Raw genomic sequence first — 138364 nt, forward strand, 5'->3', positions numbered from 1 at the left:
GCTGACCCCAGCTCCCAGCAAAGCCCCGAGAGCAGAAGGAAGGTCAGCAGCTCCAGTGCAGCATCCCAGGAGCCTCAGCCAGCAGGGTTCAGTCTCTGGGATAAACTTGGGCACTAAAGCCCCCAAGATCTAGGTCTGGGGCTCTTCCCAGCCACTCAGCCTATCCTGGAGTAGGCTGAGCCTCTGGACAGCTCTTTCCCCTATGGGGCAGATGTTTAGAGTCCCAGGGGGTTCCCAGTACATCCCAACAACACCCTGCTGGGCCCATATCTATATTGAGCCCAATCTCCACAGCTCCTGGGGATGTCCACACAGGCCATGCTGCATGGGGATGCTGCCCAGCAGTTTAGGCTTTCCTAAACCACAACAAGGTCTGGCTGCTGTCTACATCTTCTTGGTTTCAGATAAAGCAAAGTGCAAATTTCCCACAAGCCAGGAACCTCGTGTTTCAGGCTGATCCAGCACCCATCCTGCAGGGCTATGGGATCTTTATCCAGGGCAGAACCAGGAAGGGAGGGCAGAGGATGGAGGAGGAAGGGGGCAGGAGCAGATGGGGAGCACAGCACCTGTGTAAGCACCAGCCACCCATGATGCTGTCACAGGTTTGTGGCTGTTCTCCTCTACATTGGAACAAAACAAATCACACTTCTCTCTGGAGAGACACACATAGGACAAGGTTCCTTCACAAGGGGCTTGCTTTCCGCTGTGGTTTTGCTCTTCTACAAGCTGCAAAGCCCTGGTAGTATCATAGCTTGGGCCTTACGTGTTACACCAGGATCTCAGAAACACAAGACAGAAGGTTCCCCCAGCCCAAAGTGCTGCAAGGCAGCTGGTGTGGACCTTAGAAGTAGTGATCTCTCCTTCAAGCAGTCTGCAGCTAAAGGACACCTGCTCCATGGCCTCTCTTTGCTGAGTGGAGGTCTACAGACAGAGTGGGGAGCAGCTGCTGGGAAATCACCCATTGCTGCCCAGTGACAGCAGCAATGCTCTGACCAGAGCTGCTGGAGGGTCCCCAGAAGAAGGCACCAGGGCAGCACATCACCTCTACCCCACAGGACCAGACCCTGCTGCAGATGCATTCTGAGGCACAAAGCAAGCTGAAGCCTTGCCAGGGAAAAGAGCTGAGAGCATTTAAGGCCAAGGAGACCTCAGTTTGTACCCAGACAAAACAGGAATACACAAGGGCCCATGGCCACAGGGGACAACCTCTCCTCTGCAGGGCTGTTTGCAACAAGCCGAGAAGAGATCAACCCCTTTTGAAATCAAAGGAAACAAAACTGCATGTGGCAGCTTTGAATTGGCAGGAATCCCCTGGAAGAGAGCGTGCTGGCACGGGAAGAAAGTCCTAAGAATTAACACAAAAGGCCAGCCAGGCACACAGCAACCCCAGAAACCCCCCAGACAACCCCCTGCCTGAAGCCGAGGGCTGGAGCTCCTCACACATGCACAGCTTTAAAACTGCACCTTCCTCTCCTCTGGTTAACACAGCAGAGGGTGATCCTTCCCCGGGCCCTGGCAGGGATCCCCGGGTGGGACAGAGCACTCGGGAGCTCTCCCGCTCCGATCCGTCCCCTGCGCACACGGAGCCGCCGGGGCTGCCCCGAGCATCCCGGGACAAACAAACAAACACGGGGCTCGTCCCGGGGCTGGTGTGGGAAGAGGCAGCGTACCCAGCACAGGAGAACCCCTCGGTGTGTGTGACACCCGCTGGAGAGCTGGGTCACCCCCTGTCTGCTCCTGAGCCCGGGCGCAGGGGCTGAGCATCCCTCCTGCTGCGCCGTGCTGGAGGTTCCTGCCCCTTCCTTGCTCGGGCTGCCTTATGGGGAGGAGAAGAGGCAGCTCCAGACTGCTCATCCTGCATGGAGAGATGAGCAGGATCTCATGGAGAACATTCTGGGGGGCAGCTCCTTGCTGCCTGCCAGGGAGTACCCAGCCCCCAAAGCACAGCTCTGAGGGTCTGTCCCTATCCCAGCCTCAGGAACCAAGAGTGGCAGGAGGAAGCTGTAGGTAGAGCCAAGGATGGCTCCAAGGTGAGAGGCTCTTGCCAGCCCAGCGTCCCTGCCACCATCATGAGTTTCAGCTGCAGCCCCAGGCCTGCTGCCCGGGGAGGGATGCTCAGACTGCTGCCAGCACAGCCTGCATCTCACTGTCACGATCACTGTGACCTCTGCAGGTGAAAGGGATGCTGCTGCAGGGATCCTGGGGAAAACACTTGGGAAAAGCACTGCTTGCTTCAGCCCAAGTCGCTTCCAGATCCACAGCAGGTTGTGTTCAGCCCCAGCCATGCCAGGGCAGAGTACGATGGTTAAGCCAAAGCCCTGCAAGAAGCAACAGGCAAGGAGACCAGTTCAACCAGTTCTCCACCACAGCCACCCACACGGCTGTGCCTGGCACCTGGACCCAAGCCTATAACCTTGGGCAGGACAGTCCCACCACATCCCTGCTCCTCTGCAGCTGGAAGCCTAAGCACAAGTCTCCAAGAAGACCATGAAAACAGCATCACTAAGGACATCCCACCGCCTGGACATCCCACCTCCTCTCCCCCATCCCAGGCAGGCACCCCCCACCCCACCCAACTCTATTTCCAACAGCATTGCTCTGCCCTAAGAGAGCTGCCTTGCCCAGGTGAGATCATCCACAGGGAGCCACCTCAGGGGTGGGCAGCCTTGTTTTCATCCCAGGTGCACCAGCCTGAAGATGCTGCCACTCTCCTACAGACAAAGCTCATCCACAAGGAGGTTGTGTCTCACCCAGGCAGGTCCCCTGTGAGATTATGGCTCATTTGGAGGGCTGAGACAAATCTCCTGGGGGTACAGACCTGGGGCTGGCTGCTCTGTCAGAGCTGCAGGCACACCAGGAGATGGGATGGGAAATCACATCCTCATCACTTTATACGCTTTCCAAAACAGGATCAGGGCATTCCTGCCAATAGCCTCGAGCTGTGCCAGGGTGCAGATGCCTGGTTTTCCAGAGCACACACATAACCAGATGCTTCTTGCTGTTCACAGGTTTGAGTAGGTCGCCTGCAGGGACATCAAGGAGGCACAGCTGCCTAGAGGACCTTGGTGAGCAGGTAACATTTCAGTGAAGGTTTGAGGAGCAATCCTCGACTAATCTTTCACACACACCTTCCCAGGAATGGGCCAGAGGAGGAGCTTAGATGAGACAGGCCCCTCTCAAGTTTTTACAGAGAAGATAATGGCAGAATACAACCCATAAATTATTTACTATTACCTGCTAAGCCCATTTGCCCTTTGGATGACAACACCGTCTGGAGAAAGGTTCCCTACTCTCTCATCTCACCTCTCATTTCTCCCAGGAAAAAGCAGAGGTAAGGCACAACAAGTCCTGCCTGTCCTCAGCATCCAATTTTTATTTCTAATAGTTTTGGAGGGATGCAAGAGGCTGAAGAGAGGCAGGAGCCTGTCTAACAGAGATGCCTTTTGTGTGGTGATAGAACTGGCAGCTGCAGCCAGCCCTGACCAAGAGCTGCTGTAAAAGATTCGTGGTCTCTGCAGCTGGAGGCACTTTGTAAGACTTGGGCTGTCCTCAGCAAGAGGAGAGCCCTCCTAAGAGTCTCCAAAGCTACGGAGAACACTGAAGAGCAAAGCATGAAGAGCAGTCCCAGGAGTCAGGAGCCACAGGGCCCTGGATGCTCACCCCCTTGGGAAGTACAGGAGAAGGTTCCCACTGGGCACAAGTCACACAGGTCAGTGCCTTTTTTCCTCACAGACACGAGGGACTGCACCTTTCCATATTATTTTTTCCTCCTTGTGGAGCAGCTTTTATACTACCCAAAGTGAACCTCCAGAGCCTCAGAAGAGCCCACTTATTTTTTAAAAATCCACCTTCCCACCCTAGTGGGAAAATAGGACATTTCTTAAGTGTAAAATGACTTGGTAATCAAACCTCTTTTTGCTTTATCTTTACAAACTGGCAAGCAGAGAGGAAGAGCAGACATCCCCAGACTTCTCCCTGCAAAAAACTTCCTGGGACAGGGTGGGCTCAGCAGAGTCTCAGCCAGAGTCAGCAGGGCAAGGGGGTTTTGGCTTTGGAGCAGCTCAGCTCCAAGAACCTTTCCCCAGAAGATGCTAAAGCCAGCATGACTCCCCTGGCACAAACGGGAAGCCTGGTCCTGCTCCTTTGTACCTCTAAATACAGAGAATGTTTGCACCACACCATGGTGTTAGCAGCTCAGTCCCAAAGCTTTGAGGGACTACTCATCCCTAGACCCTTCAGACATCAAAAGGACCTGCCTGCTTCCCACCCCACAGCTTCTTCTGAGATTAAGCCCTAGAGCCAAAGCAGGACATCATGGCAATTGCCTACAGCAGTTAATGTTAGCCTAATTTTCCTCTCCCCAGAGGATTAGCAAGGCTGTAATAGCACTAAATAAATTCACTAATGGCAGATTCTCAAGACACTTTGTCTGGAAAACTTGTTTATAACTTACAGGGTGCAGCCTGCAAATTTGGCTTTATTATCCAGTGACACTGCTGAAGGGAGCTGTTCCCTAACAGGGATTGGGTCTCTACAAGATGTGTCCTAGATCATTAACAAGGCAATGAGAGGTAATTAAACACCTGCCTGGAAAGGCAATCTGCACATAGACAGCACAGCTGGAGAAGCACCCCTTGAAACCAAGGTGGGAGATGAGAGCTTTTGGGGCACATTTCTTCATTGTCTCCCCCAGAAGATGCTTTGCCCAAATGGCAGTGCCCTGAGAAGGCACCATCCCCCCCAAACTCTGGGATAAAGCACAAGGCCCTCACCCCATGCTGGGCTGATGGAAAGTTAAGTGTGAGGACAGGTTTGTCCCCTACTGCACCTCCACACTCAAGTGCAATGCAAAAGCCCCAGAATGTGCATGGAATACCTGCAGGGTGCTGCCTTGGTGGCCAGCTCAAACATGGAATCCAGGAACAGCTCCAAGGTGTCCCTGCTTGGGAGAGAAACTCCTGGCCCTGATACAAAGAGCTGAATGAGGGAAAAGGTGTTCAGAAGAGAGGGGTCCAGGCTGGAGCACCCCATTTGACAAGCCCTGAAGGAAGGCAATCCCACACCCTGGCACAGATCATGCTTTCAGACTCCCTCCAAACCAAACCAAGCCCCTCTGGGGCAAACAGCTGAGCTCGTGTTCAAGGCCAGGTTGGATGGGGCTTGGAGCAACCTGGTCTAGTGGGAGATGTCCCTGCCCATGCAGGGAGGTTGGAACAAGATGATTTTTCAGATTCTTTCCAACCCAAACCTGTCTGTGATTCTATGACCAAGGCAGGGAGAAGGAGGCAGAGAGCAGTGCCAGCTCAGACACCCCCCAGCTGCCAGCCCAGAAGCCCCCACTGCTTTTCAATCAGCTGTGAATCCCCTGCAAGGCTCCATTTTTGAGCTGCTGTTGCCTGATGCAGTGAGCAATGTCTCTGTGTCCCAGGCAGGGAGCAGAGAGGGGTGACCCTGTCTGCACGGCCAGACTTCACCATCCCCAACTTCATTTGGCCTTCTGAGAAAACGAGCTGTTCTCCTGCTTCTGTGAAAAAAAGGTGAACACTGAAGGTAATTCAGAGGCTTTGATGCTGCTGTTTAGTCATTCGGGCACCACAGCCGTGGCCTGGCTCCCCGGACTGACCACAGGCTGAGAGTCACTGCACGGCGTGTGAGCCTGGGGCAAAGCCCTGTGTCTGTGCATGGACACCACTGTCCCTCTGCTCAGCAGGGGAGGGGCAAGGAGACTATTTCCAGAGCCAGATTTTTAAACTTTAATAACCCTGACACGACCAGCAGTGGAGGAGTTTGCCAAAGATCATAACACGGCAGTGCCCTGAAATGCTAAATATGTGCTAGGACCTGGGTCTGGATTTGAATTTGATGGCACTGGGGAAAATGAAAGCTGTGCCCAAGGCCACGTGTGCACAACAGACATGCAAACTACACCCTTTCAAAGTGTAACTTTCCTTCTCTGAGACATCACTGCTTTTTAGGCCAGAGGTGGGAAGTTCTTCACACCCCAGGTTACTCGCAGCAGCCCAGAGCAGGTCTGGGGACACAGAGTGGGATGGACACGGCCACCTCCCTGCCACACCAACCCTTGCACCACGCTGCAATTTGCAATCGGGTTGAGCTCTAACCCAAATTCTGTAATCTGGTGCTCAGCACAGAGCAAGGTGTCGGTCAGTGCCTCCCCGGTGCCAAAAGTAAATCCCCAAATGCAAACAAAACCAGTGAGGACACTGCAGCCACTTGGGCTGGATGGTTCAGAGCAAGGAGCCCCGGGTGTCCCCACCCCAACCACCCCATGCCCCACTTCCACAAGAGGTGGGATTTTTGCAGCACCAGTGACCCCCCCCAGCAGTTCTGGTGAGTTTGCAGCAGGACAGGAAGGACGCAGCCTCTGTCTCTCTCTCTCCTCCTCAGACAGAAAGCAGCCAAGGAGACCTCACCCAAAGGAGAGGGTCAGGGAGCGGCTGCATTTCCCAAACCTGCTGAGCCCTTGGCACGAAGCTTTGCTGGAGCTGTGTCCCTCTCCCCCGCTGCCTGAGAGGCTCCTGGAGCATGAAATCTCTGCACAGAAACCTTCTGAGTGCCAGGGCAGGAGGGATGTCCTGGGCAGTCCTGAGGGAGCTGAGCAGAGCCCCGGTTTCTGGGCTGGGCAGGGAGGTGCTGCCCGCAGTGCCTGGAGCTTCCCCGGGTCAGAGCAGGGCAGGGAGGGAAGGAGAAGGCAAAGCAGGGGCTGAGAGCTGCTCCTACCTCTGTCCCTGGAAAACTCAGAGCACACAGCCTGCTGCTAGCCCAACCTCTGCCCAGAGCCTTCAGGATCATTGTCATCCTGTTCTATCCCACTCTTCCTCCGGGAACTTCCCAGGATAGACCAGGACACTCCACACATTCCTCCCACCCAGACCAGAAAGGTCAGGCAGACTGACCCCCAAAGCTGTTCTTACACTTGAAAACACCAATCCTGACCTGAAGCAGCCCTATCCAATCAAGATCCCATCAAATCACTCCTTTAAGTCAGCAAACTCCCCATTTCCATCCCCAGCTGAACCCTGTGGGGTGTTGGCAGCTCTCACAGGGCAGCTGACAGGAGCTGTGTGACAGGGGACAGGAGCACAGCCACCTCTCAGCAGATGCAGCTTCTCCCAGGAACCCCTTCTCCCTCCCACAGCAGTCAGACAAGGTCTTCCCAGACCTCAGTTCCAGGGACTGCAGCCCCTCTCTGCCCAGTGCAGACAATCCAGGCTGCAGCTGAACCTGCACCAGCTCAGCACAGCACCACAGCCACAAAGGCTCCCAAAAAACTCCCTGACAGCACTTCCCTGGGACACTGTCCAAAGCAGCTAGAGACATTATAGAGGACCTTGCATTAAAAAGACCCTCAATTCCTTGTTATAAAGGAGGCAGAGACTCATTTAGGAGCTCCCAGGCCACAGTTTTACCACCTCACATCACCATTTCTCTCCATGCACTGCCTGGGTTTCTTCCTGTTAATCATTTCTCATTTGTCAATAAATGATCAAAACTGAACATCCCCCAGCAGAAGTGGATTGTTGATGCTGGGGCTGAGGGCCATGATGAACAGCTCATTCCTATTTTAATTCATGAAATGGTACCAGGCACAGCTAGCTCAGCCTGTTATTAAAATTCCAGAGCTAAGCCCAAAGATACTCCATAGGAAAAGTTGATTGAAAGCAATAATCCTGACCCTTCTGCTGGAGCTTCCTGTTCGAGGGCAATCATGTGGCTGACTTCCCAATTAATTCATGGAAAGAGAGCAAACACTTTAAAGCAAACAGGGCAGCCTAATGAAAGAACAGAGCAGGTTTCCAAGCCCCATAAACCAGTGCTCTGCCTCTTGCTCCAGCTCTTTCACGTACAGCCAACGCTTGCCAGTTCTGGGAGAATTGGCCTTCCCAAGCTCCACTTCAGGGCTAAAAGCCCTAATAAACTTTGTGAGTCTGACTTTCATCATACAGGTGACTCGAAGACCAGTACTTTCTTTTTATTCCCCCCCAGTTTGTTTTTTTTTTTGAACATCTAACATTTTTTCCTAGTGCTTCACCAGTGCCTTCCATGCCATTTAAGTCACATCAGGACTTACAAACCCCACTCAACTCACTTGTCATTAACATTACATCAAAACAAATCAGCCAATTTACCTCTGCCAAGGGTGCATAATTTGTTATCTGAGCCTTCAGGCAGCAGATCCTCCTCTGAACTAAGTGGCCATTCTCCAGGGGTTAAGTAGCCCCAGGTGATGATGTGACCTTGATCCTCTGAGAGCTCTGGAGGCAAAGAGTGCTTGGTGTTCTCACTGCTCAGCATAAACTACACGCCTCACAGGTCAGGAATAAAACTTTATTCTTTTCAGATTTCTTATCTGCGTTCAACTAATCAGTTATCTTTCAAAAGATGTTTAACATAAAGAGGTCGATTGCTCTTAGCTGTTTGTAACAGTAACCCATTAGCCAGTGGCTGCAGTACAAGTTTCACTGGAATCAATCCAGGCACCAGGTAGATTTGTGGCAGGAAAGCAGAAAGGAGTTTGGCTTGCAAACCAAACACAACAGTTCTCAAAGGGATTTGATATAAAAGCTGAAAAGGAGAGAGAAGCTCAGGTGAATGTATGCAGAAAGAGGTACCAGGAAGCAGATCAACCAGCTGAGGCCTGCACTGGTTACTGATTACATGACTTCTCCTTGTCCAAAAGGAAACAGGCTTTATGGGGAAGGAAAATGCCATTCACATTTCCTAGAAAGTGTCATCTGATGAAGAGTTTTCCACATTTCTTTCAGCTGCACTTTCCCTTTCTCTTGTAAAATCCCCCTGGCATCCAGGGGCACACAGAACTAGCTAGAACACCAGGAACTCCCACTTGGTTTCCATGTTGCAAAAATGCAACACAAACAAGGAGGTCATCTCTCTCTTACCTCTTCCTGAGCACAGAGTCCTCTTGAAAGCTGCTTTGTACTCTGAGAACTCAGAAAGCAGATCAACTTGGAACAAAGAAGTAAACATTCACATAAAAATAATGGGAATTGTTAATTCCCACCCCCATTCATCTGACATGCACCTTGCATGGAAAATTCCCATGACAACAACAATCTGATCACTTAAAACAGTTCTTCTGTTTCCATCCCTCTTAACTCCAATGCCTAAAAAGAGAGAAACAAATTCAAGACAACCAGTGCAGAAGAGTTAAGGCAGCCAGAATCAGCTGCTCTTTCACCTTCCAGCTAGAGACCCAGGGAAAATCCAAACACTGCTGGTGGAAACTTCCAAATCTTTTATTTAGGAACAGTTCTGCCCATGTGCTGTGGGGTTTTTTTTTCCTGTTTCAGTGATTATGGTAATGAAATCACCCGCATTTTGAAGTGCCTGTCACCACAGCACCTGGGTGCTTTATAAAAAAGGAAGCTGTATGGCATGGCAGAGAAAATCTACTACTCAAGAACTTACTGTTCTCCTGTTGCTTGTTCCTCATTTCAGGCCTATCTACTGTCCAAGCATGAGGAAAAAAAGAAGCAACAGATGAACACCAGGAAAAGATGATCTTGTTTTCAGGCAAGTTTTAGATCAGAGACAAAACAAACACTGAGACACCCAACTTCCCATGAACAGCAAGTTGCTATTTCTAAAGCCACCCATGAAGCCAGTTTCCCAGGAAAAGCCTTGCAGGAATAGGTTCTATACTGTATTCAGGTACTTAACAAAATCTGTATCAATAAAGAAGGATCCTGTTGGCCCAGAGTACAAATTCAGGTCATACTCCACCACAACTGGGGTAACCATTAACATTTGGTATTTGCCATCCTCAATTGATAAGGAAAGAGGCTCCATTTTGTCATGTCTGAAGGTTACATTTTGTAAAAAAAGACAGAGACTTCTGGGAGCCAAAAGGGAAGGAGAAGTTAGCCCCCATGGCTACTGTTTCATAGCCTTTGTGTAGGCAGCTGGTTAAGTTCACCTTGCTGGTTTAGTTCTGCATCTACTTTGGCCTCTGTTTCCACATCACACCCAGGCTGCTAGACCAAAATACCAAAATGTCAATAATGGGGCAGGGGGAGGGATCAGATGATCAGATTATACCTATGCTCTGGTCCATGGTAAGTAGATGCATACCAACTCTGAACACTGGTCGCAAGCAAGTTCCAACTTCTCCAAGCAGAATGGAATTTTCTCTGTGCTCCAGATTATTTTCAGCTATTTATAGTGCATGTGTATTTCTGAATAGATTGTTTGTCTTCAATACACTGGGTGAGAATGTAAGTGCACAGACATATACACAGAACACAGAGAAGAAGATGGTAAAACTTCCCTCTGTAGGTTTCAGGTGCAGGTATTTGTGTCCTAAAACCTCTTGGAGCTTTTCCTTCAATACAGAATAAAACCTCTGTTCCTCAGGGGGTCCTGGTTAACTTTTGAATCCAAAGATGCCCTTGATATATCCTGTGAGGCCACTCTTGGCCTTCTGCTCCACCTTGTCCTCCAGAGGTGGGAAAGCAACATGATTAAGGGCCAGGTCAAAGAACAAGGGTTTGCATGGAATGGGCTGGAAGCCTGGAGGGAAGTGCACGAGGCTGACTTGTTTGCTGACAAGAGAAGGATCCAGACAGAACGTCTCAAACCGTTCGGAGAGTGGCTGAAAGAGAGCAGATCAAACACAGATCAAACACACATCAAACCCAGGCTGACAAGGGTCAAACAGAGGATTAAGCAACAACTGACACCAAAGCAGCTAAACCCTTACGTGACCTTTTTGGTCACTGAAAATGATTCAAATCCCTGTCAAAACATCACTGCTAGATCTCTGGAAAAACTTCCGATGTGCAGGGAGAAAGTTCAATTGAAAAAAAAAACCAAACTGGAAAGCAGCTACCTACTTCCTACTCAAAGAACCCCACCCTGCCAGCCACTCACTCTCAGGACTTGCAGAAGGAAAACAAGCCTAATAAAAACTCTTAAGTACACCAGTCCTGACCAAACTCCCATCAGCCAAACATTCCTGTAGTTGTAAGAGACACACAGCTAACAGACTGAAATTAACACTCATTAAGAACAGTACTGGAATTTGGCAGAGCATTCAGCTCTTACCTTGCCATCCTTGACCTGAGATGGAGACTCAGTCTCATGAGCATCATTTGCATCTGCAAAATTAAAGAAAAAGTGGTAAGAGTGATAGGACAGATCTTGATGTACAGTAAGACCATCTCAGGAGTCTGCTGTCCCCTAAGCTTAGCTATGAATCTTGCTTTCTGGGATATGAAAGACAATATTTTCAGTAGAATCAACTTGCTTCCTAGACTAAGAGGGGATCACACATACTCATCCACAGTTAACACCACTCTCCAGGGACAGAGAACTTTTCCTTAACAAAAAACAAGTTACCAAAACAAGTGCACATCCTCATGAAGCACTTTCTCACCTCTGGGCAGGGAACAAGATGCCCAATGTCTTGTCATTGGTTATTTAGCTGCACTACACACAGCTCAAGAAAGCTAGAACTGGGAGTAGTGAAACATTTTCCAAAGCCTACATAAATCAGAGTGAAGTGGAAAAATATTTGGGACTTCAGAAATTAGAGGAATGAAATAGCTGCAGGGATATTATTCCAGAGATGTTAGAACTCCAGTGTGATTGTGCAACTCACCTAATATAGCTGCTGCTTGCAAGGAATATTTCTCTGCATTGACTTGAGTGATCAGATCTTGTACATCTGGCAGCTCCTAGGTCATTAAAGAAAATTGAGAGTCTGAAATGTGTCACCTTAAGAGCTGGGGCAAAGGTAAAACCTGACAAAGTGAAAAACTAAGTCCTAGTGCTGACAGGGCTTCCCAGAAGAAAAACTACAGTCCAGTCCTTCAGGCACTACAGAAGTTGTGTAACAGAAAATGTCTAAGTGAGAAGAAGCTGTGAATTGTTACAGTGCCTGCCTCTCCTCCATAGCATGTGGTCAGCTGAAGCATTTCAGCTAGAAAATCTCTAATGCCACTAGAAAATCTCTAACATAATGTGTCAAGAAGTCACACTTGTATTACTCTTCTCCCTGCTTAAAGATCAGAGTTGAATTGTGATGGCCTAGCACAAGAAATACCAGGACACAGCTTTTTCATCAACTTCAGCTCCCTCCTATACACAGGACTGGGTTCCTACCTTCAAGCTGTTCCTATAAGCTCCAGCTCCTGACTGAACTTCCCGGGCATATTTCAGCACTCGTTCATATAAAACAAGAGCTTCACTCCATTTCTTTACCAGGACATAGGACTGTGCAATGAAGAAACACCTGCAACAACAAAGAGTGGAGCCTTCACACGTTGTTATCCATACTTTTTGCCAACTAAATGATTTGGCCCCTCAGTTCAGGAAGGATATCGTGGTCCTGGAGCAGGTCCAGAGGAGGGCAACCAGGCTGGTGAAGGGACTCGAGCACAGACCCTATGAGGAGAGGCTGAGGGAGCTGGGGGTGTTCAGCCTGGAGAAGAGGAGGCTCAGGGGAGACCTCATTGCTGTCTACAACTACCTGAAAGGAGGTTCTAACCGGGTGGACGTTGGGCTCTTTTGCCAGACGACTTTCAACAAGACAAGAGGGCAGGGTCTTAAGTTGTGCCAGGGGAAATTTAGGTTGGATATTAGAAAGAATTTCTTTCTGGAGAGGGTGATCAGGCATTGGAATGGGCTGCCCAGGGAAGTAGTGGATTCTCCATGTCTGGAGCTATTTAAAAAGAGCCTGGATGTGGCACTCAGTGCCATGGTCTAGCAACCGCAACGGTGGTTCAAGGGTTGGACTCGATGATCTCTGAGGTCCCTTCCAACCCAGCCAATTCTATGATTCTATGATAAAAGGTTTCACTAAGTAGCACTGACTAATTTCCCCTTAGCATCCAGTCCCTATTTCACAGAAGGGCAGAGAAAACTGCCAAGTCCTGTGCAGCACCAAGAGCTTTGCAGTAACAACCTTTGAAGATGCAATGCCTGCATCTGACTGTTTCTCAGTCACCTGTAAGCTTTGTACACAAGAGTCTTCAATCCAATCTCTTTTTGGAAGTTCTTGTCCTCTTCTAGGCCAGGAAGCTGCGTCAGCTCCACGAGGTTCTGTGCAAAAGAAAGTCAAGAGTAACAAATGCAGGCATTTTTTTCCTCTGAAATCTGCTGAAGTAAGAGAAAACTGCCCCTTTTTAAAAAGTCAACAATACACTCCCATGGAAAGAGCTTCCAGTTTTCTAATTATCAGCATGCTAACCTTGTGAAGGACACTCACTGAAACTTTGAGCAAATTTGCCCCCAGGGCAGATTTCCTGACACAAACAGGAATTAATGACAAAGACTCTTTAGATTTCACACGAAGTAATTATTCCATCAGGCATTTCCCATTCACAACTGCTTCAGCTGCAGGCTCTCACAGTTAATAGAAAAATTATGCAAGAAATTGAGAACCTGCTTATGAAGAACACATACATTAAGCATTTTTAGCTGCTAATTTCTCTGCAGCAGAAACTAAGGCAGCTAGCAGAGTGCTGCATATAACAACCAGAAAAACTACTTTAAAAGTGCATTAGGAGTGTGCAGCCAAGGACACCCATTCAAGCAGCACTTTCTGTTCACAACTAGAAAGGGGTTTTTGTTTCACGCAGCTGTTGAACACCTTCAGCAAGGCAGCTGTGGGCACTCAGCTGCTCCTCAGGCTCCACAGACAGTTCACTTGCACCGTTGTGTTTTCTACAATCCCTTTTTTGCACCCAAGCTCTCCAGTCTGTAGGAAGAACCAGGTTTCTTGCCCCAGCATTACCTGCAAAATGATATCATACAGACGGATCAGGTCCTGAGGCCGCGGCGTGCGCTTCCCGTCCTCCTCCGAGCGCTGCTGCTGCAGCAGAGCCTTCTGCAGAGACTTGGCCATGCTCTCGTTGCGTTTGATGGCTGTTGACAGCTTGATGTAAGTCAAATAACTGGAAAGATAAAAGATAAATGATAAAATTCCACTAGCAGGCTGTCAAAACTACTCAGACGTTACTCTCTGTTCTGAAAAAAAAAAAACCCGCCTCCCTCCTGTCTAAGCCGAGAGGAGAAAAAACATCTGAGAGGTCAGCAAAGAGTCTTAAGTGAAATGTTTTCAAAGCTGCCCTAAGATCCTTATCCACACAGCTGTCCTCTGAGATCTGAGAAGGCCAGAACAAAAACCCCGTGAAAGAAAATCAAGCTAAAATAAAACGTTGACTACTTCACACGAGTACAGGCAGCGATGTTTGCCCATTACCTGTGTAAGTACTGAATGTTGGACACCTTCCCAGAATCATTTTCCAGAGAGTGTTCCCGCTGCTTCTGCAGAAATTGGGGACAAAACACTGTATGATTTAGTTCAAACTGGAAGCCAAGGGAAGAAAACATCAGAAACAACTCCAAGTTTGGGTAAACTAGGGAAGCTGTAACAGACTTCCTCCAGGAAAAACAACGAAGGCTTCTACATTGCTATTTACCTTCTCCAGTTCTGAAGAGAACAAAACCAAGGGTGAGAGACTCTTACACAACTTTTTATTAAAGAATCCCAGCCCCTTTTACTATTAAGCAAGTTGAACAATGAAAAACCAGTCCCCAAAAAATGCTCCAGTGTTGAATGTAGAAGGCCTGATGTCTGCTGCTTACCTGGTCTGGTTTCAGATCTTCCCGAACAGCCTGAATGGCATCTCTACACTCACTGAGTAAAGATTCAAACAAACGTTCCTTTGTTTCCTCATTTTCTGCCTAAGAGCAAAGGAAAGGGAAGACAGACTTAGGAACTCCTGTATTTTGCTTCCCCTGATGCAAGAATTAACTCAGGAGGCTGTTTTAACTTTCTCCCAGGTTATGGCTTTAAGATCCATGGGTAGCTAGAGCTCCAGCAGTAGGTTCTGGGGCACAAACTGCCAGAGACTGCAGGGAACGTGGTCAGCACTGAGAATTCAGCAGCACTGAAGCACACCCAGCTCTGCTCCTCATCCCTGCAACAACTCCCTCCCCAGCAGCTCCCTTCCAGGATGGCACCAGCATTGCTCTGAGAAACAGGTGAGGTTGGACTGCACTGTGGGAAAGGCCCAGCAAAAGCAGGAGAGCTGAGCATTACTGAGCTGGCAAACTACCAATGCAGACTGCTCTTGTTATGCTGATTTAACTTTTCTGATGTGGTAAGAACATGTAGATGATTATCTTTTCTATCCTCCCACTCGAGTAATGCTCATAGAGGCAATAATTTGCTTGTTTGAAGCATTTTTTTCCAAGTAACCCTGTATTTTAGTAGAGGAGGGATGGATGCTTTCCTCCCGTCAGCAGAAAAAGGTTTTTTGTGCCAGAAAACAAAGCAGCTTTTGGCCTCCTGCCTCAAAACCAAAATTTGAAAGCAAATTCTAAAACACAAGTTGAAGAAGCCCCATCTCTGCTAAATGGGCTGGCATATCATGCACCCAAAGGAAACTGCACTCAAAGCCAGACTCAACTTCCACTCAGGTGACTGAGAAGATGACCCAGGTGGGGTCCACAGAACTCTGATTCATTAAGAGAAAACTGCCCAGAAACAAAACCCAACCTCAGGAACCAAAGGAGGGACTGAAGTGTAACAACACCATGTTATATCACTTCCATGTCATGTCAGAGCACAAGATGAACTTTGCTGCAACAAATTTGCAGCTGCCCAAATGAATAAACTGGCTAAAACCATGATCACTCCTTTATCTTCTGCAGAGTTTTACATTCTCTGCCTCTCCACTGCTTTGCAAGCCCATTAAGTAATGTTATTTTTACTCTCTCACAAAGCCTCAGGTATCTTGACCTGAGATTAAAGCAGTTTTTTGGGTTTGGTGGTTTGTTTGGTTTTGTTGGGTTTTTTTTTTTCCTTAAGATTTGCTGGAAGAATTTTTAAGGTGGGACTAAGTACTGAGAATAACAGGAGACAAGTCTGACAGCATTCTGAACCTCACCCAGAGAAGCAGAGCAATTTCACTGTATGCACAAAAATGAAAACAGACCCAGCTAGATCATCAGTCAAGCACAAACAGAGAAAGGGTTGGGCCATGTAATGAAACTCAAGCTTTCCTTTCTAAGCAAGAAGTCCTCAGGTGAAGCTGACTCTGTGCATAAATACACATGTTCTGATTTGGGAGGCATCAGATCATTTTAAAGATAACAGATCATAAAACCAAAATACAAGTGCTATGGTCTGGAGACCTGACAGAACAGCACAAGTTCATCTTAAAGGGATCAAGAGAACTGACCCCACCAAACCCACTTCTGAAACTCTACAAGGACTCACTTCTATTTTTTTTCCTTTTGTTTAAACACTGTGTACCACCTCTGGAAGTTACTACTCTGTATTTTTGCTACAGTTCTACTTATCAGAAAAGGCCACAGAATCCTTGAGGCAACACCAGATAGGAGCACATACTTTTACTACTCTGCCCTTCTCACTTCTGCCTGGTTAGTCCTTGAAGTCATGCATTAAAGTCTACAAAAGGGCTGCCATGAGGAATTCTAAATTTGGATTCATATCTCAGTTTGGCTTATTTGTTCTGTTTCTCCAGTTACCAAAAAGCCCCTGAATGCAATGGTACAATTGCTCTGAGAATCTTCATTTTTACACAAAACACACATTCCTGTTTGCTTCTAATCACTCCCTGAAGAACAATGATGCTGTGTTAGGGTTTCAACTTAGTGAAAACTCAGAGAGGTGCCAAGGGTCCCAGGAACCACAGTGCTGAAGCAGTATGTGAAGGGACTGCCCCTCACAGCTGACACAGCAACTGCAGAACTGCTTTCAAAAGGCCAAGTTTCAGACCTCTGGGAATATAAATTCTGCTGCTGCCCTCTCAACATTACTAGTTGTGATCTAGTTACCACAAAACTCCTCTGTTTAGTCAAGAGTTCCCAAGGAACACAAAGAAAAGAAACTCACTGTTCTGCCACAGGTTTTTAGCTCGAAGAGGACAACTGAAAAGGTGTTGGCCAATTAAATGAGGGAGTATTGAACCCTAAGCTGCACTTCCACCTGCTGGTCACACTCATGCACTGCCTACAGAAATAAACTCAGCATGACAACAAGACTGGTTAACACTGATGTTCCCTATCCAGCCATATCCTGTTGATCTTCCTCACTCTCTTCTTAACACCATTTCCTGCTCTTGCCTGCTTGCCTTGCACCTTTGTAGGGTTTTCATTTTATCATTTAAATTTCTACATATTGTGGTTATTCCCCTCAGCTGATAAATGGGTTTGGATTTTGGCTACAAAAAGCCCATCTTTTGTGGCAACAATCAGTACTAAACATCCTTTCACTGCCTTTTCAAACAGCAAAGGTGCACTGGGAAGCAGAACACACCACCTGGGCACCTTTTCCAAGCAAAGTGCCCCAGATGGAAAACCTGGCTGCAATCCTGAAGCCATGCACAGTCTGTGCCAGTGTGTTTGTGCCAAGTGTTTCAGAACTGATGGATCTGAAATGGATTTGCATCCTGACATTCAATAAACCTCTTCCTGCTTTTCAGGATTTTGCTGTAAATCTCACAGCACCTGCTTCACCTGGCAAATTGCTTTGTTACTGGAAAAGCACAATTGATAACCTAGGGTTTTCCTTCCAATTGCTCTGAAATTGGAGCTTTGGAGGATGACAAACAAATTAGGGCATTAAGTCAAAACAAGTTGCTCTTAAGATGGTAACCTTAATTTCCAAGTGACTTAAAAATAATGATTTGTATTCCCCTGCCACTGAAAAGAAGCATTTTGGGGCACCAAAGAGTACTAAAAAAAGCAATAATACTCAGAACATATACTCCCAGATCACCACTTGGTAGATTGTGTAAGCAATCTCCAACTGATACTTCAGCTTTGGGTTACAGTCAATATTCTCACTTTCAGTGTCCCAACCCCAAATTTGGGAAGAAGATTATTCAAAAGCTTTTCATCCAGGTACCACATCTTATCTTGCAGGCTGAAGGAAAGAGGAGAGTTAAAACATCAGCACCAGAGTTAAAACACCAGCACCAGGAATGGCTTCTGGTTACCTGAGCAATGGCTGCTTCGTTGTCAGCCAGCCCCAGCAGGAAGATCCTCACTTTGTCTATCTTCACTGGGACAGTTCTTCCTCTCCACTCCACCTCACTCATGGTGGCTGCCTGCTTTGCTCGGGTCTGGGTAATCAGTGCCTGGAGAGAACAGACTGAACTTAGGAGCTTCAACTTCTATAGCTCATGTATGATCCACAACTGACCCTTTCAAACTGACATTAAACTTGACTGCTTCAAAATCAAAGGGATTTTGGGGAAAGTGTGATTTCCCACAGAGCCCAGGCTTGCTTGCTCTCCTCGGATAGGTTTTGGGTCTTGAATGGTGTGCTGCAGCAATATTTGTGCTCAAAGGAGTGGTAACAAACGTTTCAACTTGAAGCACTAACAGGTTACCTCCAGTTTTTCTGCAAGAAGACCTTCAGTGCCACCAGACCTCAGTCTCATCTGCATCAACTCATTCATTGCAGACTGGTCACCTGAGGGAATTAACAAATCAAGATCACCTTTCCATCCGAGTTCACAAACTATCTGAATGCAGATAGACTAATCAACAGATTTTACACTAGCACTTCAGGGATAAATTTGCAATTTCATTCTGACTTCCTAAGCAAACTACTACAAACTGGTATTTTGCCTTGCTACACGAAACCACAGGCACTGTTGCAAAACGAGTAGATTTCCCCACCACTAAACCAACCCACAATGGGTGCAGAATTTGTCCAGACCAGTATTTAGCTGTTAAGCCAACATTCCTCTCCTCCAAACAAGCCTTGCTCTTTGTTGGCTGCTGGGCACCCCCCTTTCCTTACCAATATTGTAGGCACAGTAGCGAATGTTGGGTGAGATCTCTTCCACACGCTGGTTATACAACACAGCCTGCTCCTCTGTGAAGGCATTGGCCAGTTTCTCATAGATGGTCCTACAGCAAGGAATAAATATTAAGACTGCAGCATGTGTTCTTCTGTGAGATGTTATTTTAAGGAAAAAGTTTGTGTCTCTACTCTGGAAGATGCTGTTTCTTCTTGCTCCTACTAAAATACACAGTTAACAACCAGGGAGTTGCTGTACACCCAGGACATAAATTTACTAAACTGATCCACTGCTCTTTACTACATGAAGCTGGTGAAGTGGGGGGAACTCACTTGCATTTGTTGAAAGCTTCCATTGCTGCCTTCCACTCCTGGTGCTCAAAACGAAGCATTCCTGTGAGGTAAGCCATGTATGCCTGCAAACAGGGCAAGGGCACATTAATTCCCTGAGAGCAACAGCCTGGTCTGTACACCCTTGAGTACAAAATGCCTACAGCAGGTGATTAAGCCTTGCCCTTTTCCTTTGGTCTTCCCAGAAAAGACAGCTGATTGGGATGGCAGCTTGCCAGCCACCTACCTTTTTGCTTTTCACCCTCACTGCTACATTTTTATGGAGATAAAAGCAAAGATGTTTCTTGCTTATTATGCAATCAACATGGCCCACTGATGTCACAGAACGTTTTTTGGGTTTTTTTCCAGCAATAAGTTACAAAAAGGTGCCTTTAATAAACCAAGTACAAGTGCAGCCCCTTGTTCAAAGAGTCTGGTGTCACAACACAGTTGTTCTTTGTGTTCCAGAAAGCAAAGCCACAAGCCTTGTGCTCTAGATGGCTGCTTTGGGACATTTAAAAAATTGCTAACATCATTCCTTAAGCTGTCTTGCATCATCTTAGCCTCTCTCATTCTTTTTACTTTTATTAAATGTATTGCTCTTCAAAGGACAATCATTTGATACACTTGATCAACTTCTAATCAGCAGGTCTTCACCTTGGCAGCTCAACTAACAGTCCAAGCTACTCAGAGGGGGACATCAGCCAGTTTGAGACCCAGCCCATTTTGATTAACTACAGCTAGGAGAGGACAATCTCCCTCAAAACCTAAAGAGGTTTCTTGTTCAGCTTTTTGCTGCAAAGCAAGATGACAGCACTGGTGGTTACCTGAGCTTCCAGCTTGGTTTTAGCATCCACCCTGTTGCTCTCACACAGCCTCTCCAGCTCCTCAGCATGTTTCACAGCTTTGCGCAGCCGGGACAGGAGGTGAAATCGTTTGCGGGGCTCGGTGTTTGCTTCTTGTTTCAGCTGCATGGCATAGCTCCAGGCTCTCTCTGCATCCATCAGGATCAGCAGCAAATACCTACACAGAGCAGAGGGAAATTAATTAAGATTAATTAAAAAAATAACAACACATCTGTGGGTCTTCCCACATCAGCACTGCTGCTTTGCCACGCGAGCTGCGAAGTCGGGTGAGAAAAGTTCAGCCTGGTTGGTAAGAGGTGGATGCTTTTAACTTCTTAACATTCCAAGCACACAAAGTCATGTTATTCCTGTTTTCTAATGTATTTATCATTAAAAATACATTTATATTTATATTATTTATATTTATATACAAAGCACCTATCACCATACTGATAAACATTCTTTGGAAGCACTCTGACAAAGTGACCCAGCTGAGGAAGAGATCTGGTATCTTCCTTTAGCATCACAGACACTGGGAAGAGAAGGGATTTATGGTTTTAGGTGGTTTATGTTTTTATGTTTTAGGTGGCTCTTCAGTAGGGGTAACCATGGCTGGTTTCCCACCAGCTAATGCTATAATCCATCTGGCTTCTCCATGGCACAGCTGAGGACAGAACGTTTTCTTTTCCCCACAAGACCTGGCAGCAGACATTTCAAGTTCTTCTACAAGCTGGTAAATAAACCCAAGGCCTTGGTGTTTTCCACAGATTCTACCAGACAAGCATTCTGCCAAATTCTGACAAATATTGACTTGTAAGTTTTCCATAGATTATGTTCAAAGGGAAGGAGTTGTATCTTCAGTCACAACCTTGCTGACAACACCTTTCACATTATCAGCATTCACCTGGTTACCCTGCAACAGATTCCTCTTAAGCACCAAAGTAATTTACTGATTATGAATAAAAACATTTCAGCAACTATAAGGGAAGACAAAAAAGTGGCTGTTGCTGTTCTCTCTTCTCCTACTTGTTCACATGGTGGAAGCAGGACATGAGTAGCACCCATTCCCCCTGCACTGTAGCCTGAGCTTTCATCTTTTATTCTTAGCAACAACACCTCTGAAAAGAAGTATTTCAGAGTCTGCTGTACACAACAGGTTTCCATCACACCCACATGAAAAAAAAAGGACTGAAACGAATCCCTAATACACTGTGTGCTCAATTCCATCCAGCAGCTGTACCTGTTGTCTGAGAGAATCTCTTCTGTTACTTTCTTCCCAGTGAACTTGTGTCTGTTTCCCATCTTGAAGTTGAGAGTTTTTCGGAGCCGCCGCAGCCTCCGGGAGCAATAACCCCTGCAGAAACAACACCCAGCATCAGCCTGCCCACAACACAACCTGCTTTCTGCTTACTGCTCTCTACACCCAGAAAAGGACTGTGGCAGGCAACATTTCAACAGCTAAGAACTCTGTATGTGACACAGGGGAAGAAGCAGCTCAGAAACTTCCTGTAAACCATTGGTGACCAGAACACAGGCAAGGCCAGAAGACACAAAAGAATTCCTGAGCATGACAAATCAGAACGATTTCTTTAGAGGAAACAACCTGTGCTGGGGGGCTGGCTCAGCAGATCACTTTTGTTAGCTGCCACAGTGGGTTAACATTTAAATGCAGGAAGCCAAGTGCCAGCAGTAACCCCAGGACACCCCTTCCCTGCTCTTTACTCACCTGTACCTCTGGAAGTCCCCGTGCCTCAGCCCGTGCTGCTGCTGAGACTCCTTGACGATCTGAAGGACTGGGGTGTGTGTTAAGGCAGATGGAGGGAACAGTCTGGTACCAGCCTCCCAACATCCCACCCCAGCAGAAGGAACTCCACAGGTTCCACTGAGCAAGCACAGATGTCCTGCTTTGGGCCAGGATAAAGGGGATTTTCTGCCTTGTACTTTTGCTTTCAGCTCAGTCCCTTGTAAGCAGCTGCACTTGCTGAAATTCACAGCAGGTTTCTCAGTCAGTGTCTGCTGCTGGGACTGATAACTCCATGGTTATAGTTCCAGCCAGAGCCTGGTGTGCAGAGCCAAGGACACTGCTCAGCTCTGAGGAACATTTTACCCTCCAGAAGGAATAAAGAGGTCCCACCTGCAGCCTCCTTTGGGGAGGAAGGGACAAGAGAGATGCCAGAATTGACCAAACAGAGGATTCCATCCCATACACCTCATACTCAGGAGAAATTTGAGGCATCACGAGGGCCAAGCCATGCTTCCAGCTTCCAGCTGCCTGCCCTTCCTGCCTTTCCTGCTTCCCTTCCTTCACCCAGCATCCTGGGAGGATTCCATCCCCTCCTCTGCCTGTGCTCCTGATCCATCCCAGCCCATATCTGTGTGTTCCTGCCTCCAGCTCCCAACTGCTGCTGACCCCAGGATTCCAGCCTGGGCTTTCCCAGGGCTGCCCTGCAGCCTCGGGGGTGACCTGAGAGTTATTGGGGAAAAAGGGAGGAAGGAACATGGGATCCATTTTCCTGGATATTTGTATATATTTAGTAATTTGTCCTATTTATCATTCCTGTTTCATTAAAGCTGTGTAGTTTGGTTTCCAACCCATCAGTCTCTCTCCCTTATGGTGGCCCATGACAACAGAGCCCACAGTGAGGCACCCAGAAGCCCTGGAGAACAACCAAGTGAGAGAACTGATGGTCCTTAAAGCCCTCATGACTCCACCACTCACTTCAGAGCTTTACAGCTGGCACCCAGGTCAGGGTTAAGATGTCCCCAGAACACCTCTTCCAGACAAGCACAGGAGCTTTGCTGTTACCAGAGCTTGTTTCAGGACAAGAAGCTGCTCCCACAGGCACACTGAGGGTAACACAACTGTCTGTCCTACCTGTGCTCCTCCATCACACGTGGGACACAGTTTCCTTGGCACAACTGACATGGGAAGCAGCTTTCCTGCCCTCAACCATCCCATCCCTGAGGAACAGGACAGAAACACACTGAGCAGAATCACTGCTGCCTTCCTGACACAGCTTCCACAAACAAACTGGGTTTGGAATAGAGAACCTCACAACAAAGAGCTTTTGGGAAGTATTCTGGGGCTTATTTTCTGCTCAGTTTCCCAACACATTTCCAGCCTGACTGCAGACTGTTGGAACAAGCACCCCATGATTTCCATCCACCCCATTTACTGTGCACCCTGCACTCATTTTATTCACTTGGTGATGCTACCAAACCAAATCATGCCACATCCTAGGAAATCTGCTGATGCTATTAACCCAGTTTATAACTCAGATTTACTTTGTGAAAGAAAATCTCCATCAGAAATAAGAAATCTCAGTGCCACGTGTGTTTCTATCCCAAATTTGCCTTTCTAAGCTTTACCCAGATGCTTTAAAAAAAAAAAAACAAACAAAATCAGGTGTTACCCTGACTCCACCAAAAAGCCCACAACTACTGCAGCTAGGGAAAAATCAACTAGGCTTTGGAATTTAAAATGGCTTTTTCTTGGGATTACACCTCCAAGAAAGTCTCTTTAAGTATCAAAACCCTGCATCAACAGTTGTTTTACTGAACCTATTTGCATGTGTAGAACAAACAAGTCAAACCAACATCTCAACAGAGAACTCCTTCTCCCTTCTGTCTGCTTCAGACTTCTTTTCACACTGGCTCTGATCCTCTGCAGTTACTCACTGAACCCAGAGCTCAGTGTTCCTAACATTACATGGACAATTACTACGGCTCCATCTTACTCAACAGTTATTAACTTTACAGCACCTGCCACGAGCTAAATGGAAAACCACAACCTCAGCTCACTCTGGTTTCTCCCTTACTCAGATGACAAAGCCCAGCTCTCTCACAGCTGTGCAGCTGGGCTGGTTTCACATGGAAGTTTCACACACAAAACGTGAGGAGCTTTCAGGGCACCCTCAGATTTCAGAACTCCTAAATCTGGAGGACCCAATTTATCACCTTAAGGTATCTATTAGGATTTCTTTTATCCACTATTGCCCGCTTCAAGCCTTATTATTACCGCCATTAGGTGATGATTATTACCGCCAGCCTGCTCCTATCTCAAGTGCACAGCCCAGGGCAGAGTTCTGCTCTGAAGGCTGACGACATCTGTCAGGCTGCAAACAGAAGCTGCAAAGGATAAATCCCTAATTCCGAGACACCAACCTGACTGCCTCGCTCCATCTAACTCAAACCCTCCCCGCCAGGGACGGAGCGGGTTCTCCCGACAGGCTCAGGCACCGCCGAGGTCCCGTTTTCGGGGCTCACAGCACGAAGCAGGGGGCAGCGCGGCCCCGCCGCCTCTGCGCACAGGGGACGGGGGAGGCTCCACCGCTCGGCCCGACCCTTCCTCACCGAGAAGCGGAGCCGCCCGTGCCCGCCCGCGGCCTGCGAGCCCCCGAGCTCCGCTCCGCAGCCACCACCTCCCCCCCACACACACACACGGGGCCGGGCCTGCCACGTCCCCCCCCGCCCCCGCCGCGGCGCAGGATGCTCTCCAGGCCCAGGCTGTCTCCGAGGCTGCCGGCCTGCGGCACCGCCGGTCTCTCGTTCTCCTTGTTCTCCTCCGTGCCGCCTCCTCCGCCGCTTCCCGCCCCTCCGCGCCCGCCGCTGCCCTGCCGCTCCGCCGCCATCTTGTGACCGGCCCGACGCCGCCGCGCTGCATCATGGGCCGGGGGAGGAGCAGAGGCCATGGCCAGCGCGGCCGCCGCGGGGGCAGACGGGATAGGGGAGGACCCGGGGAGGGGCCCGCCGGGAGCGGGGATCGGGATGGGGCGGGGCCGGGTACCGGTTCGGGGTCTCGGTCCTGGTCCCGGTCTCGGTTCTTGTGTTGGGTCGGGACCTCCCGTCCTTGCACCCCACATCCTCCTGGCGACTGACCGCGTCCCCTCCTCCTGTCCTGTCCCCAAACCTCCATCCCTGACCCCCCATCCCCTCAGTCACCTCCCGGGGTCAGGGCGCTGGGGACACCTCCACCCCCTCTGCTCCCCTGGTGAGAAGTGGGACTTGCTCAAAGTCCTCGAACACACCAAACCCCAGGGCTCAGCTGTTGTTACCTCTGGTTTCAGAGCTCTCCTTCCCTCATCTGGACTCGGAAGCTCACAGGATAACAAAGCCAAGACCTGAAGCTGCAGATTTTTGTTGCTCCCCCTCTATCCCACTCGGGTGAGACCCCACCTGGAGTACTGAGCCCAGTTCTGGAGTACTGAGCCCAGTTCTGGAGCACTGAGCCCAGTTCTGGAGCACTGAGCCCAGTTCTGGAGCCCCTGTTAGGATGAAGACATGGATGTGCTGGAGTGTGTCCAGAGAAGGGCCATGGGGATGCTCAGAGCACCTCTCCTGTGAGGACAGACTGAGAGAGTTGGGGTTATTCAGTCTGGAGAGGAGAAGGATCCAAGGAGAACTTATTGTGGCCTTCCAGTGTCTGAAGGGGGCTACAAGAAAGCTGGGGAGGGAGTTTTTAGGGTGTTAGGTAGTGATAGGAATGGATTAATGGGGACTTGGGGGAATGGATTAAAACTAGAGGTGGGTAGATTCATATTAGACATTAGGAAAAAGTTCTTCACCATGAGGTCTTCTCACAGGTTATCAGCAACAGAAGAGGGAATGGCTTCAAGCTGCAACAGGGCAAGTTTACACTGGATTTAGGAAAAAAAATGTCAGAGTGGTCCTGGGTAGACCTGATGTCTCTGCCAGCTGCCTGCCCCCCCCCCAGTGTTACTAACCCCAAATCCCAGTGCTCTGCTGGGAGTGTTTGAGGGCACAGGGAGCTGGGGCAGCTTCTGAAGGGCTCTGTGTCCTGCGGGGGCAATGTCACAGGGCTGTGAATGTCCCCAGCCCTCCCAGACGGCTTAGATCTGAGCGTCCACGGAGAGAGGTGAGAGGCTGCGGAGTGGGTTTCATTACAGGAGAAATCGGTGCGTTCTCTCCACAGGAACATAAGAAGGGAACCTGAGGGCGGGATGAGGTGTCCTCGGAGACTGCACCGGCCAGTCCCGAGCCTTCCATCCGCAGAGGCTCTGGAGGACCGAACCAGACAGTTTTGCAGGCAGAAAAAGAAGACAGGTGTGAAAAAGACTGGTCCTCGCTGCAGCGAATTGCTCTGCTCCCCCCATCCCTGGGGAGAAACGGAGATTCTCCTGCAAACCCCAGCTCACCTTTAGGGCATTTTGATGCAAGGCTTTAGCTACGTGCTGGAAAATATGAACCCGTTCACAGTCCTAGAGGACCCCCACTCCGAAGAAACCAACCCCGCAGATCCTGCAGGGAGATGAGCCCTCCCCTGCTGCAGGGCTGAGCAATAAGGACAAGCACCCAGACACCCCTTTTGGGGTGCTCCGCCCGGCTCCCCCAACCCATTCCCAGGGGTTTTGTAGCAAAGACATTTTACCCCACCCAATTTGCCCCCTCCCCCCCCTCGGAGCCAACCAGCCTCAGCCCGAGCCCCCCTGCCCGCCCTCCCGGTGCTGCTGGGCTGTGTTTATCTCGGCGGGGGCCGGGGTCGCCGTCCCCTCCCCGGGGCCGCTCGGGGAGCGATACGCAGGGACGGGTGGGAGCCGCCCCCCCCGGCTCCTTCAGCGGGAGGGAAAGCGCTGAGCCGAGCCGAACCGAGCCAAACCGAGCCGAGCCGCCGGAGCCGAGCGGCCGCGGGCTCCCCACCGACCCGGAGGAGGTGAAGGACACCCGGCTCCCCTGCACCCCTCTCCCTCCGCACCCCTGGGGCTCACTTGCATCCTCCCGCGGACCCCCGGGGCTCCCCGTGCATCCTCCCTGCGCCCCCATTCGTCTCTCCCTGCACCCCTTCTGCACGCCCCGGTGCTCTCTCCCTGCACCCCTTTTCCCCTGCGTCCTCTTTGCTGCGCATCCCCGGGGGGCTCTCAGTGCACCCCTCGTCCTGGGCATCCCCACTGTGCTCCTCCGTGTGCTCTCAGTGTCCCCCCTTTTCCCCTGCACCCCCACACTGCTCTCTCCCTGCACCCCCAGTGCGTTCCCCCTGCTCACCCACCCCCGGCCATCCCCCCTCCCGGCCATGAACAGCTCGTTGGGGGGCTCTGAGGTGGGCTGGCAGCCCGAGGCAGTGATCATCCCACTGGTGTACCTCCTCATCTTCCTCGTGGGCACAGTGGGCAACTGCCTGGTCCTGGCTGTGCTGCTGCACAACGGGCAGGTGAAGAACACCACCAACCTCTTCATCCTCAACCTGGGGGTGGCTGATCTCTGCTTCATCCTCTTCTGCGTCCCCTTCCAAGCCACCATCTACACCCTGGAGGGCTGGGTGTTTGGGCCCTTCATGTGCAAGGCTGTCCACTTCTTCATCTACCTCACCATGTACGCCAGCAGCTTCACCCTGGCCACCGTCTCCCTGGACAGGTAGGAAAGGGGATGGGGATTGGGGGCTCCCTGCATCTGGAGGCTCCCCCTCTCTGGATCCTCTGCCAGGCAGGAGAGGGGACAGGGTCCCTTGGAGCCAAGCCCTGATTGCTGTGACCTCCCAGGGGAATCCAGGAGGATTTCTCTATTCTTGGGTGTCAAGAAATACCAACACCAAGGATGGGGTGCAGCAGGGGGATGGATCAGGACCATGTCCCTAGTTCCTACCTGCAAGAGGCTTTAGATCCCGAAGCTGTAGGGCTGGGATTTGTTTATCTGCAGACTCTAGCAGCTGAAGGAGGGGGGGGATAGAAAACCAGAGAGAAACAAAGTTCAGATCCTGTGCAGCCCTGTCTCTTCCCAGGATCCAGAGAGAGAGCCCCTGCCCTCCAACCTGCCTGTGGGAAAGCAGGTGAACCTCAAGGAGAAGACACTGGGATGTTTGAGCTGGGACACTGCTTTTCTCAGCCTCCCCTTTCATTAGCACAAAGTCCCTTTGTGTGCCAGCAGTGTACCCTGTCCCAGAGACCATCCCAGGCTGGGTTTTAGCCTGAAGTTCTGTAACAGCAGCCTGGGGCTGTCTGTCCTCCTGCACTCCCCAGAGCTGGGGAGAAGTGAGGTGGCCAGCAAGTGGGGGGCTTGTACAAGCCCCTAGATCAGAGTGTAATTAAGGAATCAGCTAATTGCAAAACTGGGAAGGGTGAGGTGTTATCTCATGTGCCAGCATGAGGAATGTGGAGGCTGGGGATCCTGGGGACTTGCTCCTCCTGCCTTCATGTCCCCACTGCCACCATTGTGGCAGACAGACTGATGGTTGAGTGAGAATCTGCTGGATTAGGAAGAGGGGCAGAAGGGGACTGTCCCCATCTTCCTCATCTGGGAGCCCAGCGGGTGATGGGACAGAGTTGGAGGAGAGGACCCTCCTTCCTCCACTGTGACCCTTGGAAGCACCAGGGATTCATCTGTGGGACAAATTGCCCTGAAAAGCTCAGATCCATCACTTTTGCCCTTTCTCCACTCTGCTCCTGGAACAGCTCTCCCTGCCCTCCCCAGGCCTGTAACAGTGTCCCTCTCCCTTTCCTGGGCAGGTATTTGGCCATACGATATCCCCTGCACTCCAGGGAGCTGAGGACACCCAGGAACGCCCTGGTGGCCATCTGTTTCATCTGGGGGCTGTCCTTCATCTTCTCAGGCCCTTACCTCAGCTACTACCAGCAGTTCCAGTTGGCCAACCTGACCGTCTGCCACCCCATCTGGGAGATCTCCCAGCGCAAGGTCATGGACATCTGCACCTTCATCTTCAGCTACCTCATCCCCGTGCTGATCCTCAGCCTCACTTACGTGCGGACCATTCGCTACCTGTGGAGATCCGTGGACCCTCTCCAAGACATCTCAGAGTCCAAGAAAGCCAAGAGGAAGGTCACCAGGATGATCATCATCGTGGCCGTGCTCTTCTGCCTCTCCTGGCTGCCCCATCACCTCCTCATCCTCTGCGTCTGGTTCGGGTACTTCCCCCTCAACCACGCTACCTACGTGCTCCGCATCCTCTCACACCTCATCTCCTACTCCAACTCCTGTGTCAACCCCATTGTCTACGCCCTGGTCTCCAAACATTTCCGCAAGGGCTTCAAGAAGATCTTCATCTGCCTCCTGAACAAGAAAGCAGCCAACAAAGTGCACGTGGCCCAAGTGATGAACACGGTCAGCCTGCTGGAGGCAGAGCTCAGCGAGGTGACCCAGCTCAGTGAGACCCTGGCCAGCCACTCACCCCTCAGCTGCAAGGTCCCAAACCAGCCCTGGGGGGAAGCAGAGCAGATGGGACATCAGCAGAAAGCCAATGGCTCCTTCATCACCTTCAACCTCACCTAGCAGAGCTTCTCCTTCCCCTACACCCAGGGCTTTGAAGTCTCCTGCAGTGTCAGAGTCCTGGGAATGGGCTACATTTTGCTTTGAAAATCAGCATCAAATCAGACCCTTTTTTCATTTAAATGTGTAACTGTTAAAGTGATGCTGATGGCTAGGGACTCGGGCCAACCAAGGATCCAAGGGCAGGATTTGCTTTCACCCAGCACTTGAGAGATCAGTCCCAGATCAGCTCTCATGTAATCACCTCTTCCTTCAGGTGGACTTACAACCTGTTGCATCTACACCTGGAGCTACTGAAAGCTCTGATCCCTCCAAACAACGCAGTGTCTGTCTGCAGTGAGTAGGGTGAACTTTTAGAGACATTTTGGAAGCCTTGTTTCTTTTGTGTCCCAGGGCAGCGCTGGCCACAGCCACACTGGCACATCCAGGAGAGGAGAAACCAGGAGACAAACCTTCCTGGTACAGATGGGGCCAGACGGGCTTTCTCATCTCCCTGGGGTTTGGGGAAGGTTTCTCCAAGATGGGACACAGCTGGAAGCAGCATCTGTAGCTGAGACAAGCACTGTAGCCCTCATATAGAAAGTTGTGGTTCCAGGGGAAGTGGAGGGGGAGGATTTTAATGCCTTCAGATAGCTTGGGCACAGCTCAGCATCTCAGCCCAGGGAAGGTCCTTGCAGTGACCAGCAAAGTGGAGCACCAGCACTGGTGCCCTGTGGCCATGGGGTGATGCCAGCCAGCCAGGGCTGTCCAAGTGCTGGGGGACTCCAGTGAGCTGGAGCAGCCACAATAAAACCCTTCATCCTGCATTCTGTGTCCCACTCCCTTGAGACACCCTGCAGCCCACAGTGGAAGAGAGGGGTGCTGGAGGGGTGCTGGGACCTGCTGGTATGAGGGAAGGTGCATACAGGGGTCTGGGGGTGGGGTGGAGGATGGGGGTTATGCCCAAGAAGGGCCATCAAATGGCACAGTGCTCCTCTTAATGGACTCACCCACAAGAGGCTGACTCACAGATGTCACCCGTGATGCCCAGAGCTGTGCCCTGACAGGACCAAGCACCCATGAAGATCAGGTCTCTATACACTACTGTTACAGAGGGGGTAAGCATTCCTGCACCCATTTCCCTCCTGCTGGATCCCCATGACAGAGCTCCCCATGACCAGGACACATTTCAGGAGGCTGTTTCTATCCAGGACCCATGGTAATCCCCCCCTCCACACCACACTGCCCTGCACCCTTCCCCGGGAAGCTTCTGGCTGTCAAACAGTTCTTTTCCCCTGCTGTGTTATTATAACCAGATCTTCCTGTCCCCACACAGAGGGTCATAAATCAGCCACTGCCTCCTATCAATAACTCTTGTATTTAGCCCAGGACTGCTCAGGGTGTAAGTCACAGAGAGTGCATGGATAAACAGCTGAGTTCTGTACATCTGCATTTCTCCCCTTGCTCAGCCCTCCCCAGCCAGGGAGAACATTCAATCATCCACACAAACATGATTAAAAACATTCTTTTCCTCCTGGCCTCATCCACTTCTGCTCTGAGAGCCACAGGATCTGGGTTCCCTCACACTGAAGTGTTAAAGCCCCTCTCCTGGACATGGTTACCACCTTCCCTTGGGGATGGAGACATTGTCCCACCTCCTCTGCTCTGCCCAAGGACAGGGGTCCCCTCATGGCATGACTGGGGATGCAACGTCCCCTGTCCCCTCATGGCTGAGGAGATGCTGACCCTGCTCCCCTCTATCTCACCCTATTTTTCTTTCACACCCAGCTGGACTCACAGACCTCAACCTGAGATGGTGCAGGACATCGTGGTGCCAGTCCCTGGGTCACACTGCAGGACACAGAGTCCAGCACTCACTTTCAAGCCCCTCCACACAGGGCTGAGCTCCCAGAAAGGACAAGAGTTGCTCTTGAGTTCATCTTTTTATAGCATTCCCAAGAAAATAAAAATAACTGGCTGACAGATGTACAAGCAAGCCAGCAAACCCCAAGCCTTGCATTGTGCCCCCATGGGGGGGCTCAAAATTCACCCAGAAAGAGCCCTGTGGGGGAAAGAAGGAGATGGGCTGGTGCCCAGGGTATCTTGTGTCCCTGTGGGGTGAGAGCTGGGGTACCAGGGGAAGGACCTGCAAGGAGGAGCAGCCCAACAGAGCTGTACTGGGGCTGCTGATACTCACCAAGTCCCAGCACGTAGCAGCCAGCCCCAGGGGACCCACGGGGAGCAGGGCCAGGCAGAAGGGGGGGCCCAACTGTGCCCCAAACTTCTTGCCCAGCCCCAGGGAAGCTCCTGGTGCCACCCCTGAGCTGGCCATGGGAAAACCTGGGGTCACAGCATGGCCACCGACCTCTCAAGCTGCCAGTGCCAAGCTGTCCCCAGGCTGGATTCACCAGGAGCCAGAACAGACTGGAGAGTGACAAACCCTGCAGGAGCCTTGGAGGAACAAAGTGGGAAGCAGAGGGGGCTCAGCTCCAGCCGTGGGGCAGTGCCAGCTGGGCTCCATGTCCCCTTCCCGTGCTCTGAGCATCTCTCATGACTCCATGCTGGGCTCTTAGGGGTGGGTGTGAAGTGCTCAACGAGGAGAGTGTCAGGAGGGTGCTTGGCTGCCATCATCACTCAGTTAACGTGTTGCAGAGACATTCCTTACCATAAAAAGCCAAGGAGCACACGGAGCCATTCCCCAGCATCCGACGTGACTTGGATGCTTGAGATCAACCCAGAGGGGCCGAGAGGCTCCCCCTGCTCCCACCCACAGAAGGGGGGGCTCTGGATGAAGTGTGCTGCTCCTGCTGCTGCTCCTGCTGCTGCTCCTGCTGCTGCTCCTGCTGCTGCTCCTGCTGCTGCTCCTGCTGCTGCTCCTGCTGCTGCTCCTGCTGCTCCCAAAGCAGGTCTGGCTGATGCAGCAGCTCCTCACCAGGGCAGGGAGCCCATTCACCTCCCCACATTCATTCCCGGTGCAAGGAAGGGGCAAGGGGTGTGGGAAAGGTTAGAATCAGGGTGAGTGGGAGGCTGGATTTAGGGACAGGGACCTGCTGTCTCAGTTTTCCTTTAGGTCAGGAAAAACAAGGGTCTTAGACTCCTATACAGAAGCCACACAGAGGGGAAGCCACCTCTTCCCCAGGTACTCACCAGCTCCTCCTTGCGGTGCAGCTGCCCCTGAGCCAGGTTCTCAGCCTCTCATCCCTCTTTGTTCCCCAAGATGTGGCCAGGAAAATCCTTCTGGCAGAAAACAACCCAACCAATTGCTGCTGCTGGTAACAGACCAAGAGGGAGTGGAACATTTTGCAACCCATTCTCTGAATTCATCTCCCCTCTGAGCTGGACCAGCTCCATCACCTTCAGACAGCTTTCCTGGGGGCACAGGATGACAACAAAGCCCAGAAATGCCTCCCTCAGTGTAGGCCATGCAGAGGCACTCCCAACATCTCCAGTGAACACGATGTGGTCCCATTCCACACCCTAAGGGACCTCACAGGTTTTCTCTGGGCTCTGTTTAGCACAAAAGCACCAGCACAGGGATGATACCACCTCCCCCAGCCAAGCTCAGTGGCTACAGAAAGGCTGTGGGCAAAGCTCTCCCCTTCCCTCCCCTGGCTTTGCCTGCAGCACTTCCAGGTCAAACTCCTCACCCTGGCATCAGCTGCATCAAAATCTGTTTTACAGCCTCAGCCTGAGCACGATGAATTCCACAGTCTCTTGGAGAAAGCAATCCAGATCAGCCTGCTGCTGTGGCAGAAACAGATCCAGAAAGACAGAATGCAGCTCCTTCTGGTGAGCATCAGTGTATCCAGCACCACACATAATTCAAGCCAGCAGCACTTTGCTGGAGTGGAGTGCCTGGCAGCCTTCAGAGGCTCTTGGAGCTGGCAGAGAAAAAACTGGTTAGCACTGAAGTGTCAGGACCTGATGGAGCTCCCTCTGTCAGGACTCCAGGCTGCCACCACCCTGTCTGCCATCACCTCATGCAGGACAGGAAACCACTGCTGGGACACTCTGGGACACTCTGGGGTAAAACATACCCTGTGTGTAACTGGACAGCACCACCATGGCCAGACACCATCATGCTGCAGAAATGGCATCTTGCCCCATCACTGAACTAAATAAATAGCAGTTAAGAGTAACATTGTGAAAACCCTTTGGGATCCTACAGAACTGAGATTCCCAAGTCCCATCAGGGAAGCAGGTAGCATCACTTGGAGTTTACACCCTCCTGCCCTTAACAGAACTGTACCCAGAAGGGTTTTGGGGTTCTTGTTGGTTCAACACACCCACCCAGTGAGATGCACAGAAAAGCATCCAGATGTATAGCCAGGCCTGAAGATGCACAAACAGAACCCTTTGCTCTGGATCCATGGAAGAAGGCAAAGGCAGCCAGGAGGTAGAGTTTCCACAGGTTTATAAATCTGATAAATACAAGTATAACACCCTGCCCACCACAATGGGGCAGAGGGGAAGGAAAGGGAGTCCCAAAGGTTGGGGAGAGAGTGCTGACTTGTACTTGGCAGCTGGAGAGTACATGACAGCTGGAGATTTATGCTGATGTGTCAAACAGCTTCTCAATCATCTCCCCCACCTGGTCAACCTGGTATTTGATGTATTTTTCAGGGTTCTTGGTGAAGGGCACATTGCCATATCTGCAAAAGAAGACAGCCCCCAGGTAATCAACGATTGGAACACAGCAAAGAGACCCACTGGCCCCTCCTCTTTCACAAACCAGCTCCACTCCAGCATGCCCCACTTGAATCTGATGAGACATTTTGTAGGGAGCAAGTGACCTGGTTACAACCAAGTTTGACACGAATAGCCCAGGGTGGCTCAGAGCTTTGTGCTACCTAGAACACCTGCACCCACCCCCACCAAGGAATCAGGGTGACAGCAGGTGCTTGCAGCGAGGGGATTTCAGCTTGAGGATGTTTTAGTGTGCAAGGTAGAGAAGCTAAGACAGGACAATAGAAAACTGCCTCAGCTCAGGCTACTCTGGACCTCAAAGACCTCAGTAAATCCAAAGAAGAAGGGGACAAGGTTGCAAGAGGTTGTCACCTGTTCAAGAAGGCACCATAGGTCTCTTTCACAATGGTTTTCTGCGCCCGGCGGATTTTGTCCCGCTGCTCCACGTCTGGGATTGCCCAGGCCTTCTGGATCTTACACAGCTCCTCCAGCCCATCATTGAAACCCTGTCCAAAGTAACACTCAGTGTCTGCAGTTGTGTCTCTAGACTGAGACTGACATTCTTCTCCCCTGCACTGTCTGTCCCAGTCAACCAGGGGATGTTCTTACCCCATCTAACACCTCCTCACCTTAAAGCGTTCCTTTATCATCTGCCTCTCCTTATCCTTGAGCTGCAATAAGGAGGGAAAGGATTTTATTTTATTGCTGGAAAGAAATTGACAACATCCGTGCTTGCCCACAACGCCCCATCCAACCTAAGTAATGTCCTCCCTACCTGGCCTGAATTCCCTCTCCTACAGCAGGGAGCAGAGAAAGCTGCAGTGAGCAGCACACACTACATGCAGCAGTTGGCTTTCATCTGAAGAAGGTTTAATGAGGGTAATTTTCAGCCAGAACAGACATAAAAATAGATTCCTTTTTGCTTCCAGCCTTTTAGAAAGTCTCATGGTTTTGCAAATCCAAAATAGAAGCATCTGCTCAGGTGAAAATATGAGAATGGAGGCAGAGATTAAAAGATTTGTATGAATCTGGGGCAGTGCTGCTCTCCATTGTGTCCCAGCCACAGTGTTGACTCTGCAGAGCAATACTAGCAAAAGATATAAAGAAGGTTTCTGGAGATTTTTTCTGTGACAAAGGAGAAGATATTGCTGGCAATTTCTATTCTCTCAGAACCATCCTTGCCCATCCTCTCACCTTCACTCCTGGTTGAAAGACAGGCAGGTTTCTCTCCAAGATGTAATCTGTCACCTTCAACCAGCTGCATGTGAAATGAGATTGAAAAGAGGCAAAGAGGAGTTATTTGTGCCTCTGTGTCTTCACCCATGACCCAAAGGCTGCCCCAGATAACACCCATCCCAAAGCTTCCCCCAGTGATCCCTCTCCTCATTAGATTAATTGCTTGGAAACCAAAAATATTTGGCTTTGGTTTTAACCAGTTTCTGTTTCAGGCTAATCTCTCCCAGTGACAAAAGGGAAGAGTGGAGGATGCCAGTGACCTGCGCTGGTAGGTCTGGATCTGCTGCTCAATGAGCTCCCGGTAAGATCTCTCAGCTGTCTTCTGGGTCACAGCCACCAACTGGATCAGCTCAGACCTGAAAGAACAGAAAACTCAGGGAAGCACATGAACCAACTGCTCTCGGGGCTGCTAGCAGGGTGGCAACATTTCACATCCCTATCAACAAGTTCTTTTCTACCCTTTACAATAAAAGGGACCTTGAAAAGCACCAACTAGGAGACAAAAGCTACTCCAAGTTACATGTGTTCAGTCCTCCCAAGATAAAAGGGCTCACTACAACCTAAGGCTTCTCTACTGCTTTGATCTTCCACTCTGGTGTAATGCAGTTTATAACAGCATAAATCTTTTAAAAGGGCAGTTTCAAGGATGGAAGAAAGACCAGAGATGAGACAGGCCAGCACGTAAATGCACTCAACGTACATCTCTGCTCCAAACCCATGTTTGGAATCAGCCTGAGCTTCAGGGAAACTTACCCAGGTCACACTTACTTTTCCAGAGATTTCAGAATGTAGTTGTAGTTGTTGTGCAGAAAAATGGCACTCAGAGCTGGGTCTTCATAAACTTTGGATTTGCTAAGAAGGTTAAGCTGCAAGTTGCCCAGCACTTTGCCTTAGAGAAGGAAAACCAGAATCACAAGTTTTGCCCTGAAACTTCTCACTACTGACAATCCAAACTGAGCTCTCTGCACTGTCACTGTGGGCCCACAGCAAAGTGAACAGCTCAGCCCCAGCTGCATGTGTAGGCCAGGGTACAACCCTCTGTATTTAACAGCACCCATGGTGCAGGGCAACTGATGACAAAAGCTCTGCAGCACAGCAAGCTGCTGCACTGTGCTTTGTCCTGTCTAACCCTGTCTGAAACTCCCAGTTTCACCCTTTTTTCCAACCCTCCCCATCAGACTCCAGCTCAAACGTGGAAAGATCAGATGGAGTAAGAGACACAGCCTGTGCTCTTCACCCAAGGATGAGCTGAGTGAAGGACAGCAAAGGGGGCAGGAATGGGGAGATGTGCAGAGTACTCACAGATGTAGGTGCTCAGCAGCCGCCTGCTGAACTCTGAGCTGTAACTACTGGCTGAGGAGCTGCTCTCTGAAAAGAAAAGAGTCTCAGGGCAGTTACCATGCCATGGAGAGGGGGTGTGTGTGTGTGTGTGTGTGGCCTGCCTCTATTCAAACAAACCTCCTCCCTGTTGCTATGAAGTCAGTGCAGTGCTCCTGTAGGCAGCTCCCTGCTTCTGTGCCAACTGCCAGTGGTTTATCCTGGGTGAGGGTGGAAGAGCTTTGCACCCCTCAGGCCCTGCGTCTGCACCAACTGCTGAGCACTCCAGCAGAACTCTCTCCTTCCTAGTGCTCAGAAAATACCCTCTTAATCAGAAACAGGTCATGAAACACATCCTCCCCATCCTTCCCCACCACCTGAAAAGGGTTTGCAAGTACTAAAAATTGGCAACCAGGGAACAAACGAGCTGGCACTGGAAACAGCAGGGACACAACAGTCATTGAAACAAGCAGAAGGGCTCTGGAAAGTTTCAGCCATCCCCATGGTTGCTAACAGGGCCTGCTTGGCTCTGTGTACCAGCACAGGAGCCTGCCCTTACAAGCAGTGACTCTGGGCTGGCACATGTTCCTCTGTGTATGCAAAGAAATGGTTTTCTGCCTTCAAGGGCTCGTGGGCACGGGGCCCACGGGACACGTGGGGTAGATATCTCCTCCTCCTCCCACCAGAGAGTTTGGCAGCTGGGCATAGCTCGGGTGGTCCAAGTTCAAAAGCACCCCATGGGAAAGGTCTCGAGGCTCCTGTTGCTGGGAGTTGGACAATGAGGAGCCAAGCACACACGGGATAAAGCATGATACCAGCTGGGCCAATTTGCTACCCATGCCAAAGAGATTCAGTGCCACAAAAACATCTTTTTGTCCCGCTGCTTCAGCTCATGTGCCATCCCCCATTGTCTGCTGGTGACAAACCCTCCCTATTCAGCAAGAGTTACTTACCCTCCCCTTCTCCCCTTTGTGTTATTTACCACTCCTGGAGGATAAAGAATTAACATACATCACCAGAGTCCAAGGCAACATGAACAGGTACGTGTGGGTAAGTCTGCTTACCTCTGGGATCTAAAGGAATATTGTATGTGTCCCCAAGAACTACAAGGATTAGGCAAAGCAGAGAGAACAGGGGAGAGAGAAAAAGAAATGCAAAGTGCAAAAAGACAGGTTAGAGACCACCATCCCTTTGAGAACAAAGCAGATATTAACACAGAGCAGCCACAGAGAGCTACACAGGAGAGCAGGCAGGAGTCCCTCCAAGGCCACAAATGGAATGGAGACCACAGTGGAAAGGCAGAGTCTCACCTTCCCCTGCTAGAGACACTGTCATTGTTTGCATCTAGCAAGACACCTTGTTCCAAACCTTTACACAGCAAGTTTCTCTACACCTGATGGGACAATGAGCCACAATTTAAAAGTTAAAAAAGCCTATGTTACCTTCTGAATCAGCTCCTGTGGCAGATCTCTACTGCGTGACCACGTCAGTGTTTGAAACAATGGTGCTGACAACACCATTCAGGGAAGGAAATGGGAAACAGTTGGTTTCTCCAAGAAAAAAAATCCAGACTAGCCCTTTGGCCAAAGAGAAAGAGTCAATGTCCAGGAGGCCCTGAGCTGACTGAGCTTGCAAGTGGAGAGGGAAAAAGGCAGTGGTTAGAGGAGGTGTGGCAAGAGTAGAGATATCCAAGACTGAGTTAATTTAGAATTGGAAGAATTTTCCACACAGGAACTGCATATAATGTAACAGCTTCCCTGTTCCCCTGGCTCCTAATGGGCTCCCTAACTCTCTCCAAACACCAGCCAGTGGCTTCTTCTCTCTTCCAGTCCCTGCACCCCCTGAATCTCCAGTTCTCCACCTCTCCAGCCTGCTCTGTTCATACTTGAAAGCATGAGCTCTGCCAAGGCCAGGAGCTTACTGGAGAGCTGGGAGCTGCTACTCTGCACAGAAGCAAGAATCCTGCTCTAGCTGACACACAGCAGCATCCTGTTACAGGAAGCAGCAGCTCTTGGCTTCTGATCCACATATTTCTTTCTGGAATTAGTCCCTAAATCTAACACTTCTCTCTGACCATGGCTAGATGCTGAGGTGAATATTCTTGCTGCTGCTGTTATACCCTGACCAGTGGCAGAGAAAGGCAGCAATTGATCAACACACAGCCTAACCAAAGCTAACTCAGCTGGCCCAACCACCCTCACTCCAGTACAGTCAGAGAGGACCACACAGCATCAGATTTGAAGCTAAATGACTAAGGCATCCTCTTGTGCCACCACAGGACACATCTGTAATAGACACCATCCCAAGAGTACCTGATAGGCACAAGTGTGGAGGGGCCAGCAGGGGAACTCTCTACATCTCTTGGAGTTCTCCAGACACCCAATTATGTGGTCATGGCAGATTGGAGGACAAGACAAACCACAGGGTGAAGGATAGGAAGAAAACAAGCTCACCATGCATGATGAGGTTTGATTGCTTTAGGGAAGATGTCCAGACAATTTGGGGAAGGAACTGCATGCCCAAAAAAAAAGCCCTATGCATGTATGTACCTTGTGATGCCAGCATGGCACCTGCTGTCTCCTGGAAATCCAGTAATTGCTGCAGGAAAAGGATGGCCTGGAAGCAAAGGAGGGAAGTTATGAGCAACCAAAATTGCATCTCCTGTGCTCTGCTATTAAGGATCATGAAGGACCACTTTTTTCCCCACACTTAAAACCCTCCAAGCAACACATCACTACACTCCTTTGAGGTGCTGGGCTTTACCCACACAGCCATATCCTGGCTTAACAAGAATAATTAGTTAATGATTTAATGGAAGCCAGTTAATTGCCCTTGCAATACCAAGATAGCTTAAGAAATTTCCCAACTGCTCTTTCTAAAACTTCTTCAGAAGCTGTTTTTCACAAAGGATGGTTCAAATCATCATCACATACATTGCTGGTGAGTTCATGAACTGTCCCATCTTTTGGCATGTTATATTCTTTGTCCGGATCATTCTAAGGGAAGAGAGAGATATCAGGTAAGCACCTAAAGAACTTGAAGGCACCTACAATACAACTGCTGCTGTAAGTGAGCTGTAGGCTGGTTTATCCAGCCTATCTCAACATCCTCTGATCTGGCTCTTGCAGTGCCATCTCCTGGTGCCCAGAAGCCACAGCTCCTACACACCAGCAGCTCAGAACCACAGGAGTTTGTTCAGCATGTGACCACCAAAGGTTCAGCTCACCTACCAGGCAGAGCATTCACCAAGCCCACCTTACACAGCCACAATTTAACACAAGTCTTCCAAATTTTTTTCAGTCAGTAATTTTCCTTTCTTTTTAACCAAGATTAAATTCCAAGTCTGACTTGGTATCTGCAGATTATTATTATTATTTGTAGTATGTCTGTCAGGGTCTTAGGCAGAGGCCTCTTCTATTTGAAATCAGTACCAAGCATTTGCTATTTGCAGCTGGCTGTCCAATGTGATCCAGCAAGCTCTTCCTTTAGAGTCAGAAACTCAGGGAAAAGCTGAACCAGGGATTCTGCTCAGAACACCTCTCTTCCAAGCCTGCTGCTCTAGCCAAAGGGAACACTGAGGGAGCATCCTACCTTAATGTTGTCTGCAAACTCTTCCAGTGCCTTTGCACCAGTGGTCTCCATGGAAGTGATCAACCCTGGCAGTTTGTTCTTGGTGCCTGCTGCAGTTCCCTGGAATAGTTCCATAACAGATCAGAGGAGGAAAACAAACAGGATCTGAACCTTCACCCAGCACCTCCCCACCCCATCACTTCGTTCTCAGTTCCTCATGTACCAGGAGAATATTTTCAGCACCACTGACCACATGTGAAAGCCTACATTCTTCTGCCAGCCAAAAAGGGAAGATGTAGTGACCTTAGTGGTGACCAGAACTTGCTACTTCTCATGTTTCCTCTTATGCAGCACCTGATACATGAGGTTGGTGCATCACAGTCACCAACTGGAAGCAGATGGTAGGGAGCCTTGTTAACCTGGATGCCAGATTTGAAAAGAATACCTTGAAAACCTTGTGGCATGGTCCAAGCAGGCTCTCCTCAGAGCAGCCCATCTTCCAGACATCAGCAAGTACAGCCTAAACTAAGTTCAACAGTATCAGAGATTAAACTCCTCAGAGGCTATGTATACAGCAGAATAATGTAGATGATCTATCACCAGGTCATGACTTGAACTGAAAAGATCTGCTGCTGAGTTCACCATCACAGAAAGGAGAAAGCTGCATTTATGTTACTTCCAGTCCATGCTGGAAGGCAAAAGCAGCATGACTTTGTTCAAAGCCATTGTGATCATCCCTTCCAAAAAGTTCTCCAGTCAGCCCAAGCCACAGGACTCTCTCCAGTCCCATCATGCTTACCTGCAGGACCTGATCAAATTCTGGCTTCATCTGCTTAAGATGCTTCAGGATGGGGAAGATTGTGAGCACAGCTGAATAGTCGTGTCGGATGATGGCTTTCCGGGCAGCTGAGACAATGTTATCCCCCTCCATGATCAAGTTATCCAGTGACTCCTGGAACAAAGCCAGAGAGTCAGGAAGAAGCAGAACTTCTGCCCAGGCAGCACAAGGGGCTCAATGCAGGATACTCATTAAGGATGCCAATTTAGCTGATGATTCATTTGTGGTGCATTCTCCAGGGTCTGTGTGGACCTCAGTTCCCTAAACAGGTCCTGAAGGACACCCCTAGCAGTGGTGGTGCTCATCAGCACCCAGAGCAGGTGGTGGAAACCACATCCTCCCAACAAAGGGGAAAGGAAAAAGACTTTGTGTGTAGCCTTTACAAGAGAAGCCATGCAGAGAGGCTGCTGACCTGGATGAGAGAATCAAAGGTCTTCTTCTGGTGGTGCTCTGGGACAATCTCTGTCAGGAGTTGGTATTCACTCTGGGCCAGTTTGACAAAGGCACTAACACAGTGGATGTAGGCATCAATCTCGATGTCGAAGACGTCGTCCCTCCCTGTAAGGACAAGAGAGCTTTGAGAGAGAAGAAAATTCACACTGACTCCAAGGCCTTGGGTTGCACAAGGTTCTTCTGGAAAAGGAGGTAGTGGCTTTGGACCCATCCTTTCTTGAGAACAAGAGTCATTTTCTCACCAAACCTGCCCCCCTTCCCTCCCCCAGCTGGGTTGTGCAGGAAGCTATGCACACCCTGCAGGAGGCATGAAAATCATCTGCAGTGCAGGAAACAGGAGCATCAGGACACCAGCTCCTCCTGGCCTCCTAACAGAAGGCAGGTTTGGAGGAGCACTTCTGAGATACAGACTAAATTTAATCAATTTGAACACAGAGTACTGAACTCAGGAAGGTCTGAGGTGAATTATTCAACATCCCTGCTGGTATTTTTAGAATTCCTTATCTCCATCCATCATGCAGATGAAAAACTGCCATTTTGCATCAACATTTCTGGGAAATCTCCCCACAGGCAGAAACAAAGATAAGAAACAGGCAGATAAACATTCAAACCCTATGAAGCAGAAATATCAGCACAGCTAGGTGAGCTATCTGCCACAAAATGCTGTATACAAATGCAAATATTTGAGGGATAGCATACAAATACCTCAAGGATCCATCAAAGAGCCTACGTGGTTGGCATGAGAAGTGCTGGTATGACACAAGGGCCCTCATCAACTCATGCCAACCACTACCTGGATGTGTCAGCAGGACAGACACAACCAGACTCACACCATCCTGCACGATTCAGACCCCTGTAGTAACCACCACAGGACAATAAGATCACACAGAGGTGCCTTCTCAAAGCTATGGGCTGCTGCTTCTCTCCTCCCAGCAACATCTGCAACTTTTGATGGAGAAAGAACCAATTCTTCCCTATACTGATGGGTCCCTCAGGTTGATCTTTTCCAAGTCAGCAGGGTACACACAAGGGTGATGTGGTTTTACACCTGCTTCTGGTGAAGAGTGATCCAGTGTATTGCATGCTGCACGTGATCCCTTTCCTGTTTGCTTCACTTCAGCACCACATAAGACAGCAGCTAAACATAGGAGAGTGCCCCTCAGCATGGTAGCCACCAGTCTTTGGTTGGACAAAGTCAGGGTTCCCTGTTTGAGGGGCTTTGGGGTGCGTGGGATTAGTAGGAGTGAATTCTACTGAGAAGAACCAGAGCTTCTTAGCCAGAGAAGGCCCATGCTCCAGGACTGCCCACGGAGATAACAGCCATGGCTACAAAACTACTGTGAAACATGCTGAAAAGAAGGGATGTTAGGCAGCTGGGAATGAAGTGACAACATGGTACTTACCAGCAGCAGGCCCATGCTTGTCGCTCAAGGTATCGGAAAGGTGTTTAACTCGTAAATCATGCTCATGACCTAGTGAGATGTCAGCCGGCACAAACAGAAGGCGCAATTTATCCAGGGTGGTTACAGCATGGATGCTCACACTGGCTGGAACCCACTTCAAGCTTGGCTTATTTGATACCTGCTGGATGGTTTTTTTCCCTACACGTTCCCAGGAATGCTACCTGACCAAATCCCTTGGTCTGAGCTATGTAGCGGTAGCGACCCTTTGAAACCTGATGAGAAGTGACAATGAAGTCATTTGTTGGGCCACAAGAGGTCCTTGAGCCTCCTGCTGGAAGTTCTGAATGCAACAGAAGGCACCAGAAGTCCAATTTGTACCCATAGGCATTAAAAATCCACACTCAAAGCCCACTTTTTTTCCCCCAGCATTGTTTTTCCAACAAATGAGTGATTTTAGTCACCACCTGGGGTTTAAAAGACTACAGAAGAGATCTGCTTTTGATACATATAGAGCAGGAGTCAGAAAGGTCTTAGAGATGCTTTGAAGCAAGTGACCTCTTCTCCCTTCTCTGGTACAACCTCAGTAAACCAGAGAATATCAGAATTTGGAAGACAACCATTTAGGGAGGTCTCCACAGAAAAGAGGTGCAGGCCCTGAGCTACTTGTGGTCCAACACCTTAACATCAGGTTTGAAAAGGTGACCAGGAAATGGAATGGCTCAAAGTCCAAGCAAAAAGAAAACAGAAACACCACAAGCAGATGGCATCAGAGCAGAGCACTTCCATTAGCCAGGTAGCTATGATGGGTTAATTGCTTTAAGGTAACATTCCTCTCCATGTGTACTCATGTTTACAGAGACTTTTAAATTCAGATACTAAATTTAGAAAAACATTTTGGCTCTCCAGCATGTCCTCAGTTCCTCAAGAATATCTGTACCTATCCAGTGCTGCCCATCAAGCACTAGGCTAATGGAAGTCCCACCTGGAAAAGCAAGGTTGATACACAGAGAAAGTCAAGGGTGAAGTAGCTGGAGCTTTGATTACCTTCCATAGGAATGAGGTTAGAGGCCCCCTTTTTCCCATCTAGACCATGCTGAGAGTACTGTTTCAGAAGGTTCTGAGCCTTACGGATCGTGCCTGTCACCAGAGCCAGAGAAAAGAGACAAGAAGACCTAGAAAATGTGTGAAAGAAAACAAACCCAGAACACCAGCCCTCCACCAGCAAGTCACCTGGGTCCAGCACGAGGATGCTGGGCACCCATGAGCATGCTCAGTATAAGAACGTGAACCCCAAACTCATCTCCAACTGTGCAGAAACAATGGCTTTTCCAGACTGCTTCCCTGATTTGAGGGTGGGGGGCATGAATTCCAGGGTTACATATCAGGGAGTGCTCAGATCAGCTTGGTGAGGTGGTATGGCAGGGTGAGAGAACACTGTCAGAGAAGGGAAGCAAGGAAGGACCCCTCCTTGCAGTGAGTTTATTTAAGCTGATACTCAGCATCCAAGCAGACAAGGTTTGTTGCTTTTCCTCAGCTGTGGAAGCAGGGCTTTGCAGTACAGACAATCCCTGTCCAGCAACACCTTGCCTGCTCCCCAGAGGCACAATTGCAGCCATCTGGTTAGAGCTGAAGACAGAGGTGTCTTTCTGAGGGGTATTTTCTGAGCATGCTCAACACAGATCCATCAGGAGCCCCACAGCCAAGACAAGGAACCTCTGGCATTATAGGAAGAGATAAAAGGGTGACAACCTCTGGGCTCCAGAGAGCAATTGCTGCAGCAATTCCCATCACAGGAATCACAGAATAATGGATGCTGCCCACCCATGTCTAACTTGTATTCAGTCACCCTAATCCCCAAGACACTTCTCTTCTAAGGAACTGCAAATCAATTAAAACCATGGAAAAAAAAAAAAAGACACTGGGTTAAAAGATTTATACTTAACACACACAAAAAACAGACAGAACTGAACAAAAGCCAATGCTGGATATACAGCTAGAAAACACAAAACAAAGCATTAATGTGACAACTGAAGACTAAGCACTGTTTCCACATTAAAGGTTAGGCATCATGCAACAAGCTGCAATTATCACCAGCACATGGACACCCTCTCACAGCAGAGCTTTGCTGTTGCCTGCACAACAAGGAACAGAAAGTTTTGGGAAGGTAGAAGGAGTTTCTATAGGAGACCCAGGGGCAACAGATCTGGGCTAAATAAATGAAGAAGGATTCAAGAAATAAAAATGCTGCTGCCAAAATTAAGAATTGCTCTTTGGCTTTAAAGTAATAAATACTTCAGACATGCAGAAAATCCCTCCTTCCAGCAGTAACTGAGCCAGAGTGCAGCCTGGAAATGAGTGTTGGCTGAGGACCACTATCCTGAGGGGTAGCCCAAGTACAGACTGCTGCAGAACAGCACCCTGGGGTGCAGGACAGCCTCCCATAAAGGGATGTATGGCAGGAAGAAGGAAACTTCAAGATTGTGTATCTCTAATGGGGGAGCAGAGGAGAGAGAAGTTTCCACTGAATTACCAAGCTGCCTTAACCTGGTGCACTTACTAAAAACCAGAAACATGGTTCCTGAAGTGCTCACTGGGGCCAGTGTTTCATTGGAAATATTTTTCTTCTACCTGTTCAGTGTTCTCAACCAGTCAATAAAGAAAAAAAAAAACCCAAAAACTACCTATAAAATAACTTTTTCCAGCAGGAAACTTCCTCCCTCTAGACCCACACCATGGAGGTGGGAAGATTTACACCCTCAGTGTGCTGATGCATCTGCTCCTAGCATCTGTCATATGATCAAAGCAGAAGCTTTCACCTCTTCTTCCAAGCTTCCCAATGCTCTTCACACTGAACACTTCCACTTTATTCTTAGCTGCCTTCAGAAACCCTAAGAGTTTGGGCACAACAGCAAATTCCTCTGAGCAAGCAGGGCTGTAGCAAGCTCTGAGGATATGCACTAAGCTCCCTCTTACTGCTGTTACGTGGCCCAGCTCTGTTGCAGAGCAGCTCAACCCAGGTACTGTTCATCTAGCAGTTCTTTCATCTTTCCTACTTTCAAGCATTCTGGAGGAGGGGAAAAAAACAGACAAAAAAACCCCAAAAACCCCAGATAAATTGGTATGAGAACCAAACAAACAGTAGAACTGCTGCTGCTGTCACTAGGATCTCACTTCACAGGTATGCAGTGCACATCTTCAGAGCTCAACCCTGAGAGTTCCCTCCCAGATGAGAGCTGAAACTCCTGTGCTGCATTTTATTTGCATAAGCACAATTCTCTGTGTTTACCCCGTTCAGGGGCATCACTTCAGTGCTGCCCAATCCCTCTCACTTAGCATTGTAATTAGGCTTTGATGGATTCTAGTGGAAGCCAAATGCTTTTGTTCCATGACTGTTTTGCCCAAGTAGGCAGCTGGAAAACCAACCAGGAATGTGTTGCAGCTGCTAATGAAAACATCAGAGTCAGGCTGAGGAGTGATGGATATGGGAAGAGGGAAGCAGGAACAGGTTCTTCATTCTGCCAGACAGCCTCCACAGCTTCCTCCTCACCACCAGGCAAACTGGAACACTAAATAAACTGGAAAAGGGCTCCCTATAGCTTGCAAAGAGCCCTCAAAAGCTAAAAAAAAAAAAGACAACAACAAAACAACCAGAAACTTTTGCTCCTGTGGCACATACATGAGGCACAGTTTTCCAACTGTTTCTCTCTTCCACCAGGCAGTTTTCTAACCAAGCAGAAGGGTAAAGTATCCTCTTTTCTTAAGCAGGAATCAGTGTAAAATTGACTAAAGCTCTCTGGCTTTTCCTTGGAGGCAGCCAGGCTGGGTGCTGCTACCAGCATCTTCATCCCTGCCCTTCCCTGGCAGTGCAGGGCATCTGAGTTCCATTCTGCTCTCAAAGCACTGGGTCTACAGCCACCACAAACAAGTGATATTTAATGTGTATGCAGCAGGAGCTTTGGGAATCTAAATATTCTTGCCTCCTGAGACAGACTGCTGACATCTTCAATCTGCAAACTAGTAAAAAAAAAAAAATAAAACCCAAAAAAACCTGACAGACTGCTTCATCAATTGAACTTGACTTGGGAAGTTTCATTTAAGAGAAGAAAACTCTCCAGCAGCCAGATTTTCAACTGCAATTTCAACAGCAGGAGACAGTACAGGGTACAAAACCAATAAAACAGTAACAGAGAGATGAAGACCCTCTGAAACAACATATGGATGTGGAACATGTTCTCCAGAACCCAACACAGCACCTGGAGGAGAAGAGAGGGTCTCTTCCTTGCTAATCTGTCCCTAGTATCTCACCTTCCCTTTAGCTGTGGCCTCTCCTGAGCTTTGCTTTGTGGATAAACAAGTTACAGATTTAGTTTGTTATTTATCTCTTGCAACAGGTTAAAGTGTGCATTGGGGTGTGCTCTGGGATATTCTTAAGGATTAAGGAAGTTAACTCACTTGATGGAACTGTGAGAAAACTCCCTTGTCTGAAACCCACATTGACAGAATTTGACTTAAGGAAGCAATGACACAGAACAAAAACAATTTTGCTGTAATTGAACAAAGGCTAAAACCAGGGGAATCAAACACCACCAGGTGAACATTGCTATGAAAAGGGACACTGTGCCAGTGCAGAGATGGTATAAGACCTCCACCTCAAGAGCAGTCCTTGAAAGCTGATGGAAATGCAGAAAAAATGGTGACTCTTGTCTCAAAGACTTTTTTCCTCCATTTTTAATTTAAGTACAATTTAGTAGCCATAAGAGATGCCTGGTGTCTGAGGTTTAACCACCTCTGTACTTCAAGAGCTACAGCCTGGTTCTCTGTCCTTGTTCATGGAAGGCTGGAGACAAATTAGCCACTGTTTTTTCTTGAGATTAACAATACCCCAGCAGATCATTCAAAATGCTCTTTCCTTCATACACCATCAGCTCTTTAAGTACATTCAGACTGAGCTCTGTACCTTCTACCTGGCCTGTCTCACAAGCTCCAATTAAACTAGGTAAAAAGATGTGAAATCCTGGCAAATCTAGAGCCAAGATATTCATCACCAGTAATTTTGGATGCCCAGATGCATCCATTTTGGAGAAGCCCTGTAAGTAGGGAGCAAATGTTTCTGCTCCTGTGGGCTCCTTTCTATACTGTGTGAGCACCCAAGATCTGAGACTCATTAAAATAATCCTAATTATTTTTTTTTTTAATCTGCACATGAAAAAAACATCTCCTCCATTTCTGACTGTTTACCCAGACCACAGAGGAGATACTACTCAGGCTGCTCAGCAATACCTGCTGATTTCACTGCAACCAAAACCCCAGGATCTTTCAGTAGCAGGTAAGAACTGTGGAGCAAATCTGCAGCATCCACAACCCCAGATGCCCCAGGGTTCAACTACTGATCCCCATCTGGCATCTTTTCAGCAAAGAGCTACTGAACCACACACACAAAAAAAAGCACTTTTACCCTATGATAATCATGCTGTTGGGTAGGAACCACTGTTCAGGAGCTGAACACAAAGGACTGTCATCATGCTCAGAACCCATTTTAAAAAGTGCCCATCTGCCACCTGCAGCATGGCTATTTCTCCTTAGCAGGAGGATATTATCCTCTACAGGTCTCCCAACACTGGGGGCAAATTCTTATGCAAGTAACTACCAGCCAAACTCCAGATGAAAGCCAAGTGTGGGGTAAGACATCCCCTTGTCTGGTGGTTTCTCTGCTGACAGGGAAAAATCCACTGAAATTCAGTCTGATTGCATCAATCAACTGCAACTGGCACATCAGCTTTCAGGAACAGCTCCAGGACACTGCAGCAATGGCACAAACTGATTTTAAAAAACCAGAGGGGTCATCTCTGGAGGTCACAGCCTTTTCCATGCAGCTCTCCCTCTCCAAATATCCCAGGCACACCCTCTGCTTTAGCAAGAAGAGGCCCAGCAAAGCCTCTCCTCACACAGAAGTGAAGAAAGAGAGCACCAGGGCCAGCACACGCACACGAAGAGACACGTTACCTGGGATGAGGACTGCATTCACATCAGGATTATAAAAATAAACACAACACAATTAAAATGGGTATTTCTTTTCCTCCCTTTCCCCATCCCATCCATTCCCAGTCCCTACCCACATTTCTTACCATTTTCCTGAACCCAGTATTTGGACAACACAGAAAAAATAATTAGGGTGCAAGAGTACTGGCCAGGGAAAACCCCAGAAATATGAACTTTCCTGACTCTCATCCCTGTTACAGAGGCAACAGCAGGGTGCTGTGACACTAAGAGGAACACTGCACTGATGTGGGAGGTCGGTAGCACCTTTTGCTGTCCCTCCTTCTGGCCCTGCTCCCACTAGATGGCACATTTCAGGGATGGGAACTCCAGCTCTGGGCTATGGTCCACTGGGGGAACCCACCTCATCAGCTGCAGAAAACACAGCAAAACTCCACTGTGAGGAGAGGTGGAGGAAACTCCTCCCCCACCCCCAGCAAAAGCTTTAAACAGCCCTTCTCAAATCCAGACAACTTTGGGTCTTGTTTCTGCAGCCACCTACCTAGACCCTATCTCAACTCCTGACAAGTTCTTGGTTTCCCAGCACAATGATAATTTATTCATAACTAATGATTAAAGTGCTGTGTTTGGTCAGATCTGAGTTTTCTCTTTTGCTGTGGCACAGGCTATTTTCTGTATTCCAAGGCTGAGGACAGGTGTTCTCAGATCATATCCTTTTATAGCCCTCTCGGGTCTCTTTTTACTCACTTCCTTTGTTAGGGAAGCAGCCTTTTCTCTCCCTGTATACAGGACCCCTCTTCTCCTTTTACATCGCCCAGAAAACAGACTGAATGGCTTGACAAACAGTCAGAAAACATCTGTCACCTCAATACTGAGCCCAGGGCAGAGAAACAGAGCTTATCTCCAAAATCCCAGCCCTGCTCCTACCCTAAAGCACAATTTCAGACACAGGGCTGACCTCAGCAGTGAGAAGATGTGCAGATATGTTTGATACCCAGACAAGAGGATACAGAGTGCAGTGACACTCCCCTTCCAGGCACTCACCTGGCCTCTTGATGGGTTTTTTGGTGGGGGTGTCCTTCCTTTTGTTCTGAATGGCAGGGGAATAGGGCACCCCTGAGGAGGAGCTGTTCTTACGGAAATGATCTTTCAGCCCCTTGATGGAGCGGTCGAGCTGCACGGAGCGGATCTGGAAGTAAACTGTCATGAAATCTGAGGAGAAAAGGCAGAAAAAAGGATGATAAGCACTCAGGAAATACTCTACGGTAAAACAAACCTTTCCTGTAACACCCTGTGTCCCAAGGGGACTGACTAGCATTGATGTGGGACCCCAAATAAGGGTTTTCTCTCTTATTTTTTTCAAAAACAATTTTTTTCCCCTGCAGCATTCATTCCAAACCTCCAACCATACACAACACGAAGCCTGTGCACCACTGCCAAGAGTGCATCACTTGTGGAACAGATGGGAGACATTTGAGCAAGACAAGGTCAACTCAAGTACTTAGCTTCTAGGAGAGACTGTACACATTTCTCAGGATTCAGGACACTCAGGAATTAAATGAGGCATTCGTCATTTGAAAGCAGAATACAAACTGACAAACCAAATATGCTCTATATGCTTGATTTGCCTTTGATCATGGAAAAAAATCTGAAAAAGATTTTAAAGCTATTTGTCACACTTGGTAAGCACAGTGATCCCCACTCAGAGGCAAATCACTGAGGTGAGGGGTGATTCCAGTGGCTGTATGTATGTGAGAGGAAAAGTTTCTTGTAACTCATCCTCAAAGTCATTCAAAGGAGAAGTTAATAAAGGGGTATAAAGCTGGAGGTAGATTCTGATGGTGCAGAATGAGAAAGAAGAGACATGTGCTGACTGAAGAAAGGCTTCTGTGCTGCTTTACCCCTGCCCCTGATAACATTTAATACAAAAGTTCTGTTCCTAAATAGTTCCCAAATGGCAATAAATGATCAGGCTCTTGAACATTTGTAATACCTGTGCAGTAGATAGCTGCAGCTCCATCAGGAGGCATTCCAGATGCAAGTTAAATGATGTTTAGCTGAAGGACAGACCATGCATGTAGAAAATTCATCCTTTATTTACACAGCTCCTTCTCTCCACACAGCTGTTCACTCCCACCACAAAGAGCAGGATCTTAAAGTGACTGACAGGAGACTGAACTACTCACCTAAGAAGTGCCACTAAAGCAGGCACTAGCCCTGCTAGCCACCAACCACAGCATGACTCAAGGTTTGCTGGCCACAGCACAGAATTCACAGCTGAACACCTCCAAGCCAAGCTGTGCAGTGCCACACACAACCCTCACCACCCTGCTTGGCTCTCAAACATTTTGTCAGTGGTGGGGGTGCACTCAGCAGGCAGCATCACCAACCTTGGTTCCTGCCATTTTCCACCAGCCAGCCAGAAATGCGGATGATGTCGTGCAGGACACTCTCTGGGAGGTGCTCCAGAGACATCTCCTCCTGAGTGTCCATTTCATCCTCCCCACTGATCAGGTCCAGGATGAGGATGGGTGGGACTGGTTTGGTGTGTCGTGTCATCAGGCTGCGGAACTCGGACTCCAGGGACTCCTTGCCCCTCTCAAAGAGGGATTTCTGGCACAAAAGAGGAGAGAAGCAGCACAGGGCTCCTGTTATCACTCACCCAGGAGTATTTCTGCATAAGAACATAGTTTCTGCAGCATTTCTAACCACTGTCAAAAACTGTGTCCTTCAAACTCCAACACCACCCGTAGCTAAGAGATTTTTAGAGCTAGTTAAATAAAAATAAAACGTTTGGAGTTGCTCAGTCTTCACGTGTGATTTCATTGGATTTCCCATTCTGCTCAAGCAACTGAAGGACTGACAAGAGCTACTCAGGAGGAGGTTCTACCAACTCCATCACATGTGCAACACAGGCTTTCAGAAGCCCTTTCAGAAGCCCTATGGTGCAAGGCATAAGGAGCAAAATGCCACAAGAAAAATTGCTGCTGAATGCAAACTTCAACAGAAGCCAAAACGATTGGTTTTCTCAGCTGTGCCCAAACATCTTTTTGGCCAGGCAGCAAACCTCTCACAGCACAGAGCAAGCAGCAGGGCTACATCAGCCCCTCTCACCCATGGTGGTTTCAGACCCATGACCTACCACACGGTTCAGCTCTGGGCTGTCTGGATTGTTGTCCTGGAAGTATTCCACTGCCTTCTGGATTTTGTCCATGCAAGCCAGGTATTCCTCCAGCCTCCCAGTGGGGCTGAAAATAAAACCAAAAATAAAAAGCAGTGTTCCAAGAAGCAAAGAAAGAAGGTAACGAGAAAGCACCAGACCAAACTCAGGTTGAAAATAATAAGGAAAATTTCAATTCCCTTTTCTTCAACTAAGAGGAGATCATGGGATTCCCTTTTGCCTCCACACAATGCCACAGCAGAACACCCAATTCACAAAGCAAGTGCAGAAGTACTGATGACTGAGCAGCAGAAAACTCTCATCCTTGCCTTCCTCTCTCAGTCAGGCCCTGCTGGGAAGGTAAAGGAAGCTGCACAACCCACCAGCCCAGGGAAGGGCAATCAAAGCTGCAAGCAGGCTCCAGCCCAGTTCTGATTACAACATCAACAGTGCAGGAAGAGCCTTTGGGAAAAGAGCAGAGGAAAGAAGAGAAGCCACCTATGCTGATGAGATTCATAAAGTGGCATGTCTGCAAAACCTGGAAGAGACTCCAGTGCAGAACCCAAGCAGACTCTGCCCTCTGGGGATTGCTGAAGATGAAGCCAGGCAGCTCTACTGTGCACTAATGTTGGGGAAAGAGTGTGGGAAGGGTACAAGGAACATTGTGTGTGTGGAGTCAGCCCCCCTACTTATATCCCAAAAGTTCAAACAGGGTGAAGCTCTCCAGCAAGATCTAACTGCTCAACTCACCCTTCCTTTATGATCTTCTCTGTGTCCTTAGCTACATGGTAGTAACTGATGACATGATCCAAGCAGGACAAGGTCTTCTCCACGTTCTCCTGCAAGCGCTGGAGGTTCTCTGTCTGTTTATGGACAGGGATGATGGAGTTTTCCAGCTTCATCAAACGGCTCTCAAAGGAGGAGAGGATGGAAACCTACATGCCAGGAGAGAAACAGAGAGCTGAGGACACCTTCCCACCTGGATCCATACAGCAGGGTAGCAGTCAGAGCAGGGCAACCAGGGATCTTTGGTCACAGCTTATCTTTAAGGGCTCTAATTTTCCCTGACTCCTTGGACAGGATGTTTAATCCCCTTGTGTCCTAATTTAAAGGAAGCAAAACTTGATTTGGCAGCAGGAAACAAATCCACAGGAACTGCCTGGAGGTGTTGTAGGTGAAAAGAGCAACAAAAGCATCAACTAGCAGCCACTTTGCTCCATACCAATAAGACCCAAACAGCAGATGCACAACGTGAAGGCACAGGATGTGTATAGCATGAACCTTCTCTTCCACCACAGACAGCTATTTTTAAAGGGGACTGTGATATTGCTTCTGAAAGGTGGAAAGACTGAGTAAGTACATAAAGCAGGCCTTAACATCATCTTTTCTAGGGCAGAATGTAATTCTTTCAAGATTTACTCCTCTGTTATGTTTTCCATACTTCTCTCGTGGTCCCTCTACGACTCTTAAAGCACTGAGCCCCAAACTGCACGCAGGACACTAGCTGTGGGCTTAGGAGCAATTAGAAGACAATAATTACTTTCTACTTCTTAACCAGAACACTCTGAAAATAAACTCTGAAAAAGACCTGACTTTATGAAGCAACAACATGATGCTGTTGGACAAACTAGTCTGGGGTCTATTAATACCTCTTCCTGAGAGAGAGGGAAGGCTGTAAAGAGAGAAGGCCAACAGCTCATGTCCCAACAGATCATTAAGATCTCATCTTCCCAGGAGAGAGGTTTAGGATTGAAACATTCATCAGTCTTCACTTTTGCCTAACCACAGAAGTGTAAAACACAGACACAGAGTGAGTGGTTTATTACCCTGCATTCCTCAGGTGAGAACAGTGACAGCCTTGAAAAAATCTCCTCAAAAAACTAAACCCAGGCTTAACATTAGAGGTGAACTTCAAGCATCTCCTTACCATGTTCTTTGTAAGCTGGTCACTCTTCTCAAGGCTGTCTTTGATAAAGGACAGAGTTTCTTCTTCCTGCAAGTAGGATGAAAAAATAGCCTTCAATTCTGAACACTAAGCATTTAAGTCACTAAATATTAGATACAGGTTTTTACAAGTCCTTCTAAACACTGAATCAAAGTGTTTGGTCTCATGCTAAGGTCGCATCTCAATATCCAACCTCTTAACAGAAACCAGGGAAACTGAGGTGCAACTGTGGCACAGTAAGACACATAAAACCCTCACTCATGACATTAGGAACTACTTATTTCCCTTCCATACCATAAAAGCCTTAGCACACTACAGCCACAGCACAATACAGAAGTGACACCTTTACCACAGAGGTCCTCTGGCTCAGGCCACGCACTTCCCTGCCCCAACCCCTTGCACAGCCATGAACCCAAGCAGCCAACACAAAACAACCCTCAAGGGCTGTTTTCAAGTCAACGAAGCCCAGAGATGGGGGGAAATCACAGCTGGCAAGGGCTGACCTCCCAGGCTACGCCTGAGACCTGAAGGCAGAGCCCCCAGCAGCAACCAGGCCCTAAGGGCAGAGCCCCAGGCCTGAAGTGGAGAGCAGAGAGAGAGTCTTGACCCTGAAAGCCACGGCCTGAAGGGCACCTGGGGATGCTGCCAGGTCCAGAGAGGGGTGATCAGGCCCTTAGGGGGTCCCGAGAAGCTTCCGGCTCCATCTCCCCGGCAAAGCGCCGGGGCTGAGTCCGCCGGCCTAGTCCTTCGCCCAGCCTCACCTGCTTGAGTTTATCCTCGATCTCCCTCCGGCGGGCCGACACCTCCTCGGTGGGAATCATCCTGCCGCCGGGCGCCGGGGCCGCGCTCGGCCCTTCAGCTCCCCCGCAGCCCTCCTCTTCCGCCCTCACCCGTCACGGCGCCGCCGCCATCTTGGGAGGGGCCTCAGCGCTGCCGCCATCTTGGGAGCGGCCACTGCGGGGGCGGGGCCCGGGGGAAGGGCGGGAAGGGCGGGAAGGACGGGCCCTGACGGCCAGGGCCGCGCCGCCATCTTGGGCGGGTGTGGAGGGTGGCAGCGCGGTTGTGTCAGGGTCAGACCCGCCATCCACACCACGGCCTGCCCGAGCGGAACCTCCCCAACCCAACCCAGCCCAACCCAATAGCAGTGATGTCCCCCTCAGGAAATGGCATCCTGAAGGGTGTCCAAAGCCACCCAGCTTACCCTTTCCCCTGCCCTGTTCCCTGCCAAGCTTCTTTGGTCAGGCCCGCTGTGCCACACAGCTGAAGGGAGAAATGAGGCATGGAGAAAGGTTACAGGGATTTGGGCACGGCAAAATGAAATTACAGACATTTAAATATGAATTATGGCAACATAGGCATTTGCAGGAGTGGGGGTCACTCTAGAAGAAGAGGAAATAGCCTTGAGTTGCATGAGGGAAGGTTTAGATTGGATATGAGGAAAAACTTAAGCAAAAGGCTTGTAAAGTCCTGGAGCAGGCTGCCCAGGGCAGTGGTTGGGCTCACTGGGCAGACCTGGTGCTTAAAGATACCGTTTACTGGTAGATAGGGCAGTGCTGGTTTAACCGTTGGACTTAGCAGTCTTAAAGGACTTTTCCAACCAAAACGATTCTATGATTCTACCCCTGCCCTCCATCTGTTTTTCCACTGGCTGGATTTATCACACACCAGAGACACTACAGGACTCTGCATCCTCATAAACCATGTCCAGCCTGGAGCAGGGAGGTGGTTTTATCAGTACAGACAGTCCCAGCCTCCCGCCATCTCCTGCTGCTCTGAGGCAAGGCTCCTGCTGTGCAAAGGGACTGGCACGTTCCCATCCATCTTCCCCTTGTCAAACCACCCCGGGCTCTGGAAACCAGCTGAAACAGCCCAATGGGTCTCTTTTGTTCAGCAACTTCACTGCATTTCATAACCCACCTTATCATGCTGCAAACAGCTGTGCCCGGGCTCTGCCTGCTCTGAGGGGCGATGCGTTTGCTGCCTCTGCCTGCCTGCCCGTGTTTTATGGGGACACCTGCTAGAGGGGATCTTATCCTGAGCCTTGCCTGAGGCCAGTACCCCTTGTGCTTTTCCCCTTTGGCCTGGTGTGATTGGGAAGTGTTCTGGGTTATTTTTTCCCTGTACATCTTTTTTTAATAGCAACCTATGCTCTTTGTGCCAACTCACCTCCTCGTTCAACGGGCAGCCAGAGCCAAAAGGAAATCTCCCCTCACTGAGCCTGGGGTTAACTGCGTGCTCTCCCCTGGACAGTGCTGTGTATGTCCTGTGAAAAGCCAGCAGAAAGACCCCTCACAGGGTGACTGAGACGTCAGAGCAAAAAGCTGGGGTAGAAGCACCCAGCCTACCTCCCAGCTGGAATGTAAAAACTGAATAAACATACAGAAAGTCAGGCTGCTGATAAATCACATAAAAACTGCCAGGGGCTGTGCAGACACGAGGTACAAAGCCACATCCAAGGAAAAAAAAAAAACCCAAACAAACCTGGCTTGCTGGTCAAGAATCAAAGCAGCGGGGGTTATTTCCGTTAAAAGGAACAAGAAAGGGTAGAAACGGTACAGCCCGAACGTGCGTTACAACACAGAGCGAGGAGGCCACAAAGCACACCTGGAATCCTCAGACTGTCGAGACACACACGCACCCCCCAGCCCATTGCTGGCTCTTTCTCCAGCGTTGGGTGCAGCTGTCTGAAGAGCAGCTCTGAGGCAATCCCCATCCCCTTCCCGCCGGAGTGCCGCGGTCACGCCGCTCTTCCCGCCCTGCGAACCGCCAGCGCGGGGCCCCCGCGGGGATCAGTCCCGCGCCAAAGCTGCCGCTGCGGATGAAAGACAAACGTGGTGACTCAGCAGTGGCTGCCAAGGAATGCTGAGTCGCCCTGTGCTTCCCCCTCCAGGAGACGGAACAGGGAAAGAAGTTCCCTTGGGAGGAACAGCTTTCATCCAGGTGTTGACTACCTGCATGGGCAGCTAAAAAGGCTGAGCAAGGATTGCATCCTCAGTGTAGTGTTCAGTTGTGGCCTTGGCACGATGATGAATCCCTTGTCCGTTTGCCAAGCAAAGCTGGATCCAGTGCCCTGAAACCCGTGACACGGGAGCAGAGCAGAGCCTCACACCTTTGGGGTGCTGGAGGCCACAGGGTTCAACTTGTGGCCCCATTGTTCAGCAACGGGACTTTCACCACCGCAGGCACGAGGAAGTGGCACCCACCCACAGGGACGTGACGGACACTTCTCTCCAAGGACAAGATGTTGAGGGCGTTGGCCACCCAGAACGCTGCAGAAAAGAGAATCAACCTGATTTACAGGTGGGGAAACTGAGGCAGAAAAGGGCTTTGCCTGCTTGGCACTTGTCTCCAAGTCACTGGAAAGAACCAGATGTTCCCCAAATCCGCATTCCTGTTAGCTGCCTTTATGGTGGCAAAGGTCATTGCACAAAAGGTGTAATCTTGACAAGATTGGGGTAAATTCAGTTAATTGTATCTCTTAAAGCAGGGACTTTCTGTCCTCTGCATTATGGCTCAGTACTGCTCACCCCACAAAGAGTCTCTGCTTAAAATAAGTAATTTTACTGCAAAAAAATGAGTGATGCTTGTCCTTACTTCCCACTGGTAGGGTTAGTCCTGCCAGTGATGGACAAGATGGGGCAGCAGTGCTCCCCAAACCATGGGAGCCACCTGCAAGGAACACTGCATGCAGCAGCGAGGCAAAACAAGATTAATACAACCAGGAACCTCTGAGAGGGCTTTGCACTTGAGCAAAGAGAGAGAAAGATGAGAGTACAAAGAAGCTGGGATTAACATAAAATTACTAAAGTTTCATTATGGGCTGAAGGGCTGTCCCAGGCTGTGTGCCCCCATGGTGTGACCTACCAGCTCCTGGTCTCCAAGAACACATGAGAACAGTCATTGGTGGCACTGCCCTCACCTCCTCTCCAGGTGCAGTTATTCTGTCTCCCCTTGGGTCAGTCAGAATGAAAAGGCGATTAATATTTAGCCAGATTAATCTTCAGACAGAAAAACCAGGAGCTCTGAGCTGTCTGAGAAGTTCCCAGCTTTCCCTTCCAGGTGAGCTTAAAATGGGAGAGTCCCAGAAAGAGGAAGTCTGCAGAGGATGCACCTGGGCTGCTGCTGTGCCCATGAATTTGAAGGGGTAAGGCAAGAACCAAGTTCACCAAAGGACTTTCCCCCCCTGGTAATGCCTCCAGGCCCTACTGGCTTTACTTTGATCCTGATCTAGTTCTAGGGAGACAGAGACCTACCAGAAAACCAGGTTCATACAGGACAAAAGTTGATGTTTGGATTCCTGAGCTTCCCAGTCCTTCCCCTGTGGCACAAACTGCCCTGCAGAAAGGAAGTGGCACAGCAGCAAATGCACTGAAACAGAACCCAAGCAGTCACCCAGTCAGGAATCCCTCAACCTGTCCCTCTGCTCCCTGTAGGAAGGGGGTTCATGGGGATCAGTCCCTCAAAGGCTGGCCTGATAGTCTCCCCCAAGCCCCCATCCACTGCTGACATCAGCTGTGCTCTCCCTCCCTTCAGCTTCATGTGCTGAGGGAATTAAGGTCCTGCTGGGAAAACCTCCCCTGTGCTCTGATAACTGCCTGTACAGCCAGCTTTAAATGGCTTTTTGTAAATGAATGACCAGGATTAACGAGGTTCCCCTCATCACTGTTTGCTTGGCACTCTGTCAGCATGAAGGAGGAACAGGGCAGAGAACCCCCCCCCTCCTCCAGCTAAGTTCCTTGAGCCACCGAGGAGCTGGCACGTACCAAGGACCAGCACAGTGCCACCCAGCCCATGGCTGAGCCCTTCCTCTCCTTCCTAGAGCAGAAACTGAGGTTCCCAGCTGGGTTTGGGGCAGGTGGGATGTGTGTGTGTGTATGCATCATCCCCAGGGACAGATGAAGGACAGGGTGCCATGTTGTGTGAGCTGGGAATCGAGCTGGGCTCAATGCTTATTTTCTCCCCATGCCACGCTGCAGGGGGGTGTTTGCCACACGGGGGGGTGTCAGGCATGCATCCCCCCAAGTGACAGGGAGGCCATGCAGGGCTGCAGCTTCCCCATCCCACCACAGGAATGTGTGTGCTCAGGGCTGGCAAGGAGCTGCCCAACAAGGCCAAGGGGTCTGGCAAGGGATTTGCCAAAGGGTCCAGGTCCTAAGAGCCTTGTGGGGGGGGGGGACCCTGTTCCACCATTGCTGTGCTCCCCAGGGCTGGAGCCACTGCAGCCACCTTGCCACTCTGCAGCTTCGACCTTTGTACGTTTGCACATTCCTGCCTGTTACTGTGTCTTGTAAGGAAAAGCCACTGGGATGGAGCTCTACTCCCCCCAGGACCTGCAGGTCTGCTCTCCCCATTCCCCAGCAGGAATCAGCACCCTCCCTGTGCTGGTTGGGAGCGCACACTCCCCGGGGGTGCAAAACCAAACCCCAGCTCATGCTCAGTCAGCAGTGCTGCTGCTAGGAGCAGTGTGCATCCCACCCCCTTGAGTCCAAAACACTCACTGAGCTCCCAGGGCAGACAGCAGTCACCTCCCCACCAGGCAAGGAGGGAAGGAGCCCTTTTCCAGAGCTGAGCAGTGCTTCCCTGGGCTGCCAGGCTGGCACTCTGCCCACCACTGCAACCCCAGGCCAAATTCTTTGTGATTTCTGGGTCAACACCCGCCGCTCGTAATGCCCCTGAGCCCTCTCACTGCTCATGCTGACTTCTAGCCCAGCAGCCCCTGTGCCTAGGATGGGAGCATCCCGGGGGATCTGCACCCAACATTCCCCAGCCTGGCCAGCCCCATCCATAACTCCCAGATATTCAGGGATCATGCCTGTGGTACCCCAGATTTGGCTGTTCCCCAAATGCACCTGCTTGCTCTTGTCATGCCTTGTCTGCCAGGCTCTGCCCAGAGCAGCACCCATGGGTGAGCTGGGTTACTGGGAGCAGAGCCCTCACCCTGCCCCTTCCTCCACAGCTTTTGGGGAGATTTAGGCCCATCCTCTGGGGTCAGACACCAAACAATGGTGTTTGCTATAGATTTCTAAAGCGAGTTTCTCGCATCCTGCTCGCAGTGGAAAAAAAAAAAACCCCAAACATATCTCAGGATGTGGGATGGCCCCAGTGCTCCAAACCTGGAAATAAATCACCTGAAAAGAAGAAAGAAAAAAACAGCCTTTGTAAAGAAATCCCCACGGCCCTGGCACTTGTTTGCAACCCAGCCAAGTTTCGGCCTGGCTGTGATGTGGTTTCCCAAAGCAGGAGGCGACTCCGGCACCGCTCGGGCAGCTCAGACCCTCGGCTGCAGGGCTGGATGTGTCCCCCCTCTCCATGGGCACCACTTCCTGAGGCACGGGCTGGGAGAGCAGGAGTCCCTCAGGGCTGTGGCCTCCAACCCGAGCAGGCGCTGGGGGGATGGTGGGGATGAGGAGGAGGAAGGGGCAGCGTGCCGAGCGTCTCCCCGTGACGGCGTTGACGCGGGCACTGCCGCATTGTGGCTTGGGCGAGCGGCCACCGGCGCTCCCCACGCAGCAGGGCAAGCCCTGGCCTGCCTGATCATTGTGTGGCCGTGCTGCTGGGAACAGCCACTGGCACCGGCCCACTGACCCGTCCCGGGCTGCCTGGGGGCACTGAGGGAGGCACAGAGCTTTGCCAAGCAGGGTTCCTGCTGCCAGAGGCTGCACCCCTCATGCACCGCCCAAAAACTCCTGCAGTGCTGCCCCAGCGTTGCTCTGGGATGGATGTGGTCTCAGGAGAGCCCTGATCTCTACAAAGGGACTTCAGCACCATGAGCTAGGGGAGCAGAACCTGGGGTCAGGGCATAGTGAGAAGGCCCAGTTGTGGCAGCTGCCCCCAGGGTGGTTCTGCTTTCCCCGCAATGCAGTTTTGGGCCAGATAATAGAGTTCTGGCCCATACCAGACCACTGCCTTTCCCTGCCTCAGTTTCTCTGTGAGGATGCTGTAAGCCATCCAAGCTGTGTGAATGCCACAGATCCCACAGGGCTCTGCAAAGAGTGGAAAAGCAGAAAAGGCTCTGCTCAAAGCCTCCTTCCCCAGAACCCCTGCCACCCCACAGAAAAAGGTGGTGGCATCCAAACTGGATCCCTCCAGACCAAGACATCAGGGTCCAGCCCCGGAGCCCATTGTAGCCTGGCTGAGCTTTGCTATAGCACCTCCATCCCCTTGGATATAAACCCCTCCAAACCTCAGTGTCACAGAACAGGGAGTGCCTGGGCTGTCCCCAAGCTCTGCCCCTCATCACAGGGCATGAGACCATGCTGCTGCAATCCCATCCCCATCCTTCCCAGGCACTTCTTGTACTTGGGATGAGAGCTCCCTGCCCAACCACAGTTCCCATGGGACTTCTTACCCATGTGAACTCCTGCATGCACATTTGGGAACCTGTTTTTTCCCAAACTTTGGAGGTTCCTTCATTGCTATGCAAGGCAAGTCCATTCCCTACCCACCTCCATCCCATCTCCCCCTACTTTCCCCCACTACTCAAGGCCATCCCAGCCTGGGATGTTAAAACACACTGAATTTTTCACGATGAGGGGAGAAAAAATAATTAAAAAAAAAAAATCTGAGGCTGGAGGGAAAACCCATGAGCTGTGACCTCCTCCAAACCACAGCACCAAATCCACACAAGGAAAACAAAAGGCTGCAAGATTAGCATTTCCAAACAGAGCAGAGATGGCCCCAATCTTTGAGCTGTTTATTCTAGGCGCTGATTTTCAATATTTAGGATGATTAGCAAGTGAAAGGTGGCTGTTGCCAGAATGGCTCCGTGCCAGCCCTGCACTCAATGGAGGGAAAGAAAGACAGGGCAAGAAAAGGAGAGAAAAAAAGGGCTTATGTGTATATTTTTTCCCCCCTCTGTGAACGGGAGATTGGTTTGAGGTGTCAATGTTTGCCCATCAGAGAGGGATGATGGATGAAGGGAGGCTGGGGGAACAGCAGAAATAAATAATAAAGGAATAACTGCCATGTGCTCAATAACTGGGAAGAACCTGGCTGGGCCTTTGAAGGCTGAGTTTGCAGGGAGTTTTGGGTGCTGGTGATGGGATGCCCCAAAATGCAGCTGGACTGCAGCAGTCTGGGTTTTCATCACCCGATGCTTTGCCCATGTGTGGAGCAGAGGGAACACTGCCAGCCTGGGGGTCCCACACCCATCACCACCCGTGGGGCTGGGACAGCCCGTGGGGATGGACCAGCCCCAGCCCCGGGCTGTAACCCCACTGCCACCAGCAAGCCTGGGCAGGCTGAGTGCTGCCAGGTCCTGACCTCCCTCCTGGCACCGTGCCCCGAGCACACCCAGGCTTTGTGTGGGCAGCAGCCTGGTGTCCCGTGGGCTTCTGCCACGTCCTGTACACCTGCAGCAAGCAGTGCTCCCACCCCACAACACCCCTACTTGTGCACCTCCTGGATGGGCTGCAGCTTCAAAAATATCCCCCCCACCCCTCACCCCCAAACCATCACTGAGGGGGAAAAGAAAAAAAATTCACATCCAAGTTGGTTTTGTTGCTTTCAGAAGCTGAACAAAACGAGGTTGTTCCAGGCCTCGCCTGGTGCCTCCTTTATATTCACCCTTTCTCATTTTAAAACCCTCAACTGGCTCTGGAGGGCTGGAATATTTTTTCCTGGCGAGGCTGGGGTTTTTTTTTTCAGTCCCCTGGCAGGGTGGAGGTGCTGGGGGCTCCTCTTTTTCCAAGGGGTTTAAAAACAGAAACTACATGTTTGTGCCTGGCAAAACAAAATAAGCAGACCAAGGGACAAGGGGGCTGCCAGCTTATTGCAGCTCTGCCACTGCAGGGAAGCATGAGGAAACCAGGACAGGGATTCCTGGTTGCCTTTTGGAATTCAGAGCCCCCAAGCTAAAAGGAGAGCACAGATTTGCCACTAAAAGACCCCCCCAAGACACATCAAAGCTGCCCCCCACATGGATAACCCTGTCTCACCCCGATGGCTTCATCCTGCCCTCGCAGCACAAGGCACACGTGAGCCAAAGGCAGCCCCTGCAGTGAGCCCAGCTTTAATTTTGGGTTGAGATGAGCCAGATTGGGAGCAGCTGTGACCACTGAAAAGCAAAAGGGCAGCTCTTGGGCTGAGTGCTGCAGTGCCTGGTGCTGATGAGATCCAGTAGATCACCAGAGAGGTGATAACGTGCTCCACAAGTGCTGGGGAGATGGGAAGTGTTGCATCCTGAGTGCAGAGCAACATCCCGGAGTGGGTCCACTCAGGGCACCAAGCTGGACAAACCCAGGCAGGGTCCAGATGGGGATCTCTCCCCCTGCAGGTGTTCAGACATGATGGGGGAGACTGGGCAGCCAGCAAACAGGGGCCTCACCACTCTTTTGAGGGGCCCTTTCCAGCCCCCTTCTCCCACCATCCCAAGCAGCAGCATTGCCCCACTGCAGTGGGCACAGAGAGGCACCCGGAGAGGCACTGGGTGTACCCAGCCCCACATCTCTGCCCCAACCTGCCCTCCCCATGGGGCTCCCTGAACCTCCTGCCCCTGGACCCTCCATCCCCCACCCTGCCTGCTCCAGCAGCCAAGCAGACACTCACTGCTTTTCTTCCCTGCCTTGGTGGAACCAAACTGCTCCTCAGCATAATTGGCCTCACGAGGGCTCTGGCACTGGTATCTCTGCTCTGCCATTGCTCTCACCTCCTCCTCTTCCCTGTAGGTCTTTTTGCAGTTTTGTTTTCCCCTTATTGAGAATGTCACTGGCAAAGGTGCATCCAGATTTCCTAATTGGTTTGGCCTTGGCCAGAGTAGATCCTCAGGAATTAGAGCCAGGGGAGCTTCCAACAGCTGCTCATGGGAGCCACCCCTGTGGTTCCCCTGTTACCAACACCATGCTGCACTAACCCAACCCAAAAACTTGGGGTACCAAAAAATACAAAAGCCAGTTCAGGGAGCACCCTGGTTCCCGCTGCTTTTCTCCTGCAAGGCCAGTTCCTGGGTGGTTAATAAAATGCCCTGCTGCTGCTGCAGTAATCCTCCCTCCCTCCCTCCCCTAGTCTTGGTTTACAGAACAGGACACGGTGAAAACAGTGTAAGTATAAAACATTTAAACAATTAAACAGTGAAACAGTGAAACAATTAAACAGTGTAAATATAAAACATTTAAACAATTAAACAGTGAAGCAGAGAAACAATTAAACAGTGTAAATATAAAATGTTTAAACAATTAAACAGTGAAATGGTGAAACAATTAAACAGTGAAAATATAAAACAATCCCAAAACTCTTTCCTCTATCCCCTCACTATTAAGAAATTCTAATGCTAAAAATATAGGTTTCTTTGAATATATAATATATAATAGATTATATAAAAACATCTAAAGACTCAGACTTTATAGACCTTTTCTTCTTCCCTAGGCAGAAGTCAGGAGGGAGGTTGAACTCAGAGAATCCAGAAGGGACTTATATTTACCTGTGAGCTAATTATCACACTATATCTACCAACTATCTTAGACAAAAATGGAAAGAGAGAGAAACAGAGAGACAAAGGGATGAGGAAATTGCACTTAGTCTATAGAGTCCTAAGTCACCAGGAATCTCATGTCTTGGATGGGGTTTAGCAGGTGCTGTCCTTTAGCCCTGAAGGCACATATGCCATGTCTATTTCCATGGGAGGGGGGGGAGGAGTGAAAGAAAAAAAGCTAATTCACATTTCTTCCTTTAAAAGTAAAAAAATAAGTAGTGTTATATTTCTTCTCTTGAGGAAACTCATGGACTAGAGACTCCTGATGTGTCCTTTTAAGATACATTAAGCAGTTCCTGTGGTAGTGTTGTTTTCTCCCCTTGGTGTTCCTGTGAATGACCTTATGATGAAGCTGGCAAGTGTCACTGTGGACGTCTCTGTCTCTAGAAAATGTTGTCCCTTGTAAGTCCCAGCAGCACAGGGGAGCACCTACCACAGTCTGGGTGGGCTTTGAATGGTGACTGGCCTCTTACAAGAGAGATGTCCAGTCGTGCCCACCCTCTGTCAAAGAGGTGTTACTGAATTCAAACACCTGCTCTATGTTGACAGCGTTGGCGAGGCAATCGTTTGTCCCTTCATCCCAGGGATCCTGCAGGAAAGCAGTGGCCATGAAGGTTTCATCAAAGTCCAGGTTGTTGTGGTTGGGCTCGGTGAGGACCTGCTCCTGCCCCTGGGGACAGTCAGCGTGCTGCTCGGATACAGCCAAGTCCAGGTCGTGTGTTATGGGGCTGATGGGGGGTGGAAGTTCCAGATCCCCAAAAGAGGAGAAGTCTCCGTTCAGATTGGTGTCAAAGATGGCTTCCCAGTCAAAGGCACCTTTCAAGGATCCCATCTCACTCTGCTCCTCCTGGGTCAGCAAGGCAGGGTTGGCAAGCCGAGCCACCTTGGCTGTTCTGTTGGGCGAGAGCTGCTTCCTCTTCTGCCCTGCTTTGCCATCTGCTGGATTCCAGTTCTTGTTGCTGATGATTTCTTCAAACTCTTTCAGCAGCTTCTGTGACTCCAGGTTGACGTTGAGGATGTTATTGGAGGTGCAAGCTGAAGCAGCCAGGGTGGCATCACACTGTGCTTCTTGCTGGGCTTTTTTTGTGAAGGCTGGGTGGATCTGCACTGGGGACATCCTCCTCTTTTTGAGGGCACTGTTCTTGAGCCGGTCAGCATACTGGGGGTCAAGCTTCCAAAACCCTCCTTTCCCAGGCTCACCCTTCTCCCGGGGCACCTTGATGAAGCACTTGTTTAAGGAGAGGTTATGCCGGATGGAGTTCTAGACACAAAGAGGGAAAACAAACAAAGAAACAAAATACAAGGTTCAACATTTGTCTGCTGCCACAGCACCAACCTGCGTGTGGAGAGCCTGGTGGAAAAGCACCTTTTCAGCAAGGACCTTTGGGAAAAAGGAAACAGAAACAGCGACTTCAAGACATCTCAGCCCACATGCCCTGTGGAAACTGCCTCGCCCCGAGTCACTAATGGAGTTTTCTTGCCTCCTGTCTAATCCAGCCAGAGGTGGCAGGAGCCAAGGGGTTCAAGCTAGGACTTGCCAACAAATGGGAAGCTTTGGGGCAAATCCCCTTGACTGCAAACTGGAGCCATGAGGCCTTGGATCGTGCAGAGCACAAGGAGAAACCAGACAGACATGCTCTAGGCATGGACCTAGGCTGGAGGAGGTTGGATCCCTCTTGGGGGCTAAGGAGGAAGAGGAGGGTCTTTACACCAATGTGGCTATGACCTCGTTACAAGTGGATGGCAGGACCATGGGAGGTGGCATCATCAGGGCCCTCTTTGCATCCCCTAATTCATCTGTGCCTCTTGCTAGTGTTGAGGGGGAAATACTTGGCAAAAAAATAGGCACCATCCCTCCCTCCCTGCATCCAGGGAGGGCAAAACACACAGGGGCTGTCCCACCACGGCCTCGTGTGACTCCAAAGGTGCCTCCTGGCCTTGGGGTGAAATCACTGCATCTTCATCAGCCACTGCTCAAATGAGCTGGGGGAAAAAAAAAACACCAACAAAACCAACCCGAAAAAAGAGGAGTTTCTGCTCATGTTGTGTTGTTCTGAATCCCTGAATGTGCCTGGAGTGATGTGAATAACCAGAAAGGAAACTCAGTTATTGGGTAAATAACCCAGCACTGGACTCCACAAAGCCAAGACTGTATTAAGAGATTGGATATGGTAAAGGGTTGGGTTTTGGTTTTTTTTTTTTTAATGTTGCCTGGATATCTTTATGCTTATTCATCCATAATCTGTAGTGCCAAATAGGAAAAAGAAGGCTTGAATGCCTAGAGCTGTTGAAAAACACACACACACACACCAAAACCCTCCTCTGGGCTGAAGCTCCTTGGGTGTGTTGGCTCCTCTCCAAAGCACTCAGCTCCCACAGGAATATATCCATCTCCCCCCGGAGTATGGGTGGCATGACCTTTCCAGGCTGTCTGCATGTACGGGAATTGGGATAGGGGATGAGAACACAGGCTCAAAAAGAAAGAAAGGAAGAGAGGGGGGGGAGAAGAGGGGAAAAAAAAGAAAGGAGGAAAAAAAAAGAAAGGAGGAAAAAAAAGAAAGGAGGAAAAAAAGAAAGGAGGAAAAAAAAGAAAGGAGGAAAAAAAAGAAAGGAGGAAAAAAAAAGAAAGGAGGAAAAAAAGAAGGAGGAAAAAAAAGAAGGAGGAAAAAAAAAGAAAGGAGGAAAAAAAAAGAAAGGAGGAAAAAAAAAGAAAGGAGGAAAAAAAAAGAAAGGAGGAAAAAAAAGAAAGGAGGAAAAAAAAAAGAAAGGAGGGAAAAAAAAGAAAGGAGGGAAAAAAAGAAAGGAGGAAAAAAGAAAGGAGGGAAAAAGAAAGGAGGAAAAAAAAGGAGGAAAAAAAAGGAGGAAAAAAAAGGAGGAAAAAAAAGGAGGAAAAAAAAGGAGAAAAAAAAGGAGAAAAAAAAGGAGGAAAAAAAAGGAGGAAAAAAAAAGGAGGAAAGGAAAAAAAAGGAGAAAAGAGGGAGAAGAGGGAGAAGAGGGAGAAGAGGGAGAAGAGGGAGAAGAGGGAGAAGAGGGAGAAGAGGGAGAAGAGGGAGAAGAGGGAGAAGAGGGAGAAGAGGGAGAAGAGGGAGAAGAGGGAGAAGAGGGAGAAGAGGGAGAAGAGGGAAACAAATGAGAAACAGAAAAGAAAAAAGAACAGAAAAGGAAAGATAAGAAAAAAGAAAAAGAAAATAAAAGGAAGAAAAAAGAAAAAAAAAAGAAAAAGAAGAGAAAAAAAGAAAATAAAGGAAAAGAAGAAAGCAGCAGCAGGCAGGCAGCTGTCCCTGATTCTGGGCTCTGGTAACTCCAACTCGACAGTCTAATGAAATTTCACAAGGGTCAGGGATCTGCAAGCTGAATTCTCTTCTTCCCATCCCAAACTTCATTCAGCCTGCCCTCCATTAGTACCCAGCTGGTTAACATATTTATCATTCCTGCCTGCAACAGCCTTGTGAACCCCCTGCCTTTCTGCAGAGAGAGATTGAAAACTTTCTCTCTCTCTTTTTTTTCCTTTTTTTTTTTTCTTTTTTAATAATCACATTTAATTAAAAATGTGGTGATTATCAAGCCATGAGTTTGCAAAAGAAAGTCACCAGCTTGGCACACACACACACACACACACACACACACACAGCTCCTCCTCCCAGATCGCTCCTGTAGGGCCCCCCCAGCACAGGGAGAGTTTGGGGATTCCAGTGGCACTGGGGAGGGACTGGGGAGGGACTGGTGAGTTCCCTTCCCCTTGATGGGCTTCAAGAGATTCTGGAGACCCAGGGAGAAGATGGGCAGGGACTTTGCAGTTGTTTTGCTCAGCTCTGGCACACTGTGGATTTGGACAGAGAATAAATAACCCGAGGAGAGGGATGAGCCACCCAGGTCCCTCCTGCCCTGCCACTTCCTAAAAAGCTTCACATGTTGGAGGTCCCCTTGTGTGATGGGGGAGGGCAGCAAGCCCAGGTGGCTGGGAAAAGCTCCTGTGCATCAGGCTGTCCCCAAAACTGGTGAGCCAACCCCCTGGGGACAGGCTTGTGTTAGCTGGAGACAGCAACCCTGTTTGACCTCTCTTGGCCTTCCCTCTGAGACCTCACCAGGGATGGAACCTCCTTTGCATGGCCAAGGGGATGGGAGACCTGCCCTCCACCCTGCTTGGAAAGCAGCAGCATTTCTGCTCTGAACCCCCCCAGTGAGGGATTTATCCAACAAGAAACTCCCCAGGGATCCACTCCATTCCTCTCCTACTCCTGGTCCTCAGAGATACTCAACCTGGCAATTTCAGGTGTGTTCAGCCCCAAGGGACTCAGGACCCCAATGAAATGGCCAACAGTTGGACTTAATGATTTTAAAGGTCTTTTCCAACCAAGATGAGTCTATGATTTTATGAAGAAGGAGCTGGGGACAAGAGACTCCTTGGAACCCAGAGGAGTTACAAGGACCAGCAACCCAACAGGCAGCTTCCTGCTCCCAAAATGGCCCCATAACTGAGATTTTGGACAAAGTCTCCAGATCCCCTACCTGCCAGGTGGGATCGGCGTGTCGGAAATAGCAGAAGTTGTCCGTAATCCACTTGTAGATGGCAGAGAGCGTGATTTTGGGCTTCTCACTGGCTTCCATTGCCATGCAGATGAGGGTGGCATAGGAGTAGGGTGGCTTGACGTGCGGGTTGGTCTTGTAGTCGATGTCCTCTGCCAGCTGAGGGTACATGGGCACGGTGTGATGCGCTGTCCTCGAGGTGGAAGAGGAGATGGGCTTGCAGGGAGTGTGGGGCATACCCATGCAGGCCGGGTCTGCAGCCAGGGGTGAGCAGGGGGCAGCAAAGCTGGGGATCATTTGACAGTCGAGGGGGTCTGGGCTGCCAGAGATCCAGGGGGGCTTGGCCATGTTGGTGTCCCTGACCGAGAAGTCCTTCAGCCACATGAGGCTGGTCAGGCTGTCATCCAGGTTGGTTGAGGGCTTTGTGCTGCCCTTCCCTTTGTCCTTCAGCACCCAATCAGCCATTCCTCGGCTCTTGCCTTCGAGTGGTGCACAGGAAGGTGATGGAGGGGACGGGGCAGATCCTGCAATGCCAACAGGGAGAGGGGGTTGAGGCTCCTCGAGGCACAGGCCCGAGGTGCTGCAGTTCCTGGGTGCTGCTGGGTGAGACCCATCCCCTGGGTGCTGCACACCATAGTGCTGCCCCCTCGAGCAGCCCTGAACCTGGGAGAAATTCCCTCAATTCCTGTGCCCGCTGTCTCCCAGCCCTCGGTGGCCAGCGCTGCCCAGCAAGCCTTGGGCTGGAGAAAGGAATTTAAAAAAAAAAAAAACCAAAAACAAAACCAACCCACAAAAAGGCCAACAAACAAAACCAAACAAAAGAAAAAAATGCGAAACAAAACAAAAAAAAAAAACCAAACAAACGAGGAAAAAACCCAAATAACAAGAAAAAATAAGAACAAAAATAAGAAACAAAACGCAACCCAACCAAGCAAACAAAAAAATCAAAAAAACTCCAAAAAAACACCCCTCAAACAACCAAAACCCAGCCCTGCCGGCCCACAAAGGGAGGTTGGTTCTCCAAACGGCCGCTAGCAGGACAAAATCTCAGGATCCAACATCTCAACAAAATCTCTCAAAGCCTTTTGCCCCCCCCACTGCCCGCTCCCCCTTCACCCTGAAACAACCAGAGTGTGTCTGTGTGTGTGTCTGTGTGTCTGTGTGTGCGTGTGTCTGTGTGCGTGTGTCTGTGTGTGTGTCTGTGTCCGCCGACCCACCCCGAGCCCACCCTCACTCAGAGCAGGCGGTGGGTGCAGTCCTCGGTTATCTCGGGCTTGGGTGATGCGGTTCTGGACTCTAAACCTCAAACCCGTTGGGTTTGGGGCGAGAAGAGAGCAACCCGCAGCTCTCCCGGGGTGCGGAGCTGCGGCAGCGGCTGCGCGGGGGCCGGTACTGGGGGGGGATTCGCCGCTCGAACGATGCGGGGCTCAACTGCCGCCGGTGAACGGGGCCGCGCGGGGCGGGCGGGAAGTGAGAGGCAGGACGGAACCACCTGCCCCGCACCTGCAAAAAAAGCTCCTTTTTCTCCCCCCAAAAGCAAGCTAAGGACAGCGACAGGTTGTCCAGACGCTTGATCCCCAGTGTGAGCGCTCAGCCCCTGCAAACTCCTGCGCTGGCAGTGAGGGAAATCCCGGAAACGTTCGTTACGGTGGGCGGAGAGTGGGGGGGCTGTCAGGGGGGCTAGAAATAAAACTAAAAATAAGAACAACCCCCCACCTGCGCAAACCTACCTCCCCTGGCTGCCAGCTTCGCCCGAGCTGCTCAGCTGAGCCCTCGGCAGAGCCGTCCCACCGCCCTCCCTTTCGAGCCCCCCGCTGCTGCCGCCCACCGCCGCCGCCGCCCCTTACCCCGTCCCGGCGACGTCCCCCAACTTTCACGAAGTCGCCCCCCACAAAGCTCACAAGAGGGCAAGAAGCTTCTGGAAAAACAGGAGGAGGGAGGGGGAAGGAAGCAAAAAAAAAAAAAAAACAATTGGGAAAAAAAAAAATAAAATTCAAAAGCCCCAAAACTCCGAGCCTGGGGAGGTCGGAGGGGGTCCGTGTGATCTCCCCGAAGGGTGAGTGCTACCCCCGCGCCGTGCCAGGGCCTGCTGGCCGAGCAGCCGTGATTTGCAGCCACCCAGGGGCTGCCGTTAAGTAGCTGCTCCGAAAGGCTTCGCGCGTTGCCCTGGCGACGCTCCGCCCTGTACACAGCTTCCAGCCCTCCCATTGGCCCGCGCGTCGCCATGGCGACCCGGCGCGTACCTGCCGGTTTAGCGGAGACGTGGCCATGCGGGGACAGCCCCGGGACGGGAGCCTGCGGAGGGGAAGGCGTTTGGTACCCAGGGGGGCCAAATCCAGCCCTGCCCAGCCCCAAACCCGGTGTCCCACCTCACCGCCGGCTTGGCACAGCGGCCACCCCAGCCCCTGTCCTCCTACCTCTGTCCCCTGTCCTGGGTCTGACGCCTGAGGAGTCCGCAGTGCTGAGGGCAAAGCTCAAGGAGAGGTGGCAGAAAACCCCCCCACCGATTAAAAAGCACTTCAGGCCTCTTCTCCCATCCCTATCCCCTTCCTTCGCAGCATCTGGCCATCCATGGGCCCTTCCTCTGCAGCAGCAAAGTGCTGCTCCCCACCGTGCAGCAGCCCCCTTCTTTAAAATCAAATTACAAGTCCCACCCACAACCCCCTCTCGCTTTCACCTGTCACTTAGGACCGACTGACCCATGTTCAACTGCTGTTCACATGGAACACTGCTCCACTTCAGCCTTCAAAGCTCTCGTTTGAATATTTTCTACTACCTCCAAGACCTGCAGCAGCTCTCAGCATGAGTTTTCTTCTCCAGCACTGGAAGGATTTTTCCTGCATGGGCAGCCAGCTCCTTAGCACTCTTCTTCTTGCCCTCCAGGAAACATCCTCATTCATCCCAGCAGCACCAGGGGCTACAGAACCTGTGCCATCTACTTGGTTGTGCTGGGGAGATGCCATTGATTCAGATCAGGCTCTTCCTGCAGAGGTTTTGTTTGCATTTGCACCTTCTCCTTCCTGGCAGGGCTTGGAGGAGGCAACGTTTGGGCTGGTAGGATAATGTGAGTTGGAAGGGAGTGTGCAAAGCGTTTTAAGAGATCTGTAGTAGCTGGGCTGGTTTGGGGTAGGTGTCTGGGTGATGGGTGGGTGCTCCCAGACAAAATGAGTTCCCACCCACCAAGCTCCCAAGACCCTGACTGCCCTCACCTTGTAACCACGCTGTGACTCTGGGTGCTTTGTTGACATAAGATACCCTTTATTAAACATACTTTTAAAATCCAAAACATGCTCAAAGCAAAGTCATAAGCAGCAATCTGGTTTCCTTCCTTAAATCCCTGACGGGTGGGTCACTGGAACAAAGGGCTGCCCCAGGAGACAAGAGGCCATTACCTTCCACCTCATGCTGCCAGCATCTGCCCACCCCTTGTCACTTCTGGGTGGCTGAGGATGGTGCTGGTGTCACCCATGCAAAACTCTGATCTCTCTCGTGCTATGGCAGAGGTTGCTCATTCCTTTTCTCACAGCATACTGCTCACCCACAGCCTCCTCCCAGCTCCTCTCCATCTCCATGCACTCGCTGGCAGCTGCAGCCCCTCTGAGTGAGCAGCCAGCATCTGGACACAGCCACCCCCTGAGTGCACCTTGGGGACACAGCTTAGGGCAGCTGGGACACCCTCCTGAGCCAGGATCTGCTTTTTCTGCCCTGATTTGCTGGCAGCACTGATGCAGCCCTATGCCCCGGTGCCTGGCCAGGCCTGCAGAGCTCTCATTGTCCCCTCTGAAACTACCTGGCAGGGTGGGCTGAGGCCACAGTGAACCCCCAAAGCTCTTCCTGTGCCCAGCATGGTGCTACTGGTTCCTCTGGGCCAGGACACCCAAACCTGTGGGTAGCCCCACCATGGCACCACATCCCTGGGCAGGGACCAAGGCTTGTCCCCTGCTGCCAATCCAGCCTTCTTTGCTGCTGGCAGTTCCCATCCTGTGGGATGGAGATGTCACCTCCTGTCAAATGCCCAGGCCCAGGATCCCAGGGAGAGACGTGGGAGCTGCTGGGCTGATGTGAGACACAGGGGGGTGGAGGGAGCCTGGAAGAGGGAGCAGTGAGGTGGCAAACACCAAGCCTGCCACTAGCAGGACCCACAGCAGGGCCACAGAATGAGCAACTACCACGGTCCTGACTGTCAACCAGGTGGAGAAAACAGCCCTAAGAGTCACAGCCACCAGCACAGCCTGTGCTCTGCTGCAGGGATTGGCAGTGGGGACCCCACAACCACCCCACAGCCACTCTGGGACGTTGCTTTCACTGCATGAACATGTCTACCCTATAATAGCTCTGAAATATGTTTTTCTCCTGCAAGGAGGTGTCTGTGTTGGGAGGGGGGGGTCTCCTCCAGCCCATGCTGCTGAGAAAACCAAGTGGGGAAAAAGTAGTGAATTCAGCCTCCCACCCCAGGCTGGCCCAAACAGCTCCAGAGCTTGCTAGACTGGGGTGCTGGGTCTGATGCTCCTCACAATGGCTTCTGACTGTCCCTGATGCTCTCTGGAGTGGCACCTGGCCTCTGCCAATGGCCCCACTGGGTCCTTGAGGCCCGTGGCTGTGTTCCTAGCCCATCTATGTCCCTGCATTCCTGTCCCCTGGAGTGAAACCCACTTGTGCTGCCAGCCCAGCACTGGCTCAGGGGCAGAGGACAGAGGGATGGGGATGAAGGAGTGGGGATGGAGGGGTGGGGGCAGCTCCCGCACCCTCATCCACCCCCTGCTACAAAGTGCAGGAGGGCAGGACTGGTGGGATTGGGGGGGGGTGACACTTTTGGCACTTGCTCCAGAGAGAGGGCACAGCCCCAAACCCCGAGCTTGCAGGAGGATGGAAGACAGTGAGGTTAGATCAGTGATGTCTCTGGGACTGGTGACTCAGGGGAGGACACAGCAGGTCCCCTGCCCACCCCTGCCCTCCTGCTCCATCCCATGGGGAAAAGCAACCTTGCAGGCCCTGCCCAAGATGCCACGTACTGCCCAGGAGAGCAGATGGAGGGGGGTCTGGGGGTGGGCACCATCACTGCCAGTGGGGGACCCCACTAATTGGGACATCCCACAGCACTGCAGGGACAGATTCCAGCAAACCTGGGGGGAACCAGCCCCCCACAAAGGTCACCAGCTCATGCACCAAGGATGCCAATGCCAACACTCATCCTTAACCTGCACCCCTGGGCACCCTCATCGCATTGCCCCCCTCTGGCCATGGCCCAGGACCCCCTTTGTGGGGTGACCCCATCCCATCCCACTGGGTGCTGCTCCACGTGCTGGAGAAGAGGAGTCCAGATGTGTGAGATAGGCAGGGGCATGAGGGGACCCCAGGCTGTCCCCATCGGGGCTGGGGGATAGGAAGTGACTGATGGGGAGCTCCAAAGTGATGTGGCTCTTCCCCCCTTCCCCCCCTCTGCAGAGGGGTGTTGGGGAGGAAAAGTCAAGTTTACCATCTTTTCTTTCCAAAATCAGTCCCGTGACAGCCAAGGGATGGAAGTGGCAATGTCTGTGGTGCTCAGACACCAGGGTTCCTCCGGGTGGGCAGGGAGTGTGTGTCCCCAGCCAGGCTGAGCCCTCACAGGGCAGGGTGGCCGCTGCCTGCTCCAGATCTTGGGTGCCAGGGGGACATCAGGGCCGGGGTGCCTGCCACAGGAGCTGCACGTTGTTGTTGGCTGCCTCCAGGTCTGGGGGAAGAAAAGAGGGGGTGAGGGGCTGTAGGGGTTTACTTAGGGTCAAGCACCCAAAGCTGCACCCCAATACCCCCAAGTGAGCCAAGTTCTCCATGCAAGGGGATGTGGTGCTTTTGCTTGGGACTTTTGGAAAGCCCAAATTCCTGCTCAGGTTTTGGCTCAGCCTCGACATGCAGCAACCCACTGCACTGCTCCAGCTGCCCCAGCCTGGGACAGGGGTACCCAGGGGCTTCAGCAGGGATAGGAAACAGGGACAACAGCGCCAGCACTCCCCTTGGCTGCCTGCATGCCACCTCTGTCCCCACCAGAGCCCTGCACTGCCATGCCATAGCACCCACCAGGGCTCATCCCTGCCTCCTGGACTCATCCAGGTGTAGGTGTAGGCAGCCCATGAAGCTCATGCTCCCAAAGCTCCCCGACCTGCTCCACAGAGCTGTGTGAGATTCAAGTCTCTCCATACAACATCCACCTCCCCACAGCCCCTCTGGGTTTTGGCTGCAGAGAGGTCTGGCACATGCCTGCACTTACCTCTCAGGTCCAGGGGAGCCCCTGACACCCCTGATTTCTTGGGAATGCCGAGGGGCAAACAGGAACCACTACAGCTGGGTTCAATAGCCCAAAGGGAAGGGGGCTGCCTCTGCTCCCCCCCCCCGTGCCTGTTCAGAGGGCAGATGTGGATGCCCTGCAGGGGCTGCAGATCATGCACTAAGGGATGTCACCCTGGCCAGGACAGCGAGAGGACCCCCAGCGATGCCAACCCCCACCCTGGGTGCCGGGGCGCGAGGTGGGTGCAGGCTCTGGGGGTCTCATACCTATTCCTCAATGTTAATGGGGCAGGAGTCCGGCACGGCGGCTGCGTGGCAGGAGAGACCAGAAGGCACATGGTGAAGGAGGGAGCAGAGGTGGCACAGGGGACATGCACACGAGAGAGATAACAGGGGGGCTCATCACCCGCCAATGGCTCCGGGGCCAGGCCAGGGAGCTGCCAACGACAGGCAGAGTGTGAAGGGGCTGCATGCATGGTGTCCCCCCAAGGTTTTGTGCTGTGGGGAACTAAGGGGTAGGCATGCTTGTGGTATGGGGGGGCTGGGTCTACACACACTTCCTCCCCAGCTGCGGGGTCCCGGCTCAGGCAGCACCCCCCAGCTGGGGCAGAGCAACAGGCAGAGCTTGGAACCTGCCTGCACTCCTCATGGGGTGCTGACCAGCACCCAAACGATCAGGCCCGTGCCCTCAGGAACAACCCTCAGGGTGTGCACCCCTAAAACAGTGTGACTGCACCCCTAAAACAGCGTGACTGCACCCCTAAAACAGGGTGGCTGCTCCCACCAGCAAGGTTAAGCCCCATGCTCATGAGTGGGAGCAGCTCCAAGCCAGGGGTGGGGGCCATGCAAGGGCACCCCAAGGTCAGGGGCAGGTGCTGAGGCCTCCTCAGAGAGGGAGCAACAAAACCCCACTGTCTGCTGATTTATGGGAGGTGAGAGCTGCCATTCCCACTGGCTTTTCATGGCGAGCTCAGGCTGGAGAGTGAGGCATGTTAGGTCTGCAGATCCCAGAGGGAATGGAGAATTAAACAGGACAGCACACACACACCCACTACACACACACACACACACACACACACACACACACACACACACTGAAATCCCATTCAGAGCTTGATATGGTGTCAGACACTGCAGGGCTCTGGGGCAGAGACCCAGCTCAGCTCAGTGCTCCTTTGCCAAGAAAGGGGACAGAGGCAGCAGGACATGGTCCATTCCCACAGCAAGGACCCAGCCCCATGCCCACCCAGCTCTTCTCCCCCTAGGCTGTAGGAGGGGGATCCCCCCATGTCCCATCAGACCTGCCCTGTGCAGAGCAGCTCCCAGGAAGCATCACAGTGAAACCCAAGCAGCGTTCCTGGCCTGCTGTGATATCACTTACACTCGGATCCTCTGAGGGTTTAAACCAGCAAAAACCCTCAAGGGATTTCAGGTCTTCTGCTGCCTCCAATGCACCGGTTCCTCCCCACCTTTCCAGCAAATCCCTTCCCCAGTTTCTATTTCCAACATCACCCTCTCCCTGGCAGAGGCTGTGGCTAAGCCCAGATGATGCTTCAGGCCCTGGGAACAGCCCTTGCAACCTGCACATCCCAGGGCTCTGTGGGATCCACTCAAAGACATGGGTTTGTGGGTTTTATTTGAGTCTTATGTCCTAAAATCCCCAGGATCTGGCCTTGCACCTCCTACCAAAGCCCTTTCCCACCAGACTGAAATCTGTACAACAGTGCTGGGGATGAGCAAACCTCTCCACTTTGAGGAGCCACATCCCATGTCTTCATCCATTACAAAGGGAGCAAAAATCATGGGTCTGGGCATGGCAAAACCTCCCAAGAAGAGACTTGAAGGAGGAATACTATTAATAATAATAGTACTATTAACGTGATGATTATTTTCTCTGGTCAAAGTGATTTTCTTTCAAGCTTTCAGTAAAACACCATGTCTCCCCAAAATAATGGTCTGCTTTGTTCTTGCTGGCTCCATGGATGTGGTTACATCCAAACCTCTGCAAGAAACCTCTGCCAAAAAAAAAGCTCTTTCAGTGCATGCAAACCAACCCTGCCTTTGGAATCCATCACCACCACCATTAAATCCTGCCTCAAATTGTCTCCATCACCAACCACTCGAGTCAGGTGGCTGCTGACAGGGGGAGCAGATGAGGCTGGGGAAGGAAGGAGCTGCCTTGAGTCTTAACAAACAAAACCAACGTTGCAGAACACTGATTGCAACCAGGAAATGAGCCACGGCCGTTACTGCCCCGGGGGCAGCTGCTCCCCTTCATCCCCCCCTTCCAGCTCTTCCCAGGACACCCCAGGGCAATCCTCCTTCAGCCCTTCCATGGCAAAGCTCTGCATCCCTGGAGTTATTCCCTCTGACCCCTCCACCATCCCCAAGGGAGAGTGGGCAGCCCCCAAACCCCTGCTCTGCACCTCCTCTGCCCTGGCCCCACCATGAGCAGCAGCCCCCAGGATCTTTCCAGCCAACGCCAAGGCCAGATCACCCAGGATCACCCCTCTCATGCGGGTCCCTGCCAAGGGCTCCAAGCAGTCCAGTCACCAGATGCATGGACAGAGGTGGTGGCCAAAGGATGGAAGCCAATCCTTGGCTGGGCTCAGCTCAGGGGCCAGATTCTGCACCCCAGCCCAGGAGATAGGGGTGAAGCCATCACAGTCCTTGCAGCAGAGCAGAATTTTGGCCCTGTGCTGGGGTTATTTGGGCTGCAAAGCCCCCCCTCTCTTTCTCATCATCCCCCTGGCAGAACCAAGGGAGATTTGGGCATGGGTGCTTTGCCAGGTGCCATGACGAGGGGATGCTTTGCCAGGAGCCCCAGCATAAAAAAAGGGGCTGCTGAGATGCTCCTGCCCCTTCCCCAGTCCCCCCAGGCTGGTGGAGCTCAGCCAGCTGCTGCCAGAGGGTGATGGAAGGAACATGGGACATTTGTGGCAGGCACCTGTTCCTCCCCAAGAATCTCTGTAGTGTTTCTTCAGCACAGAAACCACCAGGAACAAGCAAGGCAGTGGGAAAGAAACGTTTCCCAGAGGAGAAGGTGGGGAGAAAGGATTTTCACCTCCTGGAGAGGCTGGGCTGGTTTCACCCACCCTCCTGATTCTCCAGCACCCATTGCGGGTCTGGGACCTGCCACAAATTTAGCCAAAGGGGAAAGCCAGGGGCAGAGTTGCTTTCAGCTTGACCACAAATGTATTGTCACAGACCTGGACCCTCAGAGGGCTTCATCTGAGTTTCTTCCACACCCTGGGCTGATGGAGAGGAGCCTGCAACACTGAGCAGGGTTCCCACAGCCCACTGTCCCCTTAGACCACACGGGGACCTCAGGTCACCAATACATTTGTCACCTTTTGGCAAGTCTAGGCAGGAAGGGGGCACAAGCATGGGTTGAGAAAACCGTGTTGGCACAGAGTGAACATGAACTTTCACGTGGATGGAGGAGCCTGGGGGGGAGAAAGAAGAGAAAAAAGGGATGGAGAGAAGGAGGGGGGAAACAGAAGGAAAGTAGAAGGAGGGTGGGAGAGAAAGCACAAAGATATGGAAAAGAGGAATGAACTTAAGGGCAGAAGGATAATGCCTCTTGATGTGCCCTTCTCCCTGGCCACAGAGGAAGAGGAGAGGGAGACAGGCAGCCCCTGTAGCAAGGCTGGACTGCAGCTCACATCCCAACCCAAAACACTGCTGCACCCACCCCGAGTCCGGACCAGGCTGCCCTTGTGTCACACAACCACCTTCATGGGGAGGGGGCCAGTGCCAGCAGCCCCCTGGCCAAGAGACAAAAACAAGTGTGTGACACCCCTGGGGACATCCCAGAGGGGACACAGCTCCTCCTGCCCTGCAGCTGCTGGGTGGTGACGTGCCTGGTGCTCAGCCCCACAGGGGGACGGGTGGTGGGGTACAGCGAGGACAACCTGGTGGGGAGGGGTGGACAAGCAGGGGCGATGGTGGGGATGGGAAGGGGAGAGAAGGGATGGATGCGAAGGGTGATGCAGGGAAGAGGGAAAGCATCCCCCCCCAACCCCAAGTTCATGTTCAGCAGACGGCCACTCACCAGGTAAGCAGGCCTCAGAGCACAGCTTATTGTCCAGCGCTCTCACGTGTGCGATGCCCAAGTCATTGTTATTGTCACACCTCAGACCGAGGAACCCGCCTGTCCTCGGGCCTGGAAGGGAGTTAAGGCAGTTAACGCCGCGGCCGGCACCGGGCTTTGCCGTTGCCTTTTTAGCCGTGGGGTGTGGGATTGCTGGGTCTTCTCCTCCATTCCCCACCCTCTTTCAAAAGAAAACAAAAAAACAAAACAAAACCAAACCATAAAAATGATGCATCTAGACGGGAGTGGACAATAACACCTGGGCACGGGCTGAGCTGCTCCTTTCCTTGCCCCGGCCACGCCGGAGGGCAGCAAAACAGCGGCGATGGGCACCGGCAGATGTGAACCTGCTCCCTCAACACCTGCCTGGGGTTCAACCAAACCTTTCCCCCAGCGTGGCTGAGCAGTCCTCAGTTGGCAGAGCTGGGCCACGGTGGCACCCATCACCTCTGGCCGGAGCCTCTCCGGCACCGTCGGCACGTGCGGAGCCGCGGGGATGCCGGGAGGAGGCAGCAACTGGATGCGTGGGGCAAAAGAAGCTGTAGCCAAGCTTTGCAGGGGGAGGGTGGAGGCTTTCAGGACTGAGAGAGGTAACTCTGCTTCTTAGCATCACCTGTACAAGAGATCAGCTCCCAGGTTCCTACCTGCGTCCATCAGATGCAGGCGACCAAACCTCAGGAGGAATGTCCCAAGATAAGCCAGCAGCACTGCTGAGAATGGGAGCAGGACAATGCCCTAGGGAGAAAGTCCATCCTGCTCCCAGAGTTGTTGGGGTACCCATGTATATCCACCAAAGCCCCTGGCTGCTCCCCAGTTGTCCTATTTGAGTGACTCCATCAGCAGTAGTCTCCCCACAGGGCAGAGGCCACATTTTGAGGATGGGTATTCCTGCTTTCCAGCTTGGCTCAGTGTCCAGGTTGGATCGGGGAACAGTTTGGGCATATTTTTCCTAACCAGAGCCTTGCAGATAGGGGAGGGGGTGTTCTGGGACCTCCCTATTGCCCAAAAGAAATCCAAGGTGGTTGCTAGCTGGTGGGACAGTGGTCACAGCTTTCTCTGGCTATTTAAGTGCAAGGGAGGAAGCAAGAGGAGCCCTCAATGCACCTGCATTGGTCACAAAAGCACATTTGAGACCAAGAAAAATCAGGAAAGCACCCTGAAGGGAACAGCTTTGCAGCCCCTTCCTATGGGAACCAGCCCAGATGAGGGTCTCCAAGGGGAAGACTGTCAGAGATGTGAGGAGAGACCTTCCTGGTGAGGGAAAAACCACAGAGAAGCCTCTTTCCCACATGGCCCATTGGAAACACCATTGGATCCCTCATGCCTGCTGTCACCTGCCCCATGCCCCATACCACACTCTCCAGGGTCCCCATGGGCCAGTGGGTTTCCACCCCACCACTGCTGGGCAGCCCCCCCGGGGGTGACCCCACCCTGACAGATGCTTTCCCAGCCCCAGTGTCCACGGAGTCACCCAGGGCTCTCCCCGAGGGCATCCAGCAGGCAGGGGAGCTGGGGACAGCACAGCATCTGCCACTCGCTCAGCTGCCCACTGGTGACAGCAAACTGAAAGCAAGGGGACAACAACAACCCGGGGCCTTTTACCGTCTTCCTGCGTGGGAGAGGCCTCCTCATCCTCCAGCACATCATTGCCCTGCAGCACAGGGGAGAGGCAGAGAGTGTTAGCAGCCCCATGGCATCCCAGCACCACACTGGGGGCTGTCCCCATGTCCCTTTGGGTGAACATCCCTGGCCCTGGGGGTTTCCATGGACCAGGAAAACGCTCCTGGACAGGGAACAGCCCCATCCACCCCCAGGGATGTGGATGTGTGTGCAGCCCCTTTCCAGCCCAGCCCTGGGTGCCACCCGCCCAGCTTTCCCTTCTGTGGGCACCTGGAGCTGGGCACACCCAGGGTCCCCATGGCATGCTGGGTGGCACCACGGCTGCCAGCCCTGCACGGGGTGGTTGTGGTTACCTCAGCATCACGTTCCTCAGCCGAGATGCTGACAAAGTTTAGATCTGGGGACTCCACAGGTGTTGACTGTGGGAAGAAGATGGGAAAGAACGAAGGAAAAAAAAAATAAAAAAAAATGAAAAAAGCAGTCTTGTGCTGGTGGGTTTGGAGAAGTCACATCCCAAACTCTTGAACCCAGGGATGATGGGCACCATCAGCTATCCCCCCCTACCTCTCCATCAGAGGCTGTGGCACTGGCAGCTGCGTGCGAGGGGACCATGTCCCCTTCCTCCTCCTCCTCCTCCTCCTCTGTGCCAGGAGCAATGTAGGAGCCAGACATGGAGGACACTGTGTCGGTGCTGAGCTGGGAGTGCTGGCTCTGGGAGGAGGCCATGGACATGACGGACTGAGCCAGGCTGCTGCTGACAGGCTCTGGGGGAGAGCAAGGGCTGAGCAGGGCCACTGGACCCCCCCAGCCCACCCAGACGAGTTGGGGCACAAGCATCAGCTAATTAATTGATAAGGAGGTTAATGAGGGGTCCCCAAGGCTCACAGCCCCCCATCTTTGGGTCTATGGGGTGTTGAAGTAGAGGTGATCAGTGTCCCCATGCCCCCCATCTCCAGGGCTACAGGTGACAAAGCAGAGGTGACACCTCAGGGTTTCATGCAATGTCTGCAGCAGGGTAGGAAGGGGCCATCCATGCAAACTCTGCATCTCCCCCCCCCCACAGCAGGACAGACCCAGGACCACGATGTCCTTCTCCTGCCTTGGCAGCACCTGCCAGCCCTGTTGTGCTGTACCTTCTGGGGATGAGATGGTGGAGGAGAGGGGGGTCCCAGTGCACGAGGACTGGTCAATGGCTCCTGAGGAGGACAGGGTGAGGTTTTCACTCTCTGGTGTTGCACCACATTCCTGGAAGAAAAGCCCGTGGGGAGGAGAGGTTGGGGGATATTCAGCAGGGATGGATCCATCTACCCCAGGTATCCTCATGAATGGAAGAAGAGCCAGGAGGGGCAAACCCTAGCCAGACCCTCTTGTCCTGAGCTCCCCACTCCAAAGCTTTCCACCCCCCAAGTGCCTCAGCTCATCACCAGCACATTTTAGAGAGTGCTCACCTCCTGGTGCCGGGCAGGGGATCTCCTCCTGGACACCCTCAGCTCTGACTCTGTGCACGACTTCTCATCCTCCTCTTCGGGCAGGATGGAGGAGTTCTGCGAGATGGACCTGCCCAGATGGGACAAAGCAGAGGGCTTCACACCCACTCACAGCCCCCAGACCCCCTGAGCACCCCCAGGCCCCTGCTCCCACCCCAGTACTCACTTGGAGATGCTCTTCTTCAGCTTGAACCCTGGGGGGCCGCAGTCTGGGAGCCGCTCGAGGGGCGAGAGCCCCCTCAGGGGGGGCAGGGACCCCTCAGTGCCATAGGAGGGTAGGGTCCCTGCACCCGGGGGGGTCCCCAGTGCCCGCAGTGGCAGGGTGGCTGGTGAAGGTGTCAGTGGCCCATTGAGGGCCTCCAGCAGTGACACCACCTCGTAGCCTGGGGGGATGTTCTCTGAGGACTGAAGAGAGGGGGGAGAAAAGTTGAGGGTCCCCCCTGGGCTGTTTTGCTGCCCCCCCCACCCCCGCACCCCTGCTCCCAGTGTGATCAGGATGCACCAGGGAGAAGCTGAAACCCAAAGAACAGACAAACCCTGTGCACAAGCCCCAAATTCACCATCTTTCCACCCAACCAAAAGCCCTTTTTTTTTTTTTGCAAGATCAAACTTGGGTTATAGAAACAAATCCTGACCCTGGAAGCAAGTGCACCCCCAAAGGGGCCCCAGTAGGGTGGAGGAGGCTGGGGTCCCACAGCCCCCTGGGTGGTTTGGGTTCAGATGGGCACTGACCGAGTGCTCCTCAGAGTCAGAGGTCTGTGAGGCAATGATGGGGTTGAAGCTGGTGGGTGAGAGGGGTCCCAGCTTTTTCCTCATGGCTCGGATTTGAAGCAAGGCCCGGAAAGCTGCAGCAGGAGGGTGAAGGGCAGAGTGAGAAATGGGGTGCTGAAAGGAGACACAATCAAGCCCTCCCTTCCAAAATGTCACCCCATTTCTCAGGAGGGCCATCCTTGCCTGGCACAGCATCACTGCGTGTGGAGATGGTGGGACCCAAAGACACAAGGATGGGAAATGCCAGACCCCTCCTCGAGGTGTCAGATCCCTTCGTGAGAAGCCAGACCCCCTTCCCGAGATGCCAGACCCCCTCCTCGAGGTCCCAGACCCCTTCCCCAGGTCCCAGACCCCTACTCGAGGTGCCAGACCCTCTCCTCGAGGTCCCAGACCCCTCTCTGAGGTCCCAGACCTCTCCCCGAGATACCAGACCCCCTCCCCGAGATACCAGACCCCCTCCCCGAGATACCAGACCCCTCCCCGAGGTGTCAGATCCCTTCGTGAGAAGCCAGACCCCCTTCCCGAGATACCAGACCCCCTCCTCGAGGTCCCAGACCCCCTCCCCCAGGTCCCAGACCCCCTACTCGAGGTGCCAGACCCCCTCCCCGAGATACCAGACCGCCTCCCTTAGGTCCCAGACCCCTCCCCGAGATACCAGACCCCCTACTCGAGGTCCCAGACCCCTCCCCGCCGTCCCAGCCCCCCTGCCAGCCCTTACGCAGCCTGCAGATGGGGCAGTTGTTGGCCTGGTAGCGCAGGGTGTCGGCGCAGGTGTTGCAGAGGCAGAGGTGTCGGCAGGGCAGGATCAGGGTGTCCCGGACATCCGAGAGGCAGACGACACACTCGGCGCTGTTGTCGCTCACCTCGTCCTCGGCCACCTGCCCCCCGGGAGAGACAGGAACCGCTCAGCCTCGGGGTCCCCACAGCCTGCGTGAGGGTGACGAGGGGGGATGCCCTAAAACACACCAGCTGGGTGCCCCAGGAGCTGGCTGGGGGGTCCCACCTGTGTCTCTGGGCTGCCTGGTCTTGAAATATGACCCCGGGACCTCATCCCTCCCCCAGACCGGGAGCTGGGGCCAGAGGCATCAGGGAGCCATCCTTCTCCCCAGCTTTTACACCAGAGGTGGAGATGTGCCTCACACCTCAAGCACCATGGTCCCCTCCTAAGCCAGCAAAATCCATCCACCACCCTGCCAAAGGGCAACAAAGGATGGGGGGAAAAAACTCCATCCTTTAACTTTCTGCCTCCTGCAGCTGCGATGACAACACAAAACGTCCTCAAAACACCTGCATGTCCCTGGCAGCTCTGTGTCATGCTGCAAACTCTTGCCCAGAGCATGTTTTAGTGGCCAGACCCATGTTAGGTGATGAGAGACAACCTGTGGGATGCAGGCACATACCTTGGCATCCTGAGTGTTGTACTTGTTCTCAATGCCATAGATCTCCTGCAGAAGGTAGCTCACACCATCCACCTGCAACCCCGTGGTTAAAGGGTGAAAATAAGAGACATGTCCCACCCTACCACAGCTCCAGTCCCCCTCCTTGGGCCACCCCTCCTTGCCCCAGTGCCTGCAGTTTCTCTGCATCAATGCACTTGAAATTGCCCTCACCAAGCTGGGAGGCAGGGGCAGGCTGCTGCCTGCATGAGGGTTTGCAACTCCCCAGAACAGCCCTTCACTGCCTTCCTTCCCACTTTCTCTGCCCAGGAATGTGCAGGGTGGCAGCTGCCACCACCTTGGGGTCACCCAGACACTCACCACTTGCTTCTGCTTGAGGGGCTTCACACAGAAGGTGCCATCGCTGTGCTGGAGGGAGGAGAGCACAAAGGTGGATGCCAAGGTTGAGCATCCCCATCCCATGTTCACACACCCTGTGACCTTGCTCCCAGCCAGCCCATTTTGCAGCAGTTCTGTTTGTTCCTAACACCCCAGCACCAGGCAGGTGTGAGATGTCACACATTGCAGGGCTGGAGACTTAGTGGGGTGAGAAAGATGAAGTTGAGGTGAAATGCCTCAGAAGTGGGTGCTTAAAATCAAGGATTTGGAGGATATTCCTAGAATTTCTGGAGCAGACCCAAAATAGCCCCATCCCAGCAGCACTGTCCCAAGCCCCACGGGGCTTCTCCAGGCTCTTACACATGTGGGAGAGGGGGTAGGAGGGATGACAGCCCCAGGTGGGCACTTACCTTCTCAAAGGTGGCCAGCAGCACATGGCAGTGCCCAATGTGCTCTGCAAGACACAAAGGGACACACAGAGCTTAGGGAGCACCATGGGGGCAGCAAGGAGAAGCAGGAGGCTCTGCCCAGCTGGTACAAGGGCTGGCATCATGGTGCCAGGAACTGGGAAAGCCCAGCCCATCAAGAGAGCCCTTTCCTCACCCTCTCCTTCATCCACCACCGCCTGCACCACCATGGGATACACCTCCCGGTCCAGGTCGAAGCCCAGCTGGAGAGAGAGAAGAGCTTTGGTGAGGTGGAGCAGCAATGGAGGCTTCACCCCATTCCCATAAACCTGTCCAACCCCATGGCCCGTGCCACAGCCTGCTGGGACCTACCTCCTCCTCGCTCCACTCAGAAGGATCCACGGTGTGGGAGGGGACACAGAACTGCTGGCACACCCCCCGCTTGTAGTGCACAGTCTCAGACTGCAGGCTGCTGTCCCTGGGAATGTAGCTGTATCGTGGGGAAAGAAGAGAGTCAGGGATCCCACCCGCTCTTCCTGGTGTCCCCAGGATGCTGAGAAGGTGGGAGGGGAGGTTAGAACAACCCCAGGGCAGCCAACATGGGACAGGGACAACTCTGCATCCAAGCTGGTGGGGACCAGGAGGGGCAATGGTTTGTCCTGGTCTCAGCTCTGACATGGAGCCGAGGGAGTGGGATGGGATGGGGTTGCTGGGGACTGGCAGGGACTTGGAGGTGGCACCCAGGGTAGCAAGGAACTCCCCTCCATCCCCAGCACCACCAGCAGCTGCCTCATGGTCCAAGGAGGGGAGATGCTCCCGGGAGGGGAGGTTCCACATCCATCAGCAGAGCCCTACACCCTGGCCAGGGGACACATCAGGCTTCGAGTCACACAGGCCAGGCTGGAGCTCCTCACCTCACCACCCCATTGTGAAACTCCTCGCTCGCCTGGTAGTAGATGGTTATGGCCACCCGGGCGTCCGTGTCGAAGGTGAACTCCACGTTGTAGTGCACCTTGGCTTTGCTGACTTCTTCCCCTGGGGTCTTCACTTCCTCTGAGCACCTGGGGAACGCAGGGGGTTGGGAGAGGAGCATCCTCGGGGATGACTCAGGACGCCCCAGGACCGATCCCCTGGCACAAGGCTATCCCTTCTTCCATCAGGAGAAACTGAGGCACGCCGGGAGGGCCTGGCATGCCCAAGGTCAAGCCCTGCAGCCTGAGAAGCCCTGCAGGCAGATTTCAGCCATAATCCCAAATCTCCCACCCCTGTCGCAATCCCCAGCCTCCCTTCAACAAAGCCCTTGGAAAGCGGAGGAGGAAGGAAAAATCAAAGCACTTCAAAGGCAGCACTAAGCTCCTTTAATCCCACCACGCAGCCAGCACCCGCAGGCAGGAGGGGACCTCACCCATGCCAGAGGGGAAGAGGCACATTTGGTGGCTTGTCCCCCTCCATCCAGCTGTGCCAAACTGAGAGCATCCCCCTACTCAACATCCCCTGGGAGCATCCAGCAAGACCCTTCCCTCCCCGTGCCTCATGGCTGGGGGAGGGGGTCCCCAGCCCCCTGTGCCCCCCCAGGACTCACTTGACGAGGCGCAGGGTGTCCTTGCGGATGTTGATCAAGCTCCTGAGGGTCTTCACGGGTTCCTGAGGAGGTGGAGCAGCGTAAGGGAACTAGGATGAGAGAGACACCAGTGAAGGAAGGTGCACACAAGGGGGTGACAGTGGCCACAGACTTTGTCCCTGGTCCCCCAGGGACCCAGCCCCATACAGCACAGGGAGCCTGGGCGGGTGCTGAGCACCTGCAGGTCGCTCTAGCACTCGGGTACCAGGCAGGGTGATGATGGGGACATCCCTCCACAAAGAGCAAGCCAAAAATGCTTCGCAGGGGAGAATTTCAGCAGTGCAGAGGAGGGCATGCAGAGAGGGGCTGTCCCTTGTCCCTTTGGCTGGAGGGCAGGGGGGAATCAGGGGCACAGGAGCTGGTAGCTGCTGATGTATTTTTAGGCTGCTGAAGCAGCAGAGAGCTCCAGGGTGAGGCTGGACCTTCCTCAGGAAAACACAGATGTCCCCATTTCCCCTCAAGCACGGTTGGGATTTGGATGATGGGGTCTCCACCAGCCCCTTGTGCTCGGAGCTGCTGGGGTGTCCAGGCAGGACCAGGCAGGCAGCATCATCTGAGGGAGAGTTGTGGAGCCACCCTCCAAGGTGACCTTGTCCTTCCTGCTCCTTCCTCTCCAGCTGCAGCCACTACGGGGGCAACAGAGCTTGCTGGGGAGAGAGGACACAGTGGCATCCGGGGGACACCCTCTCCTTGGCGCTGCAGCCACCCAAGGGAGATAGAGGGCACGGGGGAAGGGATATGGGACCCATCTCCCCCCTCCCCATCTCCCAGGTAAGATGAGCTGCAGGGAGGGATCAGCCCCCCTGGGGATGACACAAACACGTGTTGGAGAGACAGAGGCTTACGGCGGGATTACAGCCTGCGAGCTGTCACCGTGTGCCAGGGGACAGGAGGGTGTCAGGTACCATCGGGGATGGCTGATGCTCACCTTGGGACAGGGAGCAGGGAACCGAGTCAGGCTGCTCGGGTCCCTTTGTGCCCCCCCCGTGCCTCCCCACACCCGGATGGGAGGGACTTGGGGACAGTGAAGTGACTCCTCCTGCCCCCAGCCCCGAGGGGAGAAGCCTGAGCTGCAGATGGCACTTGGGGATGCCCAGCGGGGAGCCAGGTGCCCGTTTCCTATGTCCCTGGCGCCCTCACGTGGGAAAGCCATCGTCACCTTCCTCATCGCCAAAGCCATCAGCACCCTCCCTGTCCCCAAAGCCCCGCCGAGCAGGATGGATGGCGCTGGGGACCCGTGCTGGGCTCTGCGGGATGGGGCAGTCAGCTGCCAGGACCGGGCACTCATCTGCCCCATCCCTCTCCCACCACCTCCCGTGTCCCGCTGTCCCTCAGCTCCAGTCCTACGGGTGGCACCCAAAAGTGGGTGAAAGCCTGGGCTGGAGCCGGGGTGGGTGAGAGAGCAGAGGGCGCTTTGAAGATAAATCCACATGGAACTGCTGTCCCCTCCGGGTGGGGAGCAGGGCGGCTGAGTCATTAATCTGCTGCTAATGAGCTTTTTAACCAATCACCAGCGCTAAAAGGGGCACCTGCAGAACCATCCCTTGCAGCTGGAAGGGAGGCAAGTGAGAAAAGGAGCTAAGCCATGTCACGACACGCCATACCCTGTCGTGAAACGGCCTCTGCTATTCAAATTTTGCAATCCAAACTCTTTATTTGCACCCACCCGAGCCCTACCCAAACCAGGCTGCGATGAGCAGAGCTCGCCCCGGCAGGGGTAGCACCCTTGGGTGCGGGGACCTCTCCCCATGCAGCACCCAGGGCGGGGAAGGGGCAGCCGGGCCCCCCGGGGCTGTTGGACTGGGCAGGATGGGGAAGTGCCGAAGGCAAATTTCTTGTTGCAGAAACTGCTCTGCCGCGGCTGTTGGGCTCGTTCACACCCACAGCTGGGCTTTGGTTTTCTTTTTTTTTTCTTTTTTTTTTTTCTTTTTTTTTTTTTTTTTTGGGGGGGGGGGGGGGTTGGGGATTGGTTTGGGTTTTTTTTTTTTGAATGAAATTTTCTAAGCCAGATTTGCACATCAGAAAGGGGCTGGCTAAAGGACTTTTTGCATCTCCTCACTTTAAATCAAGCCGAAAAAGGAGGGGGGAGGGGGGAACCTCAACCGTTACCCATTTTAAAACACCATCTATACATCTACAACAACATTTGGTCTGGACTGGCTTCTGCTGAAGTGATATAAAAAAACAAAAACCCAAACAAACTAAAAAATCTTTCTTGGGGGTTTTCTCTAAGCAGAGCCAGGCTGGCTGGCGTGGGCAGGGAAACCCAGCAGCACGTTTCAGCAGTTCCTGGCTTCCCCAAACACCCCGTGCTCCCCGGGTGCCACAAACAGCTCCTCGGCTCCTGCAGAGGTGTCTCAGCACAGTGGCAGCTCCCTAAATCTGCAACACCCTTCTCAGTCCCCTAAAAACCAGTCCCAAGCTGGAAAATCCAGATTATCCCGTATCTGTGGAAGGGAGAGTCCTCACAGCCTGTGGGTGCTCAGCACACCCCAGCAGCAGTGCTGCTAAGAGGATTTGGGACACGTTTTTTCCAAGACCTCCTGGCACCCAAGGAACCCAAAATAAATCCCCCACTAAAAGGCACTGCCTATTTCTAACATTCCCAGTCCAGCCAGGGCTCTCACAGCAGGCCAGAACACAGAAGCACTGCATCTGAGAAGCATCACAACAGGTCCTGCAGGCAGCATCAGAGATGCCCAAACAGTGCCTGGACACAGGCTTGGATCAGACACAACATGAGTCCTCCCCCAACCCTCTCCTGAGCCCCCAGACTGGCCTGCCCCAAAACCCCAGCCCCAAAACACCCCCAGCTCCCCAGTGAGACAAGACCTTGGTCACAGCTTTGCAGCCCAGGGCCGTGGGTAATTCAGCCATAAAAAAAACAATTGAGCATTAACTTTTTTCTGCTGTTTCCAGGCTGTTCCTTCACCTTCCCCACTGCTTCTGCTGTCAGGGGGTCTGAGTCAGGAACTGCTCTCTGGGCAGTTTTGAGGCTTCTACTGTAATCAAGAGGATTTCTCAGTGCTTGCTGCTCGAGAGAGAACCCGAGTGCTGACTTTTCATTTTCTGGGGACACGCAGATTATGGGGATAAGGGCTCTGGATTCACCCACCCACTGCCCACAGGTTTTGGGGGATGCTCCTGCCCTTGGCTCTGCTGGGATCCCTGCTCTGGCACAGCCTCAGAGCACACCCCCCATGCCACACGCAGTCCCCAGCATTTTGGGAAGGGGCACACCCGCCACCCTCCCCCCTAGTCCCACTCCCACCCACCCCCCCCCACGGGTGGGTGCCCACCACCACGGGCCGGTTTCCCAGGAAGTTGAGGTCACTGTTCTCGCCGAAGAGGTAACCCTCGGGGTGTGTGGAGTCGAACTTCTCTCCACCCATGATGAAGTGGTTGGCAAAGTAGCTCCCTGGGAAGAAAAGACAGAGATGGGCTGAGCACAGGGGGGGGGAGGAGGAGGGGGCTTCAGTCGGGCAATGGAGCAGCACGGAGCCACCCAATCGATGGCTCAGAGGTGGCTTTGTCCCCAAGGTCACCTTGCTGGGAGCTGTAGGGGCTGAGCTCACACACTGCATCCCTGCCTGCATCAAGAAGCCACCTCTCCTGACTGCCTTCTGCTGCCTCTCCTGCCCTTCTCCCTGCCTCCATCCCTGTCCCTGCCTCCATCCCTGTCCCTCCTCAGCCACTAAAACCTGAGCAGGGAGGGGAGGGCTGGGGCCAGGCTGGGGCAGGGGTCCAGCCCCAGGGCAAAGCCTGGCAACGGGGGCTGCTCCATCCAGAGGGATTTAATGGGAAGAGATTTACCACCACCCCCTCCAGGGTCTCAGTTGCATCCCACCCCTGGCACAGCCCCTGCTCCCCTTTCCCAGCCTGGGAAATCCCTGCCAGCCCCAGCCTGGCCTCAGACACCCAAGGTCACCTCGACCTTCAGCCACATCCCCATGCTGGCAGGGATGGCAGAATCCTGGGGTGGGGGCAGGAAGGGGAGATGGATCCCTGGGTGGCAGAGAAGTGCTAATCCTTGGATAAGGATCCAGGCTGCAGCTGCCTGGGAAAAGCACATCATGGCACAGGATCTGGCACAGGACAGGAGGGTTGAGTGGGAAAAGGAAGGGGAAGATGGGAACAGGGATGGGGAGGGGTGGGAAGGTGCACCAGGACACAAGAGATGCAGTGGATGGGAGGACAGTGCCCCAGCAGCCACAGGGATGGAGTCCAGATTGCAACAACACCAAAACTCAAGGGCACAGCCATCCACAGCCTCCCTGGGGACACCCCCTGAAAAAAAACCCTAAACCCTTGAGGGGGGGACAGATCAAAGGATCTCAAGCCTGGGCTGCAGCTCTGCCTGGGAGGCCTCAAGTCAGAGCTTCCAGTCAGCTTCCAGCAAATGCAGCAACTGCCAAGGGCAGCATCAGGCCTTAATACTGTGTTGAAAAAACAAAACTGAGCCCAAAGCTGACAGGGGAGGAGGAGAGGGGAGCTAACACCCAGGCAGGAGGGACAAGCAGGGCCCTGAAGCTTCACCAGAAGTCCCTGTGGCACAGGGATGCCCATTACCCAACATCACCCATCAATTATTGATGCCTGCTGCTCTCTGGTCCCATTTTCCACGTACATAATTTATAGAAAGCTCCCCAGGAAAGGCAGCAGCCACGTGAAAAAAAAAAAAAAAAAAAAAAAAGAAAAACCAAAAACCAAACCTAAGAGCAAGGTGCCCTCAGAGCCGCCTGCAGCAGCAGGGCTGGGAGGGAATGGGGCCACCTGGAGCTTTTCCTGGCACCACTATGGGGTGAACACATGAGGTGGAAACCAAACGAGAGAGAAACTTGCAGGAAAGCTTCCCCAGCACTGAGTAAAGGAGCCCAGGGACCCTGCAATGGCCCCAGCTGAGGTCTGGCAGGTGATGGGTGCTCCTGGAGGCTGGGCAGAGCAGGTGAAGACCACACTGCCATCACTCAGCCACTCTGTGGGGGGCTGGGAACACCCTTGGGTGCTGCAGGCACCCCCAGAGCACCTCGTGCACAGCCCAGGGGTTTTTGCTCCCTCTTTGCAGCATCAGCATTGGCCTCATGCTCCCTCACGAGGAAGATCCTCCAAAAACCTTGCTATGAAAGACCCTCCAGTCATGCTGGCTCTGCCAGGGAACCACCAGCACAGAAAAGCCCAGGGGGACATCAGAAGAGCCTGGGGGGCATTGGCAGGAGGGTGACAGCTTTGCTGGTGCAGTGACCCCACAGACATGGCAGAGTGGCAGAGAAGAGAAGCACCTTCCCAGCCACAGTCACCTTCTTATCAGCTAATTATAAATCTTTAACTAACACCTGCCCAGAAAGGAAGGAAAGCCCATCAGGGATGGTCACAGCACCAGGGTTTAATGAGATCTTAAACTTCATAGGCCTGGGGAGCCTGCAGGAGGGGTTGAACAGAGTGGCTACTGGGGAGAAGGAATAAACCCAAATTTCCTGTCTGTGTCCTGCACACCCTGCCTCAGCACGTGGGACATATCCAGCCAGTGCCAATGGTGCTGTCAGCCCCCTTTTCAGGGATGCCACCTTGTCCAGATGCCCTCAGATGGGCACAACCACCATGGCTCAGCCCCTGGTGAGTGTTGTGGCCATGCTTGTTGCTGTGGCACATTGTGGCACATGTCCTGCATCATCCCCTGAGCCACAGCTGTCCTGCTGGGGTCTGGCTCAGCTCTGGTAATGCAGCCTCTGGCTCTCAGACACCAGAGCCTGGGTGTTTCAGCAGGGTCACAGCCTGGCTTTCCAAAGCAGCTAAAATAGCAAAGCTCATTTTCAGCCCATCCACCTGCTCCTGGGGAGGGAGATGCTGGGTTTCACCCAGCCTGTCACCCTGGCTGCTGTGGCACAGTGCTGGCACAGGGTGTGGGAGCACCCCATGGCAGTGGGTGCCAGCACAGGATGCTGCCACGGGCACTGCACCTCCTGGGTGGTGGATGAAAGAGCATTGGGTGCTTCTGCCCTGGGGCATCCCGTTGCTACCCGCTGAGCTGGCACCCTGAGCTGCTTTAATTCAGCAATGTGAAGTGGGCAGCCAGAGCCAGCAGCAGGCTGAGGCAAAGCCAAGCCTTGGTCATGGTGCTGCAGCATCAGCCCTGACCCACTGCAGCCCCCAGCCTGGTCCTTGCACCATGGCAGTGCCACCACCCTGACACCCAAGGGGGGGGCACTGCCTGGTTTCCCCCCTCACTCTTGTTCCCAGCCAGGGCCCTGTTCATGGTCCCCCCATCCATTTGCCTCCGGGAGGCTCAGTGCCAGCCTCAGACAGGGGCAGGGGTTGAAATCCAGGGCCTAAGCCCTTCAGCATCCCACCAGGCAGGCAGTGGGCTCCACTGACAGCCCCGTTTGCTCTCCCCCTCTCTCCCCCCATTGCCATTGCCAAGGAGGGATTAGAGCCAGTGAAGTAAAACCCAGATTTTGGTTTAAGTGATGCCCCTGGCAGCCTGCCTGGGACAGGACCCCGGGGTGGGAAGGGGAGATGCTTCATCAGGACAAGACATGGCTGCTCCTTCCCCACGGGCTGCAGCAGCCAAAAATACATCCGTGGTGAGAGGGGAATGTCCCGGGGTGCCGTGAGGCTCCCCCCAGGAACCCGTTTCCAAAGCCGGCGGCTCTTTCCCGGCAGCATCGGAGGCGAGGGAGGGATCGGCTGCGCTGCCTGCACGTCCTCCCCTGCCTCCCTCTCGGCAAATCCCTTCTCGGATTAAAGCAAACCAAAAGCCTTAATCTCCCACGGGCAGCAGCCTGCCCTCGTCCTAGTGCAGGTGGCAGTGTCACCTGGGCACCTCCTGCCCCTCTCCCCGAGGATCCCGGGCAGCACCAGCACCTTTCCCCCCCCCCCCCCCCCAGTCCCCCTCGGTTGGTTCCAGTTCACCTGAGCACACCTGAGTTCTCCCCAAAAACCTGAGTTAAGGACCAGCCTGGGGTCCTCCACAGCTGAGACGAGTTTGGAAGTGCTCAGCTGGCTGCACTTGCTCCCTCCCCTAGCAGGGTATAGGACTGGCACACTCCCCACTCCTCCATGCCTGATATTTCAGCTCCAAGATAAAATTCCTTCCTGCAGGAATCGCCGCAGCCCCTGCAGGGAGCGAACCCACAGCTGGGGCAGTCCAGCTTCTGCTGGCATCAAGGTGACAAAGGCCTTGAAACTCTAAATGGAGGAGCTGGAAGAGCCCTGCAGGAGGATGATCCACTGAGGATCAGCAATCTCCACCCCGGAGCACCCTGGTTAACACACCCCACCCAGCCAGCCCCAGATGTGGCAGCCAGCTGTGCAATTGGTTTTAGATTAAATTAACAAACAAACAAACAAACCCACACAAACAAACAAAAAACCAAACACATCACACAGAGTTGTGCAGGACAAGAGCAGGGCTTGTCTTGGCTGCAATTCTTCCCGAGGAGCTCTTTATTGGTAATTAGCGAGTAATTTGTCACAGCACTAATGATCCAAGCATCTACCTTACCCTATTAGCTACCAAAATAGTCACCTATTAATAATATTCAGCACTGTGAGGATCCTGGGGCACTCCCCACAAGCACACACGGTGCTCCCAGCCATCATCTGCCCACAGCAGCATTTGGGCAGCTCTGAAGTGATACCCACCCAAGGACCAGACTCCAGCACCTCTCCCCACCGAGCCCCCTGCCTTGCTCCCCTCACTCCCGGACACCTCTTCAGCCCGACCCTTCCTCCGCAGGGAAAACCGAGACATGGAGGGAAGGGAGGGATTTTCCAAGGTCACGCACAAGGTTTGAGACGGGGCCAGGAGAGAGCTGATCCTTGAGGCAGGAGCTGAGGAAGGAGAAGGGTCCTCATGGCAGAAGCCGGGGTGCTGCTATGGGGCAGGGCCCTGGGAAGGAGGAATCCCCTCCAATCCCTCCCAGCCCAGCCTCCCTCATTCTCCCGGGAATTTAAACCCAGCTTTTTCCCCAGCAGCCAGCACCGAGGAGTCTGGCTATAAAAAGAGCTCCAACCTTCCCACCCCAGCACCGCAGATCACCGGTAAAAATATAAGAACAGGAATAATATCATTAAACTGGTGTCAACTCAGCCAAGCTGGGGGCTGGGTTTGGCTGCAAAGGGGCAGATGGAGGAAGGACTGGAGGTGTCCCCATCCCTGCTGGGGTGCACGCAGCCAGGTTACCCATCACCACACCTGTATTTTTAGGGTGCTCTTTCCCAGCTGTATAAGGTCAGGGTTTGCTTTGCGGTGTGAAGGTGCAACCCCGACCACAGCAAGGCGGTGGCCGAGCCCCGTTCCCCCCGCAAACACCCCAGCACTGGGACGCGGGAATTTCCCCCTCCTCCCCCCGGACTCACCGGATTTCGGGGGGTATCTGTAGACGGAATTAGCGGGGATATCCACTTCCTCCACCCCTGCGTTTTGCCGGCTGGTCAGAGCCCCCATGGCCGGGCCGGGGCTCAGCGGGCAGGATGTGGGGGGCCTCCCTCCCGCCCGGGACCGGGGCCGGGACCGGGGCTGGCGACGGTGGCCCCCGCCCGCAGCATCCTCCGCTTTGCGCCGCGCCCGGCACCGCCTCCGCGGTAGCGCCGGGGCTGCGCCAATGCGGGGCCGGGCCGGACCCCCCCGCCCCGTTCCGCCCCGCCCCGTTCCTCCCAGCACGGCCCGGGGATGCCGCGGGGCTGGGGGTGAGGGGATAGGGTGCTGGTGCTGCCACTGCCCTGGTATCGCCCCCCCACACACACACACACACAGAGCAGGACCCCCCTCGACCCCCCTCAAGTGCCTCTTACCTGCCCCCCCCGCTGGCACACGCATGGCCACATTGTCCCCCCCTCTCCCCCAGTGGCACATACACATCTGCCCCTGGTCGCATTCGCCAGTCCCTCATGCCATCACCCGCCCCCCATAGCACTCATCTGCCCCCCCAGTCACGCATCCCAGTGACCCCTGCCCAGCCCAGTGCCACCCAAACACCATCCCTTCCCCTCACCCCCAGCCCCACTATCTGTGACCCCCAGCAGCAACCCCACCCCACGGACACGCAGCCCAGAGCCAGCCTGTTCCCATCCCCCGGGCTGGCTCAGAGTACCGCCCCTCTCTTCCTGTACCCCCCAGCTGTCGGGGTGTCCCCTGGGAGGAGGCCAAGACCCCCCCTTTCCCAATGGGTCGCTTGGCACAAGGAGGAGATGGAGCAGCCATGTGTGTGGGGCTGAGCCCCTCCAGCAGCCCCCCGGGGCTGCAGGGCCGTGGTGTGGGGGGGTGTGGGGTGAGGTTCAAAGCCCCCCTCAGCACACACCTCCATCTTCTCCATCCTGCCTTTCAGCCCCTCACCAGCAGCTGCATTTCCCGGGCACAGCCTCTGGAGGCAGGGAGCTGGCTGTCCGCTCCAGTGCACCCCAGCCCACCCCCAGATTGCCCCAGTTTCCCCAGCATTAAGGTACTGGGGAGCATTGGGCTCTTTGGCACCTTCCCTTTGAGGATGAAAGTAAGGGATGGACCCTTCAACTGCTCGCTAAAGAACCCCCGGCGATTAATTAGTCCTGAGGCACAAGTTAGTGGAGCATCACATGATGTTGATTTGAGTTGATAACACGAGCGCTATAAATACCAAACGGGAGAAGCGCAGGGAGGCGACTCAGCTGCCCTGATGTCCTCAGCAGTGACGAGCAAAGGCCATCCCCGGGGCTCCCCGCTTTGTCCCCTCCCTGCAGAGGGACCAGCACATCTCCCTCCCTCTCTGCTTCCTCCCCGCGCAGCCCCAGGGGTTGGGGTTAGGTAGAGAAAAAACAAACCTGGGGACAGCTTTGTCTTGAACATCAACGCCTCGGGGCTGCCACCCACCCAAGAGCCCCCAGCACCCCGGGGGCTGAGCCCTGATCACCCCAACAGCGTTTGGGGGGAGCCTGATCTGAGCAGGGGGCATCCTCAAAACCCAGCACTGCTCCAGCCTGGGGGGGACAGCAGCCTGGGAGAGGGGGGGACAGGAGCCTGGGGGAGGGACAGCAGCCTGGGAGGGGGGACAGGAGTCTGGGGGAGGGACAGTAGCCTGGGGGGGGGACAGGAGTCTGGGAGGGGGACAGGAGCGTGGGAGGGGGGAGACAGGAGTCTGGGGGGGGGAGACAGGAGCCTAAGAGAGGGGACAGGAGCCTAAGAGGGGGGACAGGAGCCTGGGGGGGACGACAGGAGCCTGGGGGGGGGGAGAGGGACAGGAGCCTGGGGGGGGGACAGGAGCCTTGGGTGGGGGGAACAGCAGCCTGGAGAGGGGGAACAGCAGCCTAGGGGGGGCAGCACCACATTTCATGACCAGCAGACTGCAGGGCTTCGGTGCAGGCAATAATTCAAAGTTCTCCCCGCGCCGATCCATAACCCAGCAGTCACTCCATGCAGAGCTGCTGCTTGCACGCACGGCTCGGAGGGGGGGGGTTTGGTTGGGTTTTGTTTTGTTCTGTTGGGTTTGGTGTTTGTTTTTTTCCCTTCAGCGGTTGCTGCAGCAGAGGGTTTTGTAGGACAGTGCCGCAGCAGTGCAGGAGCTGGGTGACAGCACTGCTTGGAGGTTCCTTCCCAAGCCTGGATCCTTGCTGGACCTTGTAAAACCGGGACAAACCCCAGCAGAACCGAGCTGGGGAGGGGGAATGCAATGCATTTTCTCATCTCATGAAAAAGTCACTTTTAACCCCCAAATGAACCTGCCTGCTGGGCAAGCCTGCAGCATTCGTGGTGCCCAGCCATGGGTTTGGCAGGGAAAGGGGACTCTGCTCCGGCATCCTTGTGCTGAGAAGGAAACTGAGGCACAAGAGGGCACAGGGGGTTCCTCAGAGGCTTGTCTACAGCAACAAACCTTTATCTAGACACCCAGTCCTCCCAGTCTGCTCCCAGTTCCTCCAGCAGTTGCCAACAGTCCCCCCCTGGGGTGGCTCTGACCCCAGGACAAACAGAGCCCTGCAGGGTGGGGATGGGCTCTTCATTAGTGGGTGCCAAGCCCTAACGAGGGCTGCTGCACCCTGAGCTCTCCAGGCTGGTTCCTGGATGGCAAGGGGGAGTGAGGTGCTGGGAGCCTCCACCCCTCCCATGGGTTCCACGCAGCTCTGTGCTTGATGGGAGGATGGAAACCCAGCTCAGGCAGGGAGGGTTGGCAGTGAGTCCTGCCCCCAAAAGAGGTTTTCCCAGCAGCTGGTTGGTGTGGTGGGGAAAGCTGAGCTGCTTGCAGCAGTCTGGTGGCTCCACAGCCAGGCTGGGCATTGATTTTCACCTCAAAAGCCCTGAAGGTCCTACCTGCTCCTCCAAAACTCTTATTTTATCCCGGTCCTGGATGCCCGTTGCCTGCTTGAGCCTGGTTGGCTTGTGAGCTGCTCACAACAGCTTTTCCAGGGGTTTTCCAGGCAGGCACCACCCGCGGGTGGTTGCTCCCAGCTTTGCTGACTCAGCTGGAAGCTGTGCTGAGCTCACGAGTGGGTGTCCTGCCAAGCAGGAGGTCCTGGGCACACTCCAGGGCTCCGTAGAAAGAACTGCGTGCAGGAGGCAGGGGGGCTCAGGGGTCTCGGCTTCTCCTGGAATCTCTTCTCACCCCTCCACCTGCCCCAGGGCTGCTTTGGGCACAAGGGGGTGAAGCTGCCCAGACCTCAGCAGTACCTCCCAGGGGAGCACAGCCACGTTCAGACCCCCGAGGGCTCTTTTCAGCTTCGTCTGTTTTTACACCATCCGTTCGCTAAGTCCCCTTTTCCTTCATTTAGGTTTTAAATGTCACTCCTCCCTTTCTCATTAAGCTCTTCCAGGGCTGGGTCACCCCCATCCCACTCGGGCCTCAAACCCGGTGGGGAGGGGGAGACAGGCTGGGGGGGTGAGCTTGCCCTTAAAGGCTGTGACTGACCTTGAGGCACCAGGATGAAAAAATTGTATTCAAAAAAACCCAAAACCAACCCAAAACTCGGGAGCTCTGCTTGAGCCCCCGGGCCCCTCCTACCCAGAGCCTCCCAGGGAGGGGGACACGGGGGACCCCAGGCTGGGTCCCTCCTCCTGTCCCTCGGCCTCAGGCTGCGCTCGCTGCCCCGGGAAGGCAGCAGGGAGCTGGGGAAAGGATGCGGGAAGGGGGGAACCCCCCTGGAGCAATGCCCCCCCCAGCCCCGGGCTGCCCCCGCCTCTCAATGAACCTCCTGAATGAACGTGACGTCACCAGCGGCTTCCGGGAAGGGAAAAAAGGGAAAAAAAGAAGAAAAAAAGAAAAAAAAACAACCGCCCCCCCCACCCTCCCAACCGACCAATCAGCGGCCGCGCCGCTCCTCCCATCATCCGCCCCGCCCACCCCGGTACGCAGGAGCCAATCAGAACGCCGCCTCGCAGCCAAAACACAACCGTCAGCCAATGGGAAGGCGGCGGGGCGGGGCGAGGCGCCGGGGCAGCTGGAAGATTCGAAGAGAACGCCCGTGGGGGCGGGCGGCGCGGCGACAGCCAATCAGAGCGCGGGGGCGGGGCTTCCCTCTCCCCCCCTCCCCCCGGTTCCCTCCCCCCCTCCCGGTTCCTCTCCCCGGGCCCCCCCTCCCGGTGCCTCCCGGTGCCCCCCGGTGTCTGCGCGCTCCGGGCAGCGCTCGGCGGGGCCGCCCCCGCCATGTCGGTGAACATGGAGGAGCTGCGGCACCAGGTGATGATCAACCAGTTCGTGCTGGCGGCCGGGTGCGCCGCCGACCAGGCCAAGCAGCTGCTGCAAGCGGCGCACTGGCAGTTCGAGGTACGGGACCCCCCCCCCCCCCCCCCGGGCCAAATCGGGCCCCCCCCCCCCCGCACCCTTCTCCTTCCCTCCCTTCCCTAAAGCGGGACGCTACAAAGTGGGATCCCCTCCTTCCCAAACCGGGACACCCAAACCCTCCCCGAAATGGAGACACGCCAGACCGGGATCCACCCCTCCCCAAACCGGGACACACAACACCCCCCCCCACCCCTAAACCGGGGCACTCCGAACAGGGAGAAACCCCCCCACCCCCCCTAAATCGGGACAGCCCCCTAAACCAAGAGCCCCCCTTTCCCAAACCGGGACACCGCCCCCTAAACCGGGACATCCCAAACCGGATTCCCCCCCAAAAACCCCAGAGACCCCTGACCCGACACCGGGACAGCCCCTCCCCAAATCGCCACAATTTCTCCCCAAACCGGGAGCCCCGACATCAATCGGGACACCCTAGACGGGGACATCCCCCTCCCCCCTCAAACGGGGACCCCCCCTTCGCGGCACTGCAGGGCTGAGACCGGCCCAGCCTCGGCCCACCGACACGCGTGGACGGTCGCTTCGCCCCCCCCCTCCCGAACCCCACACCCACGAGGGAAGGAGGGGGGACCGGTTCCGCGCCCCCTCCCCCCCGTTCTCCCCCTGCTCTATTTATACCCGGGCCGTAACCCGAGCTGCGGCCCGGGGGGGGTGGGTGGGGGGGCAGCCCCTTCCCCCCCATTTGGGGGCGGGGGGCCCGTGGGTGGGTGCTGTGTAAACAACGGGGGGGAGAGGGGCTGACCCCCACCCCCCTCCTCCGCGTGGGGAGCCCCTACACGAGGTCACACACACACACACACGATCCCGCGTGGGTCGAAGGAAGGGCAGCACATCGGGGCCTGGGAAGGGAAGGGACATGGCACGGGTGGCCCCCCAGGGGTGGGTGTGAGCGGTGGGGTGTGAGTGGGGCAGGCAGGGGGGGGGTTGTGGTGGTTTTGTCCCCCCCCTTTGTTTAGCGTGGGCTGGGGCTGATATTTTGTCCCCACAGACGGCCCTGAGCGCTTTCTTCCAGGAGACCAACATCCCCAGCAGCCACCACCCCCCCCCAGATGGTGAGTGGGACCCCCCCTCCCAAACACCCCCTCAAACCCCCCTCCCCCCAACATCCCCTTTCCTAACCCCCGCACCCCCAAACTCACCTTTAAACCCACCCCACCACCCCCAAACCCTCCCACCCCTCTCCCCCACACCCAGCTCAGGACCCCCCCTCCCCAGACAGCCCCCCCAGAAGGGTCCTCAGCCCCCCCCGCTGTCAGCTCCCCTGCAGCCATATTGCCGGGCGCCCGGAGGAACACGCAGCCGGCGAATGTAAACACGGAGCTAAAATGTCTGCCAGGAAATAGTTTGTCTGCGGAGCATCGTGCTGCAACTTGGGCTCCCCAGCCCGGGGGGGTCACACACACACACACAGCATCTCCCCCCTTCTCTTCCCCAAACACCGCTTGACCTTGGCCGAGGGCACGTCGGAAGTTGTTCCCCTCCGGGTGTTTGTTGTTGTTGTTGTTGTTGTTGTGTTTTGGGTTGTTTGGGTTTGGGTTTTTTTTTCTTTTCCTTTTGTGTTTTGTTTTTTTTTTTCAATTATTATTCTTTCCTGTCGGGCTGCTGAAGGAGCAGGTCTGGACTGACCTGAATATTATTATTATTATTATTATTATTATTATTATTATTATTATTATCCCCCCTCCTTTTTTTTCCCACTGTCAGGCAATCACCATTCTCACCCAGCATGGCACTCTCTCTTGGAGAAAGTAATTTTACTGCCTGGTTCCCACTTCAGCCCCTCTTTATTTTCCCTTTTCTTCCCCCTCTACCTTTGCAATCTGCCTGTGGTGGTGAGGAAAGGGATGGATGTCTCCCAGAAAAACCTTCCAGGAGGGAGCAGGGATGGGAGAGCAGGCAGGAGCTGTGTTTTCACACCCAAAACCTGCTTTGCTGCTGGGTGCAAAGCAGCTCCAGCAAAACCCTATCCCACTCCTCGGGGCTGAGCAGGACCCACGTCCCACCAGGGCCACCCCATCACCCCCACCCACCCCACAGAGGCTCTGCCCAGCTCTTCCCCTCCCACCGTGTCACCCCCAGCACCCCATGTGGGGACAGAACACTTCTTACCAACTTCTCTCCCCTCACATTTTTAACATATTTTTTTTTCCCCCTGGCCCCACAAGCATCTTGATTTCTGCAGATTAAAATGCCCCCTCCCTGCACAGCTCGGGGCTTTACAAGCTCAGTTTCTGTTTCTTTTTTAAGCCTCAGAGAGCAAAGCTGTGAGCACCCTGTGGTGCAGCACATCCCCTTCACCCCCACCCAGAGCAGGGTCCCCCCCATGGGGCCATCTGTGGGGAAGGGACTCACCTGCCTGGGGTATGGGTACAGCTGCCCCACTGCTGAGCATCTCCTCATCAGAACCAGGGCAGAGGAGGAAGGCAATAATTACACAGCAATTTCTTAGATATTTTTTTTTCCCCCCCCTCCAATTAATCTGAAAAATGCCCCCCCAGAAGCTCAGCATTGTCTCCCTCCCAGCATTGTTGGTTTTTTTTTTGCCAAAACGCAGTCACTTGAAGGGTTTTGGTTTCTTCTTTTTGGTTTTTGTTTGGGTTTTTTCTTTTTTTTTCTTTTTTTTTTTCAGGTTTCTGTTCCCTTGGGCTCTTTTTGCAACAAGTATCTTTCCAGATACTGCTGAACATAGAGGCTCTTTATTTGTTTTTTTTTTTAGCTTACCACGTTTTGGTGAGCTCTGAAGTTAAGTTGTCCCAAAGCCTGTGTGTGCTGAGAGAGGAACATCCCTGGCTCTGCATGAACCCACACGGTGCCAGCCTGGTCCTGGTGGCATTTTTGGGGTGCAGCACCCCCTGATCCCCCTGCCAACATGGGTCTGGCTGCTGCTGGTCCCAGTGGGACCATCTGGGAGCCACCTGGCCAGGTTTTGGGCACAGCAAACTGCTCCTCTGATCCCAACCATCACTGAGGGTGTTTGGGATGGGGATGAGGACGGACCTGTCAGAGGGATCCAGGGGAACAGCTGCTCAAAGAGGGGCAAATCCCAGGATAACCCCTGGGAGAGGGGGGGATGCAGCAGCTTTTCCCCAGGGAAAACAGTTAACCCCCTGTTAACCCCCCCCAGGAACCCATCTAACCCCCCCCCAGCCCATGGCACAAAAAGGGGTCAGGGGCACTAGGATGGGCACCCACCCCATTTTATACTCTGCTCCACACATCCCTTTTGGGGGGGCTTTAGCATCACTCCCCCCACAGATCCTCAGAGCACATCAAATACTTTGCTGAATGGGCCCTTGGGGGTCTCCAGCCCCTGGGGTCCCCCCCACTGGGTATTTCTCTGCTGGCTGTGGAAGGGACAGGTCTGTCATGGGTGGTGGGGAGGGTGATAAATTCAGCTGAGTGTGCAGAAAGTGGGGGGGGGGCCCACCAGGAACCACACAGGGACCATCCACAGCCCAAACCCTGGGGGGGCATAATGGGGTGCAAAGGGGGGGGGGTCCTGCAGAGCCAGGTGGGACCCCAGCTCACTGCCCACCCCTGGCAGCAGAGCAGCATCCCCCCCCTCCCCATCCCTGCAGCCTCACCTTGGTTTGAGCAGCCTGGATGGTCCTGGCTGGGCTGGGGACCCTCCCCATGCAGCCCCCCCACCTTTGGGGGGACACCAGTCCCCCTGGGGGGGGCTGCACTGGTGGTCCCCATACCAGCCAGACTTGGGCTCTGAGCATCCCCAGGGGCTGGGGAGGAGTCCAGTCCAGCTCTCCAGGGATTCATCCAGCTCCTGGGGGCATAACTGGGACTTGAAAAGCATCCATGACCAATCTGACTTCCCCCTCCTCCCTTCCCCCCCCCCCTCCCCTTCTCCTCTCCCCCACAGATGTGCACCCCCAGCAACACCCCGGCCACACCACCCAACTTCCCGGATGCTTTGGCCATGTTCTCCAAGCTGAGGACCTCGGAGAGCCTGCAGAGCAGCAACAGCCCCATCCCCTCCATGGCCTGCTCCCCCCCGGGCAGCTTCAGCCCCTTCTGGGCCTCCTCTCCCCCCACCCATCAGCCCTCCTGGCTGCCCCCTTCCTCACCCACTGCCCACAGCCTCCACCATCACCCTCCATCACCCACAGCCCTCCTGGCCCCCCACCCCCCCAGCCCCTACCCCCCCACAGAAAGCCATGGCCACCATGGATGGACAGAGATAAGACTGGGTTGGCACAGGGGTGGGGGGGTGGGGAGGGCGAGGGGGGGTAGGGGGAAAACAGGGGGAGTGGGGAGGGGGTGTGTGTGGGGGGGGTGGTCTTGGGCCAGGGCGTTGGGAGTGGGGGCTTCCTCCCCCCCAGGAACGCACTGGAATAATTTTCTAGGTTTTATTATTATTTTTAGGGGGGAGGGGGAGGACACACACGCTGCCAGGGAAAGCACAGGCCCATGAAAGCCTCAAGCTGGTCTTTTCTTCCCCCAGTTTTTTTTTTTAAATATATAACTATAATATATAAATATATCTAATGTATATAAATCCAGAGAGAAGGAAGCAGCAGCACAGAGGAGCTGCTGGGGAGGGGAGGGGAGGGGGGGTCCCTACTTGCCACCCCCAGCATCCCTGCAGCAGGGCAGGAGAGGGAAGGGGGGGGGATAATGAAACACAGCAACTGATGGAGGGGGCTGTAGCACCCCAGCACCCCACATCACACCCCCCATCATGGGGGCACAGAGCTGCTGCCCACCCACCCCCTCCCCAGCTCTGGATTTCCCAGACACTTGTTGCAGCAACTGGAGCAAAGCACCTCAGCTCTGGCTTCCAAAAGTCAGCCCAGCTTCTTGCACAGAGCCCTCCTCCTCCCTCTCCCCCCCAAACCCTCCTTCACCCCATCTTCCCTCCCTGTGCACCCCTCCAGGGCCAGGTGGAGCAGAACTGGGGCTGTGATTTATGGAGGTGATGCCCCCCCCCTGCCTCCCATCCCTGTGAGCATCATTTGTGCCCCTTCCCCAGGGAGTGGGGAGAGCTGGGGGGTTTTTTAGTGTTCAAATCAATCTTGCTTAAAAAAACAAACAAAAAAAAAAAAACATTAAAAAAAAACCAACAAAAAAAAAAAAAAGAGGAAAAAACAGGTTGAAGGTTTTTTATTAATTTAAAAAAAATAATAAAAATCCCTTTTTTAACCCCAGCTGTACCTGGCTTTTCTTTTGGCCACAGGATGTCCCTGACAGGTCACCGAGGATGGGGCTGAGCCCCTCATGGCTGCTTCCTTGGGGGTTTGGCCAGGGACCCCCAGTGCCACCCACTAGCTGAGGTGCTGGGTCTGTCCCCTGGGGGCTGGGAGAGGTGGCCATGGGCCAGCGTTGTCCTTGTGTCCCTCTGCCCTGGGTACAGCTTGGGCTCATCCTTCAGGGAGCCTGGCAAGAGAGAGCAGAGGGAGCTGGGCTGGGGGGAGCTGGGGGTGACACAGTGCCCCCCATGCTGTCCCCTTCACCCTGCTAGGATTCCCCCCCCCCCCCCCCCCCACGGCCATACCCTCCTTGAGTGCAGGCAGCTGCCTGTCCCTGTCCTTGTGTCCTTCCTGGCTCAGCAGCTCCAGCTCATCCTGATGGAAAGCAGAGAATGGGCTGGCAGAACCCCAGGGCCCCCATTCCTCCCTGGGGAAACTGAGGCACAGAGCCCTGCGGATGTTCAGCATCCCCCAGCCCCACTCATCATCCCTTCTCCCCGCGCCCATCTCCCTCATCCCTACCTTGCTGGGGGGCTGGAGCAGCCACGGGGGGCTGTGGGGAAGGGGCTGGAGGTGCAGGGGACGCTGCAGGGGGTGGGTGAGGGTGTGTTGGCCCCCACAGTCCCGTGGCACCCTGGGGTACCTGTGTTTGGCCATCAGCTCCCTGTGGGGTGGGGCACAAGGGTGCTCAGCACCTGACACCACAGCACCCTGTGCATCCCTTCCCAGGAGCCCCCTGACCCCCACCCCAATCCCCAGGGCAGGCTGAGACTGGACACAACTCATCACATGCAGCCCCAGCACCCACTGGCAGAGACCTGGGCAGAATGAGGGGGCTGTAGAGACCCCCACACCCCCAGAGCTGGGGCCAGCTGAGCCTCCACAGTTCATCTCTGCTCCCATGCCCACCCCCCCCGGGCAGAGCCAAGGAGCTGGGGATGGGATGGGTCCCTCTGTCCCCTACCTGTGCCTGTGCTGCTGGATCAGCTCCTGCTTGAGGTGGGTCTGGGGGCTCCCAACAAAGCCGGTGGGACAGTGGTGACAGGGAATGAGATGGTCTCCAGGTGCCTCAGGGGAGAGGGCAGGAACCACGGGTGGGTGACGGGACAAACAACCCGGCCCCACGCCCCTGGGTTGTACCCCATGACTTCCCCTCTGTTCCCCTGATGCCAGACAGGGCTGGGCAGGGGGCTTGGCAGGGTCACCCCCAGGTGACACCCAAAGCCTCATGTGCCCGGTACGGGGGGCACTGACAGCACCCACCCCCCCATCCCAGCCCCCCCGGCTGCCGGGTGCTACTCACGGTCCCGGCAGGGTCAGGCTGAGGGCCCGGTCACAGGACAGGCAGTGGAGAGGGACCAGGAGCTGCCTGGAGGGGGAAGAGAAGGGCTGGGGGAGCTCCGGGGCGGACAGGCGGGTGGGTGTCACCCCTGCCCGGGGGAACCAACCCCCGTCCTCCCCTCCTCACCCCACAAAACCTTTGCACCCACATCCCAGCTTTGGGTGGGGAGGGCTTCATCCCACAGGGACCCTCCTCCTCCTGCCCCCCTGCACGGAGGGAACCTGCTGCTGGGAGGAGGCTCAGCTCCTGCCTCAGCAGCCCCAAAAATCGCTCCCTGGGGGCAGCAGCTGGGAGAGCTGGAGGGAATCTCTGTCCCCAGGGCCATCCCTGTGTCCCCATCACGTTCACTTCTTAATCCCAGCAGCGTCATCAGCCTCAGCCGGCAGCTCCCTCTCCTTCAGCTCTTCCAGGATCTTCTCCCTCTGCTTCTCCATCTGCTGCTCCAAACGCCCCAGCTCCAGGCGATCCAGCTGGGAATGGACACAAACCCTCAGCCCCCCGGGAGGGGACAGCCAGGAGGGGGGATGCTGGCAGGGATCTGCCCAGAGCCCAGCTTTGTGCAGCCATCTCTCACCTTGGTTTCCATCAGCTCCCGGAGCTGTTGCTGGAGCTGGATCCAGCCCCGCTCCACGCCTGTGATCCGGCTCAGCACCTCCCGGTTCCTTTGCTCCAGCCGCTCCATTTGGGCCTCGAAGTGGCTGCGTCTGAGCGTGCCGGCCAGGGCAGCTTTGTCAGCTTTCTAGGGAGAGGGAAAGGCAGGAGAGGAGTGGGGAAAGGGTTGGAGCAGGATGGGCAGGAGCCACCTTGGGTTGGGGCAGGGGGAGAAGCAGCTCCGTGGCCCCGCTTGTCCCATCACTCCCAGGTTGGTCCCAGCAGGCAAAGGGACCCTGGGGAAGGCAAGGGGACCCAGTGGGGACCCCAAAGCTGGGCTGGACATCCTCCCTCCCCCAAGCCAGTGCTGCCACTGAGTACCCAAGGGACAAGGGGTGTTTGTCACCCTGCTCAGGAAGCCCTTGGCCAGGTCCTACCTTTTCAATTGCCAGTACCAAGTTCTCCTTATCCACCTTCTCCAGCCTCTCCAAGGACTGGGACAGAGCCTTCCAACACAGAAAGCAGCCCATCAGGCTGGGGCAGAGTTTGAGCTGCCTCCTGGCCAGCCAAGCACCTTCCACTTGCCCACCACCAGCCAAAACCTCCAGGGAAGACATTTGGGGAATGTCCCAGCAGGTTGGCAGGGGACACGTCCCTTGTGGTCCCCAGCCTGGGCTCTGCCTGCAGGATGCTCTGACACCAACCTCCAGATCTTGCTGCCTCTGCTGATGCTCATCCACGAGGTTCCCTGTGACCACACTGAGCTCCTCACAGTTCCTCTGCACCTGCACGACACTGGCCTGGATGTTCTTCAGAATCTTCTCATCCTGCTTCAAAGAGGAAGATGCTGTGTGAGGAGGGATTGGCTGCTCCATGGGGACAGACCCCAGTTCCTCAGCCAGTGGTCACAGGTTCTCAGTGACAGCAGGACCTTTGCATCAAGACTTTTAATTTCCCTCCAGGCTGCTGACTCGTCCAAGCCAATTTGGGGAGTACCAAGGGGTTCCCCCACACCACAGTGAGACACAACCAACACCCCCCCCTCCCCATGCCAGCATTTTCCTACCTGGCTCCTCCATGGCAGCTGCCTCACCACCTTGACCACTGCCTGCTGTGAAATCAGTTCCAGCAGCTCCTCGTGCTCCTGGTAGTGCTGCAGCTGCCTCAGTTTCCCTCTGGTGTCTGTGCTGCAGGTTGGGCACACTCCCAGCACCTCTGCCTGCTGCTGCCCCTTGCTCCCCACCATCCCCTGCAGCTTCTCTGGCTGCAGGGAGAAAGAATTAGCTCTGAGGTGGGATGGATGTGGCCAACAAACCCAGGTGCTTTGGGTGCTCCATGACCCCAGGCAGCCAGGATTCCAGCCAGGATCCCAGCCAGGACCACCCTGCCCAGCCAGCAGGTGATGGGAGCTTCCCCTCCCCAGCCTCACCTGCTCCTGCAGCTGCTCAGCCCTCTTGGTGTTCATCCCCAGCATGGGCTTGGGCAGATCCTGCTCTTCTCCCAGCTCCTGTTTGATCTCCTGCAGTCTGGACCTGGCAGGCAAGAGGTGGGCATGGGCAGGCTGAGGTTCTGGGGTGCTCCTCAGGAGGTGTCTCTTGCCCCAAAGCAGGATGCTCCCAACCACCCTGCCCTCCCTGGCAGCACCACGGGGTAGGAAATCCTTTCCCAGCCTCTTACCCCAGCTGCTGGGTGACCTGGTTGCTGCCAGTCCCTCTCCATTCAGCTCCAGACACCTCCAGCTTTCCCAGGGCCTCCTCCAGGTGCTTGATCTGAGAAGAGCAGCAGTGGCACCATCAGGGCATGGCCCCCACCTCATCCCAGCCTCAGGACCTTCCACTGCCCCCTCCCTGCCCAACCCCCCCTCCCCCCAGCATCCTTGCAGACCCCCTGGGGACCACATCCAGCTCACCTTCTCCTTCTGGACCTGCAGGTCACAGGCCAGGCCCTGCACAGAGGACACCTGGTCCTGCAGGGAAGACATCTGTCCCTGGAGGTTGGACAGGACACTGAGGATGCTCTCCTGGTCTAGAGAGAGGGTCCAAAGGGACACTGTCAGCTAAGGGGTCTCATCCTCAGGGCCAGGCTCTGAGCATGGTGAGCCAGTGACCCAGGATGTCCCCATGCAAAACAACCCCCACCCCTCAAGTCCCCTCAGGGATCTCACCTTCCTGTAGGAAGAGCAGAGGGATCTTCTCCAGGTCAGCTTGGTCTGCCTTGGTGTTTTCCAGCTGCATCACCTGCTCCTTCAGGTCAGCCAAGAGATGGCTGAGTTGTCCTATCTGGTCAAGAGCCACCTGCATCCCCAGAGCACCAGGAAAGGCCTCTGTAGGAACATTCTCAGTTCCAGGAAGGTTGGGCTCCATGTAGAAGGGGCTTGGCTGGACCTCTGCTCCTTCTCCTTGGGTCCCTGGAGGCGCTGGCTGCATCCCCAGGATGGTGGTCATGGTGCTGGAGGTCCCTGGCTGCATTCCTGGAGTGGTGGCCTGGGAGCCAGGGGACTCTGGCTGTGCCCTCAGGGTGGTGGTCTGGGTGCCTGAGGACCCTGGCTGTGTTCCTGGGATGGTGGTCTGGGTGTTGGGAGTCTCTGGCTGCGCCCTTGGGATGGTGGTCTGGGTGCCAGGGGACCCTGATTTTGTCCCCAGGGTGTTGGAGGTCCCTGGCTGCATCTCTGGGATGGTGGTCTGGGTGCCAGGGGACACTGGTTGTGTCTCCAAGGTGGTGGTCTGGGTGCCAGGGGACTTTGGTTGTGTCCCCAGGGTGGTGGTCCCCAGGGTGACCTCATTCTGGGTGTCCACATCTGATGTGGTGGGCTCAGAGGGGACAGATTGTCCCCCACTACCCTCCTGGGAAGGGGAGGCAAAGGGGAGCAGGGTCAGTGGCAGCCATGCAGTGGTGAGGACAGACCCCAGGGCCCTCTGCCCTGTCCCCAAACCACCCCCTCACAGGGCCAAACTCTGCACCCCATGAGAGCCCAAAGGCAGAGGCTGCCCACCCGTGGAGACCCCCCTGACTTGGGGGTGGGTCTCACAGCCCCTCCCCAACCCCCAAGGGCTTCTCTGGCCCTGCAGAGATTCAGCAGCTGATCCAAGCAGTTTCCTGAGCCACTTCCCAGCTCGAGGGGCTGTGCCTGCCTTTTGGGAACACCAGACCCAGGTGGGACTTGGAACCCAACTCCTTGTGCACAGTTCCAGAAGCTGCCCCAAGCCCTTCTCTGCCCCCAGCTCCAGAGGGACTGGGAGGACAGGCAGCCCTTGGATACCCCCTGCCCAGCCAGGTCCTGGGGCTGTGTGGTCACCCCAAAGGTTTGGGGGGCTTGCTTGCCCCCCAGAGGGGCTGCTGGGGGCTGTCAATGCAGCCTGGCCCTGCGTGACACCCACTCCTCTTCCCCACCCCCCTGAACATGGCCCTTTTCAGAGCAAAAACCTCTCCAAGGAGCTGCCCTTCCTCCCAGGTCGTGGCCTCCTCACTCTCCAGCGTTTCCTGGTCCTGGAGTTGCCCAGCAGTACCTTCAACTTTTTCCTGGAGTGATGCAAGGAGAAGGCAGTCAGGACACAGGAATGGGATGGAAAAGGAGAACCCACAAACTGGGTGGGGGAGGAGGCAGTGGGGTGCTGGGCAAGGCTGTTGCTGGGGGCTGGGGCTGCACTGCAAGGGGGGAGCTGTGTCCCCTCCCCAGCACCCCAGGTTCCTTGTTTTGAGGGCTTTTCATTTCCAAAGGGCCTTCCCATGGCTGGGCTTGGGGTCAGCAGTTGCCTATTCCCCCAGCCCGACCCGCACTGCCCGGTTCTGCCCTCCCCCGAGGGGGCTGTTGGGGGGGTGGGTTGGGCTCAGCTCTCCCCCCTCCTCCCTTGGGACATCCTTCAGGATAGGCGACAGGATCGGACACGGAGCAGGGGAGGGGATAAGAGGGAGAGGGGCTGAGCACCAGCAGCAGCTCACCAAGCCAAGAGCCTCCAGGATCCTCTGCATCTCCTCTGCCATGCGGGCCTGCTCTGCCTTCACCCCCCTGAGCTCCTGGAGGAGATCCTGGGACACAGCCTTGTCCTGGGGGAGGGGCTCAACGGGCATCAACCCCACCTGGAGATCAGGAGAGGGGAAGGGAGGGATGGATTGAACCCACCACCATTTGCTGGTGTTGCTGTCAGGAGGGGAGCCAGAGCAAGCAGAGCAGCATTTCATCCCCAGCTCTTCCTCCCCAAAACTCCATCCCTCTCCTCTCCCCCAGGGAAGCCTCAGGAACTCAGCCTTAAACCAGACCCGGGGGTCTCCGGGCAGCACACGGGCAGTGTGGAACCCGGAGGGGAGGGGGTCGGGCAGGGGAGCACCCAGGGGACGGCCCGGAGGTTCTACCTGGGAAATGCTGTTCTGCTTCCCTTCCATCTCCTTCCCCTGGCCCGGGTCGGTGGCCACGGAGGTGCCTCGGGGGGGACCGCGGGTGGTCGGGCTGCACTGAGGCTCCTGTGCTGGCAGGTCCTTTATTCCCAAATGTCCCAGCATGGCCTGGAGCAGGCTGTGCAGAGCCTGCAAGTTGAGGACCCAGATCTCGGGGGTTCCGATGGCGAGGTCCAACATCTGGGCCAGGCTGAGCGAGGCCATTTTTGCCCCCTGCCCAAAATCAGGGAACCTGTCCTGGGTGTGGGGGGGACACACGGAGCCTTTCTGCCGGGGGGGGGATCGGGCTGGGTGAGTGCGGGGCAGCCTCAGCCTTCCTCCCGCTCCTCCTCCCCGCCGCAGGGATCCCCGCGGGGGTGGCGGCTGCCGGGACCCCAACCCCGGCTCCCCCCGGCCCGGGCTGAGCCCGCCCCCTCCCTGCCCTCATTGGTCACCGCCTGCCGCTCCTCGCCGCCCCATTGGTCGGGGAGAGCACAGCGTCCCCCGTTGCTAGGCAACGCCCCGCCCCTGAGGCCTCGGCATCACCCAGGAGGAAGCGGAGAGCTCGGGAACGGCTTGGGGGGACCCAGCCCTGAGCCGGCACCTCGGGGGGGTTGGGGAGACCCAGCCCTGAGCCAGCACCTCGGGGGGGTTGGGGAGACCCAGCCCTGACGCGAGACCTCGGGGGGGTTGGGGAGACAGCCCTGAGCCGGCACCTCGGGGGGTTGGGGAGACCCAGCCCTGCACCGAGACCTCGGGGGGGTTTGGGGTGACCCAGCCCTGAGCCAGCACCACGGGGGGGTGGCTCTGGTGTCCCCTCTGCTGTCCCCAATCAGAAAAGGTCAGGTTGGGAGGGACCTCAAGGATCACCTGGTCTCACCCTTCTGGTATTATTGTTGATGGGAGGTGTCCCAGCACCCTATAGAGCTGAGACTTCAAATTTTCCAAAGTGGGGGAATCCACTGCTTCCCCTGGGAGACAGTTCCAAGGTCTGACTGTCCTCAGGGTAAGATTTTCCTCTTGTACTCAAAGGGAATCTCCCCAGGGGCACCTTGTGCCCCTTGTCTTGTCCATGGGACTCCTTGTAAATTGGGAGCCTCCATCTTCCTTGCAGCCACCCTTTAAGCACTGGAACATCAAACTAAGGTCTCCTCAAAGCCTTCTCAAGGCTCAACAAACCCAGTTTTCTCAGCCTCAAGTGTCACCCACACAAGGAGCATGCAGGAAGTTCTTCCCTGCAGAAATGGCTGCAAGCTTCCTCCAGGGTGGTGAGAACCCAGCAGAGGCTCTGGGCCCAGAGAAGCTGTGGCTGCCTCATCCCTGTAAGTTCAAAACCAGGTTGGATGGGGCTTGGAGCACCCTGGTCTCACAGGAGGTGTCCCTGCCCATGCTGGGGGTTGGGAATGGATGACCTTTAAGTTCCCTTCCCATTCAAACCAGTCTGTGACTCTGCACTGTCAAGTGATCCTAGTTACAGAAACAGCCCCACAACACAGACACAGCAGCAGTTCAGAGGGCACAGCATTCACAAGAAGCACCAAAACTGAAAAATCCTACACTTTTTATTGCAGGTTCAGTGTTAGTGTTTTGCAGAGCACAGCTGCATTGGCAACAGACATGGTTCTGACTGCCACAACTCACCAGCCCCAGGCAACTCCAGAAGTTGTGCCTGGTTTTGCAGTGCAGACAAGTGTTCAAGTAAGGACCTGGACCCTCCTGCTACTTGCCACTGAAGAACAATAATGATCCAAGGCTTGCAAAATGAAAAGGCATTAACTAGAACCCCCTTGCCCTGCTGGGAGACACACAGGAGCTTGTTCCCAGCTCCCTGACAGGAGGACACGGGCAGCCCTGTGAATGGGGTTGCCCTAAGCTGCCCTGTCAGGATGTTCTGCTGAGTTCTGTAGAAGTCCTTGCTGTGCTGGGCTGTGCAGGAGATGAGAGGCCACTGGGCTGGCAAGGAGCCACTCAGCTCTGCCAGCAGCACAGAGCACTCCCTTCTGTGCTCCCAGGCACAGTCAGACACCCAAAGGCTGTCTCCTTGCTGCCCACAGGCAGCAGTGAGCACTCCCTCTCTACTCCTTTTCTCATAAGCCAACAGCTACTTTTTTGCTTTTCTTTCTCCCCCTACAGGGCAAGAGATAACACACTAAGAAAAAAATAAAACCAAATTAAAGGAACTTACAAATTCAACACCATTTCTCCACCTATCTTAATTAGGATATAATCCTCCCTCACTGCCAGTGGACTCTTCTATACACCTGTAAAGTGCTGGTCAGGTTGATTTTTTTTTTTTCCTACTAGATCTCATGGCTCAAGATGCTGAAAACCTTCATGATCCTACAAGAATAAACAGCTGCACTATGCCTAGAATTTATGGTATTGCCTTTTCATGCATGTTTCCTTTTCTTGTGGAAGCCAGGAGAGAGGCAGTGCCAGGTCTAATCATCGACAGTGATGTTGCGAAACAGATAGGCCATGGATTCCCCGTTGTGGATTCGTCTGATGGCTTCAGAGAGAATCAAACTGATATCCACAGTCTTTATCTTGGGGCACTGCAGCTTCTGGACCTCGTGAGGAACTGTGTTGGTGACTACCACCTAGAGAGAGACAGGAAGAAAAGAGCATGAGCTGTGCTGCTGAGCTCTCACTGAACGGCTGCCCTGGGGTAACAGCTCAGGGGGAGAAGTCTTGGATGTCACTAAAATAAGATGACAATAAATGGTCTCCCTCACCTGGCAGTCAATCTGTGGAGGGTACTACGTGACCAGCACTTCTACAACAGCCACCTCCACACAGACTGACAGGTCAGTTTAGATTGCAAGATCTGACAACTGAGGATGAGGTTTGAAATCTCCCCTGTCAGCCAGGGAGAGGAACAGGGAGAAGGCTTGCACAGGGAGAAGGCTTGCACAGGGAGAAGGCTTGCACAGGGAGAAGGCTTGCACAGGGAGAAGGCTTGCACAGGGAGAAGGCTTGCACAGGGAGAAGGCTTGCACAGGGAGAAGGCTTGCACAGGGAAAAGGCTTGCACAGGGAAAAGGCTTGCACAGGGAAAAGGCTTGCACAGGGAAAAGGCTTGCACAGGGAAAAGGCTTGCACAGGGAAAAGGCTTGCACAGGGAAAAGGCTTGCACAGGGAAAAGGCTTGCACAGGGAGAAAGCAGCACCCAACACCCAGAGTCCAGGCAGGGACAACTCATATCTGTGCATGAGGGAGAAAATACACACAGAGAAGCAGCTCTGATGTAAGCAATTATTAATCACACGTTTGATTTCTTTTTTTTTTTCCCAATGAGGAATGAGCAAGCAGGAAGCATCTGATGAAAGCAGACATTTCAGATATGAGCTCTGTGGCAGTGGGAGAACATCAGTCTGTGGGTTTTGGTACTTTGAGTCACCCCAGCCACACACCTCATCAATGGGGGATTCCTCTATGAGACGAGGGGCATCTGCTGAGAGGAGCCCATGAGTTGCCATCACAAAAATCTTGTAGGCTCCACGTTCCTTCAGGATCTCTGCAGCAGCTACAAAACTTTCCACATCATCGATGATGTCATCCTAAAAAAGAAACAGAAATAACATCAAAACCAGAAGTTTACTAAGCCTGCAGGGCAGGAGTGGCTCTGCAAGGTACTGCAGCTTTGCAGTCATGCAGACAGCTGGGGAAAAAAAAAAAAAAGAAAGAAATAAAAAGATCCCTGATTCCTTCAGTTGCTGTCAAGATGCAAGGACAGCCACATGCAGGAATTAAACCTGTGAACACCATACCCCTAATTTATGGAACCTTTTGCTCTTGTGTAAAACAAAAATATTGTGTTTTGGAAACAAAGGAGGCTCTGCACAGGCACACACCCCCAGAGCTTATCTTCAGCAAGGTGTTTTTTTCATGGTGATAGCAGCTGCATGTTGATTATTTACACTGCAGCATGGCACAGCAAGTATGAGAAGCTCAACAAGGTTTTTTGCTTGGTTGGGATTGTTTTAAAAACACTTCAGGAAATTTCTTTGTATGCCCTGGATGGAGGTACCTGACATCTGGAGATTCAAGGGAGTAGGGAATTTCAAGGTTTAAAGTGCTGAAGCTTTTCAACAGAAAGCTGAAATAACCAAAGCCACCAGCAAAACTGGAGAGATCAGTGGTAACAACCATGTTCCCACCCTACACACCAGCCTTCCCTCCTGCCCTCTGGGATAAAGCAGCTCAAGAAAAGATGCTGGGAGGAAGCCATCCCTTGTCCCTCATACCACAATGATAGCAATTCTTCCTCCAACGTCTCCAACCACAGTTATTGGTGGTTTCTCCTTGGCCATCATCACTAAAGATGAAGAAGAAAAAAGTCCAGGTCAGTTTGCCTTGAGTCAAACCACAACAGCCCCATCACACAAGAGGCCCAGCCCTCAGCTGCATCTTCTGTTGGTTACAGACACAGACATGAGCTTGGCATTATCCTCACCTAAGTGAGTAACCACTGCTTTAACCATCTTTTAACTTTGTTCCTGTGGGGACCAGAGCCAAGTATCTGACAGACCCCTCTGCAAGGAGAGCTACAAAGCAGCACCTGGTTTATGGGAGATGTCAGTGACTTTGTGCTCAAAAATAAAAGGTGGCTGATGATCTGGAACAACAACTGTGCTCCTCTGAGCACCACCTCCTGAAGGAGAGATCCTTTGCAAGGTGGAATTTTCTACCTGTTGGACTCAGTAATTCACCAGAAGAATCTGAGACTGGCATTGGAGCTTGCTTGCTTTCCCTTTTATCACCAAATGCACAAGGCTCTTTCAGAGAGTGTAAGGACCTTAATAATACTGGTTCAAAGAAAGTTTAAGACAATTTGCAGAAGCAATTTTGTTGATTTTTTTTTTTTAAGTGGATTTATGGAAAGAGCAGGGCAAAATCCAGTCCAAACTCTGTGCAACAAGCAACTGGAAGCAAAAGTACACACTGATAAACTGTTCTATCTGACCCAAGGTGAAGACACAAGGTTCCACTCCCTCCTGACTCTACTTTTGCACTGACTTTGTTTGTGCAAAAACATTTAACAGACTTGATCCTTTACCCTGAAAACCTTCCAGCAGCAGTATTAAATAAAAAAAAAGGATATGAACTAGTGTGTCCAGATGTAACAGTCACCAGACCCACACCAAACAACCAACCTCTGACACCAGCCAGGGATTTGCTGTCCAAACCTCTCCCAGGCCAGAGGGTGCTGGTTTGTGCTGTGAACACAGCACAGGGCACCCAGCACAGCAGGGACACTGTGATGGGCACACACCTGCCCTCAGGTGTGAACCTACCCATGAAGCAAAGAGGAACATCCCTCATTTTGTGAGACTTTTCTGGGATTTTAAAGACTCTCTCTCCAGGGAGTGCAGCAAAAAGCATCCAGCTGAGGGACTCTGTACCCCATCACTTTGTAAGCTCAGGTCTTGCCAAGATTCTGGCCACAGAGGCTTCTCAAGTGCCAAGGCATTCTGGACACCCTGGATAGCAAGATTCTTCTCCTTTAAGATAACCTGTTTCAATCAGTGGGGCAGCACAAGCCACTGCCCACCAGACAGCCTGTGTCTGAACACTGATTTCTGCCCTCCTGGGTCAAACAGTCCTACATGAAACTCCCCATCCTGCACAGCAGGCTGATCCAGTACTATTCCCACAACTCCTCAGTGCCTGGGAATTCCCTGAGTGCAAACACAGCTGGGCGAGTGACTCAGGCTGAGGGATGGCAATGAAAACACTTTTAAGGACCACAGCTCCAAAGCTGCTCCTCATACACACGACCTACCTCACAGACTGCTTTTCTGTAAGCCACCAAAACAGCACAAAAGGTGTTCAACAGGTCTGGTTTTGACCAAAGTTCCATTTGTCACTGCTAGGTTTTGCAGTCAATGTCACAGTCACCTGGGATTGAAGAGTTAATTGCTCTTTAGAGCAGAGATCCCCAGCCCCCTCTTGTATTGCTCTTTCTGAGTCTCCTATCAAATGCAAAGTCCTGTCTAAATCCTGAAGGGAAAATGTTCTCATGAGAAGGAGGACAACGTGTAATGAGATAGGATTAAGCCTCACAAGAGATAAGCAGACCAGAAATTTCAACTCCAGGCACTATCTACCTGCTTAGATTAGTTATTAATTAGTTTCCTGCCTAGTCTGGACAGTAACAAAACTCCTGGTGGGAACTGTGAAATCCCAAAAGATTACATCTGGCTGCCATCCCCTCCTTCCTGTGCATCCACAGGTCAGTGTGGATTTCTGTTTACAACAGCCAGGTTAGGGGAAACTCTTTTCTGAGCCACACTGAGCAGACCTTTGGGAGCTGAAATTCAGCACTCTTTTACTGCAAACCACACGAGTTTCAGCAAATCAGTAATGTGCTGTTCCATAAAGGAAGCAGACACATCCCTTGGCTCAAAGGCTAACACAGCAGCTGGCAACATTAGCACTGCTTGGCACTTTTGGTCTGCTTTTAAGTGCTGTATTTGAAATTTGCTTTGTTCTTGAAGCACGGTAGGCAGCATGTGGACCTACCCGGATCCTAAAGAGATGTTCTCCCTTTTTCTTGTTCAATTTTCTCTGCAAAGAAAAGAAAAAAATTGCAAGCCAAAGATCTAGCCACAACCACATCAAATTGCAAGAGAACTTTGATTGCTCCAACACGATGAGAGCTCAGGCAAGGGGTATTTTTTGTGGCCAGTTTATCTTTCTTCAAACTATTTGGAGATAAGCAAGATGGGCAAGTCAGAACTGCTCCATGAAGGTGACCTGCAAAATTATTCAAATAACAAAGAGCATTTTCCTCCCAAACACAAACCCTCTATTTGTATGTAGACAAAGGAGGGTGACAGAAGTAAGAAGCCACAGCTGTACTTTTGCCTGGCATAACCCCTGGGATTATGTATGAGTTTACATTTAAAAAGTTGCTGTTTGGTTTTGGTTTGGTTTTGGTTTTTTTTTTCCTGGAGAGTAAGAAAAGATGTTTGCAGTATCTGTAGCTTCTAGGAGGAAAAATAAAGGGAGAAAAAAGAGCAACTGTTTTTATGAAACAAGAATATCAAGGAACACTGAGGGGTAGTAGGGAAATGAGTTCATCAGGAAAACACTCTAACCTGCACTTTCACTCTGATGTGAGTAATATATGTCCAAGTACCACACATCAGAGGTGAGATGATCACTGGCACAAAAAGAAACAGCATCCCCAGGGGTGTAAAACTCTTGCTTTAATCAAGCAGTTAAAAATGGGATGAGGAATGCTAAAGCAATAATCACCAGGTAAAATAATGCTGCAAAAGGCTGCTCAAGAACAAACTGATCTGTGAAGAGAGAGCTGGAAGGACAGATAACATCCCTGGGCCCCAGCCAAAACACAGGAAAAAGATGGGGGTAGGGAAGCAGGAGCAGCCTTCCACCCAAACACCTTCCCCTGGTGGCAGTTTGCTGGGCTCTGGCTCTGAAGCATCAGCTCTCTGGGTAAGGCACTGAAAACCAAAGCCACTGGAGTGATTTAACAGATGGTGCTCCCCTCCTTCCCTTGAGGAGGAAGAAACAAGCAAAGAGTCCACACACATTTGTTCAAACACAGCCTCAAGCCAGCTGTGAGCTTTGAGACACAGCTCACAACCCAAGGGGACACTGTCAGAGTGCCCTCCTCTCCCAAAAGCTCCCATTTCTTTTGGGTTTTGGGTGACCTGAGCTGTTCCTGCCCCTTTGGCACAGCACTTCAAGAAGCACAACTGGAAGCACCTCTGGCATTTTTCTGTTGCAGCTCCACCAGAGCACATCAGGCCACACTCAGTACAATAAATAAATAATTATGCTGCTTGATAAAGGTGCCTGATTTCTATTAGAATGGGAAAAAAAAGTGCATTCCAGGATGCAGGAGCCAACCAATCCACTAGGAAGTCCACAAAGACAGACATAAAGCAGAAGTGACCACTGCAGGGCTCTGGGCTGGTCCCAGTCATGGGATTTTTCTCTTCTGGGGATCCTGCAGAGTCTTGAAAAGGGGGACAGAACCCTCCACACCAAGCTGGTTGTAGCCCAGAGCAGGATGGCTCCATGGTCAGTCTCAGCCCCTCCAAGAATACCCCCAGCCTGCTAGCCCAGGTCTGTGCTGAGCTGGGCAGATCTCTTTGGGCAGTTGGAGGCTTTTCTGGGCAGTTTTTGGGTACAGAAGCATCCAGCTCTGGGTGAGCAGTGCATGTCCTTCCCCTCACAAACAAGACAGGGACACAGCTGCAGCCTGCATCATTCTGCCATCAGACCTTAGCCCACCAGCACTGTCAGTGATGGTGTTTTGCACAGCAGGGAGAGCTGATGGAACCTTTGTTTGATGGGCCACTTGAGGTTGGGAAGACACTTTTCACACAACTAAATCAGACAAGAAAGGAGTTGGAGCAGAGAGGTTGAGAACAGCACTGCCACCCCTAAGCTTGGCTGTGTTTTCACCACTGTTTGGCAGAGTATGGATCAGTGGCAGAGGCTGGAACACAACCAGGATGCACTGGTAGCTCACAGACTGCTTTTAGATAAGCATTACCTTGGTATTCTGCACTGCCAGCAACAGAGCCCAGGTTCACTCAAAACTAACTCAAAACCAGGTAGCTATTAAGATTAGAAAAGAGGAAAGAAAAGCACCTTTGTACTAAGAGTGCAGAACAAGCTCACCCCATAATCCACCCCACATCTTGCCCCTGACAGACAGCTACCAAGCCACAGTTTGTTTTCCATTTGTGCCTTAGGCATGCAGGAATGTAAGGTCATTAGTCAAGTGCTCAGTTTCTGCAGGAGATAAAATAAGAAAGTGGTGATATAGAGCAAATTAGTTCATGTTTGGATAGCTGGAGACTAAAAACATTTTTCCACTGGAATCATAACTAAACTGGACAAGGGCACATTTCTCTATGAGCTACCATTTATGGGGCTCTCCAGGGGTACAAGCTCCTGTAGTTAAGCTTTAACCATGTCACTTCAAGGAAAATAAAAATACAGTCACATCAATGCCCTGGTAGTAAAAGATGATGTTTTAGAAGACAGCTTCCTCATCAGAGGAGGAGGGGGAGGAACAGGCCAATAGTAACCATGCAAATTCTTGTTCCATTGGAAGCACTTGAAAAAAATCCCCTCATCAGGAGGGGGACAATTAAAATGAAGTCCCAAACTTCATTGCCAAACCCCACCTGTCCCCCAGGGCCCAAGAGGAGTTTCACCAGCAACACAAGCACTGTTTAACTGATTGTTATGGTGAGGAATGACTGGGGTAATTTAAATGCCTGCAGTCTTACTTGCCCACAAACTGGTTGGATGCTCTCCCTAAACTTCAAAAGACAAGAGGAGATGCTTATCAGTAGCCCAAGCCACTGCTGGTGTAGTTAAGTTGGGTTGGATGATGGATAGCTCCTTGTCACACAGCACCAGGCAGCCCTTCCCACGGTCAGTTCTCAGCCACATTCAACTGCACTCATCAGTTCTGTCCCACCACCAGATTCCTAGAAGGCTAAAATCCTCCCTAAAGGGATTTTGATCCCCAAAAGCTAGATTTTGATTGTGCTCTTGTTGCTTGACCACTGCTCTTGCAGGAACACAAGCAATCCCAAGAGGCTGGCATTTCCCAAAATACAACTTCCCTCCTTTTTCCCTTGCTCTGTGCTTCCAAATCAGCAAGAGCCACACAAAGCAGCTCAGCAATGCCTTCCCCTAGCCACAGACCTCAAAACCTTGACAAAACAGACACTGGAACATTATCACCCAGCTGCCAAAATGAAAAACTGTTGAGCAGTGACAATGGCTGCAGTAAGAGGGGAAGCCAAAGGCCAGCCCTCACCCTCCAGGCTGGGGACAGCAGCTGTTCTCCTGTTAGTCACACCTTTTGCTTTTCTGTTTCATTAACACCATGAGTTTTGCTGCTGAGCACTCTAAAAGCACCACTTCTATCAGAGGTTTGTCAGCCCAGCACTGCTGACTGGGGAGCAATGCTGATGCTCTGCATGACCAGAAAGAGTTAAAACAAAAAGCTTCCCCAGGACCTCTCTGCTACAACTCATTGCTATTAACCTTTCCATGAGAAAAATTCCAGTGGTCCAACTGCTCTCAGGCTGGTTACATCTACACAGCTAAACCAACAGCTATGTCCCACCAAACTTCTTTTGCCCAAAACTAAGCAGAGAAGCCTCATCTTACATGGCAGCTCCAGACCAGGATGCACAGTTGCATTTTTGACCATGGGAGGGGAGTGACGTCCATCATCCATGTCCTGCTCTGGACACTGAGCCTCTCCATGGATCACTGCCAGCCCCAGCCTCAGCCTCTCAGCGTAGGACTGAGCCCTGCAGGACAACACCAGAGTGTCAGAAACTTGGCTGAGAGGATGCAACCTCACAGCCCAGCACAGGAGGTCTCTATCAGACCCAAGAAACACAGATTCCACCTCTACAGCTCTTGCCCAGGAAGAAACTGTTCCAGTAAAGGATTTCTGGTAATACCCTGAAGCCCACTCTGCTCCCCTGGCTCCCCCTCCACATGCTGAAGGTTTTCTGAAGTGTTTCAGGTGTTCAGTCCCATGCAGTCTGAGCTCAGCCCAGCTGAACCACCCAGCTCTGCAGCAGCAGAAGCCTCCAGACTTTACTCTCATAGGTCTGGGACTAGAAAATCCAGCTGCCCATCTGCACTGCTAGACACCCACCCAGCTTCCAGCCACACAGGGTATTCTGACTGGACAGCTGGATCCATTTACAACCCTCCCATATTTTTCCTGGTGCATTTCCCACCACCCCAGGCCTTTTCCAAGTAACTTTTAACCAATTAGGAAAGAATCTATTTACCTTTTAGCTGCATCAGGTGATTTGGCTACAATGATTGCATTTCTGTAATCTGGAATCTGGATGTGATAAAAAAAATTATTTAAGTAAAGATCATCCCACTGGCAAGTAACTGATCTGATACATGGCTGAATAATCATGATTACTCTCCTTTCCCAGACCCAAATCTTCAATCTTTGCCAAGAATCTAGAGAGGCAACTTCAATAGCTTTCAATGCCAATATTTGTGCATTCTCTCCCAAATGCAACGTAAAGAAGATTAATACAGACAGGACTGCAGACTCTGCTCTGCACTTCACTGTGTTTAACTTGTTCTGCATGGACTGGCTACAGCTCCTTCTGTCCACAGGGGAAGGTCCTGGGCCTTGCTCTCTCCATGGGTGCTCCTGCAAACACTGTGTGGGCATAAATCACCTTCTGCACATGGAAAAATAAAACCTCCATGCCCTGCCCTCAGCTGCTGGGCTCAGCATTCCTATCCTCAGGCCAAGACAAAGTCTATCAATAATTCAGAGCAGTCAGACATCCAGTGCAGAACTAAGAGGGGGGGGAGAGAATTTAACAGGATTTAAAAGCTGATCACAGCTAGGAGCTTAAAGAGGACCCCCCAAACAGCACTAATTGACATGGAGCAAATTCACCTTCTGCTTCTAGTCAGAGTTCAGTCATACACTGCAACGTTTTCCCACATTCCTAGGAAACATGCTAAGAATCCTAAGAAAGGATTGATAAACAGAGTGATCCACTTAGCCTGACAACACAACCTCTGCACAGCCAGAGGCTCAATGCTGCCATAAACTAAAACAAGTTTTATATATATATATATATGTATATAGAACTAGAGTAACCTCACTTCTTCCTGGATATACTGGAGCAAGAAAGGGGATGCTCTCAGGTTGTCTACTGGGAAGCTGAAGAAACCTTGGATTTCCTTTTGATGAAGGTCCATGGTGATAATGTGTGTTAAACCTAAGGAAAAAAACCCAAAAAGATAAAAACTTCATTGAGACAAATCTCACATGGCTTGAGTTCCTCAAACATCTCAATTTTCAGACTATTTTAGTTACTACTCAGACAATTATGTCATGATAAAATAAGCATAAACAGGCCAGTATAAAAAGTTCCAGAGACATAATAAGAAACAGGCATGTGGGAAGTCCCAGCACCAGGCTGACACTGTACTTCAAGATGACATTTCCAGGCCATTTCCCCAGGTGTGAGTTACAAAGAAATAAAACTGAGCTGAAAATGAAATCCCCATAAAGTGGCTCAAGGTCCAAAGGAGGGCAACCAGGCTGGTGAAGGGACTCGAGCACAGACCCTATGAGGAGAGGCTGAGGGAGCTGGGGGTGTTGAGGCTGGAGGAGGCTCAGGGGAGACCTCATCACTCTCTCCAACTCCCTGAAAGGAGGTTGGAGCCAGGGGGGGGTTGGGCTCTTTTCCCAGGCAACTCTCAGCAAGACAAGAGGGCAGGGTCTCAAGTTGTGCCAGGGGAGGTTTAGGTTGGAGATGAGAAAGAATTTCTTTCTGGAGAGGGTGATCAGGCATTGGAATGGGCTGCCCAGGGCAGTAGTGGATTCTCCGTGTCTGGAGATCTTTCCAAAGAGCCTGGATGTGGCACTGAGTGCCATGGGCTGGGAACCACGGGGGGAGTGGATCAAGGGTTGGACTTGGTGATCTCTGAGGTCCCTTCCAACCCAGCCCATTCTATGATTCTATGATTCTAAGGGCTCAGCAGCACATCCCTCCATCAAACATGAGAAAAAGGGAAGGACAGACACCCTCTGGAATGCTCAGCAGCATCCAGGCCTGCTGTGCTGCTCCCTGGGACACTCACCTGCCTTGGCCAGCATTGAAGCCAGCAGCTTGCAGACTATAGAGCCCCTCTTCCTCATTTTGCTCTGTTTGCTGTAGGGGAAGTAAGGGATGACCCCAATGATGTTCCTGGCACAGGAGGTCTTCAGTGCATATGCCATTATCAGCAGCTCCATGACAGCAGTGTTCACATCTCTAGGAGATTGGAAAACCATTCCAAAGATCAGTAAGTGTTTCTCCAGTGCAACTTCTTTTCCTGTTGTACCCAAAGCCCTCCTCACCAAACTTCCAGGCAAACAGAGCTACAGCTTATGGTAATCTCTGCAAGACCTGGGCTGTGACCATCCAGCTCCTTCCACCATGGCACAGCACAAGAGAGCCAAGGGTTACACATGCACAGCACAAGACTCCAGCACTCAAGAGCTGTGACCAGACTTTGCTTTTGTATTCTTACAGGAGGTGTATAATGATTTACCTCCACCACCAAAGCCTATTTTTCATTAATGTTGTGAGACAAGTGTCACCTTGTCTCACACTGTACATACACTGTATTTTGAATTCAAAGTCTCTTAAAGAAGCACCACATGCAACCAACACGACTTCCTCCACATTTGGTTTCCTGGGGTGTTTTTATTTTTCCTGCCTGAAGAAATAAATACTGCATTCTGGAGGAGTACAAAGTCCAGATCCATTTTGGCAGAAGTCAGCAACTCCATGCTATCTAGTTTATCTAGAGGTGGAAGGAATAACAGCACAGTAAATGCTAAATTACTGTTTCTGGAAAGAAAACACAAAAAAGCAATATAGGCAGAACATACCTGTAGACCACAGGAAGGAACAGATGTAAGAGCACATTTTCAGTTAACTTCACCATGAGGATTGGTATGGCCCAGCAGGAGGGTTTTAGTCTGAATTTTAATTCATTTTGGGAAGGTAAAAGAAAAGAAAAGAAGCAAAAAAAGAGCCAAGCTCCTTTAGTTCCTTAAACCCAACACCAGGAGACATGACCTCCATCGTGACAAACTGACCTGAGAGTGCTGAGAGTGTTTGAGAACTGAAGAACATGCACTTCAGAGAAGACAGAGGGGCAGGCAAACCTACACAGACACCCTTGTTAGGGGATTTTCAGCAGGGACAGCCTGAAATGACACACACCACTTCCCCAGACTGGGGGGTGTCTCAGCTGTGGAGCTCACAGTGACAGAGCAGGGGCTGCCCAGGGCATCCTTCCATGCAGCAGAGGAATAAACAGCACAGAGCAGCTGAAAGCTCTGCAGAGCTTTTTAGACATCACCCAGACATTGGTGGAGGACCTGTTTTCCTGCTGACCACTGGGAACAGCTTCCCCAAGAGCTCAGAGACATCATTCCTTCAGCCTCTTGCTTGTATGTGACCCGTGACAAACCTCTCAGCCATTTCTCCCTCACCCCCTTCCTTCAGAAATTAACCTCTGTTTGTGCCCCTTCATTTGAGTGCTCGGGGTCTCTGGTCTCCTGCTGGCTCCACCAGTCCTTGCACACATTGTCACTTACACACAGGAAAGCTTTGTTAGCTCTGAAGCACCCAGCCAAGAATTACATAAAACACAGCCCCCTGCCACGTAGGACAAGGAGCAAACAAAGAACTGTTTCTTCCCTTTGGTGTTTTAGCTGTGCCAGTGGGGCCACGAGAGGAGAAAAAGATGTTCCTATCAGTGATGTACAAAATGAAGTGGTCAAATTGAAGCCTATTTAAAGTTGATCACTGAAACCAAGCATTCCCCATCATTATTTTTCAAATTGTTCTTTATAAGTATATTCCCATGGAAAGCAGACAGAGAACAAGACTATTCCTAAAAGAGAAAAGGATTTCAAAAGGCACCAGCAGTCCTGGTGCCACTATGGGACACATGCAGCCATAATGATGGAGAAATTACTCAGGGAGCATCTTTCTTCAAGACCCCATTTTGGACTCCAGGAAGCTCCTGCAGATCAGCTGGCACAGGCACTCAGAGGAGGTGAATGTGTCTGTCCCCACAGCAAGCTCCAGGGTGGGGGGCTTGGGGGGTGTCACCATGGCAAGGAGCACCCTCCTGGATGCTCTGTGCTGAGCCAGCTCTCACACTGACCCCAACCCTGCCTTGTGGGGGGACTAACGGGGGGAAACAGCACCTGTGGTGGAATCCCAGCCACAGCATCACCAAAACTGGTTCCCAGAGCACTCCCAGCACCTCACTGCCCTCCTCACCACCTGCCTTGAAGCTGTGCTCACAGCTTCCAGAAAACCTGAGCCAGGACTACAGGGGGACTGCCAGCTGGTCACCAGGACATTTAGAGCCAAGTTCTGCTGTCCCACCCCTCCCCAGCAGCCTGAAGCCTCCCTCTCTGCTCCCCATCCCTGTTCCCTGCCTGAGCTTTCCCAGGACATCCCTGTTCCCTGGGCTGAGCTTCCTGAGTCTGCCAGTCAACTTTGCAACAACAAACACTCAAAACTAAAACCTTTTGCTTTGAGGGTACCACTAAACCCCCAACTCTTTTATTTTTCTACAGGCTAAACATGAGCCATTTGGCTCTGCCTCACACAAATGCCAATCCACACTGCACCTGCCTTTAGCTTTTTTCATTCTGCTATCTGCTTTTTGGGCAGGAACCTTGAATCAGATCTTCAGGTCTTTCTGTTCTCCCTCTGGGCATTTAAAATGCGGGCTGTGAATTCAGAACAAGGTTGTTTCCCTCTCTGCTCCTTTCCTACTATATCCTAATATTTTGTTTGCTTTTCAAACCACTACTGAGCACAGAAGTCCTGTTCTTAGATTACTCAACACACTTGTTTTTCCTCTCCTGAAAAGCTCCACTGCAAAACTGATGCCCTTGAACTTGTCCTCTCAAGCGAGGCAGCATGGTACAGCTGCATCTTAAGAATAAAAGACCATTTGGCCACAACAGTGGCTCCTCACCTGGAGAGCCTTGAACATTCTGGTTCAAAAGGACCCACTTCTTGGCTCACAACACTGAATTCAGTTTATGTAAAAACAAGGAGATCAACAAGTTAAAAGCAGGGCAGATTTTCCCCTCCCCAAACTATTGCTGTTCCTTATAGCCAGAGTTCTCTCTCTCTCTGAACACTTTGTTTCATATTTACACAGCTCTCAGTTACAAGTCATTTTAGAGAATTCTGCCACCAGGGACAGGAGAATGGCACTATTCACCCCAATCCTGCATCACTGGATTTTCACCCTGTGGAGCTTTAGTTGGTCCCTGAGGGAGGAAATGCTTGGAGCATCTCTCTGAAGAGAGATGAGCCCTAGGAAAATCCCTTAGCCTGCAAAAGGAACTCCAAGATCAGCTTGAAAGACTCTGAAGTCCCAGTGATTTATTTTGACAACAGGCCAAGCATTACCAAGAGGAAACAAACAGAGCTCTATTTCTTTGGGAAATAAAGAAAAATTCTGCTTCAAGGGTATTCTGCTACCTGCTTGAGCTCTGAACTTACCAGTTATTGTGATCTCCAAAATCTGAGTGGAATCTGGTAACTTGGGAAGAGTCTTCAGAGCAGGAACAGCCTCGTTTTGCTAACTGTGCTAAAGGCATCCTGTCACTACATCATCTCCAAAACCAGCATCTCCCCTACTCACAGTTGGTCATTTTGCAGTTACCATTTGTACACAGGCTCCCTTCCCACCATCCTAGTGCCATCTCTCTATGCCCTTCCTCAGCCAGCAAGCAGCAAGGTTCCTGGGGTTAGCAGCTGGATTTCAAGCCCCCTGGTTACTTCCAGGACTCCTTTTTCCTCTCACTCCAAGGCCAGAATAAAGCCCAAAATAAAAACCAAACAGGCTCAGAAAAGACCAAACATTATTAAGAACTAGAAGAGCAGAGGAGAGAAGCTCTGGGCTTTGACTTGAGCTCAGTTTCACATTACTACAGCAAAAGGGGAAGAGTATTGAAAGCCATGGCTGCTGCTCTTTGTTGCCAGCCCTGCTGCTTGGTAATTGGAAGGCAGAGGAAATGACACAACCTGAAATGGAAATGCCTGTCAGAAATTACCAATAAACTGAGCCTACAAGGGCACCAATGTACAGACCAGGGCTGTTTCACCTGAAGTCAGTCCTGGGTGTCCTTACCTCAGGTGAGACACTCGAGCTATTTGATGAGAAGTTTCTCAGTTTGCTGTGGTGCAATGGATCTCCTGGGAATTCCAACAGCTTAACACCATGTGGTGTTTTAAATGTAAGTCAAAGCAATGACAACACTGAGAAGGGCCAGGTGATCATGCTGTGTGTGAGCAAAGCTATCAAATCATCTGCTGAACCACAAATTCCAAGAATCTCATGGCTGTAAAACTGAGCCACATGTCCCTTACCTGGGGATTGTCTGTATAATGAAGATATCCTGTCCCCGGACAGATTCCTCGATTACAACTCTTGTTTCTGAAGAGGATTGAAAACACAGTCAGTTTTGTTTCCAAACATCAGGTTTACAGTGATAACACACTGTGTTTTAGCAATAACTTTGCCCACTGGCCAGGGCAGATGAGGGCTCCTTTGCCCTTCATGCACACAGTGCACACAGGCAGATGATCCAAGTGGATTTTCCTAAGGCTGGTGCCAGGAGGTAAAGAGCTGGGATGACATCCAGGGTGTCAGCTGTATTTACAATGCAAAACAGGCTGAATAGCTTTTCTGTATAAGACAGTTATCTACCTCTTGATGAGAGATCTTTTCCACTTCTCAGAGCTGAGTGTTGAAAGCTGTCAATACCACATGCATTAGTGAACAATGAGCCACTCACAGCAGAACAACCTTTAATACTTACTACCAAAAGGTAACTTGGCTTTTTTAGTTTCCCCTGGGGTCAGCTCCATGCAGGCTGGATACAGCCTGAGGCAACACCAGCAGCACAGAGTTCAAAGGGAGAATTCCCAGCTCCCCAGTTTCACTGTCAAGGTCAAAGACATTTCAACACTGACACTGAGCTGGAAGCCTGGGTCTCTGCTGAACACCATTCCTAAAGGTCCAGACCCAAATGCAAAAACTGAGCCCCAGAGCAGCTCTGGAAAGGCAGAGCAAAGACATCAGGATTCCTAAGGGATCTGTCTTAGCCACTCACTTCCCACATTGTCATGAACTATAAGACAGGGCTAAGAGAAAGGAAAGAAATCCCTACCCAGCTACCCAATTCCAAGTCTAATTGCCTGGGCCCAGGCAGGAACCTTGAGGGACTGTGCTGAAGTCAGACTGATTTGCTGTGCAGTGATGAGGAACGACTTCAGACCTTGTAGCAAGCAACCTGATTTAAAACCAACCCCAATGGGCAGGCAGCAAGCTCTCACTGCTATAAATGCAGCTGCCAAGCCAACCATAAGCAGGGCAGCCTGCACACCCCATGGCCTGGCTGTAAGCATCCTTTCCAGCCCTTCCTCTCACCTGGATCAGCTCTCTCAGGTTCTAGTCCCTCTTGCAAATAAACTGAAATCTTGCAACAGTAAATCTCTCTTAGTTTTAACTCTGTTAGCTAATATCCTGGTGTTTTAGCCCAGCACCTGAACACGTAGAACAATTGCTACATGTGAAGGACAAAAGCAGTGAAAGAGGCACAGCTCTGAATTTCTCCTTTTTAAGAAAAGGACAGGTCCTTGCTGGGGCAGCTGTAAACTGCCCCTTGTTACAGGAGGGCTGGAAGAAGGGGATAATTTACAAGTCTGCAAAGACAAAGGCTTAGAAAAAAGCCCATTACTTTTAAACCTGGGAGATGTTTTGCTAAGCACAAGACAGTAAGATTTGGTAGCAGCTAACACCCGAGGCAGGACTGCCTGACTGGGCAGACACAGGAGATAACAGAGAAAAACAATGGGCACATTTTAATTGCTTTGTCCAAGGTCAGAGAGGGAGGATCAGCACTGCCAGCAGCAGCAGTGACACCACAGCTGAATCCCTGGGCCAATGGAGTTCATGAGTATTTCTATGATTACCTCAAACCAGTTGCAAAGATTTCTCTTACCTCCATTGCTTTCCTGGTACACCACAGATTTCCCCAGCTCAGCACCGAGACGCCTGGGGAGAAAAAAGGAAATTAAAAATGGAGGAATTCAACAGTTTGTGTGCTTTTAACCCCAAGCCTCAGCTGAGAGAAGCCTTGCAGCAGCAAGGTCTTTGTGATTGATGTGGTGCTGTAACTCAGTGGCTGTGGAGCACAGGACATCTCAGTAGCTGTGCCTACATTCAGGATTAAACAGTTTATGCTTGAAAAATACCTCTGGTTCCTGCAGTGGTTATGTGTCTGCACATCTATTGTGCACATCCACAAAACATCTTACCTGTCACAAAATCTTACCTGGACACACCCCAACACTGTGAGTCAGGACTAGCCCTAAATAAAGCCCACATCTCCAGGCTTTGCCCTGGTCTACAGCCTTCAGTATCTGCCTCTCCACCTCCTCAGCAGCCTCCTACTTCAGTTGTCACAAAGATAAATTTTTTTGTAAGTAAATGAGTGAGACAGCTTGACACCAGCATGCTGCTGGCCAACCAGTAAGTGCTGGACTCAGCTATGAGCCCACCAGCTGAAGGTCTCAGCTAGGAGCTGGCCTGGAAAGCAGATCCAGGACAGCTGCAATAACAGACACTCAAATGCAATGGGATGTATGTGCTTAGCTGGCTACAAACCATGAATTAGCCACACACATTCCTGGTCCTCTGTCTGGCAGCACGTTTTGCCATGGCTGGTGAGCAAACTCCCACACTGAGAATCATACCTGTGAGGCTGTAACCAACCTGGCTCTGGTACCAACTGCAGCATCACCTGGGGACTGTGAAGTCCACAGCAAGCAAGCACCCAAACCTCTACTTTGTCCTCTCTCATCAGCCCTGATGAGTTCAAGCTTGCAGCTGCAATACAAAGGCATCCTCAGTGCCTTCAGGATCTTCAAAAAAGCTGGAAGCTGGTCAGGCAAGGGCATGGCTGAGGAGAGATGCACAGTAAAGGTGGGGTTTGTAGATGGGATCCCCCAAGCACGTGCTGCCACCCCTTGGGATGTGCTGTGGGGTGACAGTCACTAAGCTTTGGCCTCATCACTGCCAAGGCATCCAAATCAAAACAAGCTGAAGAATCACATGCCCAAAACAAAGCAGTGGTGGTGGGGTGAATGTTTAATGACTCACACTTTGTTCCTCCACAACTGCACAGCAAGTCTTGCAAGCTCCATTTTGGAGGCACATGCTCCCTGACTTCACTCCAGACAGCACCTTCCTACCCCACCACTGGAAAAAAAAAAAAACCAACAAACCTCCATTAACGAGGCTGTGCAAGTGCCCTTAGGCAACACTGCATCTCCTGGCAGGAAGGAAAGCTTCAAAAGCAGTCCAGCCAGACACATGTCAGCAAAACACCCCTTGGAAGGTGGTACTTCCAGTGCTTAAGGGGTGACAAAGAAACACAGCAGAGGTTTGTGGTGCTCTGTGGGGATGCAGCTCACAGGAAGAAACCAGAAGCCAGTGCTCCCCTGTTCAGACTGCCCAGCAGCAATGCAGTTTCTGTCTTGCTGAGACAAGGAATTGGAAAGGCAAGATTGCTCCCTGATGGGAAGAGGGACACTGAAGAGCTCAGCTTGTCAAGCCTGGGTGCAGGGAGCAGCAGAAGAGGCAGTAAGGAAGCAGCTGCCAACTTTCCTTTAAGATCAGTAGTAGGTTGCTCTGGGCAGGCAATAAATCCCCATCTCTGCTCCAACTGTTGAGTGCAATTAAGCAAGAAGGGCAGTAATGGGAAGGATAAGAGATAAAACCACCCATAAAAGTCATACCTCGACCCCACCTGCAGTGCCACAGGCATGGCAGAGACAGAGGTAGCTCCACCAAAGCAGCCCAGGGATGTTTCCCCAAGGGACACACCTTCCACTAAATCCCCTTCTGAAGGCTTTGTGTAAGCTCAGACTTCAGCCAGTGAGGGAGTCTGGATAAACGTTGATTTATTCAAGGTTCCTTGAACCTTGCAGCTCCTGTTGTAAAACAGCAAATTCCACAGGACTTGGGTCAAAAGGGAGATGTGCACCCAAGTCAAGGGCAGAGCACTGCCTTAGCCACCACACAGCCTGGGAGTAATCATTTGTAACAGAGGTCCAAGATAAATTCCCCCTTCCCATCACCTCACCCTTTTTCCTCCTTCATCCCCAGTTCTTTTTCCTCTAAATTCTCTCTGTGCAGAAGCTCCAAATCAAATGTTGTTTCCAGTGACAGAAAAATTAAACTGCCAGCAAGAGCTCTGCTTGCACTGGGCTTCAAGGACAGGGAGTGTAACCCTATGAACAGGGACTATCACAATTAACAGATCGTTTGTCTGCAGAGAGGAGCAGATCTACACTAGGAACATCCCTGCCATCACAGCTAACTCAGAGCCTGCATCCCCACACAGAGATGCAGCTTCTTCTGGCAAAAATAACACTTTAGGTCTTGTAACTAAACCATATTTCCAAGCAAAATGAGCTCAAGTGACAAAAGTCCTGCTGCAGGGTGCAGTGTGTGGCTATGGGGAGGATGGGGCTTTTGCTGGTACTGAAATGTTAAGATTCTAAAACCATCAGGCTGATTTTCCACTGTTTGTAGAAATCTTACTTGCTAACCAGCACCAAGCAAACCCTGGAGCAGCAGTTCACTTCTGGAAGCTCCCTTCTCCAAGAGGGGAAGCTCTCTCCATCCAAGAGAGACAGAAAACTCAGTTTGGGGATGGGTTTGCTTTTAAAAGCAGCAATCTGGAGACCTGGGACCTGTTAAAAAAAGCTGTGCACACCCAGTCCAGGCTGTGTGCTGAGCACAGAGCAACCAAGGTGCTGATATCCCAGCCTGCTCTTAGCTCTTAAAGACTTGAATGTCATCTCAATGTAAGCTTTCCCTGTGTGACCACTCACTGCTCCTCACTCTGCTCTGCCATCCTTGCACCAGCTCTGCACTGAACTGACTCCTCAGAGACCTGATAGCATCCAAGAGAAGAATTCTCTTTAAAACTCCTACACAGAGGACTTGGGACAGTAAAAAACGTTATTGATCTGGAATATCTCTGTCTGTAAACATTACCCAGGAAAGATGATCTAACTTTCTGCAGTCTCAACACATGCCAAGAGGGTATTAAGCTATGCATACAAGAGTGTTTATAAAACCTGCCACAAATTCACAGCCTAAATGAGAACAGTCTGTAAGTCACCTGTAGTTTAATGAGGCAGTGACACACTGAAGTATTTTAGGAAACACTGGAAGGTTGTATTGGCCTCTGCTTTAAAATGCTCCTCTGAAGGCTGTCAAAAACCACTGCACCAGTGGCTCTTGAGACAAAGGACAGTCAGCTAAAAGAGACTTGATGTTTAGCTGAATCAAAATTCAGGAGGCAAGGGCACTTGCAGGAATGTGTGCCACCAAAGCATGTTTCAGTACCACTGGGAAGGGCTCTCAGCCCAGGCTGTGTTTCCTGCTCCCACTGTGACAGGGACCTAAAAGACATTTTCAAAGCTCTGGAGGAAGCTTCCAGCCAGCCTGCAGTGCAGACATTCAATCTGAAGACAGAGCTGTAGACAAAGCCCTTGACTATGATCTGATTTCATTTTGGCAAGATCCTCTTCATTACAAACACTGTCAGCAGTCTCAGCTCTGCAGATACCCCCCCAACACCTACAGACTCCATGGAGCCTACAGAAGGAGCTGGAGCTGACAGCAGAGGATCTGCTCCATGCTTGACCATGGCCAAAGCAAGCCACAGCCCGACTTGGAATTACTTTTCAAACTCCAGTAAATGTTTATTTCAAAACCAGTCAACTGGTCCAGCCAGCACACTGGCAGCTCTGTGATGCACTTTCTAATCTCCCACTTCAAGAACAAGCCAGGAAAGGGAAAGGAAACAGCAGCTTCCTGGATACAAGGCAGTATCTTTGTTTAAATAACCTTTTAACTGTCTGAGCTCTCCTTTAGCTCTCCCCATCCACCCAGCACAACTGGATGCTTGACAAACAGCCCCTGCTACTCATCCACCACTTGTACCCAGAGCCACCCAGCACCTGCATCATTTGTTCCAGCCATGCCCAAGTCATGCAGCTGAACCACCAGCAAAGACCAGGCAGACTTTCCTCTGGCCCTACCAGTCTGCTCCTCCTGAAGACACTTCCCCTAAACCCCCCACTGCCTTCCCCTGAGAGCTACCACACCAAGTAAAGCTGCTCAGCCACCTGACAGACACCACTTGAGCTGCACAGGAAATCTCAAATCCCAACTGCTCCATGCTCATCCCACTCAGGCACTGTCCCTCAGCTGCACTCTCCAACTTAGCTGGTTAGTTTCTTGCTTTTCCCTTTCCAAACCCCTTTGATGCTGTTTCACCCTCTAATACCTGTTAGCCTCTTGCCACAGTGCTGCATCTTCCCACATGGAGAAGAGTTGGTGACACCTCCTCTCTTCCTGTACACACCACCACACAAGCACTCCTCCCAGAAGGCAAGAACAGGGTTTGGAAATCTGGGAGAGCAGGAGCATGGGGTTCCTGTGACTCCCCTGTGACACACTCTCACATTTGGCAAGACGACCTAAGGCTGACATTACTCTCCCTTCATCTTATCAGATGTTTTCCTTGCAGCAAGTCCTCTCAACATACTGTCTTCCAAAAGCAGGGCTCACCTGCCACTTCTTCACAGCAAACACCATCATGGTTTCAGTGCTGTGCACCCAGCCTCCTGCAACCAGGGAGCAGAACACAAGCCTCCACCTTTTCCTCATCACTCCACGTTCTTTAGGTTCACAGCACTGCTTTTACCTTTGCAACACCAGCATTTTCTGTGCTGCAAACCAAAATCAATGTCTACAATGCTCACATCCACAGCCTGCCACAAACTGGTGACAGTATTTTGTCTCACATAACAGACCTGCAGGAGCACCAGGGAGACATTAGCAAGCTTAAAGCAGGGAGTGGAAGCTTTTATTTGCACCCTCTGTGCCAAACACTTCAGTCAGAGGGAGATGTAAATGCATCTGTTAAGACTCTGAAGATGAAAAATACTTGCTAGACCTCCCTCACCCCAGCAGCACACAAGGCTCATTAGGGATCAGCACTGGTCACTGAAATTATTTTTCTCCCCTGTAAATGCAGCTTGTAATCAAGTGCCAAGTGTCCTAATTACAGCAGTTTTCTTTCCACCTGGGAAGGATTTTTTTTCAAAATCATCCCTCTCAATTTATAAGACACCAGTGAACATATGGCTTTATTTATGTCTTAGTAGTCCCAAATCTAAGGAGCATCTTCATTATTTAAAGTGTCACAAGGTATTTGGTTCTCATAAGCCAGCACCATCTCTTTTCCCTGGCAGATGCTCACATAAACAAAAGCTCTGAAAACTCAAAGTGAAAGTCAGACTAATGATTTAGTCACTCATCCTATGACCAGACAAGAATGCACAATGAGAAACTGTAAAGATGGGAAGTGTGCCAGGATGCTACTCTGAGCTGGAATCGAAAGCAAGTCTGAAGTTTTTGCATTAAATGAAGCAAGGAGATTGGACAGCTCTCAGCTGCATGGTTTATGGCACACTGCTCCTCCCCAGGCTGAAGATTTTTTAAAAAAAGGATATGCCAGGGTTCCTCAGTATTGATTTTTAACAGCAAATGAAGTATCAAGGTAAGAGCAACAGAGCCTGGATGGAAAACTGTCTCAGGGGGCCCTACTCCTAAATATTGTGTGTTGTTTTAAAGTTCTTTTACTATTTATTCTAAAGGTCATTAAAAAAACTTTAAAAAGAACGCACAATATTAGAGGACTGACTCACCCTTGTAAGGTTGCTCCAACTCTACTAAAAGGCTCAACTGACCTGCCCAGCAAACACCAGGCAGTGGGAAAGCCAGCAGTCCCCCATCTTTTGCTACCTGAAAAAACAAGGGATGGATTACAAAATGTGTTGAAAGATCCCCTGAGCTCCTACAGGAAGCCAGTGCAAAACCACTGCTCACAATGCTGAAAATATCTTTATTTTGGGGAGAGTTTCTACTGCAGGCAAATCCATGCTTCCAGATTTTGCACCCCCTTCCAACTAAACTTCATCCACACCTTTCCATTTCAGAGTGGTCACTGCCTCTGTTTCAGAGATGGCAGAGCTGCATGTCCCCAGGTTAAGCAGCAGCTGGGTCACTTTGCTGTGCTCAGGGCACCCAACTTCCTGGCTGCCATCAGAGCCAAAGCAAAGAGCTCACCCACACTGATTTTATCAAAAGTTTACTTCTGTGAAGGACAATCAGGAGGTCACTCTCTGGATGATCCTGTTGTCATCCACCCCCAGAGCATCACCAGGAACCCTGCAGTGGGTTAAAGCAGCAGCTCACACAGGCAGCTGTGTGTGCCACAGCCTGGGGAAGCCTGCTCCCTGTCTCTTCTTATTACATCTTAAAAAAAATTTAAGAAGTGAGTAAAAAGTGAGTTAGTTTTAAGATAAAGAGGAGAAAATTAAGGTTGACTTTTTGCTTTTTCAGTCCTGAGAATGTGGAGCTCATCCCCAGGGGACTTCTGTTCTGTGTTGATGCAACTCAACAAGCCTTGTAAAACCACGTCCCATCTGTTGCAGCAAAACTTATTTTTACAGAGATTTTCTTTTCAGAGCTGCATCAGTGAAGGGAAAGGAATATATGGAAGTGACAAAATAATCAAAGCTTTCTGCTCCCAAGTACAAGAATCTCCCTCTTCACCTCACACCCAGAGAAGTCCATCCCTGTTATCCAGCATGCAATCCCATCAATCCCAATCAACCAGCCAAGTCAGTTCCATGGGGATAATCTGTGCTAAGGATTGAACACACTGTTTATTAAGACAGGTGGATGCACAGCAAAACATTCCTGCAGTACTAAGGTGGTAGCACACCTATATTTAATAATGTTTCCAGTTTAAGCATGCCCTTGGAGACAGGAAGAGGCCAGCAGCTGCCTACCTAAGAGGTAGAAAAGGCAGAGAGGAACCCCAAATCCTGCTTTAGGATGACAGCTCCCCAGTACACAGATCCTGGTCTCTGAAAAGCCCCTTCAGCTGAGCACCCTGCTTTGAACCAAACTCATTCCAAACAAAAGATCAAGTGTGAGGGCAACCTCACTGCTCCTCTGTGCAGAAAAACCCCAACATTCTGGAGCCAGCTGTTACACACCTCCTTTCAGCAGGACCCAGAGCACCCATCCCTGCCAAGCCAAGGTCAAACTCCACTCAAACTGATGGGCTGAAAATAGAACAAAACAAAACCAAAAAGAAAGGGGGACACACACAATTCTATCCCTAAATTCTTTTTTGCTAGCATGAGCTTCCCACCTCCCTACCCCACTGAAATGCAGATGCACTGATCCCCTTTGGTTACTGCAACGAGGTCCATGCACTCAGCATTCCCTTGTGCCCCAAACACTGGAGCTGTTGGGCACACAAGGTCACCAGCCCCTTCCTCCCCCAAAAAGCAAAGTTATCAGCATCTCCCAAACCAGCTACAACGCTTGCTGAGGTCTGCTCAGACAACTTCTCACCTCCTCCCTCCCTAAAGGTAACAAACAGCCTTTGCTGCAGCCCCAGCCTTTCCAGCACCGAGATGGATGTCACAAGAGGCAGAAAGAAGCCACTTCTCTTTTCCTCACCGAGCCAAAAGGAGTTACCAGGAGAGGGATGAGGGGCTGAAGGCTCAGTGCAAAACCTCTGCAGCAGAGGTGTTCTCAGCAGAGGGGTTCTCAGCAGACACCCGTGGCTTGGGGAGGGCAGAAGGGTGCCAGGAGTCCCTCCAGCTGCTTTGGGGACAGGCTGCCTGCTCGGGGGAGCTCTGGGAGGGGAAAAGAAACTCGAAAGAGAAAGAACTTACTCCGTGATCCTCTTTGCCAGCTCGGTGCAGGCTGCCGTGGAGTTGGCCGAGAAGACCCGGTAGCCACTTCTGGCTGCGTTCATCGCCACAGAGTCATGCAAGCCCCGTGGTGCTCGAAAGTGAGAAGAAACAGATTTATAAGGCAACAACAGCTTCCGTGGCATCCTTTTCTTCCTCTCCGCCACGATCACCGCCCCCTGAGGGGTGGGGAGGAGGAGGAGGGGAAGCCGCCGGCTACCTATGGCCTTGCTGATCCACTCCCGAGGCGAAATATAAAAGGGAAGGGAGTGGAAAAACAACGACTAATAAAATGAAACAGAGCAGCAATAGCAGCCGGATAAGGGGGGTGGGGGATGGAGGATAAAGGGGGACAGCGGTGCCTGCAGGGAAACCCCCACCCCCAGGAGCCAGGCCTGGGGTAACCCCAACCCTAAACTCGCCCCACGCTCCCCCACATCACGCACCTGAGCCCCCCCAGAACGAGGGGGGAGAGAGGGCAGCGAGAGGGGCTCCCTTGTCTGGGGAAGGTGGGGGTGAGCTGAGAGGGGAGGAAGGGAGGGAGGGGCGGGAAAGTTGGGAGAAGGGGACTGTGTGGTGTCCCTGTGGGGCAGCAGGGCTGTGGTGTCCCGATGGTGGGACAGAGGGGGGGCCCTGTAGCAGGGTGTGTGTGTGGGGGATCCCTCCCGCTGCCCTCACCCAGCCAAGCGAGTCCGCCAGCCGGCCAGAGCGCCGCTCCCCCCGGCCGCCATCTTCCCCGCGGAGAGTCACCGCCCCCGCTGCCATCTTAGGTGAGGGCACAGCCGCCGCGC

The 138364-nt window shown here is 52.5% G+C and overlaps 7 protein-coding genes across 18 annotated transcripts in view; 2 read left to right on the forward strand and 5 right to left on the reverse strand.

Annotated features, from left to right (window-relative positions):
* Positions 1–8340: 8340 nt before the first annotated feature.
* Positions 8341–24666, reverse strand: SRP68 (signal recognition particle 68). Its single transcript, XM_030461825.1, has 16 exons — positions 24494–24666; positions 21728–21794; positions 21242–21355; positions 19984–20179; positions 19160–19242; positions 18827–18936; positions 18411–18493; positions 18015–18155; positions 14632–14730; positions 14246–14310; positions 13778–13937; positions 12989–13083; positions 12145–12274; positions 11642–11717; positions 11086–11138; positions 8341–10633 (listed from the first exon to the last, which is right to left on the reverse strand). Exons 1-16 carry the CDS (start codon positions 24630–24632, stop codon positions 10406–10408), a joined length of 1839 nt encoding a protein of 612 aa, XP_030317685.1. The 5' UTR covers positions 24633–24666; the 3' UTR covers positions 8341–10405.
* A 2359-nt stretch (positions 24667–27025) lies between these two features.
* Positions 27026–29245, forward strand: GALR2 (galanin receptor 2). Its single transcript, XM_008499765.2, has 2 exons — positions 27026–27369; positions 28458–29245. The coding sequence occupies exons 1-2, from the start codon at positions 27029–27031 to the stop codon at positions 29236–29238; spliced, it is 1122 nt and encodes a 373-aa protein (XP_008497987.2). The 5' UTR covers positions 27026–27028; the 3' UTR covers positions 29239–29245.
* A 4366-nt stretch (positions 29246–33611) lies between these two features.
* On the reverse strand, positions 33612–54766 carry EXOC7 (exocyst complex component 7). Of its 9 annotated transcripts, XM_030461545.1 has the most exons (22): positions 54581–54766; positions 53802–53867; positions 52625–52809; positions 51857–51962; positions 51105–51327; positions 49759–49926; positions 48721–48732; positions 43762–43854; positions 42718–42786; positions 41274–41419; positions 40823–40975; positions 40045–40143; positions 39387–39449; positions 39003–39069; positions 37518–37556; positions 36439–36504; positions 35905–36025; positions 35397–35492; positions 35095–35158; positions 34530–34571; positions 34273–34406; positions 33612–33866 (listed from the first exon to the last, which is right to left on the reverse strand). In XM_030461545.1, the coding sequence occupies exons 1-22, from the start codon at positions 54638–54640 to the stop codon at positions 33764–33766; spliced, it is 2175 nt and encodes a 724-aa protein (XP_030317405.1). In that variant the 5' UTR covers positions 54641–54766; the 3' UTR covers positions 33612–33763. The 9 variants fall into 9 exon arrangements, with proteins under 9 accessions (XP_030317405.1, XP_030317408.1, XP_030317406.1 ...); XM_030461548.1 differs by lacking the exon at positions 42718–42786; XM_030461546.1 differs by lacking the exon at positions 37518–37556.
* A 9827-nt stretch (positions 54767–64593) lies between these two features.
* FOXJ1 (forkhead box J1) lies at positions 64594–69279 on the reverse strand. The gene is made up of 2 exons (XM_008499793.2): positions 68797–69279; positions 64594–65548 (listed from the first exon to the last, which is right to left on the reverse strand). Exons 1-2 carry the CDS (start codon positions 69277–69279, stop codon positions 64757–64759), a joined length of 1275 nt encoding a protein of 424 aa, XP_008498015.1. The 3' UTR covers positions 64594–64756.
* A 4863-nt stretch (positions 69280–74142) lies between these two features.
* RNF157 (ring finger protein 157) lies at positions 74143–95311 on the reverse strand. Its single transcript, XM_030461555.1, has 20 exons — positions 95208–95311; positions 90149–90267; positions 86811–86899; positions 86143–86289; positions 85601–85718; positions 85425–85491; positions 85232–85275; positions 84804–84851; positions 84447–84518; positions 83765–83924; positions 83008–83120; positions 82442–82680; positions 82237–82345; positions 81922–82033; positions 81353–81552; positions 81142–81207; positions 80771–80819; positions 79130–79240; positions 75343–75383; positions 74143–74524 (listed from the first exon to the last, which is right to left on the reverse strand). Exons 1-19 carry the CDS (start codon positions 95293–95295, stop codon positions 75343–75345), a joined length of 1992 nt encoding a protein of 663 aa, XP_030317415.1. The 5' UTR covers positions 95296–95311; the 3' UTR covers positions 74143–74524.
* Positions 95312–99354: 4043 nt separating this feature from the next.
* UBALD2 (UBA like domain containing 2) lies at positions 99355–103818 on the forward strand. Its single transcript, XM_030461802.1, is given in 4 exon segments — positions 99355–99574; positions 100596–100656; positions 103480–103712; positions 103714–103818. Coding segments are annotated over 4 exon segments (504 nt in total). The 5' UTR covers positions 99355–99454; the 3' UTR covers positions 103804–103818.
* An 8838-nt stretch (positions 103819–112656) lies between these two features.
* The window catches only part of PRPSAP1 (phosphoribosyl pyrophosphate synthetase associated protein 1), a 26528-nt gene continuing 820 nt past the window's right edge, over positions 112657–138364 (reverse strand). Inside the window, exons 2-12 of one of the 4 annotated variants that reach the window (XM_030461823.1) lie at positions 137556–137667; positions 135507–135603; positions 129716–129768; positions 128079–128145; positions 123760–123932; positions 122776–122891; positions 121926–121981; positions 121285–121430; positions 115359–115429; positions 114525–114671; positions 112657–113712 (exon numbers count right to left, since the gene is read on the reverse strand). In XM_030461823.1, the coding sequence (XP_030317683.1) occupies positions 113554–113712; positions 114525–114671; positions 115359–115429; positions 121285–121430; positions 121926–121981; positions 122776–122891; positions 123760–123913 (849 nt within the window). In that variant the 5' untranslated portion in view covers positions 123914–123932; positions 128079–128145; positions 129716–129768; positions 135507–135603; positions 137556–137667 and the 3' untranslated portion in view covers positions 112657–113553. Of the gene's footprint in view, positions 113713–114524; positions 114672–115358; positions 115430–121284; positions 121431–121925; positions 121982–122775; positions 122892–123759; positions 123933–128078; positions 128146–129715; positions 129769–135506; positions 135604–137555; positions 138054–138251 lie in introns of those variants that run through there. The other 3 variants (XM_030461821.1, XM_030461820.1, XM_008499764.2) reach the window with 3 other exon arrangements.

Source organism: Calypte anna, chromosome 18 (genome assembly GCF_003957555.1).
Source record: "Calypte anna isolate BGI_N300 chromosome 18, bCalAnn1_v1.p, whole genome shotgun sequence".
Classification (NCBI taxonomy): Eukaryota; Metazoa; Chordata; class Aves; order Apodiformes; family Trochilidae; genus Calypte; species Calypte anna.

Excerpts from the sequence above, each read along its gene's own strand:
- RNF157 (XM_030461555.1), bottom strand. The coding sequence starts at position 95,295 with ATGGGGGCTCTGACCAGCCGGCAAAACGCAGGGGTGGAGGAAGTGGAT. Across the intron at positions 85,276-85,424 it reads GGTGGTGGATGAAGGAGAGG|AGCACATTGGGCACTGCCAT; the intron begins GTGAGGAAAGGG and ends TGTGTCTTGCAG. Across the intron at positions 83,925-84,446 it reads ACAACACTCAGGATGCCAAG|GTGGCCGAGGACGAGGTGAG; the intron begins GTATGTGCCTGC and ends CCCGGGGGGCAG.
- EXOC7 (XM_030461545.1), bottom strand. The coding sequence starts at position 54,640 with ATGATTCCCACCGAGGAGGTGTCGGCCCGCCGGAGGGAGATCGAGGAT. Across the intron at positions 52,810-53,801 it reads ACCAGCTTACAAAGAACATG|GTTTCCATCCTCTCCTCCTT; the intron begins GTAAGGAGATGC and ends CCTGGCATGTAG. Across the intron at positions 39,450-40,044 it reads AGTTTGCAGACAACATTAAG|AATGATCCGGACAAAGAATA; the intron begins GTAGGATGCTCC and ends CTCTTCCCTTAG.
- FOXJ1 (XM_008499793.2), bottom strand. The coding sequence starts at position 69,279 with ATGGCTGATTGGGTGCTGAAGGACAAAGGGAAGGGCAGCACAAAGCCC. Across the intron at positions 65,549-68,796 it reads ACGCCGATCCCACCTGGCAG|AACTCCATCCGGCATAACCT; the intron begins GTAGGGGATCTG and ends CTTTGTGTCTAG.
- SRP68 (XM_030461825.1), bottom strand. The coding sequence starts at position 24,632 with ATGGCGGCGGAGCGGCAGGGCAGCGGCGGGCGCGGAGGGGCGGGAAGC. Across the intron at positions 20,180-21,241 it reads GAGATTCTCTCAGACAACAG|GTATTTGCTGCTGATCCTGA; the intron begins GTACAGCTGCTG and ends TGCTCTGTGTAG. Across the intron at positions 14,731-18,014 it reads ACGAAGCAGCCATTGCTCAG|GCAGAAAATGAGGAAACAAA; the intron begins GTAACCAGAAGC and ends CTTTGCTCTTAG.
- GALR2 (XM_008499765.2), top strand. The coding sequence starts at position 27,029 with ATGAACAGCTCGTTGGGGGGCTCTGAGGTGGGCTGGCAGCCCGAGGCA. Across the intron at positions 27,370-28,457 it reads GCCACCGTCTCCCTGGACAG|GTATTTGGCCATACGATATC; the intron begins GTAGGAAAGGGG and ends TTTCCTGGGCAG.